At 36.7% G+C, this 144,179-nt stretch overlaps 1 long non-coding RNA gene across 1 annotated transcript; it reads left to right on the forward strand.

Moving 5' to 3' along the window:
* The first annotated feature begins 93,995 nt into the window (after positions 1–93,995).
* LOC143608510 (uncharacterized) lies at positions 93,996–95,039 on the forward strand. Its single transcript, XR_013149273.1, has 3 exons — positions 93,996–94,143; positions 94,307–94,496; positions 94,755–95,039. It is a non-coding gene; the product is annotated as an uncharacterized LOC143608510 (long non-coding RNA).
* The last annotated feature ends 49,140 nt before the right edge of the window (positions 95,040–144,179 follow it).

Below are 144,179 nucleotides of genomic sequence, written 5' to 3' on the forward strand. Positions count from 1 at the left end.
CAATGATTTTATCAAAAGCAGTACATATTTTTGTATTTTTGTTGAGTTTGAGCAGAGAATCATATTGACCAAATTGCCCTTCCATCACAGTTTTATATTTCAGCGATATTATGACTGGCGATAAGTCGGTCATTGGTATTGTTGTCCACATAAATCTAATAACACACATTCAAGTATTTTTGTGATATGATTAAAATTGTTCAATTAAAGCATAGAATATCAGAAACTGTCAGCCTCTAATCTCGGTTCAAGCTTAATTTGATTTTTGCCAAATCACCACAACTTGACTTAAACCATTATATTGTTGATCAAAATTTTTGATACCAATTGTAGAAATTTTAAGCAATGCATCAAGTTTCCTTTACTGTGAGTGAGTATGCACGAGTCCATCTGTCGGCTTACATACATTGTATCCCCTGGGGTCCGTTTCTTAATGGTATTAAGACGCACGCAAGGGAGGAACAATTGTATGACTAACAGCGGATTTTGATCAAGTCAGTAATTTAAATTGTACGTTGTACAGCGGTGATCAAGTTTAATGACTTTGGGTTTCCTCTAGAAAGCGAGTGAAATATTCATGCTTATGAATACCCAGATGGTTAAGCCGCATAAAGACTCACAGTGTCGAGAATCTCAACGCTTGTTATTTGCTTTATTTGAATTTTCGGTGATCAACAAATATAAGGCTTGAGTATGACTGGTTATTACATTTCTGCCATCCTCACCGAGATTTTTGCTAGAGACTAACACCCCTTTTAATTTGGCGTTTCTTTATGTTTATATCACATACTTTACTCTACTGGGTTGTTTTAAGACCTACCAATGCATCAATGCAATTAAGCACACAGTCTTTTAAGCTTACTTTTTGCTGAACTTGGGGTCAAGATAATCAATGTACTATCATTTTCTCTTTTTGCTTCAAAAATTCAAAATTTTGAGGAGCATAAAACAAAATAAAGATAAATTTAATCGCCCCAGTTAACTTAAGTTAATAAATAAATGGCTTACCATCAATTCACAAGTGAATCATAGGACCAAGACATGCAAGCATGCTTCATAAAGTTAAATAACCGACATAATTTTCAGCAAGAAAATAATCTAAAAATCTTTTTGGTTTTTCTCTAAACAAACTTTAAAAACACAATATTTTTGTCTTTTTCAAATTTCTTATAAACGAAATAAACTTCACAATATTTTTGGATTTTCGGATTTTTCTGTACAAAAACATAAATCACATTCTTTTTGGTTTTTCAAAATTTTAAAATGTTTTTGGTTTTTCTAAATATTTAAAAGAAAAAACATTAAAGAACAGAAATAAAAGAAATCACAATATTTTTGAATTTTCTTAAATTTTCTAATGTTTTTGGGTTTTATCTATACAAACCAAAACACACTCTTTTTGTATTTTTCTAGATTTTCACCCCCTAAAACCAAAATAAATTTTAAAAGAACGATATGACAGAAAATAAAGATAGTCATCCTTGTTTAAGGATATCAGCGAGGGTTTTCAATCCGTTTAAATCAAGCAAAAATTTAAAACGCGTTTTGTCAAAAGCTTTAGTAAACAAATCGGCTTTCTAAAAATCAGTATGTACTTTCTCAAGATCAATTAACTTCTTTTCATAGCAATCCCGTATAAAATGATATCGAATTTCGATATGTTTCGTTTTAGAATGTTGTACGGGATTCTTGGTGATACTAATAGCAGCAGAATTATCAATCAAGATGGGAGTAGTAAGAAACTTCAAACCGTAGTCGCGAAGATGTTGTTGTATCCACAAAACTTGGGAACAGCAACTCGAGGCTGCAACATACTCAGCTTCGGCGGTTGAAGTGGAGACCGTTGTCTGCTTCTTACACTGCCAGGAAACAAGCCGGTTTCCTAAAAATTGACAACCTGCAGTCGTTGATTTGAAATTGATCTTGCATCCTCCATAATCTGAGTCTGAGTAGGCAGTAAGAACGAAAGTATCATCTTTGGGGTACCACAACCCGATGTCTGGATTTCCCCTCAAATACTGAAGAATTCTCTTGACTGCAGCTAGGTAAGTCACTCGTGGACTTGCCTGATACCTAGCACAAAGACAAACAGCAAACATAATATCAGGGCGAGAAGCCGTTAAGTACATTAAAGAACTGATCATGGCACAAAATAGGGTAGGATCAACGGACTCCTCCAATTCATCTAGTGATTAATTGTGACCCACTGGAAGAGGAGTAGAAGGGATTTTTCCGGCAGAGATCTTGAATCGGCTCAAGACGTCATTCACATACTTAGTCTGATGAATAAAAATACCGTGAGCAGACTGGTGAACCTGCAACCCTAAGAAGAAATTCATCTCTCCCATCGAACTCATCTCGAACTTTGTTTGCATGGACTTCTCGAACTCCTTACACAATGTGTCGTTTGTAGACCCAAAAATAATATCGTTAACATAAATCTGGACTAGAAGAAGATCATCACCAACAGTTTTATGAAATAAAGTGCAGTCAACAGTTCCTCGTTTGAAGCCCTTATCAGTCAGATGGTCGGCGAGCGTGCCATACCAAGCTCTCGGGGCTTGATGTAGACCATACAGGGCCTTGTTTAATCGGTAAACACGGTCTGGATAATCAGGATCTTCAAAACCAGGTGGTTGTTTGACAAACACTTCCTCGTGTAATTAACCATTGAGAAAATCACTCTTAACATCCATTTGATAAACCTTTATATTCTTAAAAGCTGCATAAGCCAGGAAGATTCGAATCGACTCTAATCTTGCAACTGGAGCATATACCTCTGTGTAATCAATACCCTCTTGCTGATAAAAACCTTGCACCACTAGACGTGCTTTGTTTCTGACAATCACCCCTCGATCGTCCTTCTTACACTTAAATACCCACTTAGTCGGAATTGCTTTCTTAACTCTAGCAGATTTGTCTATTAAATCCCAAACACCCAATCTTGCAAACTGCTGTAATTCCTCTTGCATATCTTCTACCCAAGAAGGATCTTCAAGTGCCTTACGAGCTGTAGTTGGCTCAACTTGAGATAGAAAGCAATTGAATTTAGCAACATTCACGATTCCCGAAGAATGTAAATTAGTGTAAGCACATAATATGTTATTATCACTTGACGAAGCAACTTGATGACGTGTACGAACGCCCACATCAAGTTCTTTGATGATGTTTTCCTATGGATGATATCCATGTAACCGAAGAGTGGGATTCTCAGGAACAATAACATTATCAAATAAGTTAGTGTAATGTTCACCCAACTCGGGAGATGAAACATTATCACTGTCAAGATCAATAACTTGAATTTCAACTTGATCATCATCAGAAGAAGTAGAAACATTATCAATAGCAACTGGAGAGACAACTTGAGATTCTTCAGTTGGAGCATCTGGTTGAGCTTCAACTGTATTAGAACTTGAAGATCGTGGAATGTTCAAATGTTCTTCAAAGTATGCTCTAACCAGATCTTCATCGATGTGTTCAGTCGAAGGAGTAAAGAATTAAATAAACTATCGTAGTCAAACATCCAGTCTGGACCTTTCCCTTGAGGAGGAGTTGTGTACTTTTGACAGTCCACATGGTACCATTTTTCAACACAGCCAGATGTGAAATTAAAAACCCTTTTCTTTGGAGATGCATATCCCAAGAAATACCCTTCGATAGCTTTTTCATCAAATTTACCCGAATCCTTCTTCAACATTGTACACGGACACCCAAATGGTTCCAGGTACTTTAAATTAGGTTTTCTATTATTTAAGATCTCGTAGCTTGTTTTCTTGAGTCGTTTCACTGTTAGAACCCGATTAAGCGTATAACAAGCTGTATTCACTGCCTCATTCCAAAATTGAACCAGAAGCTTTGAATCAGTGAGCATTGTACGTGCAGCTTCAATCAGAGTTCTATTTTTCCTTTCAGCAACACCATTTTGTTGAGGTACATAAGGTGCACTATATTCACGGTGAATTCCCTTTTGAATACAAAAGAAATCCAATATAGTGTTTTTGAATTCAGTACCATTATCACTTCGGATTCTCCTCACCTTTTGTTTATACAGTGATTCGATCTTAATAATAAGGTTTTGTACCAAAACTGGTGTTTGATCTTTTGAACTCATAAATAACACCCATGAATATCTTGAATAATCATCTGTCACTAAAAGACAATACCAGTCTCCAGAATTACTCGTACGATTCACTGGACCAAACAAATCCATATGAAGTCGTTCAAGAGGAGTATCAATGGAATTCAATAACTTAGAGGGATGTGTCTTCCTATTCTGCTTGCCCTTTTTGCATGCAACGCAATGATCAGATAACTTAAAATTCTTTATTGAGACACCCTCAACTAAGTCATTTGCCATTAAATAATTCATCTTTCTGACATGTATGTGACCCATTCTACGATGCCGTAGAATTGAGTCTTTCTCGGTTGCTTTAGAGACAAAACATGTTTCGATCGATGTTGATATCTTAGAACTCATATTTAAGACATAAATATCATTTGATCGTGGTGATCGCATGACAACCATGTCCTCGGGAATAACATAACCCGGTTTCAAGATAAGACACTCTTTGTCAGTAAATATCGTAGTGTATTTTTTATCACAAATCTACGATACACTCAATAAGTTATGATCAACCTTGTCGCAATAATTCACTTTCTCAAACGTAATATGACCATTTGAAACTTCACCCTCTTGTGTGATCATGCCCCCAGAATTCCCAGCAAACGCTACATAACCCCCTTGAATATTTCTTACGTTGGTTAATAGGTTGAGATTCCCAGTGATATGACGAGAACATCCGCTATCCATGATCCAGTTTTTACCAGAAATGGTCTTGGATGAACCCTACACACAAACAAAAGTGATTAGTTCAAAAAGGCAGCCCAGGCCTCGGTCTTGGGCACCTTTTGGTTTTCTCTTTTATCATTAACCTTAACAGATTTCAACTGTTGTTCAGCCACTTGTGAATAAGGTACCGACTTCCTAGACTTTCGTCTTAAGTAAGCTGCCTGAACAATGTTTGAATTCTTGTTTTGACATATAGGTTTAGTTGGAATGAATTTTGGTTTCACTTGACCGTGTGTCTCATTGATATGAAAAACCTTCCGAGGATTCACATCAGAGAACAAAATGTGAGTATCATCAGCATACGACACAGGTCGTTTCAGAATCTCCTTGACAGAAATCTTTGGTTTAACTGACTTCTTTGTCCTCACTGGTTTGGTTTTCACAGTTTCTTCCTTGTTCATTTGAGATTTGAATGAACCATACACAGCTTCCTCAAACTCTTGAGGTTCACAAAGAATATGATTAGAACTAGGAATGTTCTTATTCTTGTGTATTATCTCAGGTTCAAACACATCTTCAATAATTACTTTATCAACATTTTCAAGAAAGACCTTTTTACTTTCCACATGAGGTTTTTGAGGAGCAACTTGGGTTTTAACATTTTTGGATTTAACAGATTCAACATTTTCTGAAATCACAAGTTCTTTCAAAATTACCTCTTCTTCCTTTTTAGCAAAAGGATTCATTTTATAGTCGTTGTGAAATGGTGGAGGAATTTCTACAAAACCTATACCCTTTTTAGAGTCCTTTTGTTTTCCAGAAACTTCAAAAATTTCATTCAATAAAAATGAAGAATTTCGAAATTTACCCAACTTTTTCTTCAACTCAAGAACCTCATTCTCAAGCTCAGTTATCTTAGAACGATGTTTCAAGATTTCCTAAAACTTTTGGTCATTAATGGTCATTTTCACAGATAACTCGGCTTTGAGATCGTGATTACTTGTCGACAATGCTTCAATCTTTTCTTTGAGATCGTGCACTAACACAAACACTAAAGTAGGGCTACCGGTAACGGGGCGTTACAGCATCACATCTAAGAAATGTTTTACCTTCGAAAATATCCAGTAAGGTAAATGCCAAAACATTGACCTCTTCTTCCAAGGGCCATCCACTTTCTCGGAACGTGGTCGTTTTCCCAACAAGGTTTTTATTTTTTCAACTGTTGAAAAAGGATCAAATTCTTTCCTAACCTCTTTGTGCTTGGTCTTTCCATTAAACTCCTTGGTTTGTATCCGAAAGCGATGTTTTTTCGGAAGAAATTTCCGATGTCCCATGTACACCATTTGTTTTGAAATTATTTAACCATATCGCATACGTTTTCTCTTCACATATAGGACAACTTTGCTACCTGTGACATTTGTAATTTTCAGTTTGATTTGTATTTGTTTTTGTATTGTAAACCCGTCCTGTTTTGATTTTAAGATATTTGGATATTAATAAAATAATGAATTTTATGTTGTAATCATGTTCCATACTTGTCATTTCGTTTCAAAGTCTTTAACGGTGTTTAAAACAAGTATTTTATGCTCAAAATGACCTAAAACGAACCGTAGGGACCAAATTTTCATAAAAACAAACTTTGGCCAAAATCCCCCATGCTGCAACGTGCGACCTTAAAGGCCAAGCTGGTCGCGTAGCGCGACTAGCCACCTGCAGATCACTTTTGTTATTTTTGGTTCGTTTTCACTCATTTAAGTCCCGGACTTGTATTTTAACCTTCCAAAAGGACCAAAACTCAACCCATAATTATTTTAGAACACTCCAAACATGTTTTCATCCATGGACATAGTTATTACTTCAAAAACCGTTTTTAAATAAAGTATTAAAGTATACCGGTTTATCCACTGGTCAGAGCTTTTATCCAATCCTTCAACCCTAAATTTTCCGATTAATACCCCTCTATCTTAGCCTTTTTTCTCTGCTCATTCTCATCTTGTTCTCCCAAAGTGTTTGATCTTGCAAGTTGTTCAAGTTAGTTTTGCTTAAGTTTGACGTTAAAAGTCAACGAAATCAAATCTTGCATTTCAATCGTTTTCTAGTATATATTTATTTTGGGTCAAGATTTGACAAAGGAAGATTGGAATCCTCTCAAACTCCTCAAAAAAATGGCTAAGTATGGAATACGAGCAAACTTGGTACTTCGTGAAAGCCTAGAAATTATTCAAGCAAGGTATTTTACTTTCGAGCAAAGTTATCTTCCAGGATTCTTCTAAGTGTTAGTTCGAGCAAACTACACTTCATCAAGCAAGGTTGTTCTTCAGTCGAGCAAGGTTAGTTTCAGAGCAAACCCTTGACTTAACCAAACTAAAACCAAGTATTTTGGTGGATCGAGCAATGTTCAATAAACATTGATCTCAAGCACACTTGAGGAAGTTATAATGAAATTATTCTAAGGACTTCCACGAGCAAGGTTTAACCTCGAGCAAGATACAGTAGTTTTTTAAATAAGCTAAAGACAAAAGGTTGAAGAGATCAAGAAGAACAGGTTCGCTGATAGGATGTTATCGAGTAAAGTTTGATATTATCATGAAGATTGAAGTCTGCTTAGGAATATTTTCTGAGGAAAATATTCTAAGTAAAGCCTGCTCGGAGAACTTTTCCAAGCACACTTATGGTTACAAAGTTTGCTCGACAAGGATGAAAACTTACTCGAAGACCTTTTACACTTGTAATATTTTTGAATACGTATGAATCATTATGGTTTCTAGAAGGTGTCAGGTGTACCGATATAAGGAAGTTTAGGTCACATTAATAAAAAGACGGGAGGACACCTGAGCGAATATTGAGTGATTTGACGGCTGACAACTTTCTTGTAAACGGAATATTTTGTACGGAAATTAGCCTCACACCTAACATTCCAACTAGAAACCCTAATAGATCTTCATTGTATTCATTGATAATATAAATGGAAATCTTTTGAGTGACTTGTGTGTGTTTGTTATATTTGTGTTCGTCTAGCAACACCTTGAATATCATTGATTCCTCCTTTGATGTTCATCAGTTTCTTTGCACTGGCATTCCTCGTAACCGTTGTTTCAACACTCTGTTGTTGGTTACAGTATTAATTTATTGTTTAAATTCGATTTTAACAAGTGGTATTAGAGCTCGGTTTGCTATTGTGAAGATCCTATTGTTGCTGATTGTGAAGTTACTGCTGATTATGAAGAAGAAAATGATGATGTCAGCTGAGAACTTCTACATTAGTTAGTGACGTCAACAACTCTGTTCTTCATTTTCAGATCTGCAATCTGTTAAGGTTTAAAAGTGTTCTATTCTTAGATATAGCTTGTTTATTGTTTGTTTAAGTCTAGATCTTGATATTATCCATCTGTATTTATCAGACCCAAGGATTTTATTCTCAGATCTGATTGTTTTTCAAAATTTGTAAAGTTTTAAGTAATTTTTATTTCTAAAAGTTTTCAAAAATACCAAAAATATTTCTGAACAAATGGATGTACTAGATATGTCTACTAACAAGATTCCAAGGTTGTTAGGCCAGGAAAACTAAATCAAATGGAAAGTATTATTTGAAGCTGTTGTTTGTTTGAATGATGTTGATATGTGGAACTCCATCAAGAATGGTCCATATGTTCCAACTGATGGTGCAAACAACAACCAAACATTGGAGAGACAAATGAGGAAAAAGGATGATAAGGCTCTGTCCATGTTGAAGCTGGGTCTGTCATGGGAAATCTTGACAAGTGTGAATCGTCACACTACTGCTAAGGCCATGTTTGATGTTGTAGTTGAAATGTTTGAAGGAAATACTGAGCTTAAAGACATTAAGAAAGACAGATTGAAGCAACAACTTCAAAGGTTTAAGTTTAAAGAAGGAGAGAGGTTGAAATCTGTGTTGCAAAGTTTGTTGCTATAGTCAATGAAATAAGAACCACTGACCTTTCAATCACTGATTTTGAATTGAACAAGAAGTTGATATCATCTCTATTGGTGAATGGTATACAACAAACAAATTTATTAAAGAGAAGACAAGTTTTCCAAATTTCAAGCTAGATGATGTCATATGTTTTCTACAAGCTGCTGAGCATGTAATGATAGAGAATCACATGATCAAAGAAGGAAAACCAAGTTTTTAAGTTGAAAATGCTCTAATTGCACCAATGGGGAACCTGTTAACAAAGAATCAACAACAAGTTTCCATCATTGAAGAACCAAATGAATTTAATGCTGAAACTCTAAGAGTGCTTGTGGCTAGTCAGTCTAGAAGTCAAATTCCTTATGTTGATGGATGATGGTGATACATCCTCAATGGCTAGTGGACATTCTCCTTATGTTGCAGGAAGCACTAATCAAGGAAATGATTATCAAGCTCTTTTCTCAATGTTCACTGATTCATACAATGCATTTGTGGCCAAGAATTTGATACACACAAGTGTAGTGCAAGAAGATATAGAACAAGTTGATGCTGATGATCTGAAGACATGGATCTCAAATGGCAAGCTGCCATGTTGGTTGTGAGAAGCAAGAGGTTATACAACAAAACAAGAAGATCATTATTTTCTTGACCAAATGACATATTGGCTTTGACAAGTCTAAATCAATTTGCTACAATGGCCAACTACCAGGTCATTTTGCCCATGATTGTAACCAGCCAAGGCAGTTTCAAAACAACAATCAACAGAGAAACCATTCCAGTATCAAAATCAAAATCAAGGTCAACAGAGACAGTATAACAACAACTTCCAGTAATAGAATCAACAACAAATTGTCCCTCAACAATAATCATTTCAAAGAAACCATCAAATCCCTCCACCAGCTCCTACCAATCAAAACTGGAACAATGCCAATCAACCTAGAAATCAAAGGAATGTTGTTGTGGCTCGAAAACCATAAGTTGATTTGTTTAACTGGAGTAACCATGCTGAAGAGATTAAGAAGGCTAATGTGGTATATATGGCAAAGATTGGAAATCAAGCTGAATCTTCTTCATCACAGGTACATTCAAATACCATAACTTTTGAATTACTTGAAAGGAATGATATCTTAAGAAAGGAAGTTGGTGAATTGAAAACTGAGTGATTCAAGAAACAGAGTATAATCAATGTGTATGAGATGTGTGAATTGACATATGAAAACCATATTAAGAATTTGGAACAAGACTGCATGGACAATTATGAAACTCAGTCCAGATATACTACTGAGATTGAAGAGTTGAAGAAGACGTACCTTAATGAGAAGTTGAAGAACACTCAACTTCAAGTTGAAGTTGAGTTTATAAAGAATCTAGCTTCCACTGGTAACATCTGTGGAAAATTGAAGAAAATTAAAGAAGAATAAAAGTACAAAGTGGTTCCTCCACCCTTTAATGACAATTATTCAATAAAGGTGGACAAATAAAAGAGAGGAGCATATCTAAATCAATTCAAGAAAGTTTTTGAGGATAAAAGGGAATTTGTTGAGAATTATAAAATGGTTGAGGTTGATGAGAAAGGAGAGTTTGTGATGAAAGTGTTAAAAGAAAAGAAAAATTGATTGACAAATCTATTGGAATCCAAGTTTCAATAGAAGATCAAGAATGTAATGTGTCAAGTGAAGATTACATAAGTGTGTCAAATGATCAATACTCAAGTTGTGGAAATTTGAAAGGAAAAGACAAGAATAAGAAAGGTTCAAAGTACAAGATACCTTAAAGCAATGAGAAGGGAACAACAAATCCTTTGACATTTTTGGTCGATCTAAAGGAAGGAAAATTAGTGAAAATCTTAAAGCAAAGTATCCTCAAAAAGAGCAAGTGTCAATAACAACAAAAGGATGATGAATCTTTCAAGAATAATGATCAATTTCTAACAATGTATCTAGTATTTTCTAATCATGAATTATTTGATGTGGGAGATGTGGAAAGCATGGAAGAGTATTTAAGAAGATGGTCAAGACCAAGAACTGAAAATAATGAGAGCTCAATAAAATTGGAAAAGGTTGATTTTATAAAAAGTTCAATTGAAAGGTGTGATGAAAAGATTGAATAGTTCTTACCATTTTCAATCAACTTTGATGGTCAAATTGCTCATCAAAAGACCATTGGAATTGATACCTTAAGACAAAGTGAAATATACAAATGGGGAAACTTAAGGGAAAACTTTGAAGGACAAGTATGGTGCAAATTCTGTGATGTTTATGACCATCACATTGACTCATGTCAAGAAAGGTTCTCTCGTGAACCATTTCATGTCTCTGACCATAGAATGTTTGGAAATGACTTTGCATATTACAAGGAAAGATACAATGAGTATTTGAGTAATGGTAGGAAGACAGATGATAGTCAAGTCAAGAGTGATGTAGCAACTGATAAGAAAAGAGATTTGAAAGAAAAGAAAAAGGGTTCTATGATACCGAAACTAAATAGAAGCCAGTCTGTTAAGTCTCAGGAATCTGAGAAATCTGTTGATTGTGAGAAATCAACCATGTGTGAAAGAAAGAGTAAGCCTAAAAAGAAAATATTCAACAGAAAGAAATTAAATGAACTCACTAGAGAAGTTTCTCTTGAAACAAGGGTATGAACCATATGGATCTTATGGAAACCAAAGACTGAAGCTCAAGTGACAATCATGAAAAGGGAAACAATCATTGAAGAATGCACAAGCATTATTCCCTATGTTGGAAACTGGCTATGTGACTGATGTGTCTATTGAGTTAGTGTCTGAGGATCCCAAACCAAATGCAACTGATGATGAAGTTGATGATGATTTGCAAGATGAATTAGCTTGTGATTCATCACTTAACTTATCCTTTTCTTTGATTTGTGCAGGAACAATCCACAATAATGAATGATGTATGATATATCGATTGTGGACGTTCCAGGAACATGACCTGTGATAAAATATCATTGGTCAATTATGAAGAGAAGATTGAAAATGAAGCGAAGATTGTGGGTAACGGCATTCTCACCAATGGGAAAGTGTCTTTTGACAATGTTTTTCATGTGGATGGATTACAATATAATCTATTGAGCATATCTCAGATGTGTGACAAAGGTTATAATGCTGGATTTGATGAATCTCATTGTTTCATCCTGAAACCTGAATTTGTAATTCCTCCTTATATGATTATGATGATGGCTCCTAGAAATGGAATTTTGTATGACTTGAGAATGAAAGATGCCGTTTCCAGAGGTGGAACACGTTTTGTCTTAAAAGCCTCTGAAAATGAAACAAAACTTTGGCACAAAAAATTATGTCATGTCAATCTCAAGAATATGAACAAATTTGTTAAAGGTGAACATATCATTGGTTTACCAACAAGAGAGCTCAAATTGGATGATAAATGTATCTCATATCAAAAAGGGAAGCGGCTCAAATCATCACACAAAACAAAACTTATAAACTCAATTGAACAAATACTTGAAATGCTTCATATGGATCTTTTTGGCAAAAAGAGGTATCTTTTTTTATGATTATTGATGATTATTCAAAATTTACATGGGTATATTTTCTAAGTTCAAAAGATGAAGTTGCTGAAATGATTAAAGGTTGTGTGACCAGGATTGAGAACCAATTAGATGCAAGGGTAAAGGTTATGAGAAGTGATAATGGTTCTGAGTTCAAAAATGGGACAATGACTGAATTTTGTTAAGCTAAAGGAATATTTCAACAATTCAGTGCCCTTAGAACTCCTGAACAAAATGGGGTTGCATATAAAAGAAACAAAACATTAATTGAGGATGCAAGAACCATACTTGCATATGCTTATTTTCCTGTGACATTTTGGGCAAAAGCAATTAACCTTGCTTGTTATGTTCAGAACAGAGTCCTTCTCAACAAAAGTCAAGACAAAACTCCCTATGAGATTTTGTATGAAATGAAGCCCTACATCAAAGTTTATCAAGCCTTTTGGTTGCAAATGCTCTTTGTTGAATACTAAAGATTATTTGAACAAGTTTCAATCAAAATATAAAGACTGTTTCTTTGTTGGATATTCTTCACACTCAAAAGCTTACAGAGTTTATGTGAAAGATCATTTAAGTGTGATTGAATCTTCTGATATAACATTCAATGAAACTCAGTTTAATCCTGTTGACGGAGGATCATGGTTATTTGATCTGGAGAAGTTAATCAAATCTTTCAAGGTATATCCTAAAGACTTTGATGAAAACTTTTATAGAACAAGTGTCCATGAAGCTATTTCAGAAACGAAAGTTTATTTGTACAGGTTATGGTCCAAAGTTGCTGATAAGAATCCTGAGTTTTATTTTGATAAGAATGCTTCTAATATGAATATGAGGATAAATAGAATGAACATCTTGATCATCCACATGATCAAGAAAATCATGACTTGAATAATAACCAAACAAGTAACCAGCAAGATCAAGAACAAGCTGAAAGAAAATCATGATTTAGAACTTTGTATCAGAACTTGAATATGGGAAATGATGTTGCAATTAAAAATGAATCATCAGATTTGATAATTGAAGAACCAGAACTCAATGACTGAAATCTTGATTCAAACATCACTTCTAATCAAATCATCCAAACCTCTTCTGTTCCAAGAGATCATCCTGCTGAAAACATAATTGGCTACCTGCATGAAAGAGGGACCAGAAGTGCACCTGAATCTGCAAACATTTGTTTGTACTCCTGCTTTCTATCCCAAATATAACTCAAGAACATTGTTCAAGCTTTGAAGGACAACGGTTGGGTAGAAGCTATGGACGAAGAGTTGGCTTAGTTAAAAAGTCTATAAGTCTTGGAGCTAGTTGACAAGCCAAGAGGAAAATTTGCAATTGGCACCAAGTGGGTTTTCAGAAATAAGAAGGATTGTAATGAAGAACAACGCAAGACTAGTTTCACTTGGATGCCTACAAGAAGAAGGGATTAATTTTGAAGAGGTGTTTGCTCCAGTAGCAAGGCTAGAAGCAATAAGAATTTTCTTAGCTTATGTTGTATATAAAAATATAAGAGTGTTCCAATTAGATGTCAAATCTGCTTTCTTGAATGGTAAGATAGAAGAGAAGGTGTATGTCACTCAACCTCCAGGTTTTGAGGATCCTGATTATCCAAATAGAGTATACAAACTTAAGAAGGCTCAATATGGACTATATCAAGCTCCAAGAGCTTGGTATGATGAGTTGTCTAATTATCTGTTTGTTAGTGGTTTTCAAAGAGGATCCATTGATAAGACCCTCTTCTACAAGAAAAGAGGAATAGATTTGCTTCTAGTTCAAGTATATGTTGATGATTTCATCTTTGGACCTAAAAATGAACATATGTGTTTAGAGTTTGAAGAAGTAATGAAGTTTAAATACTGCATGAGCTCTATGGCAGAGATGAATTTCTTTCTTGGATTGCAAGTCCAACAGAAGATGGATGTTATATTCATTTATCAATCCAAGTATGTACAAGACATCTTGAACAAGTTCAAATGCCAAGATTTGAAGACCGCTTCTACTCCAATGGACACACATGAGAATATGGTAGCTGATGAAAAAGGGGAGCATGTGGATCAACATATATATATAGAGAGAGATAGAGCTAAGATTGGATCACTTATGTACCTAACTGTTTCAAGACCATACTTTATGTTTGTTATATGTGTGTGTGCAATATTCCAAGCAAATCCTAAAGTTTCTCATATGGCTGTTGTCAAGAGGATCTTTAGATATCATGAAAGGAAAACCTGACTTGTGTATTTGGTATCCCAAGAACAATGCTTTTGATCTACTTGCCTACACAGATAGTGATTATGATAGATGCAATATGAGAAGGAAGTCTACATCAGGTGGTTGTCAATTCTTGGAAGACATGATGGTATCATGGCAATGCAGGAAGCAAACAATTGTTTCAATATCCACTACTGAAGCTGAATACATTGTTGCCTCTGTTTATTATGTTCAAGTCCTTTGGATTTAGAATCAACTGCTTGACTATGGTCTGAATTACTTAAACACTCTAACTTTCATTGATAATACTGCTGCATTGCTTATAGTTATGAATCCAGTCCAACACTCAAAGACCAAGCATATTGAAATCAAACATCATTTTATTAGAGATTGCAATGAGAAGGGACTAATAGAAATGAAGAGAGTTGATACTAGTGACAACTTGTCTGATTTGTTCACCAAGCCACTAGATAAAACAATATTTCACTTTCTATTGAAAGATATAGGTATGATCAACTCTGATGAGTCTAATTGATGATATATGCTCAATGTGCTATATGACTATCTATTTAAAGGTCTTGAGCGGTTACTTGTGTTTTGTGTCTGAATATGTGAATCTCTTATGAATGAAGTGTGCTTAAATGAACATGTCTGACTTAGGTATTTATGATGCTTAGGTATGTTTCTGTGATTGATCATGATAATCTGATAAGTGTAATTACATTTGTTTTAAAATATTTATCTCCATGCTTATCTGATATCTTGTTTATGAATTGATGATCTGAAATGATTATGTGCTTAGGACATGATAGACTATGCATGATTTATCTTGAGTAGAATTTTATAGTCTGTTTGTGTTAATGCATACCTTTCATTTTTTATTATGTTTGATTATGTTAATTGATTGCTTGTGTCAAAATTTTTCCTTGATTATAAAACTTTTGTGACAAAATGAATATTTCAAAAAGAATTTTTTCAAACTAAACAACTTTTGACAAAAGAGCAAGTTGATGGTGTAGAGCTACGATAAGACTATTCAGTTCAAGCTTTATAGAAGCTTAAAAGTTTTTTAATAAAAAATGATCCAACCTTATGGGAAATGATAGTAGATTGATTGTTTATCCCAGTCATATGGATTTAATAGGCTGAAAAGACTATTAGTGCAGTCATTGATATGTATGGTAACTTTCCATGATGTGTACAAAATGAGGTGATATAAACATAATGATAATGCTAAACTTAATGTGGATATACATTGTTGAAATATGAATGTTTCAAGATAAATCTCTTCGAATGATAAGCAGAAAAGTAACTACCCTGTCATACACAAGGCTGTTGGTATTTGGTCACTCAAAATGAATTATTTTATATGCATATGACAAAGAACAAATTCGAGCAAAAGGATTATACATCAACCAAAAGTTGATAAATATACAAACATGAGGGTTTAAACTAGAACTACATAGTTGGGGAATCAATGTAAGTTCTAAACACTTTGAATGTAAGGTATGTATGTCCGTATTGCATGGCATGTAAGTCCAAGTTCAACCTTAAAGTTTGAAAAGTTTTGAAAAGAAAAATCTTAAGAAATTTTAAATGTTCTGTCATAAAAATATTTTGACCAAATATAAGGGGGTTGAATTCAATTTGGGGTGATCTGGAGAAAGCCAAATAAGCCTTGAGAAGAGATATGGAACATCATAGTGCAATAAGTTTTATCTTATTATGTATTATACACCTAATTGAACCTTAAGCATATCACCAAAGTAAAGAAATTCATGCTAAGTAATTACCTACTGTTAACCTGCCTAATGTGTCACAATAATGCTGAGAATGAATTATTGAAAGGTGACATAATAAATATGATCCCATGTTGAGATCTTTTCAAAAATAGAAAAGAAATTGAATTGATTAAAATGAAATTTGATCTCATTATGCACCATTTGCTCTTAAACTTTGAACCTAAATGAGAAAACTGTTTAAAGTAAGGTTTAAGTCAAAAAGTGTTGCATTTTCACTCTGAATATGTCTTATTATGTAATTTCGTGTAAACATTGATGTTTTTGAACTTTCAAGTAAACTAAGTTGCTTTTCTTTAAAGTTTAATTCATTCGAGCATACTTGATATTTGTTTGTTATGCATATGTTTGATTGTGTCCTTCGAGTAAACTTTGATGTTTTTGAACTTTCAAGTAAACCAAGTTGTTTTATTAGAAGTTCAACTCATTCGAGCATACTTGATGAATGATTGATATGAACGTGTCTAACTATGCTTTGAATATGTGTTTCGAATAAACTTGTGTGTTTAGTTGAAATCTGCTTATTTCAAGCATACTTCATGATTTCTGATTGAAAATGATCAAAATGAATATTTTTCAAGTAATCTTGACTATTTACTTGCTGTTTAACTCTATCGAGTAAACATCATATATTTTCATGCATACTTGTTAAAATATTGATTTACTTAAGAATTGAATATTTCTGAATACCTTCTCTGAAATTGAAATTGTTTTTTTGAGTAAACTTTGTTTATCGAGCAAACTTCATGCTTAGAGCACACTATCTCAAGTGTTCTTCAAGCGTACTTGCATATTTCAAGGGATTTCGAGCAAACTTTGCTTCTTGAGTACACTTTATGCTTTGAGCACACTTGTATATTAAAATTAATAGCTCAAGTCTTCTCAAGCATACTTTGTATTTTTGAAGTATTATCGAGTAAAATTTGTTTTTTCGAGTATATTTGAATGTATATCTCTGAACAATGTTAACTATTTGTTTGTGCAAGTAGAATCGGGTAAACTTTGTGATGGTAAGGTATTAGAATAAGGATTGACTTTTAGGAATATGTCTAAGGTATTAGTTTGGGATCTTTATTGATCTCGAGCAAGGATGCCTATTTGAACAAATATACTTGATTACATGGCTTGTGATTAATTTCTTGAGCAATCATGTATATTCGAGTAAGCTTCTTTCATTTTATTTACTTAGTTTATTTTAATAACTTTAAAAGATTGGCAAACTCTGGGAACGAGCAAGCTTAGATAAACTACTTTATTGAGCAAGCTTTGTGCTTAAATATTTGAAATCTGAGTTTTTGGCAGTATTCATGAACTAAATGACAAAAATCATTTAAAACTACTTTCAAACGCACAAACTATACACTGTAAAAGGGGACCAGGAAAAATTTTCATTTCATTTTCTCTCTCTCTCTCTCATATTATTATCCGCGTGTTCGCAATCTAAGTCACCTAACCGTTGCTCTTTAATCCTAACCAAATTTTGTCATCCACTTAATTTCGACTTGGTAAGCTTCAAATGAACGATTTCCGACACTCATTATATGAGTTTAGGGTTTTGATTTTCATGTTTACTGACATCTCTGTTTTATGTGTAGGTTATAATATTGTCGAAGAACAGGTTCATAAAGATTATCCTTTTATACTTCTTCCTCAATTATAACTCTTTGCATGTTCAGTTGATGTTCATAATTGACTTATTAATGCTATGAATGTGTCTTTTGGTTTGTGTTTGTACAGAAAACTGGTATACCTATTCGAGCCAAAGCACAACATGTGCGCCTTTCTCTAGATTACAGCAGAGAATCAGCCTTTGGAGTTGATGATACGATGGTTGCTGCGATCCAACCTTCGTTTCGTGTTGACTAAGTGTCACACCCCGGTCGTAATGGCGGAAAACCGAGGCGTGGCGACTAGGTCGTGATTGATTGAGCACAATAGTATAAAAGTCTAAATGCATAAACATAACCAAACTGTCAAATATTACATCATCCAGGTAACATGAAACAAATTGTTTTAATACAAAATATCAAGTTTCCAAACAACTCCTAGCCTAGCCTTCATCTCTCTAAGGCCTCTATCAGCTATTAGCTACTTCCTGCTTCATTTCCTGAAAACATGTAATAAAACGTCAACTACAAAAAGTAGATGAGTGAATTCATAGGTTAACTAATACTGTAGTGATAAGCCCTACACAAGCATACTAGGCCAAGTTGTAGGGGTTTATATATAGGGTGTACCATCGGCTAACCCACCACTCCTACAACTTATCCTACTATGCTTGGTATGCTTATCATCTCAACTGAATCTGCAAGAGTTTCGTATAAAGATTCCAATTATTGTTTCCATGCATGCAGGAGGAACGGTATCAAGGATATATGTATAAGATACCCAAGAATCATATGTAACCATGCCATGATGAAAAATGATAATGATGCATAATGATCACACAAGACCTGACATCGACCCCACACAAGACCACACTATGTTACTTGATTTCCTTGATGGTAACCCAAATCGATCACTTTGGGTACCATGAGAGAATTCTAAAGCGTACTTTAGTATCTCTTGGATTCCTAATCGATCACTTAGGAGATCCTTCGGATCCTTAATCGAACACTTAAGAGATCCTTCGGATTCTTAATCGAACACTTAAGAACCCCATAGGTCACGTGTATTCTAAATCGATCACTTTAGAATCCCACATCTAGTGACGGCCTGTCTACCAATCGACCACTTGGAGATCAAACCTATGCACTATTGTGACCTATATTGCCACTGTTCACACGATCACAAGACTGACCAATGAATAATGTGTTTTCATGATAAAGTATAACGGGTACATGACTTTGATTTCCAAATGTCCAATGTTCCCTAAACGCTGAGTGATTCCCATATTTACTCCTGAATATTTGATTATGCATACACAACTTCCGAGAAAGTTAAGGTACGCGTAACCTGCCATGATTACTTGTTTTCCCAATGTTCATTGTTTGCAAAAGATTTGTCAAGTGTTTATGATAAGTAATGTTTGAATAAATGTGTTTTGTCAAAACGTGTACATTTACCATGTTTTCACCCCCAATGATTTGAAAGGCTTTAAAAGAAAAAATGGGGGCTATGAACTCACCTTGTTGACTAGGTGTGGTTGCTAGGGCGGTCGGGTGCTGTCAAACGTCGATCCTCTAAGTCTAGACAAGGACATAATAAGTTAACAACGCAGTTTAAGTCTAAGAGTGTAAGCCTTACACGATCTCGAGCAAAAACTAGGTTTTAAAGACGAAACAGCTTGGTTCTGACCTGATTCGATCGAATAGGAACACATTCGATCGAATCGAAACACATTCGATCGAATAGACACACATTCGATCGAATAGAAACACATTCGATCGAATAGACACTCATTCGATCGAATAGACAGACGTTCGATCGAATACGAAGCTCATTCGGTCGAATGAGTTGGAGACCATTCGGTTGCTTTCCTATTCGGTCGACTGGACTGGTTCGATCGATACATTCGATCGAATGAACTGATTCGATCGACTGGTTCGATCGACTGGACTGATTCGATCGACTGGTTCGATCGAATGAGTCTGATTCGACTCCTTCAAGCTGGGCGACGGAGATACCCACGGGTTTTCCAGATTTTCCAGATTTTTGACCCAAAATCGAAGTTTTTGACATGGAAATGCTCGGGATTGAAAGGGGTATCGATTCCTAGTACTTTTAAACACAAAAGCTTGCATTTTGACACCAAAAATGACGGTTTTTGACCAAGAACACACTTGACACAAAAGTCGGAGTTTTTGCTCGATTCGGGGCGGGTTTTGGTTGTAAAAACGTATGATTTTCAAGAAGATCTTACCGACAACAACGATAAACAGATTGGTGGACTCGAATCTTAGATTGGATGACTTTCTCTCACTACTCTCTCTCTAGAAGTGGGAGTGTTTGGGTGGGAAGTGTTGGTGGAAATGAAAGAGATGGTGTAAGAATACTTGATTTTCCGCTTAAATACTCGGGTGACTCGGGTTCGGGTTTAGGCTACCGACGGGTCAAGACTAGTCGAGTTCATAAGTTTTAAAACAAACTAAAACTTTTTCAGCAAAACTTTTATAAACCATTTTCCGAATAATTATTTAAAATCTTTTTTTTTTTTTTTTTTTTTTTTAATAAGAACATTTTATTTTTTTCAAAAGCATAAAAATTAATATTTTCCAGGCGTAAATGTCGTTTTATAAAATAAACATTTCAAATGATAAAAGCAGATTTCTCCAATGATATGGGTTCCGAACTTATCGTCCAGAACCCCAAAGTGTATAGTTTCCGATGATTCCTTGATTTTTTGTCTACCAGTCAAATTCCAGGGCGTTACATCCTCCCCAACTTAGGGGAATTTCGTCCCGAAATTTAGCTTTTTAGTATACTTGATGCATCGATGATTAAGATTACATGATCCCATGATGACCACTATGCGCCACCACTTCTAATATTCGTCTCAGGCACCACCCAAATCAAACCGAAGGGGCTTATATATAGGGTGTACCAGCGGCTAACCCACCACTCCTTCAACCTTACTTGGGTGTTTCCTTCGACTCCTATTAGATCAATGACACACAGGACGACACACTATTTTCCACTACAAGGCATCATCCTCAAGCTTTACATCAGACATATTCATTTCGGATTGAAGGGGTTTATATATAGGGTGTACCAGCGGCTAACCCACCACTCCTTCAATCTTCCGCGAATATTACCCTCGGTAATTCTTGAATTCAATGTCTCACAGCTGCCACGCTAACTATAAGTCCCTAATTCCAGGTTTCGCTTCAGACATATTCAACTCGTGCCGAAGAGGTTTATATATAGGGTGTACCAGCGGCTAACCCACCACTTCTTCAACCTTTGTCGAATATTTCTCTACACGAACCTTGAGTTCACGACTTCTAGTTACACAATAGCATATTGCTTATACACGTATACACCTGTGACCTTGATGTAATTATATTCCGGACTATAATTACGAGCTCACCTTGTATCAATGTATAAGCTCTATTGTGTGCGGCTAGAAAATTTGACACGACACCACACACATACACACAACCATGCTCCATGAATGCAAGAATGAATGACAAATTTTTGGCTTAAATAATGTAAAAATTTCCCCAAAATTCATATGATTGAGTAGATATGACTTGTGCTCCCAGCATGAGCCCTGAGTAGCCAAATTTGTGGATGCAAATAAAAGAATACTTATAAGCATAATAAGGCAACACGATATTCATTGAATAACACAATTATTTGATACATGCTGCAAATGTTATATTGACTTCTAGACAATAGATTACAAGAATAGAGACTAAGAGAACAGATGAGGGTATTTCTCCTTCATTTGATCTTCGCGTTCCCATGTAAACTCGGGTCCGCGTTTGTTATTCCATCGAACATTCACAAGCGGTATGCGGCTACGCTTGGTCTTCTTGACCTCGCGATCCAAGATTTCGACGGGTTCTTCAACAAAAAGCAGATTGTCGTTAATTCGAACCTCGTCGACGGGAATGAGAAGGGCCTCGTCAACAAGACACTTCTTTAACTGCGAAACATGAAAAACATTGTGAACTCTACCGAGTTCCGGCGGCAGCTCAAGACGATAGGCAACTGGTCCGATCCTTTCAAGGATTTTGAATGGTCCAACATACCTAGGAGCGAACTTTCCCTTCTTCCCGAAACGGACTACGCCCTTCCAGGGGGAAACTTTCAGCAGAACACGGTCACCAACTTGAAACTCGAGTGGCTTGCGTCGTTTGTCTGCGTAGTACTTATGCCGACAACGGGCGTCTTTGAGTCGCTGTTGAATGATAGCGATTTGATCGGTTGTTTCCTGTATTAGTTCCGGGCCGATGATCTGTGAATCCCCGGTCTCGGACCAACACAAGGGTGAGCGACACTTGCGACCGTAAAGAGCTTCAAACGGCGCGCATTTAATAGAAGAGTGGTAACTATTGTTGTAAGAAAATTCTGCCAGCGGCAGATGAGCTTCCCAACTATTACCGAATTCAAGGATACAAGCTCTCAACATGTCCTCTAGGGTTTGTATGGTCCTCTCGCTCTGCCCATCAGTTTCTGGATGATAGGAAGAGCTAAGCTTCACACTTGTCCCAAAGGCCTTTTGCAAAGATTTCCAGAACCTGGAAGAAAAACTGCTGTCGCGATCAGACGTAATGCCCTTAGGCACACCATGACGGGAAACGATCTCACGAATGTATATCCGCGCCAACTTTTCCGTAGTGTAGTCCTCACGAACCGGGATAAAGTGAGCGGATTTAGTTAGAATGTCCACAATAACCCAAATTGAGTCATGACCGCTAGGCGTCCGCGGTAGCTTGGTGATGAAATCCATAGCTAACTCTTCCCACTTCCACTGAGGAATAATAGGTTGCTGAAGCAGCCCAGACGGCCTTCGATGCTCTGTCTTGACTCGCGAACAAGTCAAACATCTCATCACGTATAAAGCGATGTCTTTCTTCATCCCGGGCCACCAATAATGAGGTTTAAGATCTTGATACATTTTGCTGCTACCGGGATGAATCGAGTATCTGGACTTGTGGGCTTCACTTAGAATAAGCGTTCGAAGAGGCTCAGAGTTTGGGATCCATGCTCGATCAAGAAAATAGAGGATGCCGTCCAACTTGGTTTCGAATTTCTGTTCGGCTCCACACGACAAAACGCCCTTGAGATCTCCATTCACAAGCGCCTGATTCTGAGCTTCGCGAATTAAGGAGGGAAGATTGGATTGAATTCGAATAGAGTGCAGCTGGGTCCTTTCTTTACGACTTAATGCGTCAGCCACCACATTAGCCTTTCCCGGGTGGTAGCGGATTTCACAATCGTAATCGCTGAGAAGTTCGACCCAGCGTCGCTGCCTCATGTTCAACTCTTTCTGATGGAGGATGTGCTGTAAGCTCTTGTGGTCGGTATAGATGACACACTTCGTGCCGTACAGGTAGTGTCTCCAGATTTTTAAGGCAAACACCACAGCACCCAACTCGAGGTCATGCGTGGCGTAGTTCTTTTCGTGCACCTTGAGTTGTCGAGAAGCGTAAGCGATGACCTTCCCTCGTTGCATTAAAACGCAACCGAGGCCTTGATTTGAAGCATCGCAATAAACGGTAAAGTCATCGTCACCTTCCGGAAGCGATAGAATCGGTGCACGGCAAAGTTTATTCTTCAGAGTTTGGAAGGCTTCCTCTTGATCTCGTCCCCACACGAAGGGTTCTCCCTTCTGAGTCAGAGTGGTCAAAGGCAAGGCAATCCTGGAGAAGTTTGAGATAAATCGGCGGTAGTAACCAGCCAATCCAAGAAATGAACGGATTTCGGTAGGTGTTTTAGGCGCTACCCAATTTCTGATGGCTTCTACCTTGGCAGGGTCGACGTGTATGCCGTCGACATTGATAACATGTCCCAAGAATTGAACTTCCTTTAGCCAAAATTCGCACTTGGAGAACTTGGCATATAGTTGTTCCTTCCTGAGAAGCTCCAAAATAAGCCTGAGATGAAGCTCATGATCGGTCCTCGAACGAGAATAAATGAGAATATCGTCTATGAAAACAATGACAAACTGGTCGAGATATGGACGGCAAACGCGATTCATCAGATCCATGAAAATGGCGGGGGCATTGGTCATTCCAAAAGGCATAACCATGAACTCGTAATGACCGTAACGAGTTCGGAACGCAGTTTTCGGGATATCCTCTTCCAGAACACGCAATTGATGGTAACCAGAACGCAGATCGATCTTAGAGAAAAACGTAGCACCCTGAAGCTGATCAAAGAGATCATCAATTCTCGGTAACGGGTACCGGTTTTTGATGGTCAGTTTATTAAGCTCCCGATAGTCAATGCACATACGGAAAGTCCCATCCTTCTTTTTGACGAAGAGTACTGGGGCTCCCCATGGAGACGAGCTAGGGCGAATGAATCCCTTGCCAAGAAGTTCTTGAAGCTGATTCGATAATTCTTGAAGTTCCAGCGGAGCTAGACGATAAGGAGACTTAGCAACAGGGAGAGCACCAGGAATAAGATCGATACGAAATTCCACCTGCCTGCTAGGAGGAAGTCCAGGCAGCTCATCGGGAAAAACATCAGAAAATTCACGCACGACAGGGAAGTCCTGCAGTCTCTTGACTTTGGATTCCTTGAGAGTAACACGGGCTAGAAATGCGGGATACTTCTTTTGAAGGTACCGACTGGCTTTTAAGCAAGAAACGATTCTTAGGCATCCACCCGACCTATCCCCTTGAATGGTTAGAATTTCACCAGAAGACAGAGGGATACGAATAAGTTTCTCGGCGCAGATTACTTCCGCGCGATTGCTAGACAGCCAGTCCATTCCCACAACTAGATCGAAGCTTCCAAGACGAAAAGGTATAAGGTCAATACTGAACGATGTGGTGACAAGAGTAAGGGTGCAATATCGAATGACAGACCTCACTTGTGTGGACTCTCCACTAGCAAGTTCAACAACCAAGGCAGGTTCCAACTCGGAAATTTTTAATTTCAGCAAAGGAACCAATTCGCAAGAGACAAAACTCCTATCAGCTCCTGTATCAAATAGGACAGACACCCAATTGTTGTTAAGAGTAAACGTACCAGTAATAACATCGGGGTTTTGGCGTGCTTCGGCAGCTCCAATGGTGAAGGCCCTCCCGCGAGCCGGAGGAACGTTGGTGACGCGAGGGCATCGATTTCTGTAATGGTCCATCGCGCCACACTCGAAGCAGCCTCGAGCAGGGTTAGGCTGAGGGTTAGCATTCCCCACAGCCAGTTGGTTGCCAGGACTCCTGCAGCGCTCCACCAGGTGTCCGAATCGTCCACAATTTGTGCACTTGCGGCACAACTCACTTGTTGGGTGATGATAAGAACATAAGTTGCACTTGGGATGCGGCCCAGTATATTCCTTTCTCGGTCTTCCCTGAACTGTTGCGGCTGAAACGGGGGCCATGGAGTTGATAGGCGTAGCACCAGTGATCGCAGTTAAGTAGGTCGCTTTCCGCTTCCTATTGTTCCCCTTTTTCGCTTTCCCATCGGAAGATTTGCCCTTATCCTGATGCAAAACACCGGACCTGAGCTGTTCCCTGGTCAAACGGGCAGTGAGATCGATCACTGCCTTAAGTGTAGTGGGGTCAACTGCAACCGCAATGCCCCTCATAGAGTCCGGAAGACCGCTGATGTATTGCTCGACAGCGCGTGAAGCTGGGGTAACCATGTGGGGCACCAATAGGGAGAGTTCATGAAATCTCTCCGTGTACTTCATGTGATCGGCGCCCTTCATCGTGTGCGCCCTAAACTCAGCCTCCAATTTCTGGAGTTCGGTTCTCGGAACGAACTCCTGCGTGACTAGCTCAACAAACTCGGCCCAGGGCAAGGCTAAGACCGCGTCTCGCCCCCTGGTTCTAATCTCGATATTCCACCACGTGAGAGCCCGTTTGTGGAACATACTCGCCGCGAATTTGACCCTGAGTTCATCCGGGCAAGAGCACATGTTGAATGAAGCTTCGACTTTCTCGAACCACTGGAGAAGACCAGCAGCTCCCTCGGATCCATTAAAGCTCGTAGGCCCAGTGTTAGTAAAAGCCTTATAGAGCCTGTCGGCCTGAAGAGTAGGATTCGGTTCTGGGGCTTGTGGCGCACCCGAGGTTCCTTCTTGCCTTAGGTTGTTAACCAGACCCGGAAGAACTGCTGCAATTTGCTGCGCTATGATGGCAGCGAGGTCAGCAGGGTCAGCATTAACGGACGAGCGACGAGGAGGCATTCTGAAAAAGAAAAAGAACGCGCAAGAATGATACCGGGAATAAGAATAACAGGATAAGGAATAGCCAAAGAATACATCGCTACGATAGACACAATTAAAGATGCAGCACATAAGCACATAGCAAGCACATAAGTGTGGGCGTGTGATAGTGATGCATGAATTATCTAGAGTTAAGGGTCCTAGGTTATAGTCTAGGTCGGTTTCCTAATTCCCTATAACCATTGGCTCTGATACCAATCTGTCACACCCCGGTCGTAATGGCGGAAAACCGAGGCGTGGCGACTAGGTCGTGATTGATTGAGCACAATAGTATAAAAGTCTAAATGCATAAACATAACCAAACTGTCAAATATTACATCATCCAGGTAACATGAAACAAATTGTTTTAATACAAAATATCAAGTTTCCAAACAACTCCTAGCCTAGCCTTCATCTCTCTAAGGCCTCTATCAGCTATTAGCTACTTCCTGCTTCATTTCCTGAAAACATGTAATAAAACGTCAACTACAAAAAGTAGATGAGTGAATTCATAGGTTAACTAATACTGTAGTGATAAGCCCTACACAAGCATACTAGGCCAAGTTGTAGGGGTTTATATATAGGGTGTACCATCGGCTAACCCACCACTCCTACAACTTATCCTACTATGCTTGGTATGCTTATCATCTCAACTGAATCTGCAAGAGTTTCGTATAAAGATTCCAATTATTGTTTCCATGCATGCAGGAGGAACGGTATCAAGGATATATGTATAAGATACCCAAGAATCATATGTAACCATGCCATGATGAAAAATGATAATGATGCATAATGATCACACAAGACCTGACATCGACCCCACACAAGACCACACTATGTTACTTGATTTCCTTGATGGTAACCCAAATCGATCACTTTGGGTACCATGAGAGAATTCTAAAGCGTACTTTAGTATCTCTTGGATTCCTAATCGATCACTTAGGAGATCCTTCGGATCCTTAATCGAACACTTAAGAGATCCTTCGGATTCTTAATCGAACACTTAAGAACCCCATAGGTCACGTGTATTCTAAATCGATCACTTTAGAATCCCACATCTAGTGACGGCCTGTCTACCAATCGACCACTTGGAGATCAAACCTATGCACTATTGTGACCTATATTGCCACTGTTCACACGATCACAAGACTGACCAATGAATAATGTGTTTTCATGATAAAGTATAACGGGTACATGACTTTGATTTCCAAATGTCCAATGTTCCCTAAACGCTGAGTGATTCCCATATTTACTCCTGAATATTTGATTATGCATACACAACTTCCGAGAAAGTTAAGGTACGCGTAACCTGCCATGATTACTTGTTTTCCCAATGTTCATTGTTTGCAAAAGATTTGTCAAGTGTTTATGATAAGTAATGTTTGAATAAATGTGTTTTGTCAAAACGTGTACATTTACCATGTTTTCACCCCCAATGATTTGAAAGGCTTTAAAAGAAAAAATGGGGGCTATGAACTCACCTTGTTGACTAGGTGTGGTTGCTAGGGCGGTCGGGTGCTGTCAAACGTCGATCCTCTAAGTCTAGACAAGGACATAATAAGTTAACAACGCAGTTTAAGTCTAAGAGTGTAAGCCTTACACGATCTCGAGCAAAAACTAGGTTTTAAAGACGAAACAGCTTGGTTCTGACCTGATTCGATCGAATAGGAACACATTCGATCGAATCGAAACACATTCGATCGAATAGACACACATTCGATCGAATAGAAACACATTCGATCGAATAGACACTCATTCGATCGAATAGACAGACGTTCGATCGAATACGAAGCTCATTCGGTCGAATGAGTTGGAGACCATTCGGTTGCTTTCCTATTCGGTCGACTGGACTGGTTCGATCGATACATTCGATCGAATGAACTGATTCGATCGACTGGTTCGATCGACTGGACTGATTCGATCGACTGGTTCGATCGAATGAGTCTGATTCGACTCCTTCAAGCTGGGCGACGGAGATACCCACGGGTTTTCCAGATTTTCCAGATTTTTGACCCAAAATCGAAGTTTTTGACATGGAAATGCTCGGGATTGAAAGGGGTATCGATTCCTAGTACTTTTAAACACAAAAGCTTGCATTTTGACACCAAAAATGACGGTTTTTGACCAAGAACACACTTGACACAAAAGTCGGAGTTTTTGCTCGATTCGGGGCGGGTTTTGGTTGTAAAAACGTATGATTTTCAAGAAGATCTTACCGACAACAACGATAAACAGATTGGTGGACTCGAATCTTAGATTGGATGACTTTCTCTCACTACTCTCTCTCTAGAAGTGGGAGTGTTTGGGTGGGAAGTGTTGGTGGAAATGAAAGAGATGGTGTAAGAATACTTGATTTTCCGCTTAAATACTCGGGTGACTCGGGTTCGGGTTTAGGCTACCGACGGGTCAAGACTAGTCGAGTTCATAAGTTTTAAAACAAACTAAAACTTTTTCAGCAAAACTTTTATAAACCATTTTCCGAATAATTATTTAAAATCTTTTTTTTTTTTTTTTTTTTTTTTTTAATAAGAACATTTTATTTTTTTCAAAAGCATAAAAATTAATATTTTCCAGGCGTAAATGTCGTTTTATAAAATAAACATTTCAAATGATAAAAGCAGATTTCTCCAATGATATGGGTTCCGAACTTATCGTCCAGAACCCCAAAGTGTATAGTTTCCGATGATTCCTTGATTTTTTGTCTACCAGTCAAATTCCAGGGCGTTACACTAAGAGCCCTATTATTTACATGAATCATTACCTTGATTTCTGAAAGTCAGCTCAACTTGAAGATGATATAAATGGTCGACGAATTGAGGCCACTAAGCTAGGCCGGGAGGTGGAAATTACAGAAAATCTAATTCGTGTGAGTCTCCAACTACAGGGCAATCTTGAAGTACAGCTGTCATACTCTACCCAAAGATAGTTTTGAACTTTTCAAGAGACAATGGGGGTATCAGGGTAATATTAATAAGGGTCAGTTTCAAAGGGGATGTTCCTGGTGCTTTATATATTTCTCATTCATCACAGCATACAGAGTTTGACTCCTAGAAAGGGTACATGGACCCTAATGAGTATGGAAATTTTAATAGGATGTTTATGTATCCTTGTTTCTTTCAGATCATTTTCAACATATTACACCCTGACCTTGCAACTGCTGGAATAACACATGTTCTATAGGATCCAAATGTGCTTTGAAGAACCAATAGTTTGGGTCCTACAAGACAATTTCATCTAGAAGTGGAGTTTGATATCCTTCCGTGGTTAGTTGATAATAACATGGAGATCATGGAGGTTCCTACTTCACCAGGGATGAGCAGTGATGAGGAAGAAAGTGATGAAGAAGACGACGATGATGGTGACAATGATGGAGGAGATGATGTGGATGAGGGAGATAATTTTGTTGTACAAGAAAATATTGATAGGGAAGCAGAGATTGTGATTGAGGACGTGGTACAAGTTCAGGGGGGAATTGTATATGATGTTGTTTCTACACCACCTTTTTCACCAACAACCCAATCACCACCACATGACCAAATTCATGAACCCTATATCCCTTCACCACCTCACCATTCCCAAACCTTTGAACCATTTATTCCATCACCATTTTCTTCCCCATTAACTCAAACCCATACTGAAACCCAAACCCAAACTCAACCTGAAACAGAACCTTATATTCCTTATCTACTCCCATACTATCTCATAAACCAACCCAAAACACCATATCAATCACCAACTCACCACATAACCTTTGAACGACATGAAATATTTTTATCCTCACCTACCCAAAGCCATATACTCTTAATCCAAATCATAAACCCTTTACCCTCTACAAGTGAACACATTATCCAAAGCCCAAGCCATCATACTCAACCACCCCAATTGCCTGATCCCATTCAAGTTTCACCAATCAACTCACCATCTCCAGATGCAAGACGAAGATTATTTGACAGATATTTTTATGTTCTTATTGAAAATTGTAATCTAAGAAATTAAAATGAAACTTTGAAGGGAATGAACAAGGAGTTAGAGTCCCAGTTGGAACAAGCAATGGACAAAATTCGAACCCTGGTCTCTGAGGTTGAGAAGACCTTAGATGAGCGAAAAAAGGGGGATAATATACCAGTTTCTAGTGAGAGTGTTGTTGTTGAAGATGCCTTGAAACTTCTTGGAGATATATATGGTAGTAGTGAAGAGGCGGATGATAGTGAGGATAAAGCTGAAGTGAATATGGCTGATGTAGATGATGTGAATAATGTTAATGAACATGATGATGTGGTTGATGAAGCTGAAAATGTGAATGAAAAAGATAATGATGTGAATGTTGATGATATGATTGTTGAGAATGTGGAAGAAGTGACAGTTGATGATGTGACTAGAAATGATGAAGTATTAACTGATGCTGAAAGTGACAAAACAGTTATAGCTGACGAGGTTACTAAAGAAGTAGCAAACTCTGGTGAAACTGTTATTTTATCCGACAAGATAGAAGAGTTTAATACTGATTTTGATTAGGTAAGTTCTAAGGAGAAGGCAGTAGATGAAGAATTGGAACAATTGTTAAAAGAAATAGATGAATTTCCTCCAACAATTGTAAGAGAAATAGGACGATCCATGTTGAAGGATGAGGATGAGGAGAGGAGGAGAAAATGCAAAGCAATGGCTGAACATGAGATCCAGTTGCAGCCTTTAAAACGAAAAGAAATTGAATCTAGTGACCAACTCTTGTTTGTTGATGAGTCTGCAGATGAAGGAAAAAGAAGACATGACCAGATCCTACACGAATGGATTCAAAGAGACATTCTGAATAATTATTTAACTAAGAAGGAAATGGATGAGCAGAGAGTGATTATAGAAGAGTTTGAGTTGAAAAAGAAGTTGAATGAGGAGAAGGGGAGATAGATCAAGAAGCAATTGAAGGGTTCTTGAAGCTATAACAAACCGAAGAGGCAGACAATGCTCTGGCCATTGTCATTTATAAATTTCAAACAGAGATCCCTGAACAAACTGTTCCAATTGATGAACTTGTGAATGAAGATGCTAATAAGCAATTGATAACAGATCTTGGAGCCAAAACAATACAAGACGAGATGATAAAAAAGGCAAATGATAAGTCCATTGAAAGTCTAGAAAAAGATATTATAGCAAATGAAAAAGAATGGAAAATAAATCTTGTAAAATATGTAAGAAGGAAGAAGAGATTCGGTGACAAGTTTCCTAAGGAATTATTACCAAAGAAAAATAAGGGAATAGTAAATGTTGTTCCTCTACAATCTGTTAGGAATGAAGACTATGATGTGAGGAACCTCAAATTGAAGCCTTGAATGATTTGTTAGATATAAAAGATGATGAAGAGGATAAAGAAATGAAAGATAAGGAGGATGGACATGCTTCTCCTCAAATAAATTTAACTAATGTTCATATAGAGAATATAAGGCCAGACTTGATGAATTGAAAAGAGAAGATCCAATGGTAATCAGTCTAATGGCACAAGACTTCAGATTTGAAGAACTAGAAGAAATGTCTGAAGAAAAATCTTAACTTATTATTTGAAAGTAAGAGGGAGGATTAAAGAAATATCAGGGACAAAAAGAAAATGGGCAGAAAAATGTGGATTCCTGTTATAACATGGTTATGATTATAAGATTGTGGACTCCATGAGCAGAAAAAAGATAGAAGAAAACTTTTAAAGGATCTCACAAAAGTTAAAAATTGAAGATGATGCTGCAGCTGAAGAGCAAGACAAAGAAGATTAAAGGAGATGAAATAGGAAGAAGAAGAGACCAGAATAAGAAAATAAAAGGCTGATAAATCCAGGGCGTGGTTGGTAGAAGAGAAAACAAAGGAATTATCAAAAGATAAAGAGACTCTTCTGGAGAGACTGATGGAAGCAATGGGAAGGTGAGAAAGTGAAAAGTATGACTGCTAATCAAAAGAAAAATCTATATGAGTCAGAGATTGCAAAATACATGAAGGAATTGAAGGATCAATCTGAAATTGATAAATTAACTCAAACTCCTTATTTTATTTGAAATGAAGGAAGAACCTTTTGAGGCTGATTTGACATCAAACCTTATGCCATGGGAGGATAAGGAGAAGATCAGTACCCTCAGGCAGGCTATGCTGAAGAAAGGGATGCCTGCAAAAGTATTTGATAACTTGGGAAAATTTCAATTGAAAGATCTATTCTATAAATAGAAGGTTTACTGTGAACAAGTTGAAGAGGAGCACAAAAGATTAATGTATTTACAATCTGGTCCAAGTAGGCAAACTTACAAAAGACCTAGATCACCTGTAGAGGACCAGATGAACAAGGAAACAATGGAGATGATTAAAATCTTGTCTAAGGAACGATGTGATTATTTGAAACTGATTATGATGAGAAATAAGATATTGTGAAGATTTATGAATCTAAAAGGCATGTGAGAAGACCCCAAGCACAAAGACAACATACATTAAGGGCTTCCACAGTAAGTGTCCTGATTCCAACCACCAGGTCCAGGCAGCAAAGAGAACAAATGCCACCTTCTACTATGGACCTACCAAAGAACTTGTATTTTGATTCAAGGACTTAAACACTAAAAGTGATTATGTCAAGTGGTGAGTTAATAACCATTGTGTTCAGAGATGATTTCCAGGACTTTAAAAGAGAATGGTTGGAGGAGTTGTATAGTCTTCGTTTGTATGACTATCAGCAGAGGAACAAGTTTGCTGGACAACAGAGGAATGACCTTTCCATATACTTAAAGGAACATCCAATAAAGGGATTTCCTCTACTTAACTAGAAGAGAAAGATGGAATACATATAGGCTAAAAAGATTAAAAGGCAAATGAGGATGAGTGATATTAGGATGACTGATCTATCCTGTGGAAAGTCCAGGAAGACCTCTAATACTCTTGCCACAATGAAAGAGTGTATCAGTATGAGGCAACAGATGACCAGCCGAACTATGAAGTCCAAAGAAATGGAAGAATTTCTCAAATTCATTATGAAAAGAAGACTCAATCTTTCATTTTGAGACAATCTGAAGTAAATGACCTTGGGTTTAATTGAACACGATACTGATCTGGAATATCTCCATATGGAAGATCTTAACGACCTTATAAGATGGAACCTTCCATCTCAACATCCATACCACATGGAGATTTCCATGTTTCAACATAAGGCGGCTGCAGTAAAGTTTGATGAAGATCTGAAGTAGGAAGTTCAAGAAAATTAAAGGCTTTTATTATTTCTTTATGCAATTTTGATATGTAATGTCCTTGAGACAACATTTGAATATGCAACGTTTTTTGAGTAATGTAATTTATTGCTTTTAGAATTTGATGTGTATTTTTGAAAAGTATAAGTAACCTACAGGTGTTTTGGTGCATCTGAGTTTGTTCCAATCTAGGGGGGTTATTGGTATCAAGATTTAACAAAGAAAGATTGGAATCTTCTTAACCTCCTCAAACAAATGGCAAAGTATGGAATACGAGCAAACTTGGCACTTCGAGCAACCCTTGAACTTATTCAAGCAAGGTATTTTACTTTCGAGCAATGTCATCTTCTAGAATTCCTCTAAGTGTTAGTTCGAACAAACTACACTTCATCAAGCAAGGCTGTTCTTAAGTGGAGCAAGGTTTTTTTCAGATCAAACCCTTGACTTAACCAAGCTAAAACAAAGTATGTTGGTGGATCGAGCAAGGTTCAATAAAAAGTGATTTTAAGCACACTTGAGGAAGTTATAATGAAATTATTCTAAGGACTTCCACGAGCAAGGTTCAACCTCGAGCAAGCTACAGTATCACTAGGACACTTAGTTTGTTTAAATAAGTTAAAGAAAAAAGGTTGAAAAGATCAAGAAGAACATGTATGCTTGTATGATATTATCGAGCAAAGTTAGATATTATCATGAAGATTGAAGTCTGCTTGAAGAATATTTTCTAAGTAAAATATTCTATGTAAAGCTTGCTTGGAGACCTATTCTAAGCACACTTATGGTTACCAGGTCTGCTCAACAAGGATGAAAGTTTACTCAAAGACCTTTAACACTTGTAATATTTTTTAATACGTTTGAATATGTTTTATAACAATAATTAGGGTTTCTAGAAGGTGTCAGGTGTACCTATTTAAGGAACGTTTAGTTCACATTTATAAAAAGACGGAGGACATCTGAACGAATATTGAGTGATTTGACGACTGACAACTTTCTTGTAAACGGAATATTATGTTACGGAAAGTAGCCTCACACCTAACATTCCACCTAGAAACCTTATTAGTTCTTCATTGTATTCTTTGATAATATAAATGGAAATCAACTGAGTGGCTTGTGTGTGTTTGTTATATTTTTGTTCGTCTAGCAACACCTTGAATATCATTGATTCCATCTTTGATGTTTATCAGGTTCTTTGCACTAGCATTCCTCATAACCGTCTTGTCAACACTCTATTGTTGGTTACGAGATTGATTTGATATTTAAATTCGATCCTAACAGTTTATGATATTTTTAGTTGTTCTAAGTTATTTTATGTTAAGAAAACCATTTTTTTTCTTTAAGGTTTTTGGACCTTCAAACTCGTATTTATGCATTTTCCCGCCCGTTTGGTCGTTTTTGGAAAGTTTACTTGCTTAACTTTTTTATTTGAGTTTGGATCTGGAAAGTTTACTTTATTTTAGTTCTATGGTTTGAACATATGGTAACCATCCTCGATCACATACCGAGTCAAGGGCCGAACCAAAACCGAACACATACTTGTTTAACCACTCTATTTAACTTTTAAATAAACATATCGGAAGAAACACTTTCTATATGACTTTTTCTTTATATTTTAATTATTATATGATGGATATGGAAGTGTAGGACAAATCTTGTCTTTAACCCAAGTTTCGGGTAAAAACCGAGTAAAACCGAACACTCGTCTTAATGAGTTAGTTAATTTTCAAACCACCAAAAGTTCAACGTAACGTTTTAGTTATATTTTAACTTATATTACTCATAGTACCTAATATTTTGGAAATGTTAGAACAAACATTAGCTTAAACCAAGTTTCAGGTAAAACCAAATAAAAGTCGAACTACTTGTCTTAACGAACAAGTCACAATTTAAACCACCAAAAAATATTTCAAAACCTTTTTAACTCATGTTTCACTTTATATAATTTATATTCAAAGATTATGGTATGTAGGAATCAAACATGGTTTTATACTGAGATCTGGCCGACTTACAGTCTCTTAAACCCGAGTTTGGGACTTTAATTGACAAAAGTCCTCAAACGTGTTTAAGCTACTGATTTTATTGTAGTTATTCATATAGTTAAATCATTTGGTAAGTTGGATGTGGATTTTAGACTTTATCAAGTCCCGGATGGACTAAACGGAACAAATATTAAAAGTCGGATCTTGATGCTTACATTAGTGGGATCGTGCACACTAGCACTAAACCAACTACACTATGTAAAACGTAACAAAGGTTAAGTAAAACTAAAAAACAATTGCCCGGTTTCATGTAAAATATATTTCATGCTATGCGTACTTCATTTAACAGCGTTTGTAAAATATAATTAAAACTCTTGAAAACCCAAGCCTTGTTTTTAGACAGAATTACAAAGAATGTTCTTTATGTTTATACCAAATTTCAGCGCGTGTTTATCTTTAAAATTGACGTGATTTGAATTGTATGTTTCCAAATGTTGCACTATTTATACTTTGGCACCAACTCAGTTTTTCTTGTTAAATCTTGTCATATGCCTTACACATGAGGGTAAATTGTTCATTTTACTCATTTATTTTAAAAGATATTTATTAAATATATATGTAGTCTTCTCTCTCTCTCCACTATCAACAACACTGCAAAATCCCACCACCCAGCTACACCTTCATCTCCACCATCAACAAAAAGTGTTTCGATTTAAATCCTCTTCTAACAAAAAATCTACTTTTTGAAAACCAATTTCATCAAGTTTTTCAAATTCTCTGTCTAAAACACACTATCTCCCAAATTTTCCACTCAAGATACTTACACAACTTTTCCAATATCCATTGGATGGATTGTTTGCAATCTTTACAGTCTCCAATCCTAGAAACAAGATCTGTAACTCCATTCAAATTGGTGTCAAAGAACACCAATTCCACAGGGATCGAACCTCACCATCGCTGTCACAGCCGGTTTTCCGGCCACCGGATTCCCAGAGAGTAATAGAGCATTACATTAAAGATCCAGTCGCCGTACGGATGCCTCTCCACCTTAGGGTTCCGCTACTGCTGATTACGTTTTCTTTGGTAAAAACGATTATAAGGCCGGTCTAACGGGGGATCTATAGATAGGATAGATGTTGAAGGTTTTTGACTACCCGATGAGCTTCCAGCAACCATCGGTTTTCTGATGAGACTTTCTGCAGCGGCGATAGGGTCAGCGATGATGGCTGTGGTAGCTGAAGTTCCTTTGGTAGTCGGATGGTAGCCGGTGGTGGTGCGGTGGTCGGTGGTGATTGTGGTGGTGGTTGTTTAATTACAATAGAGAGAGAAGTAGATAGAGAAAGAGAGGGAGAGAGAGGGGGGAATGAGAGGGAGAGAGAGTAAGAGTGTAAATAGTTTTATCTTCTGAATTTTTTTTAATTAAATAGGTGAAAGGACCATATTGCCCTCATGTGCAAGGCACATGACAAGATTTAACAAGAAAAACTAACTGGGTTAGGGTCAAAGGATAAATGGTGTAACATTTAGAAACATAAAGTACAAATTACGTCAATTTTAAAGATAAAGGACATGCACTGAAATTTAGTACAAACATAAAGGAAAGTCTTTGTAATTCTGTCTTTGTTTTTATGAACTTTTATACCATTCATATCTCATCTTCAAGACTCATTATTGACTCAAGGTCTTTCAATCTAGGACAGGCTCGTTAAACCGTCGGCTCGCTTTTTAGAAGATTATTATTATTCTATGTTTTCTTCATCGACGTCAGTTTGTCCAAGTGAGTAATTTCATCCCCGTTTTCGCTTTCATAATTTAGGGTAGCTTGTATACTTACTCAAACAAAAAATATTTAAGACTTGGATCCTCAAATCGCAAACTATGTGTTACTTAGAATAATTGCTCGATTGTGTGTTTAATGCCTCATATGGTTAATTGCTAAATGTTTATTGCTTTTTTTGTCAGCCCCATACTCATCCTTAATAAGTATGATCATACACTCCTCCTTTTAATTCGGTATTTTTTTACCAATTAGAAAGGAGATCATTTATTTATGATATATATACCGCAACTTTTGTTATTATTTACGGTTTTGCATAAGATTTGTGGATTTTGCCTCATATTATATATAAAATATATATCATGGAATTTCTCACCAACATTCGTGTTGACAAAATGTATTGTATGCAACGTTACATGTTTGATTGTTGGTTGACTGAAGATTGAAGATGTTATTTTCATTTTGGATAGTTAGGATTATTAGTAAAATGAACTGCTTGTTTCTCATGTATTTTGTTGTATTTATATGAACAAGTTGTGTTGTGTTTTATGTTAAATTAAATGAATTTGTTGTTTAAATATTGACACTTTAATAGTGTTGTGTGGAATGAAACAATCACGTAGGGCCCCGGCATATTCCGACGCTTTTGGTCGGGGTGTGAAATTACCTTTTGTATTATACGCTGAGAGATTACTGTCTGATGGAAAATCAATTACTGTATAAAAGATCATGGCTTTCAAGTTAAAGTTCTCTCGTTTAAAAGTACCATAAACATCCACACCTCTACTCCATAGTGTGTTCATGTCATCATTAATAGGTTGTAAATTGTGACAATCGTCAATTTCAGGTTAACCTCGTTAACTCAACTCCGTCAATTCAAACTTTAAGATCGTTGAATCTTTAACGCACACTTCGTTACATTTAAACTAGGGTTTAAATGACGCTTAACACTTACTACATGTGTAGTCTTTCGGGATTTGCACCGAAACGCAAACGAGTTAACGCAAACGATTGACAAATAAACGACAAACGTCAAGACACTAATTATATGATTATTATGTGTTAGGATTATGTGCTATGTGATAATAGTATGGTCATGTTAACTTATTGTTCAAGTATGATGGAATGTTCTAGAGAAAAACAACAATTGGAAGTTTAGGGACTAGAATGTAACTTGTTGGCTTATAAATATAACATAAACTCTAAACCCTAACTATTATTATTATTATTAATAACCTCCGATCGGAAATCCCTTCCTCCCTACTCACGGCTGCCGTCCACAATCTTCCACACACACACATCAAATCAAGAGTTTAATCCAAGAACTAGGTGCTAGGAAGGTATACTTGATCATCCCTTACCTCCTTGTTGTGTAATTTTGATGTTTAATGAGTTGTATGCAAACCCTAACTCAGCCGATTCTAGGTGTTATATGATTAATATGATTCTTGATAGTTGGATGATAGATTAATATGATTCTTGATGTTGTTACATGATTCATTGATTGTCTTTGATTTGAATTAGAACACAAACCCTAATCTTGTATGTATGGTATGATTGATATGCATGGATAGTAGTTATAGTATCTAGAAGGTTATATGGATGCATGATAGTTCATAGGGTATGGTTAGGTTGAGTTTTGATGTGAACAGATTCTGGACAGAATGTATATACGATGTTTAACTGACTGTAACGAAGTGTAAACGTGAAAATTGATTGAGATTGTGGGTACTGCAGTAAACTAGGTTGAGTCTAGTTTCTATAAAGTATAAATTCGTAATTTTTGGATAAGTAGAAGTATACTTTTATGATTTTACAAAAACGTGATGCAAAGCTGAGCTGTTAGACCTGCTGTTAGGTTATATTGTAAATACTATATCTCATGAACTACGAGGCCAATTGGGTTGGTTCCACTTTTGGAAGTTGACTCATTGAGTCAGGAACCAAACCCAAGTGGTCTTGCATTTATTGGATTTTTCGTTTAACGGGAATTGCAAATAATATTCTGTTGTGCATGAATCTGACTGATATAAGTTAGCTGTAATGTTTTGATCATTATGAACAATCTATATGGAATAAAAATAAGATAAAAGATGTTCTGGAAACCTAAGATATGTATGCTTCTGTGGTAATTTTTGGTGAATTAATTGAGACGTTATAATCAGTGAACTAGTACAATCTTTCAAGTAGAAATTCTGTCATAACGAAACTAGCTGCTGAGTTGTATAGGAATGCATGAAATATGGTAGTTTCTATATAATTGTTGTAATTTTGACCAAAATACCCTTGCGGGGAAATAGTTGCTAGTTGATTGCCATGAATTGACCAAATTACCCTTGCGGGAAATATTGGTTAGTTAGTCTTTGTTTGTTGACCAAATTGCCCTTACGGGAATTATTGCTAGTAAGTAGGTTATTAACACATGACACGGAAGTAATTGCTCACTCATATGTCGTATCACGATTGTACTTGTAGAGTCACACACAATACACAAACGAAACACGAAACATGTTACTTGCATAGGTATTATGTGCCGAGTCTAGAGACTCGTTAAACGTTCCGACACTTAGAAAATCTCTTTGTTGTTTTAGAACGCTAGAGAGTTTTCTACGACGCGCATCACTCGGTGATCTAGATCGGATATTCTTCGCAAACAGTGAGTTCACTTTACCCCACTCTTAAACTGCTTTCAAACGTTTTTCACTTGGGGGAGATAACATACTCCGATAAACATATTTTCTGAGATAAACGCATATGAAAGATTTTGTTATAAATTATATATCACTTGTAAAGGCTAAGCGGCATTTGTAACAACTTGAAGTCCCACACATCGGACCGGTTAATATTTGGAATAGCGAGTCACTTTTGGGTAGTACTACTGGGTTTGACAAACCCCACCCGACGTTATAGCTCAACTGGAGGTTGAGTGGGTGTAAATTTGGGCTAACACATACCATGGTCTGGAGGACCTGGTGACGGGCACTTGATAAACAGTCAGCTTCGGTCGCGAACCACTTAGCAATACTTGTTGTATAGATTAGCTACCTATCGATATATAATTTAACATAACACTATCTGGTAATGCAACACTTAAACGTTGTAACATGGTTACACGCTCAAACATCGTAACGAGGTTACGCAATACTTAAACGTTGTAACGTGGTTACACGCTCAAACGTCGTAACGAGGTTACGCAACATTTAAACGTCGTAACGAGGTTACGCAAAACGCTAAACAATCTATCTTATTTTACTTGTGAACTCACCAACCTTGTGTTGACACTTTTAGTATGTTATTCTCAGGTAGCCGAGGCGGGCGCGCGGTTTAGGAGCATGCATTATTGAAAACATTTTTATTCCGCAAATTTAAACTTTAACAGTTGCTTTTGGTTTTTAAGTCGTCCTGCGTGACGCAACTTTTGAATTAAGGTTTTACGCTTCCGCATTTACTTTCATTTAAACGTTTTTCTTTGGTTTGGTTATAACTAATGATTCCGATCCTGCCAGTTCACACCCTCTGACGGTAAAACTCCGTTAGTGGATTTTGAGGGTGTGACAGATTGGTATCAGAGCCATTGGTTATAGCGAACTAGAAGCCGCATGCATACTAGACTATAACCGCGACGACCCATTAGTTATAATAATACGCACTGCATAGGTTTGTGTAGTCTTGAAATCTTATCTCTTTACCTCTTTCGCTCATACGCGCGCGCATACACGGCTTACCTGTAGGAATGTCGACGCCACCCTCATCATCATCCGATTCGATGACGCATGCTCACGGGAAGGAACCGCAGTTACCTACTGCCTCGCCACCCCGTGTAGTCCCGGAACTCGAAGCTCCCGCACCAAAGAGGTACCGCCCATCCGGAGGCCTGTATGATAACGACGTTAGCTGGGAATGGTATCCCAACATGATCAGACGTATGGTCTACCGTGAACAAGTTCCCCCATTGCCTCACCCGAACCACCCTGGTTACCCTAACACTTTACCACCCATAACCGAACCTGTGGAACGAGTCCTCGCAGCTGTCGTTTCTTGTTTGGAGCGTGATGTGGGTTACATGCGCTACACTAGAGAAAATGTTGCTAGACTGTTTAAAGATGGAACCGAGACTCAAGAGGAGATTGCCCGCATGACAACGGCAATGAAAGAAATGCAAGAGACTAGTGAACAACGAACCAAGGTTATGATGAAGATGCAAGCCGAGATGATAGACTTGCAAGAACAACTCCAAGAAGCAAGGACCCGAACGGAAATAGCGTTAGAACGTTGCGATATCCTACAAACGCAACTCGATCAGAACGCAGCAGAACCTGAGGCCGAGCCCGAGGCAGAGCCTGAAGTAGAACCCGAAGTAGAACCTGAAGAAGATCCCGAAGAGGAGCCTGAGGAAGATCCCGAGGAAGATCCCGAGGAGGAGCCCGAAGAAGAACCGGAGGAGGAACCGGCTGAGGAGGAGGCACATTCAGAGGTGTCCTCAGATGACGACATCTAGTGATGATGACACTTAGATGGAGGGGTTGTCTCCATCCAAACTATTATTTTTCTACGATTTTAAGGATTGATTGGAAATACTTTGTAGCGAATACAATGGTTTTAATCAAAAAATTTTATTTAGACTAATATGTGGTTGTGATGTGATTTTTTTTTTTTCTTACCTACCTTTTATTACATGTATGGTGTGTTGTATATGAAAGAAAAATTCATGTTTAACATTTTATACTGTGATTCTAGGAAATGGCCGGAAGAAACGCTGGACGAGGACGAGGTAACATCAGCATGACTGCAGCTGAACTCCAAACCTTGCTGAATGACCATGTTGCTGCCGCTTTAGCTGCACACAATCAGAATCAAACAGGAGGTCCAAATGGAACGTGTACCTTCAAGAACTACTTAGACTGCAAGCCCAGTACGTTTAAGGGCACTGAGGGAGCTATAGGCTTCCTGCGTTGGGCTGAGAAGGCCGAGTCGGCCTTTGAGATGTGTAACTGTCCCCATGCCAATAGGGTCAAGTTTGCTGCTGGGACACTCGAGGATTCCGCCCTCACTTGGTGGAATTCGAACGTCCAGATCCTTGGCTTGGAACTGGCAAACGCGATGAACTGGGAGGAGTTCAAAAACATGATGCGAGAGGAATACTGTCCGAGGGAAGAAATTTTGAAGTTAGAGTCGGAGTTTTGGTCATTGAAAATGGTGGGTTCAGAGATTGAAGCCTACACCACTCGTTCGCACGAGTTGGCAGTGATGTGTCCGCGGATGGTGGATCCGCCGAGCAAAAGAATAGAGATGTACATTGATGGGTTGGCACCACAGATTCAGGGTATGGTGACGTCTTCCAGACCAGCCACGATCCAACAAGCGATCCGTTTGGCTCACAAACTAACGGATCAGGCTGTGACCCAGGGTGCGTTACCACCAAGGGGTTCGACTGTAAAAGCCCGTGACAACCCGAATAATGACCATGCCAGCAACAGCAACAACAGCAACCCGAACAGCGGGAAAAGAAAGTTTGACAACACCAGATCTTCATCCTCAAACCTCCCACCGCAACGCTACCGGAAGCCCGAATTTACTCGGAGTTTCAACACTCAGAATCACAACAACAACAACAACAACAACAACGGTAACGGGCAGGTTTCGAGCGGGTATGCTGGGAAACATCCAAAGTGCAATAGGTGCAACTTTCACCATGTTGGGCAGTGTGACCGTGTCAAGTGTCAAAGATGCGGAAAGATAGGTCACCAAGCGAAGGATTGTAGAGTTGACCTTGTGGCGAAGGGTGCTCCTAAGCCACCGATGATGACTAAGGGATGTTATGAATGTGGACAGGAAGGTCATTTCCGGAAGGACTGCCCCAAGCTGAAACAGAACGACAATAACGGGGGTAATGGGAGTGGCAGTAACGGTGGAGGAAATGGCAAAGGAAGAGCGTTTGTGATTGGATCAGGTCAAGCCCGCAGAGATCCGCATGTGGTGTCTGGTAAGTTCCCTGTAAACGATTGTTTTGCTTCTGTTTTGTTTGACACTGGAGCTGATAGGAGTTTTGTGTCAAAGGCCTTTAGCCAACTTTTAAACCTTACTCCAACCCCGTTAGACGCTAAGTTTCCTGTTGAATTAGCTAACGGTAAGACTGTAATAACAACTCATATACTTGCGGGATGTAAGTTGAAATTGTCAGGTCATGTCTTTGACATCGACCTTATTCCTTTTACGCTTAGTAGTTTCGATGTCGTTGTCGGCATGGACTGGTTATCTGAGAACCGAGCGGAGATTATATGTCATGATAAGATCGTCCATATTACCACCCCTTCAGGCGAGATCATTTCGGTCCGAGGCGAGAGAAGCGGCATGACCACCAGCATCATTACCATTATGAAGGCACAGAAGTATTTAAGAAAGGGTCATCCGGCAATTCTGGCGCAGATTGTTGAGAAACCTGTGGAGGAGAAACGAATTGAAGACATTCCGGTTGTGCGAGATTTTCCAGAAGTCTTCCCGGAGGATTTGCCCGGACTCCCTCCTATTCGTCAAGTCGAATTTCAAATCGAGTTGACACCCGGTGCAGCACCCATAGCACGAGCCCCGTATCGGCTCGCACCGGCGGAACTTCAGGAGTTGTCCACTCAGTTGCAAGATTTGTTGGATAAGGGTTTTATCCGACCTAGCTCATCGCCATGGGGAGCCCCTGTCTTGTTTGTCCGAAAGAAAGACGGGACTTTCCGGATGTGCATCGACTACCGGGAATTGAACAAGGTGACGGTCAAGAACCGTTATCCTTTACCCCGAATTGATGATTTGTTCGACCAGCTTCAGGGATCGAGTTACTACTCGAAGATCGATTTACGATCCGGTTATCACCAGCTGAGAGTGCGCGAAGAAGATATTTCAAAGACGGCTTTCAGAACACGGTATGGTCACTACGAGTTTTCGGTTATGCCTTTTGGCCTAACCAACGCACCAGCCGTATTTATGGATCTCATGAATCGAGTATGCAAGGCGTACCTCGACAAGTTCGTGATTGTTTTCATCGATGATATTCTCGTCTACTCCAAGAACGAGACTGACCACGACGAACACTTAAGGATAATTCTGGAACTGCTGAAGAAGGAACAACTGTATGCTAAACTCTCGAAATGTGAATTTTGGCTTCGAGAGGTTCACTTTTTAGGACATGTGATAAACGAGAATGGTATCCATGTCGATCCCGGTAAGGTAGAGGCCATCAAAAACTGGGAAGCACCTAAGACTCCGACTGAGGTGCGACAATTCCTAGGACTGGCCGGCTACTACCGGCGTTTCATCGAGGGATTTTCAAAGATTGCTCAACCCCTAACCGCTTTGACTCACAAGGGCACTAAGTACAACTGGGGTGACGCGCAAGAATCCGCTTTTCAACTGTTGAAAACCAAGCTTTGTAGCGCCCCTATTTTAGCCCTCCCCGAGGGAACGGAAAATTTTGAGGTACACTGTGACGCATCTATACAAGGTCTCGGTTGTGTGCTGATGCAACTTGAGAAAGTTATAGCCTACGCCTCTAGACAACTACGGGTTCACGAGAAGAACTACACGACCCATGATTTGGAACTCGGAGCTGTAGTGTTTGCTCTTAAGATATGGAGGCATTACTTGTACGGTACCAAGTTTACCATTTACACCGACCACAAGAGTCTCCAACATATCTACGATCAGAAAGAGCTGAACATGAGACAGCGTCGTTGGGTCGAGCTGCTTAAAGACTATGATTGTGCCATCAAGTACCACCCTGGCAAGGCCAATGTGGTGGCCGACGCCCTTAGCAGAAAAGAAACAGATAAACCCAGACGGGTGAGAGCATTGCAACTCACGATTCATGCCAGCTTACCCGATCAGATTCGCGATGCGCAACTGGAAGCTTTGAAAGATGATAATCTCCCATCGGAACTCATGCGGGGCATGAGCAAGCAACTTGAAACCAGGTCGGACGGGGTCCGATATTTTGAGAACCGGATTTGGGTTCCACGATACGGAGAGTTGAGAACTCTAGTGATGGACGAAGCTCACAAGTCCCGATATTCTATCCACCCCGGCTCAGATAAAATGTATCATGATTTAAAGGAACTTTACTGGTGGCCGAACATGAAAGCCGACATTGCAACCTACGTGAGCAAATGTTTGACTTGTGCCAGAGTCAAGATAGAATACCAGAAACCATCTGGTCTACTGCAACAGCCGGAACTCCCAATGTGGAAATGGGAACAAATCTCAATGGACTTTATTACGGGTTTGCCTAAGACACCGACGGGATGCGATACCATCTGGGTGATCGTTGACCGGTTGACTAAATCGGCACATTTTCTAGCGATTAAGGAAACAGACAAAATGGAAAGACTGACTCGTGTCTACATGAAGGAAGTAGTGTCGAGACACGGAGTGCCTGTCTCCATCATTTTCGACCGAGATTCTCGTTTTACCTCACACTTTTGGAAGTCGCTGCAAAGCGCACTGGGCACACGTCTCGATATGAGTACCGCATACCATCCTCAGACAGATGGGCAGAGTGAACGGACTATCCAGACCCTGGAGGATATGTTGCGTGCATGCGTCTTAGATTTCGGAAAAAGTTGGGAACCCCATTTACCCTTGGTAGAGTTTTCGTATAATAACAGCTACCACGCAAGCATTAAGGCAGCGCCGTTTGAAGCGCTGTACGGACGGAAGTGTCGATCACCACTCTGCTGGGCAGAGGTGGGTGATAGCCAAATCACTGGTCCGGAACTGGTACTCGAAACTTCGGAAAAGATTGTTCAAATCCGAAATCGCATGGCAGCAGCACGAGATCGACAAAAGAGTTACGCCGACAAGCGCCGAAAACCTCTCGAATTTCAAGTAAACGATCGAGTGTTACTCAAAGTCTCACCTTGGAAAGGTGTGGTTCGCTTTGGTAAGCGAAACAAACTTAACCCGCGATATGTTGGTCCGTACCGGATAACTGAGCGCATTGGTCCGGTGGCGTACCGACTGGATCTACCAACAGAACTCGGTGGCGTACACGATGTATTCCACGTATCAAATTTGAAGAAATGCCTATCTGATGAAACCCAAGTAGTCCCTTTGGAGGAACTACAAGTTGATGAACAGTTACGGTTCATTGAGGAACCAGTCGAGGTTTTGGATTGGGAAACCAAAACGCTCAAACACAGCAAAATTCCAATCGTTAAGGTTCGTTGGAACTCGAGACGTGGACCGGAGTTCACGTGGGAACGCGAGGATCAAATGATGAAAAAGTATCCTCACCTTTTTGAAGGGCTAACCAAACACCGGAAACCGCGAAACCCGGCAAACCGTCAAACATCACCGGAGGTATGAACTAAATTTCGGGACGAAATTTCTTTCTACTAGGGGATGATATGACAAACTGAAAATTTTTCTTACTTTTTCAGGCTCTCATCACGACTTGACTCAATTTTCGGGACGAAAATTCTTTAACATGGGAATGATGTGACAATCGTCAATTTCAGGTTAACCTCGTTAACTCAACTCCGTCAATTCAAACTTTAAGATCGTTGAATCTTTAACGCACACTTCGTTACATTTAAACTAGGGTTTAAATGACGCTTAACACTTACTACATGTGTAGTCTTTCGGGATTTGCACCGAAACGCAAACGAGTTAACGCAAACGATTGACAAATAAACGACAAACGTCAAGACACTAATTATATGATTATTATGTGTTAGGATTATGTGCTATGTGATAATAGTATGGTCATGTTAACTTATTGTTCAAGTATGATGGAATGTTCTAGAGAAAAACAACAATTGGAAGTTTAGGGACTAGAATGTAACTTGTTGGCTTATAAATATAACATAAACTCTAAACCCTAACTATTATTATTATTATTAATAACCTCCGATCGGAAATCCCTTCCTCCCTACTCACGGCTGCCGTCCACAATCTTCCACACACACACATCAAATCAAGAGTTTAATCCAAGAACTAGGTGCTAGGAAGGTATACTTGATCATCCCTTACCTCCTTGTTGTGTAATTTTGATGTTTAATGAGTTGTATGCAAACCCTAACTCAGCCGATTCTAGGTGTTATATGATTAATATGATTCTTGATAGTTGGATGATAGATTAATATGATTCTTGATGTTGTTACATGATTCATTGATTGTCTTTGATTTGAATTAGAACACAAACCCTAATCTTGTATGTATGGTATGATTGATATGCATGGATAGTAGTTATAGTATCTAGAAGGTTATATGGATGCATGATAGTTCATAGGGTATGGTTAGGTTGAGTTTTGATGTGAACAGATTCTGGACAGAATGTATATACGATGTTTAACTGACTGTAACGAAGTGTAAACGTGAAAATTGATTGAGATTGTGGGTACTGCAGTAAACTAGGTTGAGTCTAGTTTCTATAAAGTATAAATTCGTAATTTTTGGATAAGTAGAAGTATACTTTTATGATTTTACAAAAACGTGATGCAAAGCTGAGCTGTTAGACCTGCTGTTAGGTTATATTGTAAATACTATATCTCATGAACTACGAGGCCAATTGGGTTGGTTCCACTTTTGGAAGTTGACTCATTGAGTCAGGAACCAAACCCAAGTGGTCTTGCATTTATTGGATTTTTCGTTTAACGGGAATTGCAAATAATATTCTGTTGTGCATGAATCTGACTGATATAAGTTAGCTGTAATGTTTTGATCATTATGAACAATCTATATGGAATAAAAATAAGATAAAAGATGTTCTGGAAACCTAAGATATGTATGCTTCTGTGGTAATTTTTGGTGAATTAATTGAGACGTTATAATCAGTGAACTAGTACAATCTTTCAAGTAGAAATTCTGTCATAACGAAACTAGCTGCTGAGTTGTATAGGAATGCATGAAATATGGTAGTTTCTATATAATTGTTGTAATTTTGACCAAAATACCCTTGCGGGGAAATAGTTGCTAGTTGATTGCCATGAATTGACCAAATTACCCTTGCGGGAAATATTGGTTAGTTAGTCTTTGTTTGTTGACCAAATTGCCCTTACGGGAATTATTGCTAGTAAGTAGGTTATTAACACATGACACGGAAGTAATTGCTCACTCATATGTCGTATCACGATTGTACTTGTAGAGTCACACACAATACACAAACGAAACACGAAACATGTTACTTGCATAGGTATTATGTGCCGAGTCTAGAGACTCGTTAAACGTTCCGACACTTAGAAAATCTCTTTGTTGTTTTAGAACGCTAGAGAGTTTTCTACGACGCGCATCACTCGGTGATCTAGATCGGATATTCTTCGCAAACAGTGAGTTCACTTTACCCCACTCTTAAACTGCTTTCAAACGTTTTTCACTTGGGGGAGATAACATACTCCGATAAACATATTTTCTGAGATAAACGCATATGAAAGATTTTGTTATAAATTATATATCACTTGTAAAGGCTAAGCGGCATTTGTAACAACTTGAAGTCCCACACATCGGACCGGTTAATATTTGGAATAGCGAGTCACTTTTGGGTAGTACTACTGGGTTTGACAAACCCCACCCGACGTTATAGCTCAACTGGAGGTTGAGTGGGTGTAAATTTGGGCTAACACATACCATGGTCTGGAGGACCTGGTGACGGGCACTTGATAAACAGTCAGCTTCGGTCGCGAACCACTTAGCAATACTTGTTGTATAGATTAGCTACCTATCGATATATAATTTAACATAACACTATCTGGTAATGCAACACTTAAACGTTGTAACATGGTTACACGCTCAAACATCGTAACGAGGTTACGCAATACTTAAACGTTGTAACGTGGTTACACGCTCAAACGTCGTAACGAGGTTACGCAACATTTAAACGTCGTAACGAGGTTACGCAAAACGCTAAACAATCTATCTTATTTTACTTGTGAACTCACCAACCTTGTGTTGACACTTTTAGTATGTTATTCTCAGGTAGCCGAGGCGGGCGCGCGGTTTAGGAGCATGCATTATTGAAAACATTTTTATTCCGCAAATTTAAACTTTAACAGTTGCTTTTGGTTTTTAAGTCGTCCTGCGTGACGCAACTTTTGAATTAAGGTTTTACGCTTCCGCATTTACTTTCATTTAAACGTTTTTCTTTGGTTTGGTTATAACTAATGATTCCGATCCTGCCAGTTCACACCCTCTGACGGTAAAACTCCGTTAGTGGATTTTGAGGGTGTGACATAAATAAATGTCAATGCCAGTACCAGGTTGTTTGGGACCCTGAATTAACAATGACATCAATATGTATTTTCTTTTTCATGCATAACCAAGGTGGAAGATAGTATATGAATAGCAGAACCGGCCAAGTACTATGACAACTACTCATGTTCCAAGAGGATTGAAACCATCTGAACTTAGACCAAATCATATATTCCTAATCTCTTTACTAAAGTCTTTATATTTGTAATCAATACTTCTCCATTCAGGCGAGTCGGCCAAATTTCGTAACATTTCATATTTTTTACGCTTTTCAGAATGCCAACATATCAGTTTTGCTTCTTCAGGGTTGGAAAATAAACATCTCAGTCTTTGTATAATGGGAAAATACTACACCAATTTATATTGTGGGTCGTTTTTCTTTACATTTTCATTGTAATCATCATCGTTTTCACTTCCTCGCTTGTACCTTGATGCACCGCAGATGACACATTTACAAATATTTTCATACTCCTTTCTAAACTACATACAATCATTCTGACATCTGTCTATTCATTGAAAGTTCTGCTTTAAGTTAAATAGTTTCAGCACGGCACTAAGCTCAGAAATTCTCACACCAGTGTATAACGTTTTCTCCAAATCCACAAACACCTGCTTTAGTTTTTCTTGGTATTTATCACCAATAATATCATTATTGACAACAATATCATTTTCAATATCATTGAACATCTCATTTAAATTATCAAGAAATGTAAAATTGTTTTCCTCACCACCATGATCATCAACATCCGTAATGTTTGGATCATTCTCATTATTACCCCTTATATTTGTCGATGTTTTTCTTTGATTTGAATATGATTCACCATGCCCTGACCAACAAGTGTAGTTAAACATAAAACCATTTGAGAACAAATGATACCGATTATCTTTTACATTTAATTCATTGACAATTTTGCATTTCATACAAAGACACATAATTGTTTCCTTTTAAATTTTTACTCGATACTCTTCAACAGTTTTAATAAAGCAATTTATGACACTTATAAAGGCCGGATAACAATGCCCAACTTCATACATTGAACAATAATGATCATTCTTCTCCAAATAATCTATGTGTAATCTATAAAAAAAATTGCAACACTTTTGGATTATGTAATTAAACAACAACTTATCAAATCTGTAATAGAACACTCGATTTAATATATAATGATAATGATCTATATCCTAAATGAATGAATAAACAACATTTTTCTAATCATATAATTTTTTATCGAATCTGTAATAGATTCTCTAGTAAATCTAGAAATTAAATGGGTATATCTATGTAACACCCCGCAACCGCAGCGGAAACGTAAACGGGATGCAACAGACACCTCTGATATCAACCACATTGTTTATAAAGAAAACTGAATACATTAATATACTTCAAATTACATTATCTCGTATTTCATTACCGTCAAGGTGATACACACATCATACAATACGATACATAATTCTATTTATTATAATGTATCCTAACATCCCGTACGCAAATCTTACACACATCAAGCACTTAGCACGTAAGCAATCACTTCATCTTAATTGTACCTGAAAAGCATGTGAGAAAACGGGTCAACTACGAATAGTTGGTGAGTTTCACAATTCGAGTAAACCATGATAAATCATTATCAAAATATAATATTATCGATGTAATTATGCTGAGCCCACAAGTGAAACCTCTGTTAACCCAGTACTGTACCCGTTCCGGGGGAAATGTTATCCCAGAAACACTTCTAGGGACATCTGGAGACACTGTTAACCCAGTACAGTACCCATTCCGGGGGCAATGTTAACCCAGAAACACTTCTAGGGACATCTGGGGACACTGTTAACCCAGTACAGTACCCATTCCGGGGGCAATGTTAACCCAGAAACACTTCTAGGGACATCTGGGGACACTGTTAACCCAGTACTGTACCCATTCCGTACAATTCCCGTACAATCAAATATTTATAAATACACGCAAATCCATGCGTTCAGTATGTACTTAAACATTTCAATAGTAACATGCTTTCCGCCCCGGGAAAATATTTAAAAACAATTCAGAAAAAAGGGGCTCGTGAAACTCACCTTAGCACATGCAAACAGGTAACAACAATCATTATCAGTTAACACGTCCAATCTATAATATGATTCCTACGATCGTTATTATACAATTATTGTTTATATAATCTTTAACCGTATCAACCGGTACATCTGGGGACACTGTTAACCTAGTACTGTACCCGTTCCGGGGGCAATGTTAACCCAGAACACTTCTCCGAACTCAGATTGTGATTTCGTTTAGAGTTCAATAGTCAAAATTAATATTAGTCGTTTTCCCCGTTTTGCGTGCCTAGCACGGTTATCCGTTTTTACTTTTCAAAGATGAGTTTGGTCACATACGACCCGAAAATAGTTGTTGAGTTATAATTTAATTGTAGTTGTGAAATTAGAGCTCGGTTTAGACGCCCCGTTTGGCCGCGGGACCCGTTTCCGTCTTTAGCGCACCGGAAACTGTTAAATCGGGTAAAATTACACAAATTATCCGAATTATTTTCGGATGATTTATTTCTACTTGTTTAACTCAATTATATGAAAATAGTTCATTTTTAGGGTTTTTATACACCGGTCAGCTCGTTTAGGCGAACTTTACCGGTTTACGCGTTTTAAGCTTTAAAAGTTTGTTTTTATCTTCTTTTTAGCACAAATAACTATCCGTTTAGTCTCGGATCTTGAAATTTTGCAAAAATCACTTTTTGACAGTGGGGAATTTTATAAAAATATTTCCAGAATTAATTTTTATATTTAAAATTTATTTATCTATTTTTAAACACCATTTAAACACTAAATATGTCGTAAATACCAAACGATCTTAGAAAAATCCCAAATTTTTCCTGGATGACCCCTGCCATCCACATAGTCCCCTGTAATTTTTTCAGAACCAAAATCTCTCTTTACATGCCATTTTCACTAAAACCGAGCTAGTAAACCCTAGAACTCGTTTAACCGAAAAGCCTACTTAGACTTCTCCAACGGACCTAAAATTTTGTGTGTGACTTTTACATGTTATGAAAAGCTTATCTGGAAATTTCCAGAATTTGTCATGATATTTAACTATTTTTCACCATTTTTAGCCAAAACCGAGCATTAAATTCACCAAATATTCATCCTTTGTCCAAAAATTACCAAAACTTCACAGAACTCTTATTTTCATGTATTTAACACCTCTGTAAAATTTCATGACCTAACTCTAAACCGTTCACAATCTGTCCAAAAACTCATAACCGAACATTAACCGAATATACCTTTTGTTTTCCGCCACTACAAGCTACACACTCGTCTTTCCGCCTTATTTAACACTAAATACAGAACCTACAACCAACATACCACAATACCAAGCAAGTTACACTCACAATCAAGCCTCTTACACTATAGTTTCGGTTATTGTTTCAAAACTAAAGTTTAAACCGTAAAAATTCGTTTTTGGTTCGTTTAACTCCTTTCTTGGACCAAGATCCCTTGTATAACCCGTATACATCACTTGATCATGCAAGAATCGGTTTTCATCTTTGAAACCTCATTTTCTTGCAAATAAACTCAAGAAACGAAGATGAACACGTACATAACTCGATTTTTACCTCGGTTTTCTTGCTAAAAATCTCGGGTTTTCGATCATGAAGTTGAGAGAGAAGGAAGATCTTGAAGATTTGTTGTTAAAAAAATAACAAGGCAATGGGGTAAACCCCTTAATGCCGATCGGAAATCCAAGGGGGGTGGGGTGGGACCCACCTCTCCATTCTTAGCCACATGTTTGGATTCTCGAAATCCGGATAATGTTTTGGATAATCTGGTTCAGTTCGTTTTTCGGTTAAATGTTTAATTCGGCTTAAAACGAGGCTAAAACGGTCGTTTTCGGCTTAAAAATGAAATTTATATAAAACCGATTTAAAAACTTTAAAAACTTAAACCATGACATTTATTAACTTAAAACATCATATTATTAATAGTTGCGCATCTTTTTCGGCTTGATCGATCGTCTCTTGCTCGGTTTGGTATTGAAGGTTTCGTTTAATATACCGACGTACCATTAAATCGAAATTCTTTTTCTGTGCCGTACTTTACTTATCCTGAAGCATTAATGCTTCATAAAATCACTAAATATTATAGATATCGTCTATAATTGAACCCTCGATTCGTTCGGGTTTCAATAACTATCGATCGATTAATCGCATATTCAATACGATGAATTATATATTCACGTACAATCAATACAGTGAACCATGTATTCTCGTATAATTACTATGGTAATTCATGTACCCGACATTAAATATAATGTAACTATTGTCTACCGGTTAGGGTATACCTGGTTTCGTCGGAATCGTTACATTCTCCCCCCGTTTAGAAATTTCGTCTTTGAAATTTTACACGCCCACTATCCCCTTCCGAGAGACACGTGGGGGTTTTTCCTTCAGAATTCACCCTCGTGTTACCAGGTATAATCTGGTCCTCGCTGTGAATTCCACTTAATCTTAATCAATAAAGCTTGGTATGTCCAAACTGTTTTGTTTTCCCGTCTACCAACTCTACGGAATTATTTATGGTATCAAGCATGTATTCTATGAGTACCTCCATTACCAGTACTCTCGTTGCCTCATCGCTTAGGTACTTTTCAATCCATATACATGGCAATACATCATGTATAGTACTTAGCCCCTGGAGTACTTTAATCGATAAACTAAATGACCAATCATGGAGATAGTCTCATAAGGTCCCATATATTAAGGAGCTATTTTCGGTTTTGCCAAACCTCATATCACCTATCTAAGGTGATGCCTTAAAAATGCCTTGTCACCTCTTTCCGGTGACAATGGTTTCCTTTGAATGTTGGTATAAATCCTTTGCCAATCTCGTGCTGCTTTCAACTTATCTTAAATATTATAGATCCGAATGGTTGTTTCTCGAGTCAATTCAAATCTTACGGCTTGAGTGACGCCCATTTTCAATTTAACAAATTGGTGATAATTACTTCACCTATAGAAAGCTTCAAGCTCTCGATGCTTCCTTCCCCGCCTTCCAATAATGGAAGTAGGATGACTATTTCGATCTGAGATAATTGAAAATGGCACTCCACGAGGAGATACCATTTCACTATCATGAATTTGGGCGAGAATTCATTGTGGTAATCGTCATAGATTGGGATGAAATGCGAGGATTGGTTAATCGATCCGCGATTACCCAATTTACATCATGCCTTTGATATATCTTGGGAATTTGCGTCCCAAAATCCATTGTAATTTATTCCCACTATCATTGGCGAATTTTTTTGTCGTTGTGGCGTTCCCTGGGGTTTTCGGTGTGCAGTCTTATCTCTTGCATAACTTAAATATTCACCAACATACGTAACCATATCTTTCTCCAAACTCGGCCATTAATAAAATCCTTTCAGATATTCGTATTATCAATAGTCCAATCCGATCCCGGATGTATGGAATATTTCGATCTATGCGCTTCGTTCATGATTAAATTACGAAGGTCATGGAGGGTCGGAATCCAAACCCGATTTTTGAAATAGAGAATTTCGTCCACGCGCTGTTCGAAATTCTTCTCATTGCCGTAAAGTCCCTCCTTTTCCAATTATTCCTCTTTCAACGCCTCACGTTGAGCGACTCGAATCAGGTCCGAAAGGTTCGACTGGACTATCATCCCCAGCGCTCGCACTCGCAATGGCTTAACCCGATCTTTCCTACTCAAGGCATCGGCTACGACGTTAGCCTGGCCGGGGTGATAACGGATGTCACAGTCATAATCGCTTAACAACTCGACCCACCTTCGTTGCCTCCTATTCAGTTCTTTCTGATCGAATATGTGCTGCAAACCTTTATGATCGGTGAAGATGGTGCACTTCGTACCGTAGAGATAATGTCTCCAGATTTTAACTGCGAAGATAACCACTCCCAGTTCTAAGTCGTGAGTAGTGTAATTTTTCTCGTGTACTTTTAACTGTCGGGAAGCATAGGCTATAACCTTATTATTCTGCATCAGCACGCATCCTAACCCTCTACGCGCTGCGTCACAATACGCTACAAAACCATCGCCTCCATCGGGGAGACTTAAAATCGGCGCTTGGCACAATTTTTGCTTTAACGTTTGAAACATCGTTCCCTGCTCTTCTCCCCACTCATACTTTCGATCCTTTTGAGTCAGGAGAGTTAAAGGTTGGGCGACACTGGAAAAGTTCTCTATAAATCGACGATAATATCCAGCTAAGCCTAAGAATTGGCGAATTTCCTTTGGCAATTTAGGCGCTTGCCAATTCTTAATTGCTTCAACCTTACTCGGATCAACGTGTATTCCTTGATGGTTTACAACGTGACCGAGGAATTGCACTTCTTGTAACCAGAAGTTACACTTGGAGAATTTTGCATACAACTTCTCCTGATTCAGAAGCTCTAAAATTATTCTTAAGTGTCGCTCGTGCTCTTCTTTACTTTTCGAGTAGATCAAAATATCGTCAATAAACACGATGACGAATTTGTCGAGGTAGGGTTTACAGGCTCGATTCATGAGTTCCATGAACACTGTCTGCGCATTTGTTAGTCCGAAAGGCATAACTAAGAACTCGTAATGGCCGTAGCGAGTCCGAAACGCTGTGGTTGCAACGTCCTCCTCTTGGATTTTTCATTTGGTGAAACTATATCTAAGATCAATTTTCTAAAAATAAATCGCCCCTTGCATTTGGTTAAACAGATCATTTACTTCGAAGAAGTGAATACCTATTCTTAATCGTCACTTTATTCAACTCTCCCTAATCAATACATATCCTAATACTTCCGTCCTTCATTTCCCAAATAACACTGGTGCACCCCATGGTGACTAACTAGGTCGTATAAATTCTTTATCCAACAATTCTTGCAAATGATTGGATAAATCTTGCATCTCGGACAGTGCAAGTCGGTAGGGTGCTTTAGCAACAGGGCCAGCTTGAGGCATTAAATCGATTCTGAATTCGAACTGTCGGGTTGGCGGTAATCCAGGAAGTTCTTCTGGGAAAACTTGTGGAAATTCGCGTACCACCGGGATATCATCCACCCGTTTCTCCTCAGAATCTGTGGCCGTCAAGCTCGCGAGATACACCACGCATCCCTGGCGTAAATATTTTAACACCTTGAGGTGGGATATAAATGGTATCATTGTGCCCGACTTCTCTCCTTGCACTAACACCTCTTCGTCATCCGACACCCGGATCTTGACGATTTTCTTTTCACAGTTTATTTCCACCTTGTTACGTGCTATCCAATCCATTCCCACTATTACGTCAAAACTTCTTAACTTTACTAGTCGTAGGTAAATAAGGAAAGGTTAATCGTTCAGAATAATAGGACAATTCCGAACAATTTAGTTAACCATTAGGGATTTACCCTTAGCGATTCTACAGTATAGGGTTCTATAGTTTCACTAATCGGTATCTTTCCAAATGGTAGGAGGTTAACAGGAACTAACTTCTATCGGCGACCGTAAAAATATCACTGGAGCCTATTGATTTAAAACTACAACATACTTAATACCACCTTTGGATCATGACGTGCTTTATTCGAATTACTCACAAAAGCACGGCTCCTTGCTTGATCAGAGGTTGATGCTTGTCATGAGGTTCGTCTTCCAACGACACCTTGGTTCAACTTTGAGCAATTTCTCTTGAAACGTTCTGTACTGCCACATTCATAGCAAGTACAACTGTTTGGCATAATTTGATTTCTTTGGATGGGTTGTTATTGAAGCTGCTGGGTTCGGAGTGGTTGTACACGAATGGGTTGGGGTTGCCGGTTCACATGGCTTCAATTGGTTCTACAATTGGGGCATTACGTCCATCTTTACCACACCTGTGGCCTACTATCACTCGACATTCTTCTTCCTGCCGATAACCATATTTTCCACATTTAGGGAAGGACCCTTCATGCGGTTCATGTTTTCACACCAGAACTAGTCTTGGTATAATTCTGGGTTGTAGGACATACCTACTTATTCAAAAGCCTATCTTGCACTATACCGTTATCATTCCTCTTCTTTAACACTCGACGTCTCACCTAACGTCCTTCCAGTCCGCTTCCCATAGAGTCAACTATATCAATGCTGGCTTGTGACACAACCCTTCCAAAGGTTGTATATTTTACAGAATTGACTATACTCCTTATCGATGGAGTTAGTCCCCAATATAGCGCTCACTTCGTTTAGTTTCAGGAGTAATTAGCTATGTTACCAGACATGACAATTCCTTCAAACGATTAGCGTGTTCTAAGTGATCAGCACACAACATTTCTATCTTCCATAGCTCAGTTTCCAATCTCTGAACTTAATTACTCGAATAAAAGTGCTCTAGCACAAGAATTTTAAATTCTGACCATATCATCTGAGTAATAATTTTCTAACTATAATTTTGTACCATCGTGTTCCATCACGATACAACATAATCTACCAACATATCTGTAGCATATTTCACTACACAATGTTCTGGACTCTTACCAATATCCTTAACCATTTCGATCTTTTCTATCCCCTCGCTAATCTATTCCTCCCTTTACCATCAGCAAACTATTAATAATTTCCTTAACACAATCAACAAACATATCCTTCATACTGGATCTAATTCATTACGACTACTATTCATGTTTAGTTTATAACTAATACTTGTAGTCATAATAGTATTCGGTGGAACATTATCACTCTTAGTAATACCACTAAGAATTGAAATATTCATATTCATGTGATTGCTCGACCTATAATTCTGCGATCACATTTGCATCAACACTAGCAGTGATCTGTGATACGACATCCGGTATCATCATCTGCTATCTTTGAGCAATCAACTGAATCATATCAATCTCCATCATTGGAGTTACTCTTTTTATGTCATTCTGCCGTACCCATCCCGTACGCAGTAATCAATACTAATCTCACCGTATAACTCGTTACCAGCTCAATCATAACAGCAGGTACACATACACACCAAATATTATCATACATATTACACATACCAGTATCTAGTATATATGTCCCACGAATATAATAACATATGGACTTAACCTGATGTCGGTTAACGTTTAAATATGTTTCATAACCCTTGTCACCAACTGACATAAAGATCTTTCTCAACAAAGATTAATGTTTAATATGCTTGATTTCGATATCCTTCTACATGTCAGCATAACCGATACATGCTCACCGTGAGCACCAAACGATTACGTACCACGGTGTTATAATATCCGTGTCTATTTGTATATCCGGCATACACGGTATACCACCTACGAACGAATAACCAACTATGCTATAATGATTCCAACACCTCTTTGTGTATGGGTAATCATTCTATTCGAGTATACATGGGTATAGGCATCTAACGGATGTAAGGATAACATAGGGAGTTGCAAGGTTCAAGGTAATCGCGCAACCCATGTTGCCTTCAAATATTATCAATTACTATTATGGGTAAAACTATCACTTGCTCAATCAATGTCCTCAGGCGTTCTAGGTTCGCTAAAATCGGTAAGTCTCGATCTGGAGGTCGTATGCCTCATATGTTTAAGAGTGAGAAATACACATATATATTTCTATATATTATTTTTATCTGCTCATTTATTATAAAATTTATTATTATTATTATTATTATTATTATTATTATTATTATTTATTTTATTTTATTTATATATTTATTTTATTTTTTTTACCTTAATGGAATAAGAATGGGTTCAGGTACAGGTCCGTCCGTACGTGAGGGTCGGCGGTTCAGGTGAACATAGGGGGCTATTAGGATATACGGTACCGGTGTTGGTAGGGTAAGGGATTTATCAATTTTGGTTGGGAGTGACGGTTACTAGATATTTCTGGTTAATGTCAAACGGGAGATCTAACTTGGTACTATCATAACTATGACCCGATAAGTCAGACTTATCATCAACCGATGCTCTAGAAATTTCAGCATCCTCGGTACTTTTATTTATTCATCCCCCGGTTCCTTATCCGGGTCCTATTTCTCAATACATGTACCCATAAGATACGTACATATATATATATATATATACACATTAGCACACATAATTAATATTATATACTTTACACATATGTTGCCATTTTTACCTATTAATGTTCCCCGTGACCTCCCCTGAATTCCCCCGTGCGGACAAGTCTGTTATTATGTTCCGGACCATAATAACTCACTTGTCCTTCCAAGTTCATCCAGATCTCGTCACTATAAATTATTAGTTGATATTCAGATCCTATAATACTTGAGCTACTGGTTATATTTTAGGTATCTTTTAAAGACATCCTAATTCTTTATAACCAATGGCTCTGATACCAACTTCTGTAACACCCCGCAACCGCAGCGGAAACGTAAACGGGATGCAACAGACACCTCTGATATCAACCACATTGTTTATAAAGAAAACTGAATACATTAATATACTTCAAATTACATTATCTCGTATTTCATTACCGTCTAGGTGATACACACATCATACAATACGATACATAATTATATTTATTATAATGTATCCTAACATACTTACACACATCAAGCACTTAGCACGTAAGCAATCACTTCATCTTAATTGTACCTGAAAAGCATGTGAGAAAACAGGTCAACTACGAATAGTTGTTGAGTTTCACAATTCGAGTAAACCATGATAAATCATTATCAAAATATAATATTATCGATGTAATTATGCTGAGCCCACAAGTGAAACCTGTGTTAACCCAGTACTGTACCCGTTCCGGGGGCAATGTTAACCCAGAAACACTTCTAGGGACATCTGGGGACACTGTTAACCAAGTACAGTACCCATTCCGGGGGCAATGTTAACCCAGAAACACTTCTAGGGACATCTGGGGACACTGTTAACCCAATACTGTACCCATTCCGTACGATTCCCGTACAATCAAATATTTATAAATACACGCAAATCCATGCGTTCAGTATGTACTTAAATATTTCAATAGTAACACGCTTTCCACCCCGGGAAAATATTTAAAAACAATTCAGAAAAAGGGGCTCGTGAAACTCACCTTAGCACATGCAAGCAGGTAACAACAATCATTATCAGTTAACACTTACAATCTGTAATATGATTCCTACGATCGTTATTATTCAATTATTGTTTATATAATCTTTAACCGTATCAACCGGTACATCTGGGGACACTGTTAACCTAGTACTGTACCCGTTCCGGGGGCAATGTTAACCCAGAACACTTCTCCGAACTCAGATTGTGATTTCGTTTAGAGTTCAATAGTCAAAATTAATATTAGTCGTTTTCCCCGTTTTGCGTGCCTAGCACGGTTATCCGTTTTTACTTTTCAAAGATGAGTTTGGTCACATACGACCCGAAAATAGTTGTTGAGTGATAATTTATTTGTAGTTGTGAAATTAGAGCTCGGTTTAGACGCCCCGTTTGGCCGCGGGACCCGTTTCCGTCTTTAGCGCACCGGAAACTGTTAAATCGGGTAAAATTACACAAATCATCCGAATTATTTTCGGATGATTTATTTCTACTTGTTTAACTCAATTATATGAAAATAGTTCATTTTTAGGGTTTTTATACACCGGTCAGCTCGTTTAGGCGAACTTTACCGGTTTACGCGTTTTAAGCTTTAAAAGTTTGTTTTTATCTTCTTTTTAGCACAAATAACTATCCGTTTAGTCTCGGATCTTGAAATTTTGCAAAAATCACTTTTTGACAGTGGGGATTTTTATAAAAATATTTCCAGAATTAATTTTTATATTTAAAATTTATTTATCTATTTTTAAACACCATTTAAACACTAAATATGTCGTAAATACCAAACGATCTTAGAAAAATCCCAAATTTTTCCTGGATGACCCCTGCCATCCACATAGTCCCCTGTAATTTTTCCAGAACCAAAATCTCTCTTTACATGCCATTTTCACTAAAACCGAGCTAGTAAACCCTAGAACTCGTTTAACCGAAAAGCCTACTTAAACTTCTCCAACGGACCTAAAATTTTGTGTGTGACTTTTACATGTTATAAAAAGATTATCTAGAATTTTCCAGAAATTTTCATGATATTTAACTATTTTTCACCATTTTTAGCCAAAACCGAGCATTAAATTCACCAAATATTCATCCTTTGTCCAAAAATTACCAAAACTTCACAGAACTCTTATTTTCATGTATTTAACACCTCTGTAAAATTTCATGACCTAACTCAAAACCATTCACAATCTGTCCAAAAACTCATAACCGAACATTAACCGAATATACCTTTTGTTTTCCGCCACTACAAGCTACACACTCGTCTTTCCGCCTTATTTACCACTAAATACAGAACCTACAACCAACATACCACAATACCAAGCAAGTTACACTCACAATCAAGCCTCTTACACTATAGTTTCGGTTATTGTTTCAAAACTAAAGTTTAAACCGTAAAAATTCGTTTTTGGTTCGTTTAACTCCTTTCTTGGACCAAGATCCCTTGTATAACCCGTATACATCACTTGATCATGCAAGAATCGGTTTTCATCTTTGAAACCTCATTTTCTTGCAAATAAACTCAAGAAACGAAGATGAACACGTACATAACTCGATTTTTACCTCGGTTTTCTTGCTAAAATTCTCGGGTTTTCGATCATGAAGTTGAGAGAGAAGGAAGATCTTGAAGATTTGTTGTTAAAAAAAATAACAAGGCAATGGGGTAAACCCCTTAATGCCGATAGGAAATCCAAGGGGGGTGGGGTGGGACCCACCTCTCCATTCTTAGCCACATGTTTGGATTCTCGAAATCCGGATAATGTTTTGGATAATCTGGTTCAGTTCGTTTTTCGGTTAAATGTCTAATTCGGCTTAAAACGAGGCTAAAACGGTCGTTTTTGGCTTAAAAATGAAATTTATATAAAACCGATTTAAAAACTTTAAAAACTTAAACCATGACATTTATTAACTTAAAACATCATATTATTAATAATTGCGGATCTTTTTCGGCTTGATCGATCGTCTCTTGCTCGGTTTGGTATTGAAGGTTTCGTTTAATGCACCGACGTACCATTAAATCGAAATTCTTTTTCTGTGCCGTACTTTACTTATCCTGAAGCATTAATGCTTCATAAAATCACTAAATATTATAGATATCGTCTATAATTGAACCTCGATTCGTTCGGGTTTCAATAACTATCGATCGATTAATCGCATATTCAATACGATGAATTATATATTCACGTACAATCAATACAGTGAACCATGTATTCTCGTATAATTACTATGGTAATTCATGTACCCGACATTAAATATAATGTAACTATTGTCTACCGGTTAGGGTATACCTGGTTTCGTCGGAATCGTTACAATCTACCTTACGCAAATAGAGTACCGCTAAGTAAATGAGATTGCTTCAACTACTTATTAATGAGAATAATTGTGCGCCGTTTATCTAATAAATCTATATATTAATTAGTGGTATATCTACCTTATGCAAATAGAGTACCTCTAAGAAGTGAATGAGATTTCCTCAACTAATGAGAATAATGGTCCGTAGTTTACAAGTCTCTATGAATGAGCTTCCTCAAAATATGCTTGCATTACAGTATGCGCCTAATGTGAAATAGGGTTCTTACTCTGTGTAAACCAATTCAAAATAGAAAACTAACCGATGTAAATTAGTAAAACACCGATGAATAAGTAAAACAAACCGTTGCTCTAAATGATTGACAAACTAAAACACGGGTAAGATGAAAATCACAACAATGTATATAAAATGGTTAAAAAAATTTGCAGAGTTGTTTTAAAAAAAAAACAAAACACCGGCCCAGTCATTATTTCTTTTAGAGTTTTTTATCATTTAAAAATCAACATTGATTTTAGCATAACAGATCTAGTAGTGTACTACATGAAAGTTCAAGAACAAGCCGTCAGGTAGTTTTGGAGTTAATTAAACGTATATGGAGGATTTTTCATGTGAAAAGCTGGATAACAATATTATTGCTGTTTTGGTTATGGTTCAACTAACATATTATTTGTTATTATTGTAGCTAGTAGTTGACATGTGGACCACTTAACTTATTAATACAAAAATAGCATGATAAAATACACACATACTGAAAAATTACATTGCATCAACAAACAAACATGCATAAATAACACATATATGATCATTACATTGCAAACATAGGTAGTGAACGATTACATTGCATAAACTAGTAGATAACCATTGCATTGCATAAACTAGTAGATAACCATTACAATGCAAAAAACTAATAGATACATTATATACAAAGATTTGCATTCCTCATAAATTAGGTTGGATTACAAAGATTTTCATACCACCCAAATTTAGTCGAATGACTAATCTTCGTATCTACCAAGTTTAGCATAAAAATATGCCACACAAATAAGTGGGGTAACAGATCTTTGGGGAAACATAAAATCATTTTTTTACAAATGATTTTATGAAATCAATATTAGAATTCGTAGAGCATCGCATTAAATGCATTGCATGTGTAATACCCTTAATCAGCTCAAGATCAGCCACTTCAGCATAAACACAATACAGTGCGGATATATCCCAATCATAAGATTCTAGAACTTTCCTTAGTTAATGAAGTATTTCATCCCTCGTATCTTTCCTTCCAAAATCCTCTTCATATTCAGTTCAAGAACATCAAGCGTGAAGTTGTCCTTATAAACTTTCTCTCTCACTTTACCGATTATATCTTTTTTGGAAGAAGAAGAAGAAGACATTTGTTTTCTATTAAAAGAAATTTTGAAATTGATATGGATTGGTAATATCCTTATAGAGAAAAATAACATAATTGTATCATAAATGCACTGCTTCAAGTACTTTTAAATAATTAACTTTAATATACAACATTTTCAAATAAGAATATAAACCATTTAATTCATAATTACAAATGGAAACATAAAAACCAGTACAGTTATGTTAAACTTTTAAAAACAGTTTACAGGTAACCAATATATATGCTGAAGATTTTTAAAACAAAATACAACGGTTTTAAAGGTCGGTTGATAGTAGTATTAAAACGTTGAAACGGATGATAAGCGGATATGATCATGTTCAGCGTATATGTTCACATGTTCATGATAAGTGGGTTTTACCACCATCTGGTGTTGTTCAATCACCAAAGCCTGCTAGTCCACCATCTTATGTTGTTTAATGCAATATTGCGGTTAATATCAAGAACAACAATGGACTGACAGATAAAAACGTTCAAGAACATATGGCTTTGCTAGGATCCGTCCTTGAGTCGTATGAGTGTTTGATTGCTGTGCGTATTTGTAATTACAGTATGACAAGAGAAGACTATGATCAAATTGATCTTGAGGAGATGGGAATTCTTGACATTCGTTGGTGTATGGCAAGTGTTGTGAGAAGGGCTTAAAGATATTGAGAGATCACTAGAAATAATTGTCTTGATGGGACGACTTCTAAACTTGGATTTGATAAGTTAAAGGTTCGATGTTTTTGATACAAAGAGAAGGGTCGCTTCAAGAGAGAAGAAGTTGATTACCGTGGAAAAAATTCACATCGACGAATAAAAAGCTAATTCTTTTACTAAAGCTTTCGATAAAAATAGATTTTTGTATTTGTTGAGGCTTAACGGTATAAAGAAATTGGGCGGTGGGGAAGTGAGTGATCCCGAGGTTATGTATTCCGATATTTGAGTAACCGTTCACCAGGACATATTTGATTTTGTAAATATTTTTTAAATGGTTTTTGATTTTAGGGGGAGAAATGGTTTGGTAAAATACAAAAACATTTGAAAAATATTAAAAACCAAAAACATTGAAAAATGTGAAAATGCAAAAACAATAAAAATTGTTCCTCAAAATGAGTTTTGAAGCATAAAAGGAAAATGATAGTACAATGGTTGTCTTGTTCTAAATCCGGTAAATTGAAGAATAAAAGTCTATTGCTTAAATTTCGTTGTATGTGTAGACTTTTGAACAAACAAGTAAGGGAATAAGTTATATAAACATAAATTGCCATGTTGAAAGATGGTTTAGTATTCTAGCAAAAGTATTGGTAATGAAGGTAGAAATGTAATCGCCTTTCATACTTAAGCCTTATGTTTCAGTAGATCACCAAAAATAAAGTGTTAAAATAGTGTTTAAGTGTCTAACACATGGTCTACATTTCAACGGTGTGTGGTCTTATGGCCTTAAATCATGTATTTATTGGATGCATTAGGAATCTGGAGCCATGAGGTCTTTATGTGGTTTTCATCTGGGTATTCAAAAGAATCCTTTAAATCCTGATCAAGAAAGCAAACCCTGATAAGCATTAAACTTGATCGCGATGTACAAAAGTACAAAATTCACTACTGACTTGATCAAAAATGTTAGTCAAACATTGTTCCTCCCTCGCGCGCGTCTTAATAGAAATAAGAAACGAACCCCAGGGGAATACAATGTATGTGTTGAACACCAGATCCAATCAATACATATTCATAGTATACTGATTAGATGATAGATATATTTAAGTGATATGCCTTAGGTTTGGTAATTGAACAATAATCTTAAACGAAGTGATTGAGAGAGTAATGGAAAGCGTAATAGTATAACTCTTAATCAATACTTAATTAACAAATGCTGAAAAAGCCTTATACAGACGAGGGGATGCCATTCGTTACACATCCCGTAACGAATGGCTTCCATTCCTTATCATTTACATACGTTAACAGATGGTATAGTGCATGAATCATTCGCTATACCCCATTCGTCAACATTCCATGACGAATGGATTAATACATAACGACTGAGGTACATTCGTTAAACATCTTTAACGAATGGACAATTACAAATAACGATTAAGGTTCATACATTAAACATCCTTAATGAATGAACTTTACATAATAGCGAATGGGTTCATTCGTTAAACATCCTTAATGAATGAGCCTTACATAACCGAATGGGTTCATATTTACATAAACATCACTCTAACATTAAAACAATAATAAATTACAAACGACAATTACAAAGAGTCGAGACGAAAAAACCTTGCACTAACAAACACCCCCTCGTCTTGAGCTCTTTGTCTTTAATTACTTGAACCTCTTCGTCTTCCAATCTCTAAAAATATGAATCCCGAACTCATGGCACACACGCATGACGCGTTGGAATTGCATAGCTCGATCGTAATCTTCTTCACGTTCAATCAAAATCTTGCTCTCAAAAAGCATGTCATTGTCGGTTTCTGATAAGTTAACGAGCCACATTGGGTCGATAACTCGTATAAAGCTGGTCTTCAGTCCTTTCCCCAGCACAATGACCGCCTCGCCTGTCAAATTATCGTAGTACAATCAATTGAACGATAGGTGAAGACTCTGTGGAAAAGTCTTCACCGGTACACGTTTCATCGTCTTTGGCAGTTTACCTTTAAGTACAAGTTTACTCCAACCCGTACGAGGATCAATTTCATCAATGTACTTACGGGTTTGGACTTGTGGCCTAAAGAACTTAAATCCACGATTTACCTCGAAGAGTAGATGTTGGTGAAACCATTCTGCTAATCGATCTCCACCGTAATTAATGAACGGCCGGTTGGCGAGTGTATGAACATCCCACCTCGGAAGTGAGAGAACGTTAGTAATGTATTGGAATTACTGAAAACGTTCTCCCATTTGATAATAAAAACTTTCAACTCAGATTCATACAACCAACATACAATATCACCTTTCACTGTCGGCACAGCTTTAAAAGTAGTCTTCTGATTTACTTTAGCCTGTGCAGCAGTGTCCAATTGTTGTTCTCGATCGACGTACCGGTAAGCTTCAATAATATTACGAGCACGTTTGTTGCGGTGCTCAAACCATCCGAGAATATTAGCCTTAGACGGATCAGACTCTCGTTCATGCATCTTTGCTTTATTCTTTTTCGTCTTTTCCAGATGATCTTCAGCAGCTTTAACGTAGTCTTCAGTAAATGTGGGAACACCCTGATCAACATTTGAACGTTGATATATATCAGCATATTCCTCTGCTGTCACATCCTCCATCTCTATCTCCTCATCCTCATAGATAAACGACGCATTCCCATGTGGAATACTCACATCTAGCAGCACTTCATCATCATTCACAACCTCTACATCCTCCTCAGCCTCCAACGCGTCTAATTCTTCATCATTCAACCCTAATAATAGAGAAATTTGTTCGCAAGTTAAGGCTTGATCGACGAATTGTCCTTCTTCGATTTCGTCCGCGTTGGTAGTGCTCATCACTACCCCCTTCTCAAAATCCATAAATAGTATAGTGTTGCCTTTAATCGACTTGATAGGCTAAACATTTGTCGAGTCCTCATAGATCACTATCTGTCGTTCATTGCCTTCACCTCCACCACCACTAGTACCAGCCCCGGAAGATGAGCCGTGAGCTTGTTTCGGCTCACTTCCTCGAGTAATCGGAGCACCAGGATCATCATCGTCATTCTTTAGTGTCTTTAGAGAGTCATCCGTACAAGTCAACTGAAGGATGAGATCTTGTTTCTCCTTAATTTTCGCCCCCCTGAGCCGTTACAATCTCACAAAGCTCTTTTGTTTCCTTCTGACAATAGGAAACGTATCCAATCAGGCGACGTTGGTTCAGCATCATTTGCTCTTGAGCCTGTCGATCGACGCCATTTGATTCTCGTATAAGTGAATCAAACTTAAGAGAATGTCCATCTGATGGGTGGGGGTCAAAGTATGGAATGTAGAAGGTACGGGCTGCACAGGACCCTGAGGACGGCTGATTCTCATAAATGAGGCCCAAAGGTTGTGTAGGCATCACAGTCGGTGTCGGAGGAACCACCGATGTAGCAGTCCTTGGCATAGAAGAAAAAACCAATTGTGGAATTAAGCCAAGCCTCGGATCCGAAGAGAGCGTGGTCGTCAAAGTGAGTGACGGGGTGCTAGTAACAAGTGACACTGCCGGACTTTGATAAACGGACAAACTTGACACACGTGGACTGATATCAACACCAGATTTGTGCCTTTCACGACGTTTGGGCGGTTGATCTTTTGCTAACGGCTTGCCCTTTCGTTTTCGTTGAGCAGCCTGTGATCTTGCTGCTTCAATGTCAGAACGTCGTTGATCACCTCCATGGTTACCATCACCACATCATCTCCACCATCATCTCCAGCATCGTGTCCACCTGGTCCTTCTTCTCGTTTGGAATCCGAGTCGTCGTGGATCCAACGATCATTATAAGGACATATGTATGCCGGATTCGTTAAGTGACGAATTAAACGTTTGGTCCTTGGTGTATCCTGCGGTTCCTTGCTTCTATACGTTTTCATTCTCTTCATCGTGTCCGCATTCATGTATTCCAGCTTCAAAACATCGTCTTTCAACGTCCTATCAATCTCCAAATCAGGAATTAAATCCTGAATGATCAGTTGGACAAAACGTGGATACATCAGGAATTTACTGCGTTGATTCTTGACCAAGAAGTTTTCCTTGAGATGATAAAAGATAAGCTCTGAAGAGTCGAACAGTTTGTTCAAAACAAGAGCTACGAATGCCGAGTGTAGCATAATCCGGCATTCATCGTATCCACCCTTGCGTCCCCTATGGCAACGTATGAGAACATGTAATTCATACTTGCACGGGGCGCACAAGTAAGCCTTGTTGTATTGGGAACGTTCAAGGTCACCTGAATAGAATAATCGTCAAAACAACTCGCAGATCAACGTCATGTCAAACTCACATGGGTTATCCATGTTATCCACAAATCTCAACGCTCGTCGGATAACCCCATGTGATACAACAATCGGCTTGTTTTTTACTTCGGCGATGATATGGTTCTCCGACTCTACCTGTCGAATTCCAGAATGGACGTATAATGCTGAAGTGTATCGGTACGTCAGCGGTTATGGCATAATGTATCCGAGATCTTCGTAGAAAAGCTATAATATCTCAAAACATATCCTCATCAGCAAAGCTGTCTTGAACAAAAGCACATATGTTTTGATTTTTGGCCAACGACAAAAGCGGGATCTCTGGTTCTTGTTGTTGCTGAACCTATTGCTGATCAGCTACCGGGGCCTCATGAGCAATTTCATCTGCCATATCTGAAAATACATAAACCCAAGAATTAGTAAAAACAAATATTAATAAATAAATTAGTTAATAATTAAAAGTTTAATTTTTGAAAATAGTTTATAAGTGTCATTTGTTATCTTTCAAGTGTTGGTTCATTCGTTATAACGAATGAGTTTATTCGCTATAAGGAATGGCCTGATTCTTTATGAATAACATAGCGAATGATTGATAACGAATCAATCACGAATGAATGACCAAACAATCATAACGAATATAAGTTCATTCGTTATCAATGCAAATGAATGAATTGATTCATTATGTTAAACTTAACAATGGATCCCGAATGGATCTTAAACACGAATGAATGTCCATTTGTTCGCTGTAACGAACGACAACCAATAATTATCATCTTTGACTCTAACGAGTCAAAGTCAAAATTGGGGATGAACAGCAAAGGTCAATCATGCAACTGAAAATTCAATTAGGCCATGTATGGAGATGTATCTTCATAAACTAAGCATGAATCGGCTCGCAATGATCTTGATAACCGATTCATCACACTATTTAGATAAAAACTGTTTAAAACTAGGGTTTTGTTCATAAGTTCAAACCCGATGATTTAATCGGTTAATTAACCTATGAAACCATCATGAATTTTGACGATTTTTATTGCATGTTGATCGCAATTACCTTAGGATTCTAAAACGACGATCAAAACAGGGTTTTGTGATGATCATGATTTTGGTAAAAGTTTTGCAAGAGGTCTGGTAGGGAATTTGAATATCTATGTGAACGAATGAGACCCTTCGTTCCACTTTGATTCATTATATAAGAAAATCTTTGCACTCCTTCCTAGAAAACGAATGAGTCTATTTGTTAATTCAAAATTAACGAATGGTCTTATTCGTTACCTCATTCGTTAACAAGTTAACGAATGAGTGATAGCATAAACTTCATAACGAATCAAAGTAGATTCGTGCTTCATTATTATCAATACTGATGATGAATGGGATCATTTGTTATCATTGTAGCGGAAGCAAATGAAGATAACGAATGGACTAATTCGTTATACAAATAAATAACTTAATGACCCTCATTCGCTATCCAAATTGATAGCGAATGAACACTATTCGTTATGATTTCTCATACCGAATAGCCATTTAATTTAACAATTAAAAATAAAATATTTTTCATTATTAAATTACAAGTGTTAAATAATGCATCGACACACGTGTCCCGATGAACTTTACCTTAACAGTCTTATCAGTCGGAGTAAGATGCAATACCTTAACGTGTTTTATGTTCAAAACACATAAGTTAAAATCAAATAATTTAAATGAATTAACTAATACACTTAAATAATTAAATAAAATGAGAAATCTTTTTGGTATTTTCTTTTCAAATATTTACCCTTAAGCCCGAAAAACGAAAATAAAGCAGAAAACAAAATATTTTTGTATTTTTGAATATTATCAATTAGAAAGAAAATAAACTAAAATCTGAAAACTATTTTACTAAAGCAGTAAATATTTTAGTGAGTTTAAGCATAAAATCATATTGACCAAATTGTCTTTTCATCACAATTTTATATTTCAGTGTTATTATGACTGGTGTAAAGTCACTCATTGATATTGTTATCCACTTAAATCTTATAACAAACCTTCAAGTAATTTTGTGAAATGAGTTAATTTTCATTTAAAGCACAGAATATCAGAAACTATAAGCCTCTAATCTCGGTTCAAGCTTAATTTGATTTTTACCGCATCACCCCAACTTGACTTAAACCATTATGTTGCCGATCAAAATTAGAACTTTTATAGTATTTTTGAGCGATGCACCAAGCTTCCTTTATTAGGAATGAGTATGCATGAGTTCATCTGTAGGCGTACATACATTGTATCCCCTGGGGTCCGTTTCTTATTGGTATTGAGACGTGCGCAAGGGAGGAACAATGTATGACTAACACCGGATTTTGATCAAGTCAGTAATTAAATTTGTACGATGTACAACAGTGATCAAGTTTAATGACTTTGGGTTTGCTCTAAAAAGCTTTTGAAGTATTCATGCTTACGAGTAATCAGATGATTAAGCCGCATAAAGACTCACAGTGTCCAGAAACCGGATGCATCTTATTTTGAATTTTTGTTTTTGGTGATCTGACAAACATAAGGCTTGAGTATGATAGGCTATTACGTTTCTTTCATCATTACCGAGAATTCTGAAGACACTAACACCTCTTTCAATTTGACATTTCTTTATGTTTATATCACATACTTTACCTTAATAGCTTGTTTAAGACCTATCAATGCACCAATGCAATTAAGCACTCAGCCTTTTAAACTTATTTCTTTCTGGATATGAGACAAGATGATCAATGTACCGTTATTTTCTCTTTTTGCTTCAAAACTCATTTTTGAGGAGCATATAAACTCAATCGCCCAAGTCACTTTCATTTTATGGATTCATGGCCATCCCATAAATCTACAAGTAGATAACAGGACCAAACATGCAAACATGTTCCACAAACTTAAATAACCAAACATGTAAACATCGCACCAATTAAATTATCAGGTAAATGCCTATACCTAATATCTACAAGTAAATATCAGGTTCAAACATATACACTTATATGTCCTTCAAATCTGAGTAACTGGCATAATTTTAAGCGAGAGAGTGCAAAAATATTTTTGAAATTTTTTTTTGAAATATTTGAATGTTTTTGGTTTTTCTTTGTACAAACAAAAATCACAATATTTTTGACTTTTCAAAATTTTAAATGTTTTGGATTTTCTCTATACAAATAAAAATCACATATTTTTGTATTTTCAAATTTTTAAACGTTTTTGGCTTTTCTTTATACAAACAAAAATCACAATAATATTGTATTTTTCATTTTCACCCCCAAAACCCAAAACATAAAAAATAAGCAAATTGAAATAAACAAAATAAAAGGAAAGATAATTATTCTTGCTTAAGGATATCAGCAAGAGTTTTCAATCTGTTTAAACCAAGTGAAAAGTTAAAACGCGTTTTGTCAAATGATTTGGTAAACAGATCGGCTTTCTGAAAATACGTGTGCACCTTCTCAATATCAATAAATTTCTTTTCAAAGCAATCTCATATAAAATGATATCAAATTTCGATATGTTTTGTCTTAGAGTGGTGCACAGGGTTTTTGGTGATACTAATAGTAGCAGAGTTATCAATAAAGATGGGAGTGGTAAGAAACTTCAAACAGTAATCCCGCAAGTGTTGCTGGATCCAAAGAACCTGTGAACAGCAAATCGAGGCTGCCACATACTCTGCTGCTGCGGTTTAAGTGGAGACTAATGTCTGATTCTTACACTACCAGAAAACAAGCCGACTTCGTAGAAATTGACAACCCGTTGTAGTAGATTTGAAATTGATCTTGCATCCTGACACCATAACTCGGTAAAGGGTTGGATCTACGGTATCTTCCAATTCGTCCGGTGACAAATTGTGACGCACAGGTAGAGGCGTCGAAGGTATTTTTCTGGCAGTTTTCTTGAATCGGCTCAAAACATCGTTCGCATATTTTATCTAATGAATAAAAATTCCCGTGTCAGACTGATGAACCTGCAAACCTAAGAAAAAATTCATCTCCCCCTCCGAGCTCATTTCGAATTCCGTCTGCATCGACTTCTCAAATTCCTTACACAGCTTGTCGTTTGCTGAACCAAATATGATGTCATCGACATATATTTGAACAAGGAGCAAATCGTCACCAACATTATTGTAAAAGAGAGTACATTCCACAGTTCCTCGTTTGAAGCCTTTATAGGTAAGGTGGTCAGAATGTGTGTTGTACCAAGCTCTCGGGGCTTGGTGTAGACCATAAAGAGCCTTGTTTAATCGGTAAACACAGTCAGGATAATCTGGATCTTCAAAACCAGGAGGCCACAACACAAATACCTCTTCATGAAGTTCCCCATTGAGAAACGCACTCTTGACATCCATTTGATAAACCTTAATGTTCTTGAAAGCTGCATAGGCCAAAAATATTCGTATAGCTTCCAATCGAGCAACTGGAGCATATACTTCCGTGTAATCTATGCCTTCTTGCTGATGAAAGCCCTGAACAACCAACCGTGCTTTGTTTCTTACAATAACCCCACGATCATCTTTCTTGCACTTAAATACTCATTTTGGAATTGGCTTTTTAACTCTAATGGGCTTGTCAATGAGATCCCAAACACCCAGTCAATGAAACTGTTGCAACTCTTCTTGTATCGCTTCTACCCATGATGGATATTCAAGCGCCATACGAACGCTCGTAGGTTTCATTTGAGATAAAAAGCAATTGTATTTCGTGAGATTCATGATTCCCGATGAGTGCATATCGACATACGCACACAATATATTAGCATCAGTGGAAGTAGCAATCTGATGACGTGTTTGCACACCGACGTCAAGATCACCAATGATGTTTTCCTGAGGATGATAAGTATGAATCTGAAGAATAGGATTCTCAGATACAACATTATCAATTAAATTAGTTAGATTCTCCTAAGCAACATGAGACGATTCATCAATCTCATGAGTTTCAGGAAATGGAGCTGAGGAGTTATCAACAAAATGACCATCATCTTACGAGATAGAGATCACATCAAATGTATCAGGATGACCATCTTGTGGAGCAACATAATAATTAGTACCAAAAGATCTTGGAGGTAGAAATTGATCTTCTAAATAAGCACATACCAAGTCTTCATCAGGTTGATCAACTATTTGAGTAAATGAGTTAAATAAACTTTCATAGTCGAACATCTAATTAGGCCCTTTGCCAGCGGGAGGTGTGGTGTAACGTTGACAATCGACATTGTACCACTCCTCAACACAACCCGAAGTAAAATTAAATACATGTTTCTTAGGTGATGCATAGCCCAAGAAATAATCTTCAATCGCTTTTTCTTTGAATTTTTCCCGCATCTTAATTCAACATAGTACAAGGACACCCAAATTGCTCCAAATACTTTAAATTAGGCTTTCTCTTGTTTAGAAGCTCGTAGCTTGTTTTTTGTAGCATCTTTACAGTTAAACACGATTAAGCGTGTAGCAAGGAGTATTCACAGCCTCATTCCAGAATTGAACAGGAAGCTTAGAATCTACGAGCATTGTTCGTGCCGCTTCAATCAGTGTTTGATTCTTTATTTTTGCAACACCATTTTGTTGTGGTACATATGGAGCACTGTATTCTCGATGAATTCCTTTCTGAATGCAAAAGAAATCCAATACAGTATTTTTGAACTCCGTACCATTATCACTTCGAATACGTCTCACTTTTTGTTTGTACAGTGATTCGAACTTCGTGATTAAATTTTGAACAAGAGTTGGTGTTTGATCTTTCAAACTCATAAATAACACCCAATAGTATCTTGAATAGTCATCGGTGACAACTAGACAATACCAATCACCAGCAATACTTGAACGATTCACAGGACCAAACAAATCCATATAAAGTCGTTCCAAAGGAGTATCAGTGGTATTAAATAACTTAGAAGGGTGTGACTTCTTTTTCTGTTTGCCCTTTTTGCATGCAACACAGTGATCGGTCAGTTTGAAGTGTTTCAAAGAAACCCCATCAACCAGGTCATTAGCCATAAGATAGTTCATCTTTCTGACATAAATGTGACCCATATGCCTGTGCCACAGAATCGAGACTTTCTCAGTTGCTTTAGAGACAAAATACGTTTCAACAGAAGTGGTTGCCTTAGAAGTCATATTTAAAACATAAATATCATTTGATCGAGGAGATCGCATAAGAACCATATCTTCAGGAATGACGTATCATGGTTTAAGTATTATGCACTCCTTATCATTAAATACTGTGGTATACTTCTTATCAAAATTTGTGACACGCTCAGCTAGTTGTGATCCACTTTGTCACAATAATTTACATTTTCAAAGGTAATACAACCATTTGAAACATCTCCTTCTTTAGTAATCATTCCACCCGAATTACCCGCAAAAGCTACATACACTCCTTGAATATTCTTGACATTTGATAAGAGGTTAATGTTGCCAATAATATGACAAGAGCATCCACTATCCATGTTCCTGCTTTCACCACATATAGTCTTGGATGAACTCTGCACACAGATGGAAAATGATTAGTTCAAAAAGGTAGCCCAGGCCTCAGTCTTGGGCACCTCTTTAGTTTCACTTGAAGTTTTAATGTTGAGTGAATCCAAATGCGGTTTAGCTGCTTGTGAATAAGTCATAGGTCGTTTCAAATTTCGTCTCAAATATGCAGCTTGAACTACATTCGTATTCACATTCTTGCAAATTGGTTTCGTAGGAACTAATTTGGGTTTTAAATTACTCAAATTTTCACTAACATGGATCACTTTGCGAGGATTCACATCTGAAAACATGATATGAGTCTCATCATTAAAATACATAGGTCTTTTCAAAATCTCCTTAATCACATGAACGAGTTTGGTTTGTTCCTTGATATATGGATGAAGATTTTATGATTTCTTCAGTCCACAATTTCTGACAACATGGCCTTGTTCACCACAAATATAACATGTTTTCATGTCAAACCGCTCACGTTGTGGTTTGGTAGTAACTTGTGCAAAAGAAGGTTGATACAAAACACTGGGAATGGGACCTTTGTCCAAATTATCAAATGTAAAAGACTTCTTTTTCATGTAAAAATCAAAACTTGAACAATTTGGAAAACTCTGTAAAGTGTTAGTTCCATTTGACTTAACAAATTGAACTTTCTTAGTAGATTTTAATAATTGTTTGGCTTTTATCAAGGGATCTATTGTATTTGATGTTTTAGGATTAACAAACTCATGTTCAAGATCTTGTATCTTGGAAGTTTCATTGTGAAATGCGCTTTCAATCAATTCGGGTTTGATAAGATTAAGTGGAACGTCTTTCTCAGTCAACACTTTGCTGATGCCTTTCAATTTAAACACTGGACCAGTGGTTGGCTTAAGAGAAACAGGATTGACAAAACACATCAAATCCTCATCAGAAATCTTTGGTTTTTCTTATTTCTTTTCCTTAACCTTAACAATTTCTCCTTTTTCACTTTAGATGCATATGAACCATGCACAGCCTCCTCAAATTCATGAGGTTCACATAAAATGTGATTTGAACTTGGAATGTTCTGGGTTTTGTGCACAACTTCATGTTCGAATACATCCTCAATGATTACCTTATCAACATTTTCAACAAAGACATTGTTACTTTGAATATGAGGTTTTTGAGTTGAAGATTGAACATTAACATTGTCATTTCCTCAACAATATAGCTGATTCATTAACAATTTCCTCCTTTCCCAGAAACGGATTTGGAGTATAATCATTATAAAATTGTGGTGGTACTACAACAAAACCTACTCCTTTCTTTGAATCTTTTTGTTTACCAGACACCTCGATAATTTCATTTAACAAAAACGAAGAATTTCGAAACTTGCCTAATTTGCTTTTCAAATCAAGAACCTAGTTTTCAAGTTAAGTTATCTTAGTTCGATGTTTATGTATCTCTTGAAATTGTTGATCATTGATTGTCATATTACAGACAATTCAACTTTCAAATCACGGTTACTTATAGACAAAGTTTCTATTTTCTCCCTAGACCTCATTTTTTATTCTAGTGATTGTCTATATGTATCCTTGATTGAAGCAATTTCTTTTACCAGTAAATCATTATGCTCGTTTAGCGAATCAATTCTAGGCTTAATAGTTTCATATACAGAACAAGGCACAATTTCAGATAATTTAATAGAAGAAGAACTAACCTCGTCAATCTTAGCTGTTAAACACGAATCAGATCTAAACGATATTGATTATCAACTAGATCTAATACCTTAAACGGATATAGTCCTTGATTATACTCTTAATTAGGTTATAAATATGTATTAGTTATTAGATATGTGTACTAGTAATAGATTAAGCGAAGTGTTGATCGAAAGAGAATTTGACAGAGGTTCGTTACTCCAATAATCAAAACTTAAATTAACAGGGTATGAAACACCATATATATAAGCGATAGAACCAATTCATTACACATCCCATAATGAATTGGATCCATTTCGTTAACTTACAGACTCAAAAGGAAAAGCATAACAAATATTTGATTCTTTATGCCCCCATTCGTCAACATTCCATGACGAATGGGAACATATATAACGAACTAGACACTACATTAGACGAAATGGCTAATTCGTTAAACATCCTTAACGAATTAGCCTTACATTAACGAAATAAAGTAAATTACATAAATTCCCATAAAGTTAAAATATTAATAAATTACAAACGATAATTACAAAGACTTGAGACGACCAAACCATGCACTAACAAAACTTGTTAAACACGAATCAGATCTAAATAATATTGATTATCAATTAGATCTAATACCAAAATGGATCTAGTCCTTGATTATACTCTTAAATAGGTTATGTGTGTGTGTGTGTGTGTACTAGTAATAGATTTAGCGAAGTATTGATCAAAAGAGAATTTGACAGAGGTTCGTTACTCCAATAATCAAAACTTAAATTAACGGGGTATGAAACACCCTATATATAGAAGATGGAACCAATTCGTTACACATCCTGTAACGAATTGGATCCAGTTCGTTAACTTACAGACTCAAAAGGAAAAGCATAACAAATCTTTGATTCGTGATTCCCCCATACGTCAACATTCCATGACGAATGGCAACATACATAACGAACTAGACATTACATTAGACGAACTGGCTAATTCATTAAACATCCTTAATGAATTAGCCTTACATTAACGAACTAAAGTAAATTACATACATGCCCTTAATATTAAAATATTAATAAATTACAAAGGGTAATTACAATGACTCGAGACGACCAAACCGTACACTAACATAAGCCATGCATGCAAAAGAAGTTGGTTGCCTATGACAAGAATCATCATAATCTGATTTTGTTTCATTGTCAGAAGACAATTCGTTTCCACTAGCATCTTGAAATCTTTCAGTCAGCTCGAACATAGCCAAATTTTCTTGATTATCATTACACAGCAATCTTTGAGTCCAGTCAGTTCCTTCAGCATAGAAAAGAGCTTGTGATCCTGAAGCTATAGACGAATTACCACTAGAAGATTTTTCAGGAGAATCATTAACCTTCTTTCCAGAATTTTTGTCTTGGTTTCGAGGTCCATTATACTCCTTCTTCGGCTTATCACATTCTTTGGCAAAGTGAACGAACTCTTGACTATTGTAACATTTGACCTTTAACTTATCAAAACTAACTCGTTTGTTCAGAGATGGTAAATCTTTACCAGTTCATTGCATAAACTTCTTCACCTTTCTAACAATCATAGCCATATTACATTTGAGATCCATTTGGTCCAAATCATCTGGATCAATTTGGTCATAGTCTTCATCAGTCAGCTCACTTGTAGTAATCTTACTACCCACCAAATTTTCTTATGATGTCATGAATGCACAAAGAAATGAAAAATTCTGTACAGCTTCCTTCATGTTAACTTTTGGAGGTGCAGTGAAGCTATTGGTAGTAGAAGATCCCCCAAAATTATCAGTAAACCCAGAAGCCGTGAAGCATACATTAGGATCACTATATGTAGTTGATTCCTATTGTGCACTTTGAGTAAGAAATGCAGTAACTGGAGTTGCAGAACTACTCAAAGGCAGACAAACTCCATCAAGAGTTGGATCTTGAATTTCCATAGAAGATTTCTGACATTTCAGATCATATTCTCTAGCTTCCACTTTTTGCATGAATTTCGAAGCTGCTAGATCTTCATTCTTGAAATAGTTGTTTTCTTTCAACACAATTAAAGATGTTGAATATGAACCAGGTAAAGCATTCTTTGCTGTATCAATCTTATCAGATCACTTGGTTCCATCTTCAATTTATTCATTTCAGCTATCAAATGATTAAACCGAGTGAGCATCTCTTCAACAGTCTCTCCTTTTGATAAATTAAAGTTTCGAAATTGAATTTTCAACATTACTTTCTTTCTTTCTTCTGTATTTCCCATATGTCTCATCTTGATGTGTTGAAACAATGATGCACATATCTTAATACTCCCTACTTGATGAAATATATTATCGGGTAATGCCATAGTCAAAGTAGAGTATGCTTTAGTCTCAATCTCTAAAGCTTTCTTTTCCTCTTGCGAGTATTGAGAAAAAGCTTTTGGAGTAAAACCCATAGTTTCACTACCAATCATTGGAACTATGTAGACATCATCAAGACATCGAGAACAGTCAGGATGCACATAACCAAGATGTGCTTGAAAACGTTGTTCCCATTTGGCAAAATCACTGAATTTCACCAGTCGTGGACATTTCGAATGAGATCCAATTTCCGCATCAAGATGTAAGTTGCATCAATACATTATGAGATGCCAATGCATAAAAACCAACAATTTTAAGTAAATAAAAGTTCAAACTTAAACAAAATTCAAACATAAGGGTTTAAATTGAAACTTTGATAACGAATGAGTGAAGATGGGTGATAACGAATCAAGAACAGTAACTTAGCGAATGTAGTGATGTATGGATGACGAATGAAAGGACGAATGAATAACAAATAAGTAACGACTAACGAAGAATTAGTAACTAATGAGTGACGAATCAATGACGAATTAGTGATGAATGAGAGGACGAATGGTTGACGAATAAGTAACGAATCAGTGGACAAATGGTTGACGAATGATTAACAAATCAGTGGACGAAAGACAAGTTTTCAATAGAGAATTAGCTACAGTGACAAATAAGCAATTCGAATAAGTAACGAATGGATGACGAATGAGTTTGTTATTCAGTTGTAAAAAAACTTCACACGTGTCACGAATCAGTTAGAAACTGATAACGAATGACGAACACACGTCTAAAAAATGAATAATAATAATCATCATCATAACGAATAATTAAGATCTTCAAATCTTCAAACCTTCAAACGTTGATTTCCGGATTTCTAGAAACTTTCCAGATCCAAATTTCTAAACCAACAAATTTACCTAATGGATTACTACATCAATAGTGCACCAAATCAGCCAATCAAGGGATCAAAATGCTCGTAATCATATCGCGAACACCCTTATCCTATTCCGTAAACCTCAAATCGATCTATATCAATCACTAAAATCTAATAAACCAGAAACTAATATCCCCTGTTCCGCACACAATTCAAATCCAGACCAAAACCATCACAAACATGCTCAATAACTAAATTTAATCCTCACACTTCTTTCACAATCCAATCTGAACACAATTTCACCCAAATCAACCTCAAATTATCATTTCAGAATGATAATTAAGATAAATTCAATAAATTTAAAATTAAACCAAATATTAACGAATAAACACTGAATTCTTTATCAATTCATACAGAATCACCTTTAAACCATAAGCAATCTAACCCTGGTGCTCTGATACCACTTGTTGAACACCGGATCCAATCAATACATATTCATAGTATACTTATTAGATGATAGATCTAGTTACTTGATATGCTTTAGGTTAGGTAATTGAACAATAATCTTAAACGAAGTGATTGAGAGAGTAATTGGACAGCGTAACAGTATAACTCTTACTCAATACTTAAATTAAAAAAGGCTGAACAAGGCTTATATAGACGATGGGATGCCATTCGTTACACATCACGTAACGAATGGCTTCCATTCGTTATCATTTACATACGTTAACAAATGGTATAGCGAATAACTCATTTTCTATACCCCATTCGTTAACATTCCATGACGAATGGATCAAATACATAACGACTGAGGTCCATCCGTTAAACATCATTAATGAATGGACAATTACAAATAATGATTAAGGTTCATTCGTTAAACATCCTTAACGAATGAACTGTACATAATAGCGAATGGGCCCATTCGTTAAACATCCTTAACGAATGAGCCTTACATAACGAATGGGTTCATATTTACATAAATATCCCTTTAACATTAAAATAATAATAAATTACAAATGATAATTACAAAGACTCGAGACAACAAAAGCGTGCACTAACAGTATGTAAGCTGATAGATGGAATCGTGCATACTCATCCTTGTCAAAGGAGCTTGGTTTATTGCTTGATAACGGGGGTATGCCTTGTTGTGGAAAATCGTTGCTATGATTTCCAAAAGTTAAATTTATAAAATGTTTTGTTCTGCTGGTTCTAACGTATAAGTCAACTTGGGGTGACATGGTAAAAATCAAAATAAGCCTGAATCAAGATTTGAATCTGATCATGTTCTAATATTATGTGCTTAATTGAACATTAATCATATCACTAATATCTCTGAATCTTTTGTTACAAAAGTTTAAGTGGACAACAATATCCATAACCGAATTAACATCAGACATAACAAAACTAAAAACCGTGATGGAAGAACGGATTGATCAATATGATTCATTGCTCAAATCACAAAAATATGTTTCTTTATGTTTGTAATTAGTTCTTATTTTGATATATTTCCTTTTACAACATTCGTATTCTTAAACCAAAAAGATTTTATATTTCTGTATTATTTTCAATTTTGGTGAATGGTGATTCGGGTCTGGATATCCAAGAACTGGTATCGAGTGGTTGTTTCTGGCAAATACTTTCAAAATTGAGGTTTAAAAGTTCATGAAATTTTTTAAAAGTTATTAATTTGGACTTGTTTAAATTTAAAAAAAAAAAATAGTTGTTAAAATCAAGTTTTCAAGATTTCAAAAGGATTCATCAAGGTCATTAATTTGGATTTGATTATAATCGTATGTGTGAAATTTGTCAAAGTTTAAAAGTTTGCAAAAGTATAAGTGATTAACTTACACGTGCGGTTAAGTCTACACTGCTTATATGGCGTATAAGATAATTAACTTACACGGGAGTATATGTGGGCAATATAAATAAGAGTTTACACGCATATCATTGCTTATCTGCTTATCCATTGTCTCTCTGAAAAACATACACGTTCTTTTGTGCCCGTATATCTTGATCATTTTTGACCGTATAAACTGTTCTTTGTGATTCATGTGGTTGATGAGGACATTAATCAAGGTATAAATCATGCTTAATGATAGATTTGTGTTGATTATTCTCTATGAACAGTGATTTATGCATTAGGTCTAATAGAATGAGATTTTGAACTGTTATCTTAGGGTTTTAATGTGTATATGCTCAACGATGATATTCCGAACCAAATGGAATAGTTTAATTTGATTATTGTTGTTGATTTTGTCCAGATTGTTCTTGACCTAAATCGGAATGCATAAGTTTATGAACATATGCGGCATGTAAGTCATGTTGACTTATACGGCGTATAAGTTCTATAGACCTATATGCTGACTTATACAGGACTTATACGTTGACTTGTTCTGGACTTATATGCAATCTAGAATATAATATATTTTAGAAAGATCTAGTGGGACTATTGTTTGCACATGTCTCATGGCTGGCCGAAAATTTGGTTGGTTCAGTATTAATGGTCAGTAATGCAGACTTTATGATGTAGTTCTCTACCTAAGACCATTAAAACAAAAATAAATAAATAAATAAAATTGTTTTATAAAATTCATATCAGTTCTTGTTTCAGTGTAATTTTTCTGCTAGTTTATTTCTATCAAGATATGTATATTCGCTTTATTACTCATATATTACACTGCATGTGTGTTATATCTTTGAAATGAGTCTTTCGGAAGTTGGATTGTTAACATGTTGATGCTGAAATGGTTTAACAGTTTGTAGTAAAGGTGATTATCGATCATATTTGTATTAACTTTGTTATGTTTGTTTTTGCAGACGAAGATTGCTGATTCAACTGATGATGATGTGGAAGATGATTACGTGATGATTTGGTCATAGATTTACAAGGAAAGGACGAAAGGAAGATCACAAGATTTCTGTTCAAGTCTAATATCCGCGAGTTGGTGGATTATTTTTCATTAATCATTTGTCTGTATAGTGGATAGATGATCTGAATCTATGATGGTGTTTTCGTCAAAATTTTATTCACCATCAATAATATAGATTCAACTGAGGTCAACAGACTGGATCTTTGGGTGCCTAGGGTGATGTCAAGAAGCCATGGGTAATTTGATAGATCCAAATTTTCATGTTTATATGACCGAGGTCTACTATGTCATTAGTTAGATTAAATCAGATTAAGATTTTTGTTTGTAATTAAGATCTAGCATTATCCAAGGGGGAGTTTTTCAGAGCATAATGTCTAATGCTAGGTCTTATGGGCTTATTATGTAATAGTTTGTTTTGTAAAGGGCTGAAATTGTCAATTATGTAAACTGCTTACAGCGTATAAGTCACATTCATCCGTATAAGACTTAAACGGTCGTATAAGTCTTATACGCTGACCATGTCTTATATGTTGGTACTGTAGCAGGGTATATAGGGCTTTCATGTTCATTATTTGTAACAGTTTTGGTAAGAGTTCTGGTTTTGTACTCAAGTTGGTTTATCAATATATCAGAGCTTATAAGTAAATGCGTTGTTAATCCTTTATAATATTATTCTGCGATATTGTTTAGTATAGCAAATTACTAGTTAATCGGTCCGAATCATAACGTGTTTCACGTAAAAGATGTCATGCATGATCTGGATCATGCACTTTCAAAGAATTTGTATAAGTTTTATACAGATTATATTGTTGATAGGGTTGCATGGACATATACGTTGATGTTGCTGATTGGATGACACATACGATGCTGATTATGGGCGTATATGTTGCATAGGATCTTATAAGCTGATAACTTGTTCCCGTGTATGTATGTTAGTTGCTACACTTATACGGTGGTGGCTGCTACTCTATAAATAGATGGTTTTTATTTTCATTTCCTAAGATTCTAAATCAGTTTGTTAATTGTTATATTTTCTGATCCAGTCAAGCTCGTGTACATAATTGTAATATCTTGTATCGAGTCACTAATATCAATAAACTTTGGGCTTAAATGGTATATTCTATCGTGTTTTTCATCTTTTACCGATTCCCGCTCGGTACATTAAAGAGTTGAATCAATTTGTCCGTATCGTTGAAACATGATCTCGAACCATATAATGAACTTTTAATTGGTATCAGAGCCGTGTGGCTCTGATTCTACTTGAGAAACTCGATGATTATCTCGTTTATATCATTTTTTATGTATTCCGAACCGAAGCTTGATGATGAAACATCAATGGAGGTTGAAGGTTGCAAGTCTTAAATGTTTATACCTTATCTTCACATGAGATATTTCAAAAGTCTATCATCCATATATAAGTAAGTATAAGTCGTATTCGTTATTTGGTTCTACAAACTTATATGATCGGATATAAGATTCGACATAAACAAGCGTACATGTTAAAGAGAATGTACACAAAAATGTTACGTATACTCTTTCCTTACTTACATGTTGATGATTCAACGATACATGTTGGAGATAAGAACTTAAAATTTGATGATTGGAATGCGATAGTAGTGAATAATTGAGGTTTTAAGAGTAATTCATGGAGGTTTCGAAGATCTTATCTTTGTCATGGGAAGTATTCAACGATAAATCTGTTTGGAAATGCTTAAACGTATATAGATCTTTCGATATTACGATCAAGTTTAAACCATTATTATTGAAGGATCGAAAACGTCAAGCGTTTAAAAAAACAAGACGAAGCAAAATCTGAGAGGGAGTCTGTTGATACACGAAATGTCTTCATCTTTTGTCTTGTTAAAGGTCGGTTGATAGTAGTATTCAAATGCAGAAACGGGTTTTGCGAAGAAGATGATAAGCGGATATGATCATGTTTAGCGTATAAGTTCACATGATGATGAAGAATCCGTATAAGTTTTAAAATGATTATATTGATGATAGGGTTGCATGGACATATATGTTGATGTTTCCGACTGAATGACGGGCGTATATGTTGCATAGGATCTTATACGCTGATTGTTCCCGTATATGTATGTTAGCTGATACACTTATACGGTGGTGGCTACTACTCTATAAATAGATGGTTGTTATTTTCATTTCTTAAGCTTCTGGAACATTTTGGTAATTGTTATATTTAATGATCCAGTCAAGCTCGTGTACTTATTTGTAATATCTTGTATCGAGTCACTACTATCAATAAACATTGGGCTTAAACGAGTATATTCTATCGTGTTTTTCATCTTGTACCTATTTTTGCTCGGCACATTAGAGAGTTGAATCAGTTTGTTCATAAACGTCGAAACATGATCTCGATCTGTATCATGAACTTTTAATTGGTATCAGAGCCGTGTGGCTCCGATTCTACTCGAGAAACTTGATGATTATCTCGTTTATATCATTTTTGATTCATTCTGAACCGAAGCTTGATGATGACATATCAATGGAGGTTGAAGATTACAAGTCTTAAATTTTATACATTATCTTCACATGAGATATTTCAAAAGTCTATCATCCATATATAAGTAAGTGCAAGTCATATTCGTTATTTGGTACTACATACTTATATGATCGGATAAGAGATTCGAGAAATACAAGCGCACAAGTTAAAGAGAACATAGATGAAAATGTTACGTATACGCTGCCCTTACTTACATATTGATGATTCAACGATACATGTTGGAGATAAGAACTTGAAATTCGATGTTTGGAATGCGATAGTAGTGAATAATCGAGGTTTTAAGAGTAATTCATGGAGGTTTAGAAGATCTTATCTTTTCCATGGGAAGTATTCAACGATAAATCTGTTTGGAAATGCTTAAACGTTTATGGATCTTTTGATATTATGACCAAGTTTAAACCATTATTATTGAAGGTTCGAAAACATCAATTCATAGATGTATTTGAAGATACAAAGGAGTTTCTTAAAATTTAGAAAATGGTTGAGGTTGATGAGAAAGGTGAGTTTGTGATGAAGGTTGTTGAAACAAAAGAAAGATCATTTGAAAAACTTGTTGGTATACAAGTTTCATTGGAAGATCAAGAGAGTGATTTGTTGAATAAAGATGATTTGCGTACTTTAGGTGATAAATGTTCAAGCTGTGACCGTGTAAAAGAAATTAAAAGAAGTAAACAAAGTTCAAAGGACAAGATCCCTTTATTACCAAAGATTACTCTAAAGATGAAGAAACACCATGAGAAAATGAGAATAGAACATAGATAATTTGATCTTTGTGGTGGATCCAAAGGAAAGAAAAACATTGAAAGATCTACAAGAAAAGTGTCACCAAAAAGAGTAAATTCCAAGAACAACAAGAAGAATGAGAAACCATCAAAAATGATGATCTGTTTCTTCCAGTTTATCCAGTTTTCTGTAATCATGAACTGTTTGATGTTGGAGAGGTGGAAAGCATGGAAGACAATATCAGAAGATGGTCAAGACAAAGAAATGGCAAACAAGACAGCCTAATCAACTTGGAGAAAAACAACTTTGTGAAGAGTACTTTATCAAGAGAAGATACAAAAATTAAGCAATTTCTGCCCTTTGCAATCAACTTTAATGGTCACATTACTCATCAAAAGACTATTGGAGTTGATCCCCCTAGACCCAGTGAAAAATACAAGAGGTGTAACTTAAGTGAAAATTTTAAAGGACAAGTGTGCTGCAAAGTTTGTGATGTCTATGGTCATCACACTGACTCATATCTCAATCATACTTTTACCTTTACTGAGCTTGCTTGAGTGACACATGGCATTCTTGAACTGGCATCTTCTTTCTTTTCTTACTTAAATCCAATTCTCTGTTCGAGTCTAACCATGTAGGATGCTTAAATCTCTTGAACTTTGCTCTGATACCAACTTGTAAGGACCCGTTACCGGTGCCTCACTTTGGACGTTGGATTTACTCATAAACACAGTTCTAAATATCAGAGTTAATTAAAAACTTTCGCGGAATATTAAATAGTCAACCTTTCGTTACAATCAACCATAACTTGTCTTTTAAAACATAACGTAAAATATAGTAATAAAACATCAGGAAAAATATTCAGATGCCTCGTCCAACCCTGCCATGTGCTCACCTCAAGCTAACTGATTCAATCTATTCACCAGCATGCATACTAAAAGTTAGCTACGCTGAGTGAGTTCTAGTTATACAGGTAACATACAATACGTTCTTATATTACATATTTGACCTTCTTTACTTTCTTTCATAAATACGTAAGCATATACTTTCATCCTTCTTTCATACTTTCCTTCTTTTTTACTTCATATTTTATCTTTCTTTACATACATATTTATACATTTTAAAGAGTCTTTCGCCTTATAACCTCACAGATATTATTAGGGTCTGCCACCCTTAAAGAGCCTCTCGCCCTATAACCTCACAGATATTATTAGGGTCTGTCACCCTCCTTCACGGATATTATTAGGGTCAGCCACCCTCTTTCACATATATTATTAGGGTCTGCCACCCTCCTTCACAGATATTATTAGGGTCTGCCACCCTCCTTCACAGATATTATTAGGGCATGCCACCCTTTTACCGTCAATTCCTTCATATCATACTTTCCCTTTCTTTTTATAAGTTTTATATACTTTCTTACATACTCATAAATCCATAACATACATACATCATACATACAACATATATAAAACAATCACGTCTCTAAACTATCTCCTGCCAGTACATGCAATATCCAAAGATCGTTCACGTACCGTCAAGCATTCATTCATAACTTTCACATATATCATAATAGGAATACACTTACCACTTAAGGTAAGTGTATTAACTAATCACATCGATTATGCACACAGCCCCAAACACATAACAAGGAATGGGGCTAGAAACTCACCTGGATCCTGTTACGCTCGTCGTTAATCATTATCTCCTTCCTCAATTGTGCACGGCTAACTGTTATATGTGTTTGTATGTGTGTGTGTGTGTGTGTGTGTGTGTGTGTGTGTGTATATATTTGTTAATTAACCGTATAATTAATTAAGTGGGTACTTTAGTTAACCAATGTATTTTCTAAGTTGGGCTTGTTTGTTAAGCTCAAGATAATGGGCTAGTTTGTTTTAAATAGGATACGGGCCTAGCAATTGCGGACTCAGTTAAATCTGGTTCAATTGTTCATCGTGGCATCTGGGCCCTGTTGGGTCATGATCACAGACCATTACAGACCTTTAAGTGGCCGAGAACACACCGAGAACTCACAGTGACCGAGAACCCTTGTCACCGAGAACTCAATAGAGTGAGCGAGAACCCTCAGTCTTAACTGAGAACCCTCAGGTTTGACCGAGAACCCTCAGGTCAGATGTTTTCAGCTCATCTTTCTATCTTTTCGTTTCTTTCCTTAGCCTAGTTAGTTGTTATGGGTCCATATCATGAATTTTAACCACTTTTCTCCACCATTCCTAACCGTTTAACACCCATTAACCCCACGGCTTTAAGATCTAACCCGTTTTAGTCATAAAGTTTAAACCTTTGTAGTGTTAAAACGTCATAGGCTAGATCTAGGGTTTACCTATGAGCCGTATATTGCCATAGGTCCATTAAGTTCATTTTAATCATTAAGTTTGTATTTTTATAAAACATTTAGACCCGATCTACTCTAAGGTTAAGTTTCATGGCAAACCGTTCATAAAAACGTAACCTTTATGTAACATCCCGTTTTTAGAGTTTCGGTTAATAAATGAAATATTAGTTATTATGAGTCAGGCTAGTGTTGGGTAAATGGATATGGGTTATCGACTTGGGTTATGAAGGAAAGACCATGGGCTTAAGCCTATGATCGATAAATATATATACCTTTAATCACTCATTTAATTCATTTTACACGCATTCCATACACCTCCCAAACACACACTTAATCTCTTTCTCTCTCTAGTCTCTCTCTCTCTCTAGCCAAAATCTCCAAGGAAAACTGATCCCGATCCAAGGTAATGATAGTATGATATTGTATTAACTTAAATCCGTTAGATATGGTCACGAAACGATGAGCCGACACCGTTAAACCGTTTAATCACGAGATCCGGGTGGAATCGGGTATAAACCTAACCTATGATGAGTTTATGGGTCACCCTAGCTCAGATCTGGATCAAACGGGACGAAAAACGATAAAAAAAACGAGTTAAAATTCGTTTTTTCGACGAACCCGCGGCGCCGGAAAGGCGGTGTGTACGAGGAAGGGAATGTCAGAGAATGTTTCTGACATTCTCTGACCTAACCCTAATTCATTTGCGGAGGTCTAAAGAACTAGCTTTGATTCGTTACTGATTCGTTAAGGAAAGACTAACAAACTAGCTTTGATTCGTGTACTGATTCGTTAAGGAAAGACTAACGAACTAGCTCCAGTTCGTTAAGTCCATTTTGTATGTTTACCAGTTCGTTATAAGGTCTAATTAGTTATGGGGACTGGTTCGCTATAAGGGGTCAATTTGCTAAGAAGTTCAATTCGTTAAACAGACCAAGCGAATAAGGTCTAGTTTGCTATAAAGGCCAATTCATTATGAAGTAACGAAATAGCCAATTCCTTATGGAAGACAGGAGTAACGAATGAACCCCAAATTGTTAAAGAGCATATTAACGAACTATACTTTGAAAGAATGACAGAATGGTCCCTAGACTTAGAAAAGAATGAACTAATTACTAAGAAGCCCTTGAACTTTTAAGATAGCAAATTACTTAATGATTTAAAATTCTAATGAAAAATGTGATAAGACGGTTAATGGAAATAAAATTTTTCCAAGCTGACCTAGCAGCTCGACCCTAGCCAGGGGCTCTGCCCCTTGGACCCTGCTAGGGGCTGCCGCCCCTAGACCCCGCTGCCAGGGGCGCTGCCCCCGTTCGTTGAGGGTTAAAATTATACTAGAAACTCGATGTGAGTAGTGATAGTTAATTGATACGTGTAATTGTTATACAGTTAGTCGTGCTCAGCTCAAGAAAGGATTAACTATAAACGGTGAACGTAATCGCGATCAGGTGAGTTTCTAGCCCCACTTCCTTGTTATGTTTTCGGGGCTGTGTGCATACTCAATGTGATAGTTAATACACTTACCTTAAGTAGTAAGTGTATGCCTTGTATGATTTATGTATGATGATTTCTTGACGGTGCATGAACAATCTTCAGATATTGCATGTGCCGTCAGGTGGTAGTTAAAGATATGATTGATAGGTACGATGTAAGATATGATGTATGTATGAATATATATGATGTATGCGTAATGTATGTATGATATGTTGATGGTAAGTGAACGCTCTTCGGAGATTGCACGTATTGTCAAGGAAAGTATGTAAGAACAGGTACGGTACAGTTGCATGAAACAAAGGGGCCAGACCCTAATAATATCTGTGATGGTAGGGACCAGACCCTAATAATATCTGTGATGGTAGGGACCAGACCCTTATAATATCTGTGAGGTTATAGGGCGGAAGGCTCTTTAAATAGGATGGATAGTTATATATGAAGAGTAAGTATGAATAATGTACACCCGTTCAGGCACGTGTGCAAGTATGAGAACAGATTATATGTTGTATGATTAACTAGAACTCACTCAGCGTAGCTGACTTTTAGTATGCGCGCAGGTGAGTAGATTGAGGCAGCTTGCATAAGAGGAAGCACATGGCATGATCTTGAAGAATCTGGCATCTCAAGAAATATTATGTTATTTTAAAGACAATGTTTTATGTTTAAGTAATTTGAATGCCCGTTAAGACAAGAATGGATGGTTATATAATATAATGGTTTGAATGTTTTAATATTCCGCGAATGTTTTTATTAACTCTGATATTATAAACTTTGTTTATGAGTAAATCCAACGTCCAAAGTAGGGCACCGGTCACGGGGACTTACACTTTAATCGTAGAGAACATACCTTTTGATGTTTCTAGGTTACGGCTATCTTTGGTTATGAACCTTGATCTTGCATTTAACTTGTATATCAAAGATTTATCAAAATAAATGCTTGCTTGATCTCACTTAACCTCCTCTCTCTCTCTCTCTCTCTCTCTCTCTCTCTCTCTTTCTCTCTCTCTCTCTCTCTCTCTGCCATAATGGTAAGAGGTGTGTGTGTTTTAAGGTGTAGAATGGATGGAAATGGAAAGAATTAGGGTTTAAGGGGTATTTATACTCCCTTAAGCCCATGGACCTAAGGCTCATCTTTCCTTTTTGGTCCATAATTAGCTCCATCTAACTAGCCTACTTATCCTTCTATTTTTGTTGTTTTACTATTACCTTAGTAACTCAAGTAAACTTTCCTGACATAACAGATCAATATAAAATATTATTATTTGAAATTTCCAATGTTACATTTGTGATCTTCAAACTTCACTTCAAACCATATGATAACCTGCAATATACGTACAAAATAGAAAATATACTTAATAACACAAGTTTGAGTAAGTAATCACCAGTTTCGACACTAAATATAGTATAAGATAAAAACTAAAAACCAATATTGTGAGTATCAATAATTAAACAAATGAAAGTAATTGGTGCCAGTTGATCATTGCCTAACGAATCAGGCTTTGGCTACCATGACGATATCAACAAGTATACTCGAATAAATGGGGAAGCTAGAATCACTTATAGACCTCTCTAAAAGCTAGAATTAAACAAATAAGCAAGTAAGAAAATAGCAAGTAATCATTTAATCAATCAACACACGATATTCACAGCTTTCTATTTATGTATAGTATGTAATATGTGAAGTATGAATAGGTACGCATAAGTACCCAAAAGGTTTTAAAATTATTAGAAAAAGGGGAGTGCTTACTCACCTTAATGATTGATGAGCTAAATAATAAATTAAGAATAATAAACTGAAGCTTGACCTTTAACGCGTTGACTGATCCGACACAAACTAACCTGGAACTTTGAGACAGTAAACTATAATTAAAAAACTAGAATATTGCAATTGGAATCAGATGAAACGGACCCGTAAAACTCTTGTTATAAGATTTTTAAGAATTAAACGAGCTGGTACTGTTCAGAATCCGAACTTTGAGTCGGGAGTCGAGTTCTAACCAATGCGTTCAAAATTTCATGGTGAAAAAAAGTCTTATGGCCCGAACGCTAGCTTTGACCAGAAGATAGAAAATTTATTAGTCAAATATATTTGTCTATTATGCCTTTAACGGGCTGGAATCAAATTGAATACTGAGACTCCCTCAATTTGAGAAATTTTGTTTATGGGACAAAAACCTATGAAAAAGCAGAAGACAACTTACCCAAACGAGGATTGGAATCAGGAGAAAACACGAGTCAAAGGGTCTTGAAACTTGAAAGTCAAATCGAAAGATGAAAACTTGATGAAGAACACCAAAACACCAAAGGAATCGGCTGGAGGATGATGGAGGCTGATGTTGCAGAATATTTTTTAGGGTTTAGGAATATGATTTAATTAAATATATCACTCCAAATTCGTTTATTAGGTAATAACTCGATTAAGGAAACCGAATAACCTTATTATGACAAAATCGGGTCAATTAACCAAGAAATTTTGGCGATTGCCTTGGTTACAAATCATGTTTTTCATAGTCAGAGCATCCACATAAAGTCCCGATTTAACTATATACGAGAATGTGTGGAGCAGATTGAGTTAGCGGTGGAGCACATTAGTGCAAGGAACAGCGAGCTAACATTCTTACAAAAGCACTTTCGAGAATCAAGTTTGATGAAATGAGAAGATTGCTCGGCATTGAAGATCTCTTAGTTACGAGTAATTAGGGGTGATTGTTTGTAATTTCCATTAATATAACCTATCATGTGTATGTGATCGGGTTGGACCTATTAGGCCTACGAAATTCATTAATGATGTAATGGGTTTATGGGTTTGCAATTAGGGTTTATTATATTTAGTAATTACTTATTGGCCAAGTTTTGATCACCTTATAAATACATAGTCATGATAATGTTATTGTGTTATAAGAGTGATTATTGTATTCAAGTTTTGAGATAGTTTCTTAATTATAAAAATATGAGAGGTGTACCCGAAATATCGTGTACTCGTTTGTGTTTTCTATTATCAATTTGTTCTTGAATTATAACTTCACTTAAGAGCATTCTCATCCTAACCCCTAAAATTATGTGAGGAAAGTTTGCAAATTATAGGGTGAGGTTTTGAGTGATTATGAGTGTAAATTATAGTGTGGAGAGTGAAAATGTAATGATTTTTTGTAAATGTGGGGGAACTTTGTTTGACCCTATTTATTTTTTTTAATATTTGTTAAATTGGTTGTGAGTAAAGTACATAGAAAACTGTAATAATAAAAATATAAAAAAATATTATTTAATTGAATATGAGAGAGAAATATAGTGTTTTGTTTTGTAATTATAGAGATGAAGATGGATGATAAGTCGAGAATGCTCAAAGTATTTTTGTAATTATGTTAGGGAGTTCTTTAGCTTGTTTTAGAGGAAGTTAAGTGGTTGTGTGTGAAGGAGAGAGAAAATATAAAAAAGGTGAGAACAGAACAACCGAAGTTCTGAATCTCTGAATGGAACAACAGAACAATGAATTTAAAAAGGTATTTGGAATTTGTTAATTTTGTTTTATCAAATTGATTTTTAGCTATTGGTGGTTCAACTGGTTTTTCAGATGAGTTATATAGGGATTCAGAATATGGTTTACTTTTAAATGACATTTTTACCCCTAGGTTGACTTTTATTAGTGTCAGCGTGCAGAGTGGTGCCAAGAAATGACACCATTACCCTACTGGCTTATTGTGCTGAGAGGTGGATTACGAATCCGGTGTCGGGTTTCGGTGGTTGCAATGGTTTAGTGACACCGCCTCAAATACGGGTTTAAGCTAAGGTCATGGAATTTACATAATGAGTAGCACATTCTTATTCATTATCTTGAGCTTGGAAACCTGGATTTGCAGGTGGCTCTTTATGAGAAACCTACACTCAGCAAAGGATTTCTACTGTGACCTTAATGCTCCCATGTTCAAAATTTATAACAGGTAATTATGAATTTAAATTGTTTTAGCTCTTCTTATGAAATCAAACTAAATCAAACGGGCCTGTACCTTGGATTTAATTTGTTATGGCCATAGTTAATTATTATATTTGACTCATTTAGTTGTTAATATGGTCTTTGATTTTCATCTTGCTTTCTTATTGTAGATTTGGCTTCAATTTTTACTCAAAAATATTTGCTTATGACGGACCAACGGATTGGATTAATATGCAATGTAGACTCTGACTGTTATATATTGTGGCGCAACGGATTTTCATTTCAGTTGTTATGGCCTGGTCCAATAATGTTGAGCATCTGCAAGGAAATTCTGCTATCAAATTAGAATATGGTGTATGGGTTAGTTACTTTCAGATACTACACTCTATCATTCCCTGTATGTTTAAATTATTATACCGCAAATTGTTTAGCGTTAAATATTAGTATTAGTTCGATAAATCTATTTAAGGTCTATGGTAAGGACTTCAAAGAAACCAATTGTTTCAGCAACATGACTGTCAAAGTCTTTGATGACCTATGTAACTGATCCATTGAAGCCCCTGGTTATTCGCTTGCTGTGTTTACATTATTTTAAATCTCAATTTCTAATCTGACCAGGTTTCTATTTCAAGACAAGGAAAAGCATGGGGACGAAAGTGGATAGGGATCGATTGGAGCAACCTGAGAAAATTTAGAAGTCATTTCTACGTTAATGACTTAGCGAGTTTCAAAAGAATATAAGATTCTTTCATTCTCGGGTCATTTTCATTGTTGTAAGTAACCATTTCATATTTCATTTTTAGTTATCAGAAATATACTATTCATGTTTGGTAAAAGGCTTTTATTAAACACTATTTTTGACTTCCATTTTATTTACTAAAACCACATTTCATTTGTATTTTATTGGTAGGTCGGATTTCAACATGGATTTTATGGGAATTGTGTGTTGTTTGTAATGCATCTAAACGTGCATGTGGGTTTATTGTGGCATGTTGTTTTTAACATACGAGGTTGTTAAGTTAGCCGATTTGTGATGGTGGTTTTCAACTGTATATCTTTAATTTTCTTCTTATTTTTAGTTATATGTCTACCTATTTTGTATGATTTTTAGGGGGGTGCAATTGATTTTGAAGGACGTGTTTGTATATCATGATTTGTAGGTTTTTTTTTTAGTTAATGGTTTATTACATATCATATTCTGTAATGCATATCCTTTTGAATTATTCATGGTTATTGCAACAAGATGGTATACCCCCACTATTGTTTTTAAAGGCGATTGATGTGCACCTGCTAAAATAATAAATAACAATAATGTGAAATTGGATTGAGATTTGGCACTCATTAGTGAGCTCTTTTAAGAATGGCTTCACTTTGATGACGTATAACTCAAGAAGAATGCTACTTGGACTCAAGGGATGGTTGGGCATGTATTATCTATAGTGAAAAAATTATTAAATTGAAAAGCATTCTTATGCTGTGAATTTGAAATTGTGGTAGGTTCATTTTTTTTGTCGTATTCCAAGAGTACATGTAAACGAGTCATTGCTGAAATCTACTATTACAGCAGAAGGAATGCTATCAAGGTTAGTAGTTAGTTTTATGATATATTGATCTTGTGATATAATTGATAGTTAATTGATCTAGCTTGGTTGTTGCTTCTATTTTCAGTGATTCATAGTGTTATTGTATTCAGGTCATTAAAAACTAAAATTACGTTAAAATAGGGAAAAACATAAGTTCTAAAGGTTAGTTTTTTTTTTAACTCAAAGGATCTTTTATGGTTTACTATCCTTATAAAGGAAGGTGGAATAAAAAAATTAAATTAAATAAACCAAAATGAAAAACATTAATATAAACAACACAAATCTATTAAAAACAACCCATTTAAACAAGTTCATTGTGACGTATAATCTCAAAACTTTAGTTTACAAAATTCAAAAACTAGATACAACCAACAACTCACAATTTAGTTGTTATGTTCATATAAACTTTAATCCTAATACAAAACGCCTCAAAGTTTGTGTTGAAGTTAAAACCTATATACATAAAATTCAATGAAAATTAAATATTACCAATAAATAAAAAATCATCAAAAATTAAGAACATCGACTATGGATAACATGAAAAACGCACAAAAACATTAAACAACCTCGACTGCAGTTGTTTTCTTGGCTGATAGTGAAAATGTTGACAGATAAAATACATAGGCGTTCTGGTTGGAGTTATTCACATCTTGCATTATATTCAAAAATAAATAAATATATAAATAAATAAATAAAATAACATAAAGAACCCATGCAATACACTAAAACTAAAAAAATAAATTTCTGGGTAAAATCACAAAGTAAACTTAAACTACAACTATAAACGAAACATAATATATTGATTCATGTAAACTTTGATTTTAATAAAAAAAATCTACATCTCAAAGTTTATATTTAACATGATACTTAAATATATTATAACCGGAAATTATATATTCACGGTAGTATATAAGAAAAGTCTAAATAAACCCGCGTAACACGCGGGCTAAAAGCTAGTTGTAAGATAAAATAAATAATTTAAGGATTGAAGTCGCTCTATACATCCCTCCTTGCATTGCCCGACCACCAATTTGTCAAATTTATAATTGCCAATAGCCATAATCAACATAAAGATATGAGAGGGAGCTTTGTAAACTATCTTTAAGTTATTCATCATCAAAATCAAAAGTTACAAATCTATCTCATCAAGAAAAGAAGTGTTTTATATTTTTTATCCTTCGCCATAAATATGTCAAAATTTTATTTTCAATTTTTTAGTACACTTAAGAGCCAATTCCACAATTAGCTTAGCGATGTTTCTTCAAAATAACTAGCCAGTCAAAATCGACTCCTATAACAAATCGGACCAATCGAAAACGAGGTATATCACATTAGGAGTCGGCTTTGCTTTAGATGGTGGTGACCCGGATTATTAAAAGCATATGATACGACAGTAGAGTGATCAGTGATATATGGATTCATCAAAAAGAAAAAAGGTTAGTTCAAAGATTTTATATACATAAAACACTTTTAAGTAAATAATTTTAAGAGCATAATCAGGGGCTAATCCAATGCATCATTAGGGTGGGCCGGTGCCCACCGTCCGACTGCCGGAGTACCGCGTGTACGGGTACACTTTAGTATATAATGACTTATCAAGAAGTCCGTCCCATCGTCCGGCTGCTTGTCTGGCCCACCATCGACGGATTTAGTGATTTACATGATGTCTTAGACTCAGGGCCGGCCTAGGGGTGTGGTCGGGTAGTCGACGGCCACATGCCCAACACCCCTCTAGGCCTGAAAAAAAATTTTAGAATTTTTTTATGCATTTTAATAAAAGAAAATTTTATGTATAATCAATGTTTCAACATAATTTCATAACCACTAGTTTGGTCTAGTGGCAAAGAGGTATGATATATAACCAAGGAGTTGTGGGTTCTAGTCTTAGTTGAGACATTTTTATGTTTATTTTTATACACAAGTTTTTTACACAACTCAAATCATAACTAAGTAGTAAGTAAACCCACTTTAAACTAAATTGTTTAAACCCAAAAAAATGTTTCTTTTACTTAAGGCAAAAAAAATCGCCTTTGACCCAAAAAAGTTTCGTCTTTTCGGAGCCGGCCCTGCTTGATCTCTGGTTGTAGGGACGATGTTGTTATACAATGGTGATTCTGTGAAAATACAGAGGAAGGGGAAGATGAAAAGAGTAGACTTGACTTAAATACCCTTTTTAGTTTTACTGTTGTGAAAAACGCTAATTTTATTTAATTAAAAGACTCATATTATTTTATTATAAAGCTTTCTCTTTGAAACTTATTACTCCTTTTGCTTTGTGCTCTACACCCTTCCACTCAGTCTCAGTTTTAAAGATTGGAAACCTTTTAGCTTTATTTTGGTCCTTTTATTAATAAGTTGTTTAATATATATTAATAATAGCATTTGGTTATGAACTTTGTTTTTTATGTTTCACTTTAAAATTTTGTAACATTTTATTATAGGGTTAGATATATAAATTGAATTTGTCAAAATATATTATTATTATTGGGTCAAGTTATTCTACAAAGGGTAATAAAAATGAGAAGTGTGAGAAGTCATAAATAATTGACATGTATCAAGTGAGGACCAAAGGAAAAATGGTATAAAGATAACTGTACATATTTTCTTTCTCCACATGCAAGTCACATGTTAATACCCCCCCTTCATCATTTTAGAACGTTTATAACTTTTTGGTATAATATTTTTTTTTTTTAAAAATCATCATAATAACAAGCATTTTTTTATCTTTAATGAGAGTATGATTTTTGTTATATAAAATTTAAAACAAAAATCACGTTATTTTGTCTTTTCACACACCATTGTGTCTTTTTCGCTTATCATTGTGTCTTTTTTCGTCATTGTGTCTTTTCTCACATCATTGTGTCTTTTCGCTTATAATTGTGTCTTTTTTCGTTATTGTGTCTTTTCGCTTATCATTGTGTCTTTTTTCGTCATTGTGTCTTTTCGCACACCATTGTGTCTTTTCGCTTATCATTGTGCCTTTTTTCGTCATTGTGTCTTTTTTCTTCATTGTGTCTTTTCGCACACCATTATGTCTTTTCACTTATCATTGTGTCTTTTTTTCTTCATTGTGTCTTTTCGCACACCATTGTGTCTTTTCGCTTATCATTGTGTCTTTTTTCGTCATTGTGTCTTTTCGCACACCATTATGTCTTTTTTCGTCATTGTGTCTTTTCGCACACCATTGTGTCTTTTTTCGCCATTAATACATGTTACACAATAACTTGAAACATAAAACACAATGGTGAATACGTATGTAACATCCAGTTTTATGGATAAAAATAAAAATATACGAAGCATATATTTAAGATTATTAAAAGAATAAAATGGCTATTTAAGATATGAGGTATCTAGACGTCCAATTTGTATTACAAAATATCGTTAATAAAAATAAACTAATAATAATATATTACTATTTTTATTACGAAAGCTTTTCAAAATAGCTTGTGTTTAATATAATAATAATAATAATAATAATAATAATAGATAAAACAATGATCTAATAATAACTTTGTAAATCAACTTGCAGTGCACGTTTGGGAAATTAATAATAATATTATATTAATAATTATAAATAAAGAAATTTGTGAATGTCTATCCTAAATCTGTTAGACCGACACCAACTTCATATCTATAGAAGAGGTTGTTAGTTCATAAAGTTCATTTGATCTTTCAACCTTCTGTAACCAAGACCCAAAAGGTATTCTTCTCTTTTCTTTTATTTATCTTTTTTTATATTTTAATTAATTAACTAATTTAATTATAATAAATATTTAAATAGTATTTTATTAGGAGTAATTTAGCAAATTGGGGGTGGGCCGTAGGTTAGAAAATATTACCTACAATATTTTAATAATAAATTACCAGGACACTTAAAGGTAGCAAACCATTAGAGTAGGGTATGTGACCTTAACATAACATGTCTAGTACGTGCACAACTGGTTTTATGGTATGGTATGACCGCTTTGGTCATAAATGGTTAAGATAAAATGTAAATGACTGGGTATGATTGTTGAACCGTAATATGTCTGAACTTGAATAGTTGTGCACGATAATGACGGTTGTTATGTGAAAGACCTATATATAAGTATTGAAATGTTACTTTTTGGACATCAATAAGTAAACAAGTATATTAAAATCCTAGATTTCAGGAAAGAGCCACACTAATAGAAGAAAGCCTGTTCAGGTGAGTTACTTAAACTATTTTCAAAACTCTGATACATGCTCATAAAACTGTTTGGACTGTGATTGATCTTGTATTTGCATGGCACATATGGTGTGACACCCAAGGTGTTATATATATTATAATGATCATTATATTTTCCCGAGGGGACATGCACTGTATACAGCAGCAGACGTGCGTAAAGTCTGTATGTGCGAATATATGATGCTGACCCGGCTTTAACGTGAAGCGGGCGGGCTATAATTATGGCATGACATGCAATGAGCTCATACTTGATCGATATAATTGTTTTAGTGCCATTTTATTAAATATGTTGGTTTATGTGACTCACCAGCTTTGTGCTGACGTATTTTTACCCGAGCATGTATTACATGTTGATAAATAATTGGACATGGAGATTATCTGTTGTGTGTTGGAAGAGTTTAGATGTTTTATCCTGTTACCATTACATTTTCTGGTAAGTGTAATAGTTAGACATGTAATAAAAATTTTAGTTTTTATATAAGATTACGGTTCCGCTGTAAGTCTGTGCTGACTGGTCACTATAAGTGCCGTATCCTGGGTGGGGTGTGACAAGTTGGTATCAGAGCATGAGGTTTTAGCGAGTTAGGTATCTAATGGGAATACCTAGGCTTTAACCAAAATATCATAGGCATAAGGATGATTAGAACTTTGATACAAAGATTTGAACATACCTAAGTATGAATAGTACCTAGACAAATTTCAACCTTAGGTTGTCCGAGTGAAAAAAAAGGGGTTGATATGTGTGCTGAACTTTTTATGGTAGACACATAATATGGTAATTGGAAGTATAATGGTGTGTATCATATATTGCTTTCATGCCTGGCCAGTATGAAGGTTAATAAATGACACCACTATGATCTCACAAAAATCATATTGTACTAAAATCAACAGATAGTAAGTTGAAAAAAAAACACCTGAATATGCATATATTATGATCTTAGTTGGAACCCAGTACTTAAAAGAAGATATAACCATGTGGGCCTAGATTAAATACCCTTGATGTGTGAGTCAGGTAATCGAGTGGGAAACTGAAACGTACACAGTAGTGCAAAACGGTGTGAGTCATATAACCATGTGGGCCTAGATTAAATACCCTTGATGTGTGAGTCATATTGTACTATAATCAAGGTCGAGGCGTAACATCCAAAAAAAAGAAAAAAAAATCAAGATGGGCAATTGATGTGCAAAACGGTTTATACAAACTTAACCTAACCTAGACACTTTAGTTTTAAATTTATAAATCTAGACTATCCTAATGCTAGACCACTAGACAAGCAAGTGTACCTATCAACTGTAGTAAAGCCTAATGAAGTCCGGATATTGAACCCAAAGGACACTAGCGACACCTAACTAGACTCTGACTAATAACTTAAGTAAATTGATTTTATTGATTTTTGTCTTTTTTAATTATTAAATATAAATTAAATAATACTTAAACTAAAACTGACACGAACAAATAGGGGTAAAACTCAAATAGAGTGAAACAACTACCTAGGCAAGGAATCCCACTAGTCAACTCGTAAACCTTCGAAATTAGATTATGATTGGTACCGTATTCTAAAATATGAAACTTAAGGAATAACTAAAGTATGCTAGATCACCTCCCGGTCTCACCAACAATACCTAAGAACCCTAAATATCATGTAAGCTCAATGGTTTAATGGTTCGGATCACCCCCCGGTCTCACCTTACCTAACTATGCTAAGATACCCAAAGATTAAATCACCTCCCGGTCTCTCTAATCACAAAACACCCTCTGGCGTAAAGGAGTATTCTTATTTAATTCGGTTACAACTCGGATCTGTAAGAATCTAAAGGAATCTAGGGTAACTCACTCCCGTGCAATCACTACCCAAACCCACAAAAGATCAAAACATTCGACACTTAATCACCTCCCGGTATCTCAAGTGACAGAATAAAAGGAACCTCTAAACTCTCAATTATCGTTCCTATGGAATACGTTAACTATATACCATAAACTAGTTGTAAACACACAGTAAACAACCTAATACGCATCCATACATGAAAGACATTCACAAAGATGCATATGGAACAAAAACTGATAATAAATTAATACCAAATACGCATATGCATAACAACCAAACAAAATTAAAACTTTACCAAAACATGACCAATCAATAAATAATCCAAAACCAAATGTAAAACGAGTCTAACAAGTATTCATCCAAACACAGGCAGTATAACAGTTTAGCCATTCATAATAATCGATGAAACAAGAATAAAATATATATTGCAGTTCATCGTAAATAATAATAATAGTTGAGCTACAAGCCCGTGAGCTTAAATTAATTGAGCTGCCTGGTAGCTTGGTTATTAATTCACTTTTCTGGCCGTGACTGATTGAGGTGCTTGGGTGTTAGCTTGATTAATTCTTTGTTGAAAATTTGGCCGTGGACTTTTTCACCAGCTAGGCTTGTTTCTTGGTTGAAATATCTTCTTCGAATTGTTGTAACCCATAGCACAACACCCTAGGGGTGCCTCCCCCCCATGTTCACGTCTCTCCTTCGCTGCCTTTTTTTTCTCTTGTAGGGTTTTCTTCATTTTTATATTGCATGAGTCACAAATTAGCCAACATTTATTAAGCCCATTATTGATCTTTCAATTTAATTGAGACTTTGATGTTCCTTTTGGGCCTCTCGTTCATTCACCTACGCTACCACAAACAATTCACCAAAAACTATATCAAATAATTATCAATTAATTTACAACTCAATAATTGTTTGACAAAATATGTTGGACATTTAAATTAGATTATAATAGAATAATTTAACTTTTTCTAAAAAATGGTTGACAATTAAAAATGTCGATGTTAAATATTTGTCAACTCTTATTTTTATTTTCTCTATATCTTTATATAAATGTGTTATTTAAGTACATTTATACAATAAACTTATAAGATTCGAATATTAACCAGTGACGAGTAAAATTGAATGAAAAGTAATCAAATAAACTACATGAAGTGTAGAAAATATTTATAATATATATATATATATATATATATATATATATATAATTTAGCTCATATCAAATATCCCCACACTTAAACAGTCCCTGAAAAAGTTATTTGCAATGGAATCAGAATTCGAAACTGATCTTAAAAACATATAGGTTATCTTTAAAGCACAGGTAAACGCAAAAACCGCGATTGCCGATATTGTTGTCCACTTAAACCCAGCCACCAACCTATCAAACCCCCAATTGCATTAAGCGTTTTAAGTTCAAAAACCACGGCTACACCTACCCTATCTCAGACAAAGAGAGCTAGAAATAACTAGAGTCAAAGTGTAAGGCCCCGTTACCGGTAGCCCTACTTTCGTGTTGGATTTACTCATAAACGCAGTTCTAAATATCAGAGTTAATTAAAACATTCGCGGAACATTAAAAACTTTCATAAAACATTTCGTAACAATCCAAAACTTGTCTTAAACAAACAACTTGTCTTTCAAAAACAAAGTAATTAAAACATATCACGTCTTGAGCCTTCTGATGCCAGCCTCTTATTCAATGCCACGTGTCTCCTCAAGCGAGCTGCCTCATCCTACTCACCTGCGTGCATACTAAAAGTCAGCTACGCTGAGTGAGTTCTAGTTAATCATACATTATACAATACACACAAACTTATGTTCTTTCATTCATACTTTCATACTTTCATACTTTCTTTTGTACTAACTTGCTTTCATATCTTACGTTATAAAGAGCATTACGCCCTACATTCCTCGAGTATTATTAGGGCTCGGTACCCTCCTTCCTCGAGTATTATTAGGGCTCGGTACCCTCTTTCCTCGAATATTAGTAGGGTTCGGTTCCCTAGTTCTCGAATATTAGTAGGGTTCGATTTCCTCTTCGTTACCATACAACCATACATCATACCTCGAGTATTATTAGAGCTCGGTACCCTTTTCGTAACCATACAACCATCATTTCCTTCTTTTATTAACTTTATCACGTTCATACACATAAGCATACATATCATACTTACCTTATATATAGCGTTGCAACCTGACAATACGTGCAATATCCGAAGATCGTTCACGTACCATCAAGCAATCATTCATACATTTCACATTATTCACATAAGGCATACACTTATCTCTTAGGATAAGCGTATTAACAAACATATTGAGTATGCACACAGCCCCGAAAACATAACACATAAATGGGGCTAGAAACTCACCTGAAGTCGGTTACGTTCACCGTTAATTGTTATTCCTTTCTTCAGTTGGGCGCGGCTAACTGTATAACAATTACTCGTATTAATTATCTATTACTAGCCATATCACTAGCTTATTTGTAATTAATTCATTCCTTTCTAAGCTCAGGGACCATTCTGTCCTTCTGTTAAACTTCAATTCGTTACTTTGGTCTTAGCGAATTAGACCTTCTGATTCGTTATCTTTGTTAACGAATGGTCTTAAACAATCAAGGGTAATTCGTTACCCTTTTCCTTAACGAATCGGATAAAGAATCAAGCCTAGTTCGTTAGGCTTCCTTATGAGAATCAGCTAAAGAATCACCCTCTGGTTCTCTAAGTTCCCTTAGCGAATCAGCTAAAGAATCACTCTCTAGTTCTCTAAGTTTCCTTAGCAAACTAGCTAAAGAATCACCCTCTGATTCTCTAAGTTCCCTTAGCGAATCAGCTAAAGAATCACTCTCTAGTTCTCTAAGTTTCCTTAGCGAACTAGCTAAAGAATCACCCTCTGATTCCTTAGCGAACTAGCTAAAGGATCACCCTCTAGTTCTCTAAGTTTCCTTAGCGAACTAGCTAAAGGATCACCCTCTAGTTCTCTAAGTTTCCTTAGCGAACTAGCTAAAGAATCACCCTCTAGTTCTCTAAGTTTCCTTAGCGAACTAGCTAAAGAATCACCCTCTAGTTCTCTAAGTTTCCTTAGCGAACTAGGGTTAGGTCAGGGAACATTCCCTGACACCTCTATCTTTTCCGGCGCCGTCATCACCGGAAAACCGCGTTTTTGCCGGAAAAACGAGATCTCACTCGTTCTTCCACCGTTTTCATCGTTTTTCGTCCCGTTTGATCCAGATATGAGCTAGGGTGATCCCTAAACTCATCTTAGGTCCGGTTTATACCCGATTCCACCCGGATCTTGTGATTTAAACGGTTTAACGGTGTCGGCTCGTCGTTACGCGACTATAACTAACGTTTTAGGCTCGTACAATATTAAACTATCATTACCTTGGGTCGGTGCTCGGTTTCCTTCTTGATTTCGGCTAGAGATAAGGAAGAACTAGAGAGAAATCTTAAGTGTGTGTTTTGGGTGGTGTATGGAATATGTGTGAATGAGGATTAAATGGATATTAAGGGTTTATATATTTATGGATCATGGGCTTAAGCCCATGGTCTTTCCTTCTTTCTTTCCTAACCCAAGTCCATAACCCATATTCATTTACCCAACACTAGCCCAACTCGTATTCTATTTATCTAAACTGATAACGACTCACTATGAAATAACGAAATTTATTTTTATTATAATAACCGAAAGTAGGATGTTACACAAAGCAGAATGGTTTGACAAATCACCATAAGCCAAGAACTCGTTGATGGTACTAAGTAGATGCACTCGGTGAAATTTGATGGATGAATGATCATGTGGAGGCCGTACGAGCATACCCTAAATATTATTGGACTTTGTCCTATATATTCCTAAGAAAAATATTTATTGACTAAGAACCTTCGAGCCCCAATAGTGTATCCTCAGAGTCACTATCCCCTTGGTAACACGTAAACTCTAAATCCTGTCTAGTATGTGCACTTTGGCCTCTTTTACTAACTTTGAGAATGCTTCTTTGGCATTTTACAATACATAACTTTCTCACAATCATTTGCTGTTTGGAACAATTTTTTTTTGGAGTATACTTTCAAAACATACTTCTCTTTTTTTTCTTTTCTTTTTTTTTCTTTCATTTTTTTTATATTACCCTAAATTATATAACTATTTTCTAAGCTCGTAAAAAGATGGACATGTGGTGGTGTGCTGGTTTGAGTGCATCTAAGTCTTACCATCTCAAAGTTTTTAGATTATGGTAATCCTCCCTAAGCATCGAAATTCGGTTTCACCGGTTTTCAAATTATTAGATATATAAAATTTGCTAAAGAGGACTATCAAAGCTAGTTGGGCCTACCGACACATCCCAAGTTTAGTGCGTTATCTTTTATTTAATCTCATATATAATAATAGTTTTAAAAAACAATCTCAAATTTTTCTATCATTTCCATTATTTGCAAAAATTTTCGTTAAATATTCGGGACATTTTTCAATCAATTTTTTTTTTAATTTTTCTTACTTTTTTTTATTATTATTTTAATTTTTTTTTAATTTTGATTTTTTTAATATAAAAACTTCAGTTTCCCATCCCCACACTTAAATGTCACATTGTCCTCAATGAGACAGGAAAAAGACAAAAACTAAAACACATTCAAATATAAGTAAAGTGGAACAGACTCCCCTGGTAAATATGACGATATTGCCTTGCGAGTCGTGTCCCATGCCCTCCAATTCAAACGAAAGTCTCACACTCCAGTGCTCTCTACCAAGCTATCACTTACGAACGAACGCGGCAATCAATCAACAAAAGATCTCCCCACACTTGAATCAAACCATGTATCATCAAACTTTCACAAGCAATCCTAGGGCAACCTGAAAGCAAACCAAGAAACAGCCAGCACAAGAAAGCAAGAAGCACCAAAAATAAAAATAAAATAAAATAAAAACATACTACCGGGTTGCCTCCCGGGAAGCGCTAAGTTTACAGAAAAGTCTTCAGCCAGACTCGCTCCCGAAATTTCAATCAGGAGGCTTTTCTTTTATCCAACCCCAGTCTAAACCATTTAATTCCACCCGTCCAACATATTCAACCAAATTGCACATAATGAAACTAAAAAGCATTTTAAAACATTCAAACGGGTAGGACCACCAATACTTAAACTTACCCGGACCAAACCTAATACGTGACATATAATGAGGAAAATGGTTATTCTTGCATTTCAGTGTTGTCCTATAACTCTTAATGTACCATTTTTGAACCCTCAAAATGTGTTGATCTAAGCACTTTCACTCCCTCTTCTGTGGTTTTGTCGACTTCGGTGGCGGTCCACCATCTAGTTCCTCCGCAGACATTCTAACCTTCCTATGATTTGGCGACTCAACCACCACCATATTCTGATCATCCTCTGTTGCCACTTCATTTTCTTTTTCTTCTTCTAGTGACGTTTTGATCTCCATTGTTGGCTTCCCCATGATTAGTGTTCCTAAATATATAAGATCGCCAACAGGGTCAAATTCTGCATGTTCGTCAAAATCTGGTAAACCCACTAACTCGTCACCAAACTCATCTTCCCAAGATGGTGCATGCTCCTCCTCTTCTTCATCTTCCATCTGGTCAAGTGGCTCCACAACGGCATCTTCACTCAGATCTGTGTAATCAGGTAGCTCCAACTCCATCTCTTCTATCACGCCCTCATCATCATTATTCCAGAATTTATCACCTGTTTCATAGACGGCTTCCTGCTCCTAGTAAGAAAAACTCTCATTTTGAATTCTAGCACTTATCACTTCTAACCTAGCTTCGATTTCCTCTATCTTACGGAGTCTTTCTCTTTCGATCAACTTATCAAGCCTGGCTTCCAATTCCTTAATCTTTTGGAATCTTTCACGTTCCTCTTGTTCGGCTCTTTCCAACATCATCTCTTTCCAACATATTCTATATAAAATACTCCTAAACTGACTCGATCTATTAAACATATTAACTAGACACGATAAAATAAAACACAAACTAAATTATCCTAAAGACGACTAGACACGCTTAATCTAAGACACTGACTCACAAGACACACCACAACTTAAGACACAAAAGTCCAATTAATCAATTAAGTTCAATCAAAGATAGTTCCGCTATCGCCTTAGTATCCCCGGCAACGGCGCCAAAAACTTGATGTGCAAATCGGTCTATAAAAACTTAACCTAACCTAGATACTCTAGTTTTAAATTTATAAATCTAGACTATCCTAATGCTAGAACACTAGACAGGCAAGTGTACCTATCAACTATAGTAAAGCCTAATGAAGTCCGGATATCGAACCCAAATGACACTAGCGACACCTAACTAGACTCTGACTAATAACTTAAGTAAATTGATTTTATTGATTTTTGTCTTTTTTTAATTATTAAATATAAATTAAATAATACTTAAACTAAAACTTACACGAACAAATAGGGGTAAAACTCAAATAGAGTGAAACAACTACCTAGGCAAGGAATTCCACTAGTCAACTCGTAAACCTTCGAAATTGGATTTGTGATTGGTACCGTATTCTAAAAATATGAAACTTAAGGAATAACTAAAGTATGCTAGATCACCTCCCGGTCTCACCAACAATACCTAAGAACCCTAAATATCATGTAAGCTCAATGGTTTAAAGGTTCGGATCACCCCCCGGTCTCACCTTACCTAACTATGCTAAGATACCCAAAGATTAAATCACTTCCCGGTCTCTCTAATCACAAAACACCCTCTGGCGTAAAGGAGTATTCTTATTTAATTCGGTTACAACTCGGATCTGTAAGAATCTAAAGGAATCTAGGGTAACTCACTCCCGTGCAATCACTACCCAAACCCACAAAAGATCAAAACATTCGACACTTAATCACCTCCCGGTATCTCAAGTGACAGAATAAAAGGAACCTCTAAACTCTCAATTATCGTTCCTATGGAATACGTTAACTATATACCATAAACTAGTTGTAAACACACAGTAAACAACCTAATACGCATCCATACATGAAAGACATTCACAAAGACGCATATGGAACAAAAACTGATAATAAATTAATACCAAATACGCATATGAATCACAACCAAACAAAATAAAAACTTTACCGAAACATGACCAATCAATAAATAATCCAAAACCAAATTTAAAACGAGTCTAACAAGTATTCATCCAAACCCAGGCAGTATAACAGTTTAGCCAATCATAATAATCGATGAAACAAGAATAAAATATATATTGCAGCTCATCGTAAATAATAATAATAGATGAGCTACTAGCATGTGAGCTTAAATTAATTGAGCTGCCTGTTAGCTTGTGTCAGACCCCCATCTCAGGCCTAGGCGTGTGACTCTATAGTTGTTACCACATTTGTAAATAAATTAGAGTTACGGTTGTTAGCGGAAGACTTTATAAAATATAAGGGTTAAATTTTTAAAATATTTGCATTACAAAGAGTCAAGACAAAAGTCCCGATTGGATTTACTTGTTTATAAGTTTTAACAAAAACATCATATTATCGACTTAAACAAAATTTATCCGAGCCATCGGATTCTTGAGCCTTCGTCCTTTAGCTCTAATCTTGGTTACCTGCAAAATGTTATAAAATACGTCAGCAACTAGTGCTGGTGAATATGCTGACGCGAAAACATTTTCTTTTACTTTGTCACCCCTAGAGGGTTACGCATGCCTCGGCCCATCTTGGCTTAGGAATAACAAAGTTAAAACAATATCATTATAAACTCGAGCCTCTACCTAGGTCTCCCCAACAACACACCGCAGCGTCCCGACGTACTTAGGTACCATAAATATACACAAGGTCATTCTCACTCGAACATACTTTGGTTCGGCCCATCGTGGCTGGAGGTCGTGACCAGGCGTGGTGCGATGTGCCCACCGCATTTTACCACATATGTAAGGATCCAGACAAACGTATACTACAGCCTGAGGGCTAGGCTTTTACTCTTATTAATAATGATTTTAGAGACACTTAGTCTCATGTAAAGTTTTACACATAACACGTTTGTTTATTTGAAAACAAGTTTGTATAAGTGGGGCGTATTCACCTTTGATCGGGATTGGTTTCCAACACCGTCCTTGCGTACTCTTTCTTGCTATCTCGCACCTATAGTACGAGTATAACTTTTATTAGTCGGATATACAATTCGGCTTAAGACCTTTAGTCTTATTACCTCGATGAACCTTTAGTTCAATAATCTTTTACTTTAAAATCTTTAGTTTTAAAAGCAATATTTATAAACCTTTAGTTTATTATAAAAACCCGACGTTTCTTCATTTATAAGAAACGTATTCTTTTTCTTTCATCATATAAGAATATCCTTAGTACTTATATAATAATCATAACAAAGAATTTTATATAATTCACATATATATATATATATGTACACTTCCATATTTCTTTATTTTCTATTCTTTGTTATATAATTTCTTTCCATAAACATCGAATATAATTCCGACTTAGGGCATTAAGCCTTTATAATATTTTATTATTATTTTAGTCGGGTAATAAGCCTTACCTTTCCTCGGCTTAATATTTCCTAGATACTCGAGCAGCACTTCTACGCCGCTTAGCCTTTACAACACTCGCCTTGATCGCCACTTCACTTTGGCACGCAAATCGAGACACCCAATCTTCTAGGCACGCACTTCGAGATGATCGTCGGGATGTATAAGCAGCACCACTTTCTCGTTCGGAACGTCGTCAGGGAGTGGTACGACTATCGGGGTATGGCACGTTTATCGAGGAATCGGGGCACGGTTTTCGATGTGGATCGTTGGCACGAATTTCGAGGCTTAGTGAGAGAGTAGAGAGATGATTGTAAGCTGTGTTTTGGTGTGAGTTATGCAGACCCCGGACCTTGCTATTTATAGGCAAATTTTGGGTCCCATCGCGTACCGCGCACAGACCCTGGGGACCCGTCGCGTACCGCGACGTAGGTCTGATGACGCAGACGGTAGGTCTGCCACGTGTCGCCACGTGGCAGACGGTGTGCCACGTGTTAACACGTGGCGGACGTCGTTCCACGTGCTGCCACGTGTCGGGACACGTGGCGACCGGTGTGCCACGTGTGGACACGTGGTGAAAAGGTGTCAGATGTGCCAGGCCACGTCATCGCGGTACGCGTTGACGTAGGCTCAACAGCGATCGCATACGCTGTTGACTTCTTCTAGAACATTTGACCAAGCCCCATCGCGGTACGCGATGGTCTTGTCCTTTGTCACGTCGCGTAGCGCGATAGGACAAAAAATTAGATTTTTCATTTTAGCCCTTAGAGTTTGAAGATTGACAGAATTGATCCCTATACTTTGGAGACTTGAAATTTTTGGCCCAAAATTCCCGTGATGTTACATCCTCCCCACCTTGAAATAAATCTCGTCCTCGAAATTGCTTCACGAAAACAAGTGGGGGTATTTCTTTCTCATTTCGGACTCGAGTTCCCAAGTATACTCGGGTCCTCGTCGGGAATCCCATTTTACTTTCACAATTTTCAAAGTTCGTCTTTTGAGTTTCTTTACTTTTGAATCTTCAATTTGAATTGGGCGTTCAACAAATTTTAAGTTCTCATTAATTTCAACATCTTTTAACGACATCGAGAGAGATTCATCGGCTAAACATTTACGCAGATTCGAGATATGGAATATGTAACACCCCGTAACCGCAGCGGAAACGTAAACGGGATGCAACAGACACGTCTGATATCAACAGCATTGCGTATAAAGAAAACACCACTACATTAATTTACACCATATTACATTGTTCCGAGTTTAGTTACCGTCTAGGCGTTAGCACATAAGTTTTACCAACATTACATTAACATATTTAATACAAAAAGATCATTAAGCTTCCACAAAAAGCACGCATCGTCAAGCATGTAGCAATTAATCCAGTTTGGGGGTACCTAGAAAGCATGTAAAGAAAACGGGTCAACTACGAATAGTTGGTGAGTTTCACTAATTTAAATAAACAGTGACAAATCATTATAATAATCAGATATTAGCGATGTAATTATGCTGAGCCCACAAGTGAAACCTCTGACTATCCACATACAACCCCGTGGCATACTCCGTCCACGGATCTGCCCCAAACCGCTATGCCTAACATTACATAGCAAAAATATATAACAACAAAATAGACATGTGCAACTGGCTGGGAAACATCAGCAAATCCATGCCGGACCAGTTGGGTTTGTCAGACCAATAGTACTATTCACACTCTACCGGCTTTTAGCTAATCAATCGTGTTACGGGGCCTTACAATGTTAGCAACTCAGACAATTACCATCTTAGTACATTTCCGTACGATTCCCGTACAATAAAATATATATAAATTCACGCAAATCCATGCGTTCAGTATGTACTTAAACATTTTAATAGTAACATGCTTTCCGCCCCGGGAAAATATTTAAAAACAATTCAGAAAAAGGGGCTCGTGAAACTCACCTTATCGCAAGTGAGTAGGTATCACAGTACACCAGCTATTAGTCCGGATCTGTAATACGATCCCTAAGTTCGTTACTATACAATCACTATTAATATAACTTTAACCGTGTTAACCGGTACATCTGGGGACACTGTTAACCCAGTACTGTAACCGTTCTGGGGGCAATGTTAACCCAGAAACACTTCTCCGGACTCAGATTGTGATATCGTTTAGAGTTCAACAGTCAAAATTAATATTAGTTTGTTTTCCCCGTTTTGCGTGCCTAGCACGGTTATCCGTTTTCACGTTTCAAAAATGAGTTTGGTCACACACGACCCGAAAATAGTGGTTGACTGATAATTTAATTAAAGTTTTGAAATTAGAGCTCGGTTTAGACGCCCCGATTGGCCGCGGGACCCGTTTCCGTCTTTAGTGTACCGGAAACTGTTAAATCGGATAAAATTACTCAAATCATCCGAATTATTTTCGGATGATTTATTTTTACTTGTTTAACTCAATTATATGAAAATAGTTCATTTTTAGGGTTTTTATACACCAGTCAGCTCGTTTAGGCGAACTTTACCGGTTTACGAGTTTTAAACTTTAAAAGTTTGTTTTTATTTTCTTTTTAGCACAAATAACTATCCGCTTAATCTCGGATCTTGAAATTTTGCACAAATCACTTTTCGACAGTGGGGAATTTTATAAAAATATTTCCAGAATTAATTTTTATATTTAAAATTTATTTATCTATTTTTAAACACCATTTAAACACTAAATATGTCGTAAATACCAAACGATCTTAGAAAAATCCCAAATTTTTCCTGGATGACCCCTGCCATCCCCATAGTCCCTTGTAATTTTTCCAGAACCAAAATCTCTTTTTACATGCCATTTTCACTAAAACCGAGCTAGAAAACCCTAGAACTCGTTTAACCGAAAAGCCTACTTAGACTTCTCCAACTGACCTAAAATTTTGCGTGTGACTTATAAGAAGCTTTTCTGGAATTTTCCAGAATTTTTCATGATATTTAACTATTTTTCACCATTTTTAGCCAAAACCGAGCATTAAATTCACCAAATATTCATCCTTTGTCCAAAAATTACCAAAAATTCACAGAACTCTTATTTTCATGTAGATCATCTCTGTGAAATTTCGTAGCCTAACTCTAAACGTACCACAATCTGTCCAAAACACTCATAACCGAACATAAACCGAATATACCTTTTGTTTTCCTCCACTACAAGCTACAAACTCGTCTTTCCGCCTTATCTACCACTAAATACAGAACCTAAAACCAACATACCACAATACCAAGCAAGTTACACGCACCATCAAGCCTCTTACACTATAGTTTCGGTTATTGTTTCAAAACTAAGGTTTAAACCGTAAAAATTCGTTTTTGACTCGTTTAACTCCTTTCTTGGACCAAGATCCCTTGTATAGCCCGTATACATCACTTGATCATGCAAGAATCGGTTTCATCTCGGGTTTTCACCCTTTTTCACTTGAAACCTCATTTTCTTGCAAATAAACTCAAGAAAAGAAGATGAACACGTAAATAACTCGATTTTTACCTCGGTTTTCTTGCTAAAATTCTGGATTTTTGGCTCATAGAATGGAGAGGGATGAAGGATGTTGAATGTTGTTTACCAAAAAAAAATAACAAGGCAAAGGGGTTTATCCCCTATGCCGATCGGAAGTCAAGGGGGGTGGGGTGGGACCCACCTTTCCAATTCTAGCCACACATTTGGATTTTGGAAATCCGGATAATGTTGTGGATAATCTGGTTCAGTTCGTTTTTCGGTTAAATGTTTAATTCGGCTTAAAACAAGGCTAAAATGGTCGTTTTCGGCTTAAAAATAAAGATTTGTATAAAACCTATTTAAAAACTTTAAAAACTTAAACCATGACATTTATTAACTTAAAACATCATATTATTAATAATTGCGTATCTTTTTCGGCTTGATCGATTGTCTCTTGCTAGGTTTGGTATTAAAGGTTCCGTTTAACGTACCGACGTACCATTAAATCGAAAATTCTTTTTCTGTGCTTTAATTCACTTATCCCGAAGCTTTAATACTTCGTAAACATCACTAAATATCATATACTTCGTCTATAATGTAATCCTTGATTCGTTCGGGCTTCAATAACCGTTAATCGGTTAATCGTATTTCCAATACGATTAACTGTATAATCGAGTATAACCCGTACTGTGAATCATACATACACGTATAAACGCATTATAATTCACATATTCATTATTAAATAACACATAAATAGTATATACCGGCTAGGGTATACCTGATTTTGCCGGAATCGTTACAGAATACGTCGTGTATCCCTTGCATTTCCTTGGGTAGTCGAAATCGGTATGCAACGGTACCAATTCTTTCAAGTACCTCAAAGGGTCCAACGAATCGAGGACTTAATTTTCCTTTCTTGCCGAAGCGGACTACGCCTTTCCATGGTGAGACTTTCAAAAGAACTTTATCACCGACATTGAATTCTAACGGCTTACGACGGACATCGGCGTAACTCTTTTGGCGATCACGTGCCGTCTTAAGTCGTTCGCGGATTTGGATAACTTTGTCGGTGGTTTCTTGGACTATCTCGGGTCCAAATAATTGATTATCTCCAGTTTCAGACCAACACACGGGCGTTCAACATTTTTGACCATACAACGCCTCGAACGGTGCGGCTTGAATACTTGCATGATAACTATTGTTATATGAAAATTCCATTAGGGGTAAGTGGTCATCCCAACTTCCACCTAAGTCTATCACGCAAGCTCGGAGCATGTCTTCCAACGTTTGAATTGTCCTTTCACTTTCCCCATCAGTTTGTGGATGATAGGCGGTGCTAAGGTTTAACTTCGTACCTTGCGCTTGTTGGAAGCTTTTCCAGAAGTGAGACATGAAACGACTGTCTCGATCAGAAATAATGGACAATGGCACTCCATGTAAAGCCACAATGTTGTTAACATAGATACGAGCTAATTTGTCCATTGAGTACGACTCATTGATAGGTATGAAGTGTGCGGACTTTGTTAATCGATCCACAATCACCCAGATTGCATTATGTTGTCGAGTCGTTTTAGGGAGTTTGGTAATGAAATCCATGGTAATTAACTCTCACTTCCATACCGGAAGTTCGGGTTGCTGAAGCAATCCCGAAGGTTTTTGGTGTTCAGCCTTGACCTTCAAACAAGTTAAACATTTCACAACATGCGAAGCGACATCCCTTTTCATTCCATTCCACCAATAATTCGCCTTAAGATTATGGTACATTTTGTCGCTCCCGGGATGCATCGTATATTTCGACTTATAGGCTTCGTTTAAGATCTTCTCACACAATCCTCCAACAATTGGTACCCAAATTCGGTTTCCCATTCTAAGAATACCATCATCACCTTTGACTAACGAGTCAATGGTGCCATTACGTTTTTCATCAGAGATCTGGTTCTCGTTGATCGCATGAGTTTGAGCGGATATGATTTCGTCAACAAGATCGATTTGAAGTTCTAGCCTTAACGCTCGGACTCTATTTGGCTTTTTGTGCTCTTTACGACTTAAGGCATCAGCCACAACGTTGGCTTTACCTTCATGATAAACTATCTCGCAGTCATAGTCGTTAAGAGTCTCCATCTAGCGTCGTTGGCGCATGTTGAGCTCCTTTTGATCAAAGATATGCTTTAAACTCTTATGATCAGTGTACACGGTAAATCTTACTCCATAGAGATAGTGCCTCCATATTTTAAGGGCGAAGATTATGGCGCCTAACTTTAGATCGTGATTCGTATAGTTCTTTTCGTGCACCTTGAGTTGACGAGAGGCGTTAGCGATTACTTTCTTTCGTTGCATCAATACGCATCCCAAGTCAGAATGGGACGCATCGCAAAAGACGATGAATTCTTCAATACCTTCTGGCAAGTCCAGTATAGGAGCTTGGGTAAGCTTTTGTTTAAGTATATCGAAAGCCTCTTGTTGCTTTGTTCCCCATTCGTATTTGATGTTCTTTCGAGTCAAGGAGGTTAGGGGAACAGCGATTCGTGAAAAGTTCTCGATGAACCTTCGATAATAACCGGCCAGTCCCAAGAAGCTTCGAATCTCGGTTGACGACTTTGGGATCTCCCACTTAGAGATAGCTTCAATCTTAGCGGGGTCCACTTGAATACCATTGACGTTGATAATATGACCAATAAAATTGCACTTCGTGCAACCAGAACTCGCATTTTGAGAACTTGGCGTACAATTTCTCGGTTCTTAGAATTTCAAGTAACGTTCGAAGGTGATTCTCATGATCGGCCTTGGACTTAGAATAAATTAGTATGTCGTCGATGAAGACGATCACAAATTTATCTAAGTAAGACTTACAGATACGGTTCATCATGTCCATGAACGCAGCCAGCGCATTAGTAAGTCCAATAGGCATAATGGTGAACTCGTAATGGCCGTACCTCGTTCGAAACGCGGTCTTTGGAATGTCTTCGGATTGAACCTTAAGTTGGTGATAGCCGGAGCGGAGATCGATCTTGGAAAAGAAGCTAGCACCTTGGAGTTGGTCGAAGAGATCATCGATTCGAGGAAGTGGGTATCGGTTCTTGATGGTAACCTTGTTGAGAGCTTGGTAATCGATGCACATTCGCTTGGATCCATCCTTATTTTTGACAAAAAGTATCGGCGCTCCCCATGGAGATGAACTTGGTTGTATAAATCCTTTCTCGAGAAGCTCGTCAAGTTGTTTCTTCAGTTCTTTCATCTCGGCTGGTGCAAGGCGATATGTAGCATTGGCGATCGGAGCAGTGCCGGGAATGAGATCGATTCTTAATTCCACCTCGCGGTCGGGAGGAATGCCGGGGAGTTCATCGGGAAAGACATCGGCAAAATCGGAAACTACAGGAACGTCTTTGATTTCTTTAGGTTTAGATTCTTCGGTGACGTAGGCCATGAATGCTAAGCATCCTTGATTTAAACATTTGTTAGCCTTTATCATTGAGATTAGTCTAACTTGGCCAGCGTCTTTATCCCCTTCGATTCGTATGGTACGTTTGTCCGGGGATTGGAATTCAATAGTCTTGCTATTGAAAATGATACGGACATGGTTGTCAGATAACCAATCCATACCCAACACAACATCAAAACCAACAAGAGTCATGGGCAACAATTGAATAGGTAAAACGTAACCGGCTAATAAGATTTTTCCGTTTTCTAAAGCTTCGGAGATTTCATCAATTTTACCACTAGCGGTCTCGACGCTTAGAGTTTTATTAAGTTTGATTAAGGGTTCGTTTAATAGACTACAAAACTTATAATCTATAAAACTTAAATTGGCTCCTAAATCAAACAAGACTCTAGCATAGGCATTGTTAACAAGGAACGTACTGGTAATGGTTTCCGGTGTGTCGGCCGCTTTCTTCGTATCAAGGACGAACACTCTTGCATTTCCCTTCTTGGGCTCATTCTTCTGACCGCTACCACCCGCACCACCGGCCGCGGGTTTATTCTTGGGGCATTCAAAGCTAAGATGTCCCGTCTCCTTGTAATTGTAGCAAGTCATCTTCTTCTTCCAGCAATCGGTCGTGGCGTGACCGAATTTGTGACATGACTCACAAGGACGGGGAGTTAGATGGCATCGACCCCTATGATATTTCTTGCAAGTTTTGCATTGTGGGATGCCGGAGTTGAAGCCAGACCTTCGTTGGTCGACTCCCTTACCCTTGAAACGGGTAATCCCTTCCTTCTTCGCATCTTGCGTCGACATGACCCTCTTATCTTCTTCTCTGTTGCGGATCATTCCGCCCATTAAGTATCCAGCCAACTCCATCACGGATTCGGCGGTTTGAGGCAAGTGCGACCTCACCATGTCACGAATTTCCCGTGGTAGCCCCCATATATAGCGTGTAACTTTGCTGGATTCTGGGGTAACCAGCTGGGGCACCAAGCGACAGTATTCGTGGAATTTGGTATTATACTCACGAAGGTTTGTTCCGACAACCTTGTGAGATAGGAACTTGGTTTGGATTTGGTCCGTTTCATGCATCGGGCAGAATTTTGACAATATCAACTCCTTGAACTCGCTTCATGACATGTTGTACATAACCTCCCTTCCTCTACTCAAGATCAAAGTATTCCACCATTCTAAGGCCTCGCCTCTAAACATCAGGGCAGAGTATTGAATCTTCTCTTCTTCCGACACTTGCTAGTGATTACAATTGTCTCCATCTCTTCAAGCCACCTTACAGTCGCGATGGCTCCCTTATCGCCGTGGAATTCTTTTGGCCCATAGTACTTGAAGTCTTTGAACGTACACCCACCAATCTTAAGCCTTTTAAATTCTTGACGGACGCCTCCATCAGCGTTTGATTCATGTACACTCTCATCTACGCACGAGGGTCTAGAACGGGGTTTGGAAACAGATTTTCGGAAAGGATTAGCCGAGTGAGAATGTTTTGTTTGCCTAGATTGAGATCTAGCCATGGATCCTTCCCTAACCGCGTCATTAATCATCTTTTGAATTCGATCCATAAATTTCTCGGGAATTGGGTCTTCTTGTTCTTTTTCAGGTCCCTTTCCTTTTTCTTTTTGTTTTTCGGATTCCTTTCGGGAAACCTCAACGTTATTACTTTGTTGAGACATTTATCTTTTTCTTTTTATTCTTTTTATATCTGAAATCTAACGAATGTTCTTTATTAAACACACATTTTATTTCATCATTCGTATATACCATACAAGGTATAAACAAGGATTATTACAACACCACACATATATATACATTCATACTCGATGTATATATATTCTTATTCATACATTACTTAACACATTACGCGTAAACTCGATTACAAACACTTCGTCTCTTGAAACACGTCATCGCCATCATCATCTCAGTCTTTCAAAAACTTCTTAACAACCCTTGTCAGTTTGTTGCATTTGTGAAGAAGCTTCTCTCCTATCTTCTTCTTCTTTTTCCCTTCTTCAGCCACCTTCTTCCTCCAGTCATCAGTCTCATGCAACGCGCGATCCAGATGTTCTTCATATGACTGCGGAATAACGTCGGGGTATCCATATTGTGGCGGTGGGTCACGGTAACCCAGCGTCACCATCTCGAAATGGTTTCTCGGTTCAGGATACGGGACGTAAGTCTGATCAGATGCAAGGAAGAGGTATGTCTTGGCGGCTTGATTTTGCTCGCGAATCTCATTAGCTTGTTCTTGAATTGAAGGAATCTTTCCTTGAAATGGCGGGAAGCTTGATGAAGCTTGGTTCCTTAGCTGCTCAAGATACTGAACATACGGATCGACAGAACTGTAGCTTGGGTTGTTGGAAGTGAGTGATCCATCAATGGATGTTGATATCTCATTAGGGTTGTCGGGATGCTCTTCTTCCGGTTCGGTTTCTTCCATAGGATCCTCTTCTTCGGGATCCTCTTCTTCTTCCTCCATAGGCTTTTCCTCCTCTTCCATATACTGAGTGGCTTCGTTGATTATCACGGGTATCTTGAAACTCTCGTAAGGAATCGTCACCCTCATTCTTGGTTTGCGGGATGATCCTTCGCCATTGTTGGGTTGTGAGTTGACTTCATGAGCGATAGAGCTTCCAGTATGCCACCTCCGCTGGTCGGAGTGGCACTGCATCCAATCGGAGGATGGGGATTTTGGTTCATCCTTTATGGGTCGGTTTGAAAGGAATGTATAGGATGGGTGTGCATTTGGAAAATATCTGGTTGGGTAGTACTGTGGTACTTGCGGTGGTTGGTAGGTGGGAATTTCCGAGGGGCGGTATGCTGGTATTTACGTGGGTTGATACATAGGCATTGTCGGTGGATGATAGCTCGAGTGTCTTGATGGTTCGATTCTTGGTGGTGAGGGACTATCGGGTAATTTAATTGGGCATTGCTCAGTACAGGGGAAGTATATTGGTTTAGGACGTTCAATGTATTGGTCTCGGCTAAAGAAGGCCTCAAAAGTAATCTTCATCCATGACGTCTTTTGGGAACTTGTAGTATTTCCTTGCACTTCTTTCTTCATTATCATAATACTCCATTAATTTCTCATAAGACTTCTTTGGGTGGTTTAGAATGTAGAGAGGGAAAGAAAAGGTTACCAGCCAATCTTATCCTATTCAAATAAACAAGTAAGATAATTTTCCTATGCTTGGATCGAAGCTTGGGTATTGTTTTATGATACCCAATTCGCTAAGATCGATGGCTCTGATACCAACCCGTCACACCCCCATCTCAGGCCTAGGCGTGTGACTCAATAGTTGGTACCACATTTGAAAATAAATCAAAGTTACGGTTGTTAGCGGAAGACTTTATAAAATATAAGGATTAAAGTTGTAAAATATTTACATTACAAAAAGTCGAGACAAAAGTCCCGATTGGATTTACTTGTTTATAAGTTTTAACAAAAACATCATATTATCGACTTAAACAAAATTTATCCGAGCCATCGGATTCTTGAGCCTTCTTCCTTTAGCTCTAATCTTGGTTACCTGCAAAATGTTATAAAAATACGTCAGCAACGAGTGCTGGTGAATATGCTGACGCGAAAACATTTTCTTTTACTTTGTCACCCCTCGAGGGTTACGCATGCCTCGGCACATCTTGGCTTAGGAATAACAAAGTTAAAACAATATCATTATAAACTCGAGCCTCTACCTAGGTCACCCCAGCAAGACACCGCAGCGTCCCGACGTACTTAGGGTACCATAAATATACACAAGGTCATTCTCACTCGAACATACTTTGGTTCGGCCCATCGTTTCTGGAGGTTGTGACCAGGTGTGGTGCGATGTGCCCACCGCATTTTACCACATATGTAAGGATCCAGACAAACGTATACTACAGCCTGAGGGCTAGGCTTTTACTCTTATCAATAATAATTTTAGAGACACTTAGTCTCATGTAAAGTTTTACACATAACACGTTTGTTTATTTGAAAACAAGTTTGTAAAAGTGAGGCGTATTCACCTTTGATCGGGATCGGTTTCCAACACCGTCCTTGTATACTCTTTCTTGCTATCTCACACCTATAGTACGAGTATAACTTTTATTAGTCGGATATACAATCCGGTTTAAGACCTTTAGTCTTATTACCTCGATGAACCTTTAGTTCAATAATCTTTTACTTTAAAACCTTTAGGTTTTAAAGCAATATTTATAAACCTTTTGTTTATTATAAAAACCCGACGTTTCTTCTTTTCTAAGAAACGTATTCTTTTTCTTTTATCATATTAGAATATCCTTATTACTTATATAATAATCATAACAAAGAATTATATATAATTCACACACACATATATATATACACTTCCATATTTCTTTATTTTATTTTCTTTGTTATATAATTTATTTCCATAAACATCGAGTATAATTCCGACTTAGGGCATTAAGCCTTTATAATATTTTATTATTATTTTAGTCGGGTAGTAAGCCTTACCTTTCCTCTGCTAAATATTTCCTAGATACTCGAGCATCACTTCTACGCCGCTTAGCCTTTTCAACACTCGCCTTGATCGCCACTTCACTTTGGCACGCAAATCGAGACACCCAATCTTCTCGGCACGCACTTCGAGATGATCGTCGGGATGTAAAAGCAGCACCACTTTCTCGTTCGGAACGTCGTCGGGGAGTGGTACGACTATCGGGGTATGGCACATTTATCGAGGAATCGGGGCACGGTTTTCGATATGGATCGTTGGCACGAATTTCGAGGCTTAGTGAGAGAGTAGAGAGATGACTGTATGTTGTGTTTTGGTGTGAGTTATGAAGACCCCGGACCTTGCTATTTATAGGCAAATTTTGGGTCCCATCGCGTACCGCGCCCAGACCCTGGGGACCCGTCGCATACCGCGACGTAGGTCTGATGACGCAGACGGTAGGTCTGCCACGAGTCGCCACGTGGCAGACGGTGTGCCACGTGTGGACACATGGTGAAAAGGTGTCAGATGTGTCAGGCCACGTCATCGCGGTACGCACGCGATGACGTGGCTCAACAACGATCGCGTACGCTGTTGACTTCTTCTAGAACATTTGACCAAGCCCCATCGTGGTACGCGATGGGCTTGTCCTTTGTCCCGTCGCGTACCGCGATAGGACAAGAAATCAGATTTTTCATGTTAGACCTTAGAGTTTGAAGATTGACAGAATTGATCCCTATACTTTGGAGACTTGACATTTTTGGCCCAAAATTCCCGTGATGTTACATCTTGGTTATTAATTCACTTTTCTGACCGTGACTGATTGAGGTGCTTGGGTGCTAGCTTGATTAATTCTTTGTTGAAAATTTGGCCGTGGACTTTTTCACCAGCTAGGCTTGTTGCTTGCTTGAAATATCTTCTTCGAATTGTTGTAACCCACAACACAACACCCTAGGGGTGCCCCCCCCCCCCCCCCCCTGTTCACGTCTCTCCTTCGCTGCCTTTTTTTTTTCCTTGTAGGGTTTTCTTCATTTTTATATTGCATGAGTCACAAATTAGCCAACATTTATAAAGCCCATGATTGATCTTTCAATTTAATTGAGACTTTGAAGTTTCTTTTGGGCCTCTCGTTCATTCACCTACGCTACCCCAAACAATTCACCAAAAACTATATCAAACAATTAATATATCAATTAATTTTAAACTCAATAATTGTTTGATAAAATATGTTGGACATTTAAATTAGATTATAATAGAATAATTTAACTTTTTTCTAAAAAATGGTTGACAATTAAAAATGTCGATGTTAAGTATTTGTCAACTGTTATTTTTATTTTCTCTATATCTTTATATGTGTTATTTAAGTACGTTTATACAGTAAACTTATAAGATTTGAATATGAACCAGTTACGAGTAAAATTGAATGAAAAGTAATCAAATAAACTACACGAAGTGTAGAAAATATTTATAATATATATATATATATATATATATATATATATATATATATATATATATATATATATATAATTTAGCCCATATCAGCAATCATAAAAGTTCAATATTTCAGCATAACATGAGAACGAATTATAATTTCGAAGTCAAACAAGATACATATTTTAGTAGATAAATAATGTATTGAAAGCAACTTTTTCTTTTTATTGGATGAGTTATAGAACTCTCTTGGGTTCTAGATGAGAATCACAAAGGTTTATCGATAGAGAAACTTTTTGAGAAGACCAATGATATATTAAGAATTGATACAGGAAACCAAGTGCACATACAAGGACCTTATGTCAAGCAAACGTTTTTAATTTAAGGGACATAAGCAAACACTTTTAATTTAAGGGAGAAATGGACCCTTTAAAATTTAGATACAGATTGTCATAATGGAAATTATCTTTCCATTATCTTTTATACATACAATTGCGATAAAACTAATAATACAAATACAAGAATTTCTTGATTAAGGATTTATTTGACCAAATACCTCATCATAGGGCGCACCAGTTCTGTTTGTAAGGAAGAAAGACAATAGTCTTAGAATGTGTATACACTATCATAAGTTGAACAAGTTAACTATAAAAAAATAAGTATCCATTGCCTAAGATCGATGATTTTTTTAACCATCTACAAGGACTATGTTGGGTTCTTTAAAATTTGCATGCATTCAGCCATCGGTTGAATACTAAGAACATAGATATCCCAACGATGATGTTTCGTACTAGGTATGGACACTATCAACTCTTAGAAATATCCTTTGGACTAACAAATGCACTAGCTACATCTGTGGACATGATGATACGGGTATAAGCCACTGTTAGATACATAGCTTATCGTACATATCGATAATATTTTAATTTACTCTAATGCCCGTAATGAGCACAATGTTACTTATGGTGAGTCCTAGGAATCTTAAGAAGGAATAAAGTGTGTGTCAAATTTTCAAATTGTGAATTTTGGTTACAAGAGGTGTAGTTCTTAGCGCATGTAATAAATGCTCAATGTATACAAGTGGATCCCATGAAGATAGAAACGATAAGGAAATGAGAGCAGCCCAAGACACCTACTGAAATAAGAAGTTTCTCAGGTCTGATATGGTAATACCAATTATTCATCCAAGATTTTCTAGGATAGCAACAATCCTTACAAAACTATAAAAAAAAGATATTAAGTTTGTATGCAGCTTTAACCAACAATAACCAAAAAAAGGCTTTACAGAAACAAACACCTAAATTAAGCTCAAGTGCTAATCCTACCAAAAGGAGTTAAAGAATTGGTAGTTTATTCATATGCCTCTTATCGAGGATTTGGTCATGAATTTATGTTGTGAGATAACGTCATACCTTATGCCTCTCGGCAATCACAACCGAGCGAGGCTAACTACCAGACTCATGATCTGGAGCTAGCTACAGTTTTCTTCGCTCCTAAGAAATGGTGACATTATCTGTGTATAGGACTAAGTGCGCCATCTACATATGTATTAAAAGTTTGAAGTTTTACTTCTAATAGAAGGATTCATATATGAGGTGGCATAGATGATTGAATTTAATAAACGATTACAATTGTGAAATATATATAATCATGAGAAAGCAAATGTAGTTGTCAATGCTCTTAGCAGAAAAGAAAAGTATCCATCTCTTAAAGTTAGAACTTATAAGTTATGCCTAAATTTTCATCTAATGACAGAAGTAAAAGAGACTCAAGTTGAGGCTTTAAAGTAGAAAAACATATCAAAAGAGATGGTGTTTGGAAAAGTTAAGGACTTAACAAAAAAAATGAAAATGATGTCAAGTTAAGGTTTGATGATTATGCGGGTTTAAGAGAAGTAAGGAAAAGAATATAGATAAGGCACACGAGGCTCGATATTCCATCCATCCAAGAGCCACTAAAATATGCTATGATTTCAAGAAAGACTATTGGTGGCCCAATAAAAAATACGACATATGACAAGTTGCATACAAGTTAGAGCCGAACAGTGAAAACCATATGACAAGTTACAACCTCTTATAATTCCTACAAGGAAGTGCATTATTATTTTTTATTTTATATAACAATATGATACTCATATTAAAGATAAAAAACGCTTATTATTATGGTAAATTATTTTTAAAAAAATAATGTCGTATGAAAAAGTTATTGACATTTTAAAATGATTGGGGAATTGTCATGTGCCTTAGATGTGGAGAGAGAGAAAGTCAACAAATGTGGGTTATTACCTTAATGCCCTTTTCATCAATTTTTATTTATTAAATTAATCTCAGCCATTTAAATCTAAGATCAATGGACTGGATTCTTTCTCACTCTTCTCATTTTTGTTGTCCTTTGTATTTTAACTTTACCCTATTATCATTATGGATAAAAAAAGTCTTTTTGAAAAGATAATTTGAGCCTTCGATAATTACTAACTACTGTTCGTAAGTTGGTGAAACATATTTAAACAAAAAGTATATTGTTACTCTCCAATTAGATATTTATGGTTTCGTCATCGAAGGTTGTAATAATGACAGTGGTGTTTGGTGATAGTGTATTATAATTAAAGGGTGGATATCCAAAATTCAAAGGTTGGTGTGTAAAAAGATATGTTTACTCTCTCATGTGTCCCGAAAGTTCATTCTACTATAGGCTTCCACAATAGTTCGTGAGCCTTGTTCACTTTGACCCGACCCACTTTTATGCCGCTCGTAACAAAAATTTTTGGATCCACCTCTGAGCATAGTGATATATGTACTTATAAGATGGTTATATAACTGTATATCTGTATGTCTCTTCTATACATATGTTGGGGCTTGTTTATATGAAAATCACAAAATATTGAAAATCATTATAAAAAATCAGTTTTGTTTGTCAACTGATTAATGTGATGAATATACCTTAACATGTAGGCATTACGTAATGTATTTAGAACGGATCATAATCTATTTCTGCTAATCACACTTGTGCAACAGTGTAATGGCTGGTTCGTGTACCAAGTCATATTTCTGTGTGAACAGCATGCAAATCACATTGATTTTTATTTGAGAATTGTCGTAATCAACGGAAAGAGGAAAATGCTTAAATGCTAAGCGTCTTACTTTGCACCAGCACAGCCCACTTAATCTATTGCCTTTTTCTTACTTTCAAAGTAAATACTCGTTATCTATAAACCACTTATTTATTCTCACTTTCTTAGTCACAATTCATAACTTAATTCTGTTTTGCAATATAAAGAAAAAGATGATTCAAGGATATTGTCATGTCGGCTTGTTAAGAGTATTTAAAAGGCAATAAACCGCCTTTTAATTGCTTACACTAAGAACATGAATGTAATTTCTCATTTTAACTTGCTTGCGTTTGCCCGCACTAGCCTTTCACTAGTTTTTCCTTATCAAATGAAAGTTTATGTTCGAAAAAAAATCTATCAACCAGTATAGTTTTACTTGTTTTAAACGTAAGCGTAATCCCCTTAAAGCATTCACAATAGATTCTCCAAATTATGTATGGGTGTGCTTTATTTTTTAGAGTGTGGTTGTAAGTGGTTTTGAGTTAAGGATAAAAAAATGTACTGTTCATTATTAAATTTGAATATACATAGTAGATACTCTATTTTTAATACTTGTTTAAAGTGGTTTTGAGTGGAGAGAACAAACGTAATGATAAAAATATAAACAATTATTACTAATTGAAACGAAGATAGTTAATAATGTTTTTAATGTAATTACAGATATAAAGATAGATGACATGTCAAAAATGCTCTTAATAAAGACCTCGCTTATTTTGTATTATACAAAATGCTGTTTAATAAAGCTTCTTTTTGAAAAAGGTTGTGAAATGCCTATTAATGTTGATATATTAAATCTTTGACCCCATAAATAAAAGTTTTCAAAAATGTCCTTTATAAACATGTTTGGCGTCAATTCATCTTTCACAACATGTTTGGTGTCAATTCATCTTTCACAACATGTTTGGCCTCCAAACGTGTCTTTCACGACCTGTCAGCCTCCAACGCGTCTTTTATGACATGTATGGCCTCTTAATTTTTTTTTGTTTTTCATTACAATATTGTAATAATTTACTCATATTTGATTTTTAATTATTTTTAATGTGTAAAGTTTTATAAAGTTCCAAATATACCGTTGAGACGCACTTATTTTTATCTACGTGTTGGCATAAACTTTACTTAAAACTGAGTTTGGTCAAATCTTATTAACATTTATTGAACATTATAAATTTGACACGGCTCGGTTTTGAGTAAAATTTATGACAAAATGTAGATAAAAATAAACACGTCTCAATGGCATATTTGAAATTATATGTAACTTTATATATTAAGAGTTATAAAAGAAAAATCCAAAATGTGTAAAATTATTTATAATAATGTAATATTAAAAAAAAACAAAAGAGGCCAAACACATCGTGAAATACACGTTGGAGGCTAACAGGTCGTGAAAGACGCATTTGGTGGCCAACCAGGTCGTGAAAGACGCATTTGGTGGCCAACCAGGTTGTGAAAGACGCGTTGAGGCCAAACGTGTCGTGAAATACGTGTTTATATGGGACATTTCTAGAAACTTTTATTTATGAAGATAAAAATGAAATCTTCCTTCATTAATTGAACATTTTAAGAACTTTTCATAAAAACATTTTTGTTTAAGGGGGTATAGTTAAAATAACATCATATGCATTCCTTGTCATGGAATGCAATCATCGTGGGTAACACTCCATGCACAAATAACTAATCGTGCAAGTTAGATTCTGATACCCAAGCCATTTGGTATTAGGTGATACGGTAAAATTCGGGTCATTAGATTAAAAAATTATTATCTTTTTATAATCCTAACATGTGAGAGTATGATGACATGCATGTTGTGTAGCTTATTGTTAAAAGACATGAACATTACATAATTTCAACATAAAGTACAACATATTGGGAGTATGATAACATTCTCCGATATCCCATAGTGATTGTTGGCTGCTGATCCCTGCCACCACCCCATTATGAGATGATAGGTTGTCGGTGAGGTTTTGTTTTGCGTTCCAAGTTTCGGAATTGATACTCTGTTGATGAGATTTGAGTTATGAGATTGTTATTGTTTGTTTCATTGGTTGAACTGTTGTAGTCACAATTTTGGGTTTTAGGGATCAATTTACTGTTTGATGAAATTGGCCATTTGGGTTGTGAGATCGTCACTGTTTGTTTGATTGGTTGAGTTGCTTTCGTCAGACATGTTATGGTTTCTAGAAATTAAAAGAAATGATGATGAGCATATAATATGATATGATCCTACAACCATTCATTTTGAAATGAAATCAGAACTAGTTTTATTTATATTGTTGTGAAAATAAAGATATAAAATAAAATGAAAGTCGGCCTTTTGATTTGCTGTCTTTAGTTATGATATATATCCCAAGGACACTAGTTTTTTGGTATTTCACTATTCTTTCATTTATTATTTTACTTTTCTAACAATTACAACATACAATGGAGTTATTGAAAATTTGATTCCATATGATCAACACTTAGAGATGAGATGAAGATGCTTAGAAATCATGTTACTGAGGATTTGTTTGTTTACATCTTAATGGAGCCCATTCATTCAGATGTGATGTCTAATTCGTTCAAATATTGGATTGTTTGGCTGATAAACAAAAACCTCTGAATCGCTCCTTACATTTCTTTATCATTCAGCTTCAAAACTTTGTTGAACCATTCAGAGACAAATATACCCCCTCACCTTCACACCATCTCCCTTCTCCTTCTCCTTCTTCTTCTTCTTCTTCACCTCCGCCATAGTCAACCGCCGCCGGACTGCGCCTCTTGCCGTAGGACCCTGAACACCACGTCTTTTTTATGCTCCAACGATTCCATCCACGTTGGTAATCAGGTTTAATTTCTAATTCTGGTTCAATCGGTTTCTATTTCTACCTCCATCTATCCAGTTTTAATCGATTTCTATTTAGCCAATTCCTGATTGCTTTATTCAATGGATTCAGTTTAATCAGTTTATAATTGTTTGGTTCAATCATTCACTTTCTTAATTAAGATTGATTTTTAGGTCAATTTAAGAATGCTTCGGTGATGGGTTAGGTTTTCTTTCTTGTTAATTGAGTTACCATAAAAGCCACAAACTGCTGCATGTTTGCAGATGCTCTTCTACTAGTTTGTTCATTGAGTTACAAACTTACAATAAAAGCCACAAATTGTCACAATTCTTTGCCTTTATAATTCGTCATGATATATGAACCATATGTATCATAGTTTGAAGATTATTAAAAATCTAAATTCTAATGCTAACCATAAACTTATTAGCATTAGTTTTCAAGTGAAGTTCTCATATTGAGTTGTGGATAGCATATTCATTTACTATGTTAGTTTGTAAATGTGCAAAATATACTATCAGCTTATGCATAAATGCGTTTTTTGCATTTTGGTTTACTTATTTGTGTTACTACATGCAAAACATGTCTAATCCATCCCTTTCTTGACCGATCATGGTTTTAGTACGCACATATCCATCATGTTTACTTTGTTAGTTGGTTCTAGGATCATTAAGGAGAGTCATATTTTGTTTACTGAAGCTGCATTATTAAGCCTTTAACTGATTTGTTGGTCTAGTGTTATTATGTAATTCATGCTAAGGCAGGCGTTCGTAAGATTTGTCTTTCCAGGCGTTCCTAATTTGATTTAGGATATTATTTGTTTTGAATTTGTTGTGGGAATCAGTTAAAACATTTTGATTTTGGAATGTGTGTCTTCGGAAGTGATTTAAGTAAACTATTTCAGTTTGCTTTGTATCTTGCTAATTAGTTTGTGGGGTTGGCTTGTAATCTCGCTTCTTTGAGAAACTTGGGTGTACAATATGAACGAAATCTATGTCAGTTTTATTTTTTTCAAGTTTATGTCATTTTTGTGATTCCATTTAATTGAAAAGGTATTATAGTGGCCAAATATACATTTGTGACAATGTAATTGTAAATCATCAATGAAAACGCTAGGTTATGAATTTAACTGAATTTACTAAAATGCACTGATCAACTTGGTACTCGTAACGAACCTGTACCGAACTGGTTTGTAACCGATACCTGGTGTTATATGCTCATACCTATTATATGCGCTTTATTTGTTGTATTTGTAGCTTATGCTTTTAGTTCATGTCAAAGTTATGTGAATTCTAAATGGAACCTATTGAATTACCTTAAATCTCATTGTATTGCAGTGCAGGTGGTTTAGGCTGCGTGTTGCATTTGGGAGTTATTGCTTTTGGAACCTTTCTTATGTCGGGTCTTGTGATGCTTTGCTTTACCGGTTAGAAAGCTTTATTATTATTATTTTTTGTCTTTATTCTTTTACAACTTTGTTTTGCTTGATTTAGCTATTAAGTTATGAGACACATCATTCTTTTACAACTTATCATGTTTACTTCTTCAAATATACATTTTGAACGTTTCTTGTCTTAGGATTATAATAAAATATCATCATTTGGTCATGTGATGTATATTTACAGTAGGAGGTATGCTCATTTTGCAAGACAACTCAAATCATGCAACTTTGGTATATATGGAATGGACAGGTTAGGTAGGCATGTTTTGATCAATCTTTGTTCGTGATTCCATCTTTAAAAAAAATTATAAATTTGTCTATATTTTCATGTCATTGAGGGAGTGATGGATTGCATGGATACGTGTCATCTACTTGTGGGTGTTTAGTTAAGTTATTTGTGTCGGTGTCTTGGTGAACTATTTTTAAGAAGTATGTTGGTTTATTATAATGAAAGTTTGTTTTAAGATACATTTTGGTTGCTTATAATGAAAGTTTTGTTTTAAGATGTATTTTGATTGGTTATAATGAAAGTTTGTTTTCATATGTATTCCACTCAGCCCGAAATAGTTCAGAGGGCAAAATAGTCATTCTGCATAGTCATTCAGATGCCCAACCAAACAACACTTACTGGGTCAGAGCCTCTTAATCATTCAGACCGCTTACTGGTTCAGCACTTAATGGTTCAGCACTTGCCAAACAGCCCCTAAGCTAAAATTTCTTCCTTTCACACACATTTACAATATGTGTAAAGATGGATACTCAAGTTGGTCCTTTGATCTTTCAAAATAAAAATGAGAGAGAACTATCATTTTTGTCTATGTGGTCTGTTCATTTTTGTTATTTCCGTCCTCGTGTTTCATTTTCTTGTAATGTCAATTCAAATCACTAAGTTCGTTAGCTATAGTTTGTTAAGTTAGTATAAAATGACAAAAATACCCTTTTTAATTAAATAGAGTAAGCTGTCATTTTCGTCCCTATGTTTTGCTCACTTTTGCATCTCCATCCAAAAAAGTTTTTCTATTAGTCATTTCCATCTCATAGTTTCTACAAGTTGTCATTTCCATCCACTTTACTAACACAAGCAAGATACTGTAAATTGACAAGAATATCCTTATTAGTATATATTGTCGGGACTCGTATGTAGGTTTTAAGAAAATTAGTTCACGCGACGGAAATAAATAAACATACATAACTAAAACCATTTTATTGTAAACGAAATAATAATTATTGTTTATAAAGGATTAGGTTTTAGGTTTTGTCATAACAACTCATAGCAAAAGTCGCAGATTTTGTTAAAGCTTGCATACCAAACCCAACAAGGTTGTACATTTAGATCGGTTCGTACGTTTATTTATTTCCGTTGCGCTACTGCATATTAATCCCGACAATGTATATATAATTTATTATTAGTAATGACAATATTCTTGTCAAATTACACTATCTTAATTGACAAGGGCTACCAGTGTTAGTAAAGTGAATTGAAATGACAACTTTTAGAAATCATGAAGACGGAAATGGCTAAAAAAACTTTATTTGGACGGAGATGGCAAAAGTGAGCAACCTACATTGTAGAGAATGGCAGTTTACGCAGTTTAACAAACGCATATAGATTATTTTTAATCTCAACTATCATCATTTGCTCGTTGTTGGTCCCAACTAACGAATTAGCTGTTAACGGTCCCCATCTTTTGACGTATTTGTTCCCAACGGTCCGTGATTAACAAAATCCTAACATCCTTACTTGCGGGTCGCCTAAAAACGCTTTTGACCGGAAAAGTCATATATTTTTTTTACCAAAAATGTTTTAAATAATATTACATTACCAAAAATCTAGTTAAGTTAGCTTGATTACATCGATGTTGTTTGGACCATAGATTAATTTTAAGAGAACACACTAAATTTGTCACTTTTCTATAACAGTATAGTCTTATATTCATGTCATAAATAATTATCACCGAAGTCGGGTATTATGTTACTAATGTGTCGTGTAACTCGTGTATAAGGTAAAACTAACTTTTACCAATAATATTTTTATTTTTTTTAATCTTACTTTACCATTAAATTCAAAAAAAATTACACTAATGTGGCAGGCAAACCGGCAACAAGCAGTGCCGCAACCCCTTTTGAATAACAAAACTAATCCTACTAAAAACGAAGCTTTGGGACCTAGGAGCCGAAGAGGTACCATGTACGACATGTTGAACCCTACTCAAATTCACAGACTGGGCCAGAAAACCAAATGTATCAAAAGAAAGTGGGAGAAACACATGTTGATTCTCTAAACAAGCTTTCTCGTGTTTAACAACTTTGCCTGATTCAGCCTTCAACGCAGTCTGACCCACAATAAACCCACGGTCCATGAGCCCAACAAGAGAAGACACTCCTGTAAGACCCACACAGGCGTGTTTCCCCCATGCCCACCCAAACAAAAAAATATCAGTTGGCCATAAAGTAGATCTACCTTCAAGGGGATCTGTAAAAAAGTTAGCAGGGGCCTCATTTTTAGCAAAAATCCATGCTCGTTTAAGGAAATCATACAAAACATGTTGGAATTATGGACCGGTTCAGGTAAGTCAACGCGGCCAGCCGGGTTATGACCCGTAAGAGTTTCACCTTGGGTATCGGACATAGACCGCTTACACTAGTTAACAAGTAACGACTAATAAACGAGATATGGACTTTTAATGAGATTGGGCTTGATATGGGCTTGGTGGCCCTACATGATTAACTAATTATATTAACTAGTTAATATGTCATTAGGAAATGATTATTATTATTATTCAAGTAATACAAACCCTAGCCACCTCCTCCCTTCCCCTCTCTCTCGGCTCCATTCACCGCCGCCGGACAGCAACCGCAGCCAGCCGCCGCCGGACACAGCCAGCCGCAAATAGCAGCCAGCCGCAAGCCGCATCCAGCCACAGCCGCCGCCTTCCGGTGCCCGTGTCATCCTCGTTGCCGGTCCACTTGTGCACCACCACCGTTGTTTGTCCATCTCGTTTGGTCACCTAGCGTTGTCCGTTAGCTCTCGGTGTCTCAACCGATTATTTATTAACCGAGGTAAACTTAAATATTGTCAGTTAATATTTATGTTTCTTTGGTTGTTTTGTCTCGTACTCGTATTGTATGTAACCGGATCCTGTACGGTTCCTAAAATTGGTGATTACTCGATTTTGTATTCCGCTGCGTATTCTGTTATTAATGTGATTAATAATTATGAAACCTTTATAATTAAAAATGGTTTAATTGTTAAACCGTTGACTGATCAACAGTGGTATCAGAGCCTTGGTTACAACATACGAGTCGAATCCGGTCTTTTCACCGGATCTACATCATAAACTTCAACCTAGTTGAAGTTTTTGATCTAGATATGTGTTTGAGCAATCTTGGTTTGGTCAATTTTTATTTATTTTATTTGACCAAAATATTGCTCAATTTTATTTTTATTGAATATTTAAATCTGACCCGACCTTGTTTGATTGGTTGTTTGATTTTGGCCATATGGATGGTTCAAAGTTGTATTTATTTTATGGTTTTTGGCCACCTTGAGGTTCAAAATTGTAAAAGATAGGGTTTGGTTTTTCATTATATGTATTTTTAATATTGTAATGAAGAAGGCCCGAAGGAAAACAAAGGACGAGCTCACGGAGTTCTTGAAGTCAGTGAGAGTTAGCAAATATGATGGGATGCACCAAGAGTCCATCATTATGGTTGTTTTGTGTTGTGACCCCTTGACCAGATTGGTCTTGCTAATAGGCTCTAGTAAGACCAATAACCTTTTTGGTCATTTAAGATTTACATATTCTTGTTTGCTATTGTGGTTGCTTGCTTGATTATAATAGGTTATAATACCACCAACCTAATACCAAATATATTAAAATAAATTTTTATTAACCGATTAATTTTTTGCAAAATTAAACTAAATTTGATTTTCCAAAACCTTATAACTTAATAGTTTAACTATTAACTTAAAATTGGTTAGTCATATCGCGAAAAACTTAGTTTTAATAGGTTATTTAAAACTAAGTGTCCTGAGAGATGAAAGGGTTCATCAAGTTGTCCCGACTAATACAGTAAAACTGGACTTTTACTCTATTTGGTAAATTCTAAAATTAATCCGAATTTTAAAATCAATAGTTTATGCCATCCTACTATAAGCCACACTTGAGGCATACTGCGAAATTTCAAGTGTTTGGAGCTACAGCACCGCGCTTGTTTTCTAGCCTATCCCTTCAAGGTGAAAGGGTTTCATTGTCACATCCGGCCCTTTCACACGTGTCTGTACCAGGGGGACTATTACTTTACTCTTCTGTTACGTGCTATAGTTGTCTGAAGACTAAAATGGGCATGGATGAGGCTAAACGTATCTCTTAGGCAATTGCTGTCTTAATAGGCCTCATAACCGAGAGTTGTGCTTTATTCACAATTGGCAATCGTTGTCAGTCTGCCTAATCACTTACTAATGTTGTGTGCTACAGCTGCCATTACTAACTGTAAGCCAGATTCTCAAATCCCTATTTTATTAATGTTAATTGGGTCATTAATAATAGGATAATAACATCGAAAATACTAATTAAATTACTTTTGCTTATTTAAACATATGTCAACTGTAAATAACTCATCATTCACCCTCAAGACAATTCTTGAGAAAGAAAAGCTGAATGGCACTAACTTTCTTGAGTGACACCGCAATTTGAGACTAGTTCTCAAAATGGCTAAGAAGCTCTATGTTCTCGATGGACCGGTTCCATTAGAGCCTTAAAACAATACAGCTGCTGCCAGAAGAGTTCTTGATAAGCATAATGACGACTCCACTAAAGTCGCTTGCATTATGCTAGCCACCATGTCGTCTAAGCTTGCTAAAGGCTTAGAAGATCTTGGTGCCTATGAGATGCTTGAGCAACTCAAGGGCATGTTTCAGAAACAAGCCCGTCAAGAACGTTTCGACACCATGAAACAACTTATCAGCAAGTGCTACAAGTGTAACAAGATGGGGCACTGGATGCGTAACTGCCCCGAGCATCTAGCTGAGCTAGCAAATAGGAAGGCCAATGGTGAAGGCTCCTCTAAAGGTATTTCTATATACGTTATTGAACTTTTCACTGTTTCTAGCAACACATGGGTATTTGATACCGGATGTGGTTACCACATCGTTAATGTCTTGCATGAGCCTGAAAACTGGAAGAAATTGAAACAAGGCAGCATGGAACTCATCGTTGGAGATGGGAAGAGAGTCCCAGTTCTGGCAACTGGCACATATCGTTTTGCTTGTCCGTATGGCCTTGTAGTTACTTTGAATAACTGTTTGTTTGCACCTGGTTTGACCAGGAACATTATTTCGGTTTCTTTACTTTTTTAACAAGGATTTAAGTACGCTTTTAATGGTATTGCTATTTCTGCCTACTTGAATGATATCTTTTATTTTGAGGCTAAACCTCGAAATGGTATTTATGAGATTGATGTTCAAATTAACAATAATGTATTTAATCTTTCTAAACGTATCAGATCTGGCATCAATGATACGTTTATATGGAATTGCCGACTTGGCCCCATAAGCAAGGCACGAGTTAAAAGACTACAATCCGAAGGGATTCTTGAATCCACAGGACCAGACTCTTTTGACGACTATGAGTCTTGTTTAGATGGCAAACTCGCCAAGGACTCCTTCACTCATAAAAGTGAACGAGCAAGGATTTGTTAGGACTTATACATACTGATGTATGCGGCCCTTTTTGAACCATGTCTTGAAACCATGAAAGATACTTCGTTTTTTTTATTGACGATTTTAGTCGATTTGCCTATGTGTATCTTATGAAACACAAACATGAAACTTTTGAAAAGTTCAAAGAGTTTCAAAACGAAGTGGAAAACCAACTCGGAAAAAACATTAAAATGCTTCGATCAGATCGAGGTGGAGAGATCTCAGCTCAGAGTTCATCAATCATCTAAAAGAGCGTGGAATTGTTTCACAGCTCACTCCACCCGGCACACCCCAACATAATGGCGTGAGCGAGAGGAGAAATCGAACCTTGCTAAACATGGTCCGATCGATGATGTGTAGAACTAACTTGCCTAACTCTTTTTGGAGCTTTTCCCGTATGACCGCCGCCCACATTGTTAATCTGGCTCCAACTAAAAAGGTAAACAAAACACCATATGAGATATGGCATGGGCGTAAACCCAATTTGTCTTTCCTTAGAGTATGGGGATGCAATGCATATGTCACCAGTGATTCTGATGACAAACTCGATCCTCGCGATTTGATTTCTATCAAAAGGAAGGGCCACTTCCTTGAGAAAGAAATTCTCGATCTAGGAACTGGGAATAATATTGTCGATCTTGGAGAAATTCGAGAACCACAAACAACCGCTGAGGAAGTTGGAGCGCCTGATCAACAAGATGTTGTTGCTGATACATCAGATATAAACACGAGCGTTCGCAGAAGTAGTAGGACTCCCATACCAAATCCTAGATACCTATGGCATCTGGATGGTCCCGAAGTCCTATTAGTAGCCGAGTCAAATGACAAACCTACCAACTACAAATCTACTATCCTAGATTCGGAATCTGAGAAATGGCAAGAAGCCATGAACACCGAGATCCAATCTATGTATGACAATCAAGTCTGGAACTTGGTTGAGCTACCCACTGATGGTCGGGCAGTAGGGAGCAAGTGGATTTTCAAAAGAAAAACCGACATGCATGGAAATGTACAAACCTATAAAGCACGGCTAGTAGCGAAAGGTTTTACTCAAACTCACGGAGTTGACTATGATGAAACCTTCTCGCTCGTTGCGATGACAAGTCAATAAGGATATTACTTGCCATAGCCGCGCACTATGACTACGAGATATGGCAAATGGATGTCAAAACCGCTTTTCTTAATGGACATCTTTCTGAAGATGTTTATATGGTTCAGCCTGAAGGTTTTGTCGATCCCAAATATCCTGATAGGGTTTGTAAACTGAATAAGTCCATTTATGGGCTCAAACAAGTATCTCTAAGCTGGAGTCTACATTTTGATGAGAAAATCAAAGAGTTTGGTTTTATCAAAAATGAAGATGAGCCTTGTAAAGGCTAGTGGGAGCACTATATCATACCTCATCCTGTATGTGGATGATATACTGATAATTGGAAACAACATTCCTATGCTTAAGGAAGTTAAGCACTGGTTGGAATCTTGTTTCGCAATGAAAGATCTTGGTAAAGCTGCTTATATTCTGGGAATCAAGATCTATCAAGATATGTCTAAGCGGCTTCTAGGGCTAAGTCAAAGTACATACATAGACAAGGTCATGACACGCTTCTCATTGGACAACTCCAAGAAAGGAGCTGTTCCCATTGCTAAAGGAACCGTATTAAGCAAATCGCAATCTCCGACAACGGACATTGAGACAAAGTACATGCAAGCAATTCCATATGCTTCAGCGATTGGCTCTATCATGTATGCTATGTTATGCACCAGACCTGACGGCTCGTATGTTCTAAGCATGACTAGCCGTTTTCAGCAAAGTCCTGGCGTTGCCCATTGGACTGCAGTGAATAATATTCTAAGGTACCTGAAGAGGACCAAATACATGTTCTTGGTGTTTAGAGGAGTGGAAGAGGAGCTCACTGTAAGGTGTTACACTGATGCTAGCTTCCAGACCGACCGAGATGATTCTCGCTCACAATCAGGATTCGTATTCACTCTCAATGGAGGAGCTATTTACTGGAAAAGCTCCAAGCAGAGTGTGGTGGCAGATTCCACCACTGAGTCCGAATATATAGCCGCATCAGATGCTGCTAAGGAGGCTGCTTGTATAAAGAAGTTCATCACTAACCTCGATGTGGTTCCGAGTATTCGCAAACCAATCGAGGTGTTCTGTGATAACACAGGTGCTATTGCTCAGACCAAAGAGCCCAGGTCTCATCACAGAGCCAAGCACATTCTAAGGAAGTTCCACCTCATACGGGAGATACTGGAACGAAGTGACATCATAATAAGCAAAGTAGACACAGATCAAAACCTAGCAGACCCGTTCACTAAGCCGATGACTCAGGACAAGCATGACCAACACAGGGATGCTATCGGTCTTAGATTAGCTAGTAATTTGTTTTGACATAGTATTTAGATGTATGAACATTTAAGCAGTTATACTTTTGAGTTCAATTTTGATTTAATGGTTAAATGAAAGCGTTGAATATTATAACTGTGTTCATTTTAATACGTTTAATCCATGAATATTGTATTCTAAATTATCCGTAGTTGGTCAAACTCGTGGGAGCGATTCTGAATTAAGACTATTCTAACTTTGGACTCAAGGGATTAACTTCCAAACTCACAGACCTCATTATAAATGACGTTGGATGTAACTCGCATCAAATCATCTTCATGGATCTTAGTCATAAGATGCATTTGATATTGGTATGCTCATTTAGTATCCTTAGACCTGAGATACATATTAGACTTTCGTTTACTAAAGGTATTCTTTGATCAGTGTCAACCGTTGTCGCGTAACTGCCAGTCATAAAGGCATTGGTTGGGAATATTCTGAAGTTCAGTGGGAGTTGTATGTAATCAAGATGGGATTCTGTACTCTTACATGATATGTAACAGTTAGACATCTTGGCGCCTCCGTTGATTCAAACTGGTAAAGTGTGAGGCCTCACCCAAACTTACTGTGTGTTTGATTGGACCACTTTGACTCGAAAACGAAAATGATAATGATTGAACGCCATATGAGATTGATATGATCCATGTCTCATTGTTCAATTGGTGTCATATACGGAAAGGATAGATGACAACGATTACTATATTTTCATTATCTTGCAATAGGGTATTCCAAGATCTTTTGGTTAATGAATTTAAAATGTCATAACATGTTGGGGGCAACCATGTGTAGCTAGATCACCGCTGGCTGTCAGCGTTGAGAAACTTAACTGAATCCGTCCAAGTGGGAGACTATTGGAATTATGGACCGGTTCGGGTAAGTCAACGCGGCCAACCGGGTTATGACCCGTAAGAGTTACACCTTGGGTAACGGACATAGATCGCTTAAACTAGTTAACCGGTAACAACTAATAAATGAGATATAGACTGTTAATGAGATTGGGGTTGATATGGGCTTAGCCCGACATGATTAACAAGTTATATTAACTAGTTAATATGTCATTAGGGAATGATTATTATTATTCAAGTTATACAAACCCTAGCCACCTCCTCCCTTCCCCTCTCTCTCTCGGCTCCATTCACCGCCGCCGGACAGCAACCGCAGCCAGTCGCCGCCGGACACAGCCAGCCGCAAAAGCAGCCAGCCACAAACCGCGTCCAGCCACAGCCGCACGCCGCCGCCTTCGTGTGCCGTGTCATCCTCGTTGCCGGTCCACTTGTGCACCACCACCGTTGTTTGTCCATCTCGTTTGGTCACCTAGCGTTGTCCGTTAGCTCTCGGTGTCTCAACCGGTTATTTATTAACCGAGGTAAACTTAAATATTGTCAGTTAATATTTATGTTTCTTTGGTTGTTTTGTCTCGTACTCGTATTGTATGTGACCGGATCCTGTACGGTTCCTAAAATTGGTGATTACTCGATTTTGTATTCCGCTGCGTATTCTGTTATCAATGTGATTAATAATTATGAAACCTTTATAATTAAAACCGGGTTTAATTGTTAAACCGTTGACTAATCACCACTGGAACCCAACAAAACATCCCTAGCCAACTATTCACGTATAACACTTTATTACGTAAGACACTTACTAAAATTCCAACCGTACACGAAGGAACCCTCCACATGGTGTTAGGCACCGGTAAAATAAACCTGAGTTTAAGAACCTGTAAGCTGTTTCATCCTCATCGATGGTTGCCCTTTGACACGCATGTTCCCACGTGAATAGTTGGAGTTCTAGTTAACACTTTAGCTTCAAGTTTGTCTAACTATGTTTCTTAAATAGGACAATTATAATATATTAATTAAATTACCTTTTCTTGTAAAAATAACTAGATAAAAGCAGTGGAAAAATGTTTAAAAATCAACATAATACACTACTATGCAAGTATTTTTGCTTGAGTGTTACATCGGAGCACGTTAAATGCATTATATATTCGAAAGCTATCGCACGCTATGGTGGGGACGCAGTGGGAACTCGGTCAGTATCGGCTCAATTCGTTACGGTAAAGCTAAGTTTTGTGGTCATAGTTGAAAGTTCAAAAATTTCTTACCGAAGTTAAGGGCTAAACGTAAAGGTGTGAAACTCATGTAACAAATCTCTAAAGGACCAAACTTTGAGGACTCAAAAGGTAAATGAATGAAACTTAGGTAGTAAAAAAAACTTAGGGGACATGTCACACCTGGCTCCATGGGTCTAGGCGCGTGACCATAGTTGGTACCTGTTTTGAAAATGCATCAAAGTATGTGTTGCGTAGCGGATGTCTTTTTCCTGATTAAAATATTCATTTATTAAGAACTCGGGAATTAAAAACCCGGTTTTATAAAATGTTAAAGGTGTCAAACATTAATTTACACCTTTTAAATATTCAAAGAAACTTAGCCATCAGATGCAACTAACGGTTATATCCTCCATCTTTTACTACATTTTTCTACTGCACTTGTAAAACAATTTTATAATATATGTCAGCGACAATTGCTGGTGTACACACTGAAACTAAATCATTTATATAAACCTTTAGCTTCACTCGTAACAACTAAGCGACACTATAGACCGGTGTACCACATATATCACATAGTCAAGCGCTAACGGCCCTTTAGACTGGCTCAATAAGCATGGACATGATGTTAAGTGTGGTGGGATATGCGTACCATCTAACCACATATGAATGGATCCAGATATACGTATGGTTATGATCCTTAATGTCAATGGGCTTATATTATATAAACTAGGGGTATTCAAAGTCGGATATCCGAACTTCGAATACCCAAACCTTTCAGATAGTAGATTTCACTATCTGAATCCGAATCCAAATCTGAAATTTCGGATCCGTTCGGATAATAAATCAGATATCCGAAATTCTTAAAAAGTAAAAAAAATATAATTCGAAATAAAATCTTTTTTACACAAAAAAAAAAAAGCGTTAATACATTTAAATATAATGATCACCAGTTAACTGCAATATTGTCAATTTAATGTGTGCACATATGTATGATTATTGTGGGTGCAATTCTCTGTATTTGAGACGAATATGTATGTGCACACTATCTTTTGTTGTATTAACACTTGGTTATACATACACACATTATGTATAAGCCGGTGTGCAGGGGCATGGGTGTCATTTCACATTATTGTATGTATGTGTTTTGTATGAATTTGAATGTGTCTGTGTGTAGCTAATTCATACATTTTGTTCAATTGGATAATGTTGTGGAAATATTAGGAAAGTCAAACTGTGTGTTTTTACCTAGGCTTCTTTGATTAGCAAAGTCACAGTTTGACCAAGGAAAGTCAACATTTTGCTCAATTGGATAATGTTGTGCAAAGATTAGGAAAGTCAAACTGTGTTTTTGATTTAGGGTTCTTTGATATGCAAAGTTACAGTTTGACTTAAGAAAGTCAATGGTTGATGATTGTTGTAACACCCCGTAACCGCAGCGGAAACGTAAACGGGATGCAACAGACGCATCTGATATCAACAGCATTGCTTATAAAGAAAACACCACTACATTAATTTATAACGTATTACATTGTTCCGAGTTTCGTTACCGTCTAGGCGTTAACACATAAGTTTTACCGATAGTACATTAACATATTTAATACAAAATAAAGATCCTTAAGCTTCCACAAAATAGCACACATCATCAAACACGTATCACTCATTCCAATTTGGGTGTACCTAGAAAGCATGTAAAGAAAACGGGTCAACTACGAATAGTTGGTGAGTTTCACTAATTTAAATAAACCATGACAAATCATTATAGTAATCATATATTAGCGATGAAATTATGCTGAGCCCACAAGTGAAACCTCTGTTAACCCAGAGACACATCCAATAACCTCTGGGGACACTGTTAACCCAGAAACACATTTAATAATCTCTGGGGACACTGTTAACCCAGAAACACATCTAATAACCTCTGGGGACACTGTTAACCCAGAAACACATTTAATACCCTCTGGGGACACTGTTAACCCAGAAACCCATTTAATAACCTCTGGGGACACTGTTAACCCAGAACACTGTTTCGGGCCTTACAATGTTAACAACTCAGACAATTACCATCTTAATACATTACCGTACGATTCCCGTACAATAAATATTATATAAATACGTTCATTTCCATGCGATCAGCATGTACTTAAACATTTTGATAGAAACATGCTTTCCGCCCCGGGAAAATATTTAAAACAGTTCAGTAAAAAGGGGCTCGTGAAACTCACCTTCTCGTGAGTCAGTATGTAGTACAGTGAACAGCTATGAGCCTGAATCTGTAATATGATACCTAAGTCGTTACTATACAATTTCCATAGATTAAATCTGTGTCAACCGGTACATCTGGGGACACTGTTAACCCAGTACTGTACTCGATCCGGGGACAATGTTAACCCAGGGACACTTCTCAGGACTCAGATTGTGATATCTCTTAGAGTTTATCCGTCAAAATTTATTATTATTATGTTTTCCCCGTTTTGCGTGCCTAGCACGGTTATCCGTTTTTATGTTTCAAAAATGAGTTTGGTCACACACGACCCGAAAATAGTGTTTGACTGATATTTTAGTTAAAACCGTGAATTTAGAGCTCGGTTTAGACGCCCCGTTTGGCCGCGGGACCCGTTTCCGTCTTTAGGGTGCCGGAAACTGTTATTTTGGATAAAAATACCCAAATCATCCGAATTATTTTCGGATGATTTATTTTTACTTGATTAACTTCGTTTCATGAAAATGGTTCATTTTTAAGGTTTTTATACACCAGTCAGCTCGCTTAGGCGAACTTTGCCGGTTTACGCGTTTTAAGCTTTAAAAGTTTGTTTTTATGTTCTTTTTAGCACAAATAATTATCAGTTTAGTCTCGGATCTTGAAATTTTGCACAAAACACTTTTTGACAGTAAGGAATTTTATAAAAGTATTTCCAGAATTAATTTTTATATTTAACATTTATTTATCTATTTTTAAACGTCATTTAAACACCAAATATGTCGAAAATACCAAACGACCTTAGAAAAATCCCAAATTTTTCTGGGATGACCCCTGCCATCCACATAGTTCCCTGTAATTTTTCCAGAACCAAAATCCCATTTTTCATGCCATTTTCACCAAAACCGAGCTAGAAAACCCTAGAACTCGTTTTACCGAAAAGCCTACTTAGACTTCTCCAAGGGATCTGAAATTTTGTGTGTGACTTTTATATGTTATGAAAAGCTTATCTGGAATTTTACAGAATTTTTCATGATGTTTAGCTATTTTTCATCATTTTTAGCCAAAACCGAGCATTAAATTCACCAAATATTCATCCTTTATCCAAAAATTACCAAATTTTCACAGATCTCTTATTTTCATGTGTAGATCATCTCTGTGAAATTTTATGACCCAACTCTAAGTCTATCACAATCTGTTCAAATCATACAAATCATACGAAAAACCGAACTACCTTGTGTTTCTAGCTTTAGATCGCAAAGATCTTGCTTTCTAGCCTTTGCTAGCAACTAGATATAACACCTACAAGCACAACAACACCACACCAAGCAAGTTACACCCACAATCAAGCCATTTCTTTCATGGTTTCGGTTAAGACATCAAAACAAAGATTTTAACCGTAAAAATTCGTTTTTGACTCTTTTAACTCCTTTCTTGGACCA

This window comes from Bidens hawaiensis, unplaced genomic scaffold (assembly GCF_021521415.1).
Source record: "Bidens hawaiensis isolate Kalapana, Puna unplaced genomic scaffold, B.hawaiensis_p1.1 tig00419378_1, whole genome shotgun sequence".
Classification (NCBI taxonomy): domain Eukaryota; kingdom Viridiplantae; phylum Streptophyta; class Magnoliopsida; order Asterales; family Asteraceae; genus Bidens; species Bidens hawaiensis.